Source organism: Pomacea canaliculata, linkage group LG8, assembly GCF_003073045.1.
Source record: "Pomacea canaliculata isolate SZHN2017 linkage group LG8, ASM307304v1, whole genome shotgun sequence".
Taxonomy (NCBI): domain Eukaryota; kingdom Metazoa; phylum Mollusca; class Gastropoda; order Architaenioglossa; family Ampullariidae; genus Pomacea; species Pomacea canaliculata.
In genome coordinates, this window is record NC_037597.1 from 20,671,929 (window position 1) to 20,781,072 (window position 109,144).

General features: G+C 39.8%; 12 protein-coding genes, 1 long non-coding RNA gene and 3 other non-coding genes across 19 annotated transcripts in view; 10 read left to right on the plus strand and 6 right to left on the minus strand.

Moving 5' to 3' along the window:
• Positions 1-1,867, plus strand: part of LOC112570529 (neutral protease-like) — a 16,485-nt gene extending 14,618 nt beyond the window's left edge. The window contains exon 5 of the mRNA XM_025249014.1: positions 1-1,867. This exon is cut by the window's left edge and continues 320 nt beyond it. Coding sequence (XP_025104799.1) covers positions 1-1,120 — 1,120 coding nt within the window. The 3' untranslated portion in view covers positions 1,121-1,867.
• A 1,566-nt stretch (positions 1,868-3,433) lies between these two features.
• Positions 3,434-8,073, plus strand: LOC112570532 (elastase-like). Of its 2 annotated transcripts, XM_025249017.1 has the most exons (5): positions 3,434-3,449; positions 3,725-4,368; positions 4,534-4,794; positions 5,554-5,753; positions 6,194-8,073. In XM_025249017.1, the coding sequence occupies exons 2-5, from the start codon at positions 4,314-4,316 to the stop codon at positions 7,610-7,612; spliced, it is 1,935 nt and encodes a 644-aa protein (XP_025104802.1). In that variant the 5' UTR covers positions 3,434-3,449; positions 3,725-4,313; the 3' UTR covers positions 7,613-8,073. The 2 variants fall into 2 exon arrangements, with proteins under 2 accessions (XP_025104802.1, XP_025104801.1); XM_025249016.1 differs by lacking the exon at positions 3,434-3,449 and having other exon boundaries at positions 3,666-4,368.
• A 2,615-nt stretch (positions 8,074-10,688) lies between these two features.
• LOC112570533 (neutral protease-like) lies at positions 10,689-15,464 on the plus strand. Its single transcript, XM_025249018.1, has 3 exons — positions 10,689-10,797; positions 11,189-11,388; positions 13,238-15,464. Exons 1-3 carry the CDS (start codon positions 10,704-10,706, stop codon positions 14,042-14,044), a joined length of 1,101 nt encoding a protein of 366 aa, XP_025104803.1. The 5' UTR covers positions 10,689-10,703; the 3' UTR covers positions 14,045-15,464.
• A 3,515-nt stretch (positions 15,465-18,979) lies between these two features.
• LOC112571088 (elastase-like) lies at positions 18,980-22,562 on the plus strand. The gene is made up of 4 exons (XM_025249898.1): positions 18,980-19,056; positions 19,285-19,545; positions 19,942-20,141; positions 20,955-22,562. Exons 1-4 carry the CDS (start codon positions 18,993-18,995, stop codon positions 22,392-22,394), a joined length of 1,965 nt encoding a protein of 654 aa, XP_025105683.1. The 5' UTR covers positions 18,980-18,992; the 3' UTR covers positions 22,395-22,562.
• A 2,479-nt stretch (positions 22,563-25,041) lies between these two features.
• Positions 25,042-25,114, plus strand: Trnar-ucg. Its single transcript has one exon. It is a non-coding gene; the product is annotated as a tRNA-Arg (tRNA).
• A 929-nt stretch (positions 25,115-26,043) lies between these two features.
• LOC112569979 lies at positions 26,044-30,950 on the plus strand. Its single transcript, XM_025248110.1, has 9 exons — positions 26,044-26,672; positions 26,861-27,021; positions 27,199-27,496; positions 28,035-28,202; positions 28,718-28,888; positions 29,145-29,294; positions 29,579-29,684; positions 30,138-30,259; positions 30,572-30,950. Exons 1-9 carry the CDS (start codon positions 26,235-26,237, stop codon positions 30,872-30,874), a joined length of 1,917 nt encoding a protein of 638 aa, XP_025103895.1. The 5' UTR covers positions 26,044-26,234; the 3' UTR covers positions 30,875-30,950.
• Positions 30,951-34,356: 3,406 nt separating this feature from the next.
• On the minus strand, positions 34,357-46,203 carry LOC112569982 (adhesion G-protein coupled receptor G6-like). The gene is made up of 5 exons (XM_025248112.1): positions 46,023-46,203; positions 40,986-41,091; positions 40,538-40,662; positions 40,132-40,308; positions 34,357-39,397 (listed from the first exon to the last, which is right to left on the minus strand). The coding sequence occupies exons 1-5, from the start codon at positions 46,075-46,077 to the stop codon at positions 38,922-38,924; spliced, it is 939 nt and encodes a 312-aa protein (XP_025103897.1). The 5' UTR covers positions 46,078-46,203; the 3' UTR covers positions 34,357-38,921.
• Positions 46,204-46,247: 44 nt separating this feature from the next.
• LOC112569980 (ankyrin-3-like) lies at positions 46,248-55,213 on the plus strand. The gene is made up of 6 exons (XM_025248111.1): positions 46,248-46,399; positions 48,027-48,188; positions 48,309-48,580; positions 52,462-52,712; positions 53,095-53,297; positions 53,513-55,213. The coding sequence occupies exons 1-6, from the start codon at positions 46,387-46,389 to the stop codon at positions 54,424-54,426; spliced, it is 1,815 nt and encodes a 604-aa protein (XP_025103896.1). The 5' UTR covers positions 46,248-46,386; the 3' UTR covers positions 54,427-55,213.
• Positions 55,214-55,297: 84 nt separating this feature from the next.
• LOC112569983 (dr1-associated corepressor-like) lies at positions 55,298-62,274 on the minus strand. The gene is made up of 7 exons (XM_025248113.1): positions 62,097-62,274; positions 61,826-61,898; positions 61,355-61,448; positions 60,578-60,739; positions 58,861-58,954; positions 58,271-58,440; positions 55,298-57,473 (listed from the first exon to the last, which is right to left on the minus strand). The coding sequence occupies exons 1-7, from the start codon at positions 62,136-62,138 to the stop codon at positions 57,356-57,358; spliced, it is 753 nt and encodes a 250-aa protein (XP_025103898.1). The 5' UTR covers positions 62,139-62,274; the 3' UTR covers positions 55,298-57,355.
• Positions 62,275-62,852: 578 nt separating this feature from the next.
• On the minus strand, positions 62,853-75,733 carry LOC112570262. Its single transcript, XM_025248643.1, has 13 exons — positions 75,465-75,733; positions 75,153-75,188; positions 74,513-74,630; positions 74,073-74,188; positions 73,437-73,729; positions 72,374-72,979; positions 71,288-71,738; positions 70,886-71,041; positions 68,112-69,823; positions 67,654-67,781; positions 67,316-67,398; positions 66,684-66,779; positions 62,853-66,303 (listed from the first exon to the last, which is right to left on the minus strand). The coding sequence occupies exons 1-13, from the start codon at positions 75,588-75,590 to the stop codon at positions 66,190-66,192; spliced, it is 4,035 nt and encodes a 1,344-aa protein (XP_025104428.1). The 5' UTR covers positions 75,591-75,733; the 3' UTR covers positions 62,853-66,189.
• Positions 75,734-75,737: 4 nt separating this feature from the next.
• LOC112570264 (ADP-ribosylation factor-like protein 2) lies at positions 75,738-79,978 on the plus strand. The gene is made up of 5 exons (XM_025248645.1): positions 75,738-75,895; positions 76,678-76,788; positions 77,054-77,216; positions 77,559-77,639; positions 77,871-79,978. Exons 1-5 carry the CDS (start codon positions 75,831-75,833, stop codon positions 78,003-78,005), a joined length of 555 nt encoding a protein of 184 aa, XP_025104430.1. The 5' UTR covers positions 75,738-75,830; the 3' UTR covers positions 78,006-79,978.
• LOC112570263 lies at positions 79,654-85,268 on the minus strand. The gene is made up of 8 exons (XM_025248644.1): positions 85,105-85,268; positions 84,660-84,750; positions 84,286-84,475; positions 83,707-83,807; positions 82,571-82,738; positions 81,814-81,945; positions 81,523-81,657; positions 79,654-80,347 (listed from the first exon to the last, which is right to left on the minus strand). The coding sequence occupies exons 1-8, from the start codon at positions 85,215-85,217 to the stop codon at positions 80,219-80,221; spliced, it is 1,059 nt and encodes a 352-aa protein (XP_025104429.1). The 5' UTR covers positions 85,218-85,268; the 3' UTR covers positions 79,654-80,218.
• Positions 85,269-85,431: 163 nt separating this feature from the next.
• Positions 85,432-85,504, plus strand: Trnar-acg. Its single transcript has one exon. It is a non-coding gene; the product is annotated as a tRNA-Arg (tRNA).
• Positions 85,505-86,212: 708 nt separating this feature from the next.
• Positions 86,213-86,285, minus strand: Trnar-acg. The gene has a single exon. It is a non-coding gene; the product is annotated as a tRNA-Arg (tRNA).
• A 7,590-nt stretch (positions 86,286-93,875) lies between these two features.
• On the plus strand, positions 93,876-107,217 carry LOC112569830 (homeotic protein ocelliless-like). Of its 2 annotated transcripts, none has more exons than XM_025247846.1 (7): positions 93,876-93,944; positions 100,078-100,302; positions 100,570-100,730; positions 100,980-103,553; positions 103,993-104,077; positions 105,984-106,129; positions 106,833-107,217. In XM_025247846.1, exons 2-4 carry the CDS (start codon positions 100,242-100,244, stop codon positions 102,327-102,329), a joined length of 1,572 nt encoding a protein of 523 aa, XP_025103631.1. In that variant the 5' UTR covers positions 93,876-93,944; positions 100,078-100,241; the 3' UTR covers positions 102,330-103,553; positions 103,993-104,077; positions 105,984-106,129; positions 106,833-107,217. The 2 variants fall into 2 exon arrangements, with proteins under 2 accessions (XP_025103631.1, XP_025103630.1); XM_025247845.1 differs by lacking the exon at positions 93,876-93,944 and adding an exon at positions 95,216-96,016.
• Positions 93,944-103,103, minus strand: LOC112569832. Of its 2 annotated transcripts, none has more exons than XR_003100537.1 (5): positions 103,016-103,103; positions 99,106-99,376; positions 97,951-98,052; positions 97,528-97,602; positions 93,944-94,741 (listed from the first exon to the last, which is right to left on the minus strand). It is a non-coding gene; the product is annotated as an uncharacterized LOC112569832 (long non-coding RNA). The 2 variants fall into 2 exon arrangements; XR_003100536.1 differs by lacking the exon at positions 93,944-94,741 and adding an exon at positions 96,798-97,231.
• Positions 107,218-109,144: the final 1,927 nt, after the last annotated feature.

Here is a 109,144-nt window from a genome sequence, read left to right on the forward strand (position 1 = left end):
CAGTAGTGCATTGTACAACTTCAGTGATGCCGCTTCTTACGACTGCGTGGAAGCCACAGACCAAATCAACGGCGCGTACTCACCCATCCTGGATGCTCTGTTTTACGGAACGACTGTCGCAAGAATGTTTGAGGACTGGTACAACACTACCCCGCTAGATGGACAGATATTAATCAGGGTACATGTAGGAGTGAATATATCTAACGCTTTCTGGAATGGCCGTGAATGTGAAATTGGTGACGGCGGTGAAACACTCCATCCTTTGGTTGCTTTAGATGTTACAGGACATGAAATAGCACACGGAGTTACAGAACAATCGTCCAATCTATTTTATTTTAACCAATGGGGGGCTATCAATGAGGCTTTTTCAGACATTACTGGAGAAACGTCTGAAGCTTACCTGTGGAAGGCAGACTGGGTCTCCGGTTTAGACATCACAAAAAAAGAAGACTTTAAACTGCGCTATCTCGGAAACCCTTCGGCTGACAACCACTCTATATCCCACGTTGATAACTTCACCGACGATCTCGATGTACACTATGGCAGCGGCGTGTACAACCGGGTTTTCTATCTTCTTGTTCACGAATACCAGCAGTCCATCAAAGAAATCTACCGAGTCTTTCTGCTCGCCAACCGAATGTACTGGCATCACATGTCTGACTACCACAGCGCTGCCTGTGACGTCATGAAGGCTGCCTACGATCTGGGTCAAGATGGCGCTCTCTTCCGCAGGGCTTTCAAAGAGGTCGGAATAGAGGTCTGTGACATACAAAACCATTTCGTGGGACTTAGGAATGATAAGGTTTACGATAACATCACGGTGTCCAGTGAAGTGTCCCCTGTATTCCTCTACATGTTTACTACTGAAGAACCGTATTGGAAGTTCAGCGGCGTAAGTGTCAGCGCCAACAGCTCCACTGATGACGTGCACATCGTCCTCACCGACCAAGGCTGGGATGTCGACGAGAAAGAGAGGGAAATATTTGCCGAGGGTGACAACCTCGTCAAAGCTGAAATCGAAAGGAACGCAACTGCCATCAGTATCTACATTAGGTTATCGAGTGAATCAACAAAACCTCTAACTGATGTCACACTACTGGTGTCCGCATTTAAACTCTAGTCTCGTCACAAAGGTCAGTCTATCCAATTCATACGGCAACAAACAAAATAAGAATATGTAGCCTACAGAAGGTAACATGTTTAAAGCGGTCATGCAATATCCGGCGGCGGGACAAAACTGGTCTTAGTTCGATACCCGTGAGACGCAAACGTACTTTTCCTGGTGACTCAGCTTTAAAATGTATGAATGAATATTACGGAAGTGTGAGAGAGAGAGAGAGGATGGTACCGACTTCACGAGAAAGCTGCCCCTGAGATCAGAAGGATGTTTGACACCTTCTCTCAATGGTCACAGAAATCAAAGAACCACCTTGATAACCAGAAATTACTTCATAAGACATACTTCCGAACTTTACACTCGTCAAGTTCATGACTTAATCACAAAACAATATTGAACCTAACGATCCTTATATTGTTAGCATATAATGGTATCTTTCTTTTTGCTGTACGAATTATTTCATTTCTGAATAGGTTTTAGAATCTTTCTGTCACCTGTTGTGTGCCAGTATTTTATAAAGTCTTATGTTTGTATTGTCATTTTATAGTTTGCATGTAGCTGTTAATTACACCTTTGAATAAAGCCGCTGCTTATTTATAACCACATCTTTTTCTTGACTAAATGTAAATTAAAGAGCATTAAGATGGACAGTTGTTTGCTGTTTTCTTTTCTTGGTTGTCGTTGCGTTGACTCTGTTCAAATATTTATTTGTGCTAGATAAAGTGCTGTAGTATTTGGGTTGTTTGGAAACTGTAGCAATTTGAGATGTGATTTTTTTTTCTTCTTGTCTTATAAACTCTTTCAATCTTGTGTTGTTGTCCTTTGTGTGTGTGTGTGTGTTTAATATCAGTTGCGAGAAAGCGATGCGAGTTCTAAAGCCCACCCACGCACGCACCTACGGTTACGCCGGTCTGTTAGTGCTGTTCGTCGGGGTAAGCAAGTGGACAAACACAGTGGGAGACAAGACTTGCTACTTTGTCCTGTCTTGTTGACCATCAAGGAGCAGGTCTCGCATAGAATGATACCTTCACAGATGTTCAGCGCAATATATTTCGCCAAGAATTCTAAACATTTTTATTCTGGTTTTCTGCAAATATTGACATGATGTTGTCGCCGCCACATAATGAAATGTATATATATATATAGAGTTATTCGATGAACCACTTCCAAACATACTTTTCAAGAACTGGCTATGATGCCCCGTGGCCTACTCGATAAGGCGTCTGACAACCCAGAAGAGTGTCGATTCGTATCTTTAACAGCCTCTTTTTCATGAATTTTTCGCACAGTCCAAAAAAGTGCGAACATGTTCCCAATCAAAAACACATTATCTTCATTTGGAATAAAGTAAGTTAAAACTGCATTTCAAACACTTTGATACGACAACCCTCTCTGGGTTATACGAGAACCAGTCTGAGATTGCATTTATAAAGCCAAAGCAAATTTTTCGCCTCAAGCAACATGGGAAACTCAAGGAAACATTTTCTGCTTTCGAAGTCATTGAGTGCCATTCAGACCCCGCAAATGTTGTTTTACACCTGAAGCCACACAGATACACCTACTTAAGACATGAGCTAAACTCTCCCATTGGCTGTGGCCTTTACATTGTAAACATATCCATGTACAATGCCGACGACTGCTGTTCATCTTGACCTGTACATGATGTTTGTAGACTGTCATCTCGACAACAGAAGTTGGATACCTACCCTGATTTGGGGAACTAGCATCTTGCACTGAGCTTTATCTACTTATTGAAAACAAATTATGCGCCCCACTGAGCCTTGAAATCGAATATAAGTTGTCCCCTCGTCCTTTCAGTGGGTAGTATGGTAAGGGTAATAACTGCCTTCGAAATAAAAGTGATGATCAAAGTAAAACACCAGCTTAAGATTAATGTGTTGCCTGGAGCAGAGAAATACTCAGTTGTTCAGAATGTCATCGAGTACAAAAATTCATGGGTGATTAAGGGTAGTCCCTGTTCAGGCGAGCATCGCATTTTATACTGGTCAAAATTACTATAATTGATGAAGTTATTTGCGTGAATCAGAGATCGCATACATTAGTCTGTCATCTTTGATATTGTAATAAGCCGATCAAAATAATAACCAAAAGCAATGAGGTTAATAGCATAATAGGAGACTGCATACCTCTGACTTGTAACCACTGGTATTCCAACAGGCAAGTTGTCAAGCGATATGTTTTAGTGACTGGCTTGGTATTTAGCTGAGCTGGTATTTACAGGAGGCACTCATCTCCCTGTGACTGCTGGTGACCGTGTGCATCATCAGAGGACAAGTGTTCTGCTTCACAACTGTCACATTAGTCTTTCTTGGTAAGATGAGTTGCTTTCTGTTTACTGTGTGCATACAGCAAACGCGTGTGTAAGTTCAGTTATCGTGGTAGACAACAAGCGTCTTGATGTTGGTGTAAGCTTGTAGATGTGTTTTGATTTTTGTTGCTATAGTATTGAAATATTGTGAACGAACCTTCAACATTTTTATAACAGTTATTTCCGAGTAATTTCTCCCCATTGTTTCGCTTTTCGTGCAACCGTTAACAATAATTAGCTCATACTCTATACATTATTCAATGAGTGTTTTTCCAAAGCTGTTCATTGCAGAATCTGTCGAAATAATTTTAAGGCACGGGTCAGTGACCCTGCCTAATATTCTCAAGTCCTGAAACGGCGGACTGTCTTCACCAACTGATATCCTGGAATGGAGAGGGAGGTTAGTGCATTTCAAAAAATCGGATAGCAGTTCAAAGAATTCAGTTCAGTAATTAATATGCTATTTTTGAGAAAACTGTTCACTAAATCGCATCAATTACAAAATTATCTGGCGCTGCTTTGGCGTGAGTGTAGATTATTGTTCGGTCTAAAGTAATTCATGGAACACAAAAGGTCCTTATTGTACAATTATATTGTCATTATATTGCTATTAGTTTGTCAAAACTGTTAGCATGATAGCATCACTTACATATCTTGAACTGGTATGAAAGCAATGAAGTTCATTTTTCACGGCTAAAATATGTGCAATTTTGTGTCCTAGTAAAGCTGACTCCGAATTGCAAAGCTCCAAAGTAAGACAATTGCTGGTATTTTTAGTAAACCAATTTCAGTGGAATGCTGACTTGTTGTATATTTAAACCGCCGGCCGAAGACTCTCGACAGGACTGAAACTGACTGTTACGTTCTATGGACATCCTGAGAGGACGAATGTGGGGGTTCACAGTTACAATAGTCTTTCTTGGTGAGATGCTCTTTCATTCTGCGAGTCAGATTAGTGCCTCTTCTGTGACTTGGTCTGTCGCTAGACATCTGAGTTCACACTTGTCTGTGCATGTGTGCATGTTTGTGTGTGTATGGATGTCTTGACCTAGTGTGTGGTCTTCACACCCAAAATATCTCTTTGTAGTTCTCGCCATCCACGGGGTGAGGTCTGCTCGGCGTATTGACGCCAATGTCCATCTTCAAAATGCTCTGTACAAGCGGCAGCTTCAGATGGCGGATATGACGTCAGACATGTCCTGGCGGCTGCGCAGACAAACAACCCCGATTGCCATGACGGAGCTTGACGAGGTGATGGCCTTAGGTCCGAACTCAGCCCTGGAGGTCACGAGGTCAGCGACAACAGTCCAGGGCACAACATTGTGGCGTCTACAAGAGACTTTTAAAGGTAATCATGGCCGCCGTGTTTTTTTTTTTTTTTTTTTTTTTGTTTTTTTTTTAGGTGACGGCATATACGAAAGATGTCAGAGTACATTCACCCTTACCTAAACTCCTAGAAGAAAAACTAAACTTTTTAAGCTTTACACACAAGGACAAAATAGCACTGACTGGAGCTGTAGACATGTATCCACACCACGTCTAGAGCACCTTATGCTCATTGACTGGGGTGTTCATTGAGATGAAGTCAGGTCACATGACTGAACAAGACTGTTGTAGACTGCCGGCTCCTCATGACGGCATCGGTCCCTATTCAGGGCAGAATTTGCCCTTTACCCTTCTTTAGAACCACCGCACCTCTCAGTCCAAGATGGTAACCTCAATCGGGGTAGAGACTTGTCCACCATTTTACAAATTTTCCTCCATCTGCAAGGACTCCCATGTTGGAGTGGTCATCAATAAAATGACATTTCAAGGAAATATACTTGAACAAAAGAAAAATGTAAATTTGGTCACATGTGTCGGTATATTCATTCTCGGAACGACTTTCTGGGACGAGGATCAATCCGATACCGAAGTTCAACTTTCTCTTCAATCTCAAGAAACAAAGTTAAATGGAAAACTTGGCCTAAACGATAAATCATTTATTGTTTCCAATATTTGAATCAGACATGATTCAGAATTCCATAGATATATAATTTAAGCTTAACTTACCATTTGATTTGCTTTTCTATTTAACATTTTCCTTTGGATTTTTTTTTCTCGACAGGGATACCTGTTGACGATGCGGTCCTTACGGTGGAAACAGACGGCACAGGCCAGCACGTGCAGGATGCCAGTGGTGTTGTGTATCAGGGTATAGAGGACGACACAGACGGTACTACATACATCGACAGCGATACCGCAGAAACCAACTGCCTCGATTATAACAATCACATCCACTTTATAGGCAACGTCCACAAACTCACGGTAATGCGTTTATATATACAGAGAGAGAAAAAAATAACAAGCAAACAAAACGAAATATTTATTGTTTTAGACACAGTTACGACTTAAAATTTGCATAAACATTAAACAGAGAGCTGGTGAGAGAGAGTTTGAAATTCATTAAACAATTTTATTATTCCAGTCGTTTTACTTATCATAAAAGTCTAAAAGTTATGATGCCAATGGATACTACATACACAATACCACAGTAATATATATATAGAGAGAGAGCGCGTGGGGAGTTATATAAGTCTTTTTTTTCACTGTAACTGTCGTCGATATTATCGACATCAAAAAAAAAAGACGGAAAGAAAATTCAATTATGAGCATGCAAAAAAGACAGACAGACACAAGCAAGAACAATACATAAAATGCTTTTAAACCTTTCTGTTAATGTAAGACAACGCGCTTTCAATTTTCAGAGTGAGTTCAAAATATTCCTGAACGAGGAGAACCGTGCATACCCCGGGTATCTCGTGCAGTACACCGTTCTCGTGGATTGCAAAGAGCACCGGCCCACGTGCATCGTCAACGCGAGAGATGGCAATGTCGTCGACAGCAAGGACGCCGAGGAGTCGTCCCGGAAGTGTAATGCCAAAGGCACGGGAGGTAATCGCAAGATCGGGAAAGTCCACTACGGGGAACTGCAGAAATGCTTGCAGGTGACGCGGATAAACGACACGTGTTACGCAGAAAATAAATACGTTAAGGTCATTGACAACAAAAGGTCTTGCATAACGGACCAAGATAGTGAAGCTGCTTCCTACAACTGTCAGGAAGCTAAGGACGGGATCAACGGGGCGTACTCGCCCCTTCTGGATGCTCTGTTTCACGGTACAGTCGTAGTCAGGATGTTTGAGGACTGGTACAATGCCTACCCGTTAAAGGATAAGGTTACAATACGGGTACATTATGGAAAATACATATCCAACGCCTTTTGGAATGGCAAATACATATTGTTAGGTGACGGCAGCAGCAGAGACTTTCCATTTGTGAATCTGGATACTTTAGGACATGAGATCGGACACGGGGTCACGGAGCAGTTGTCAGGGCTTATATACAGCGGCCAATGGGGAGCCCTCAATGAGGCGTTCTCGGACATGATGGGAGAAACTAGCGAAGCTTATCTGTCGGAGACAGACTGGGTTGTTGGTCGAGAGATCCGAAAAGGTCCACAACCTCCAGCACGTTTCTTCGCCAATCCCTCTGATGATGGCCACTCTATATCCCACGTTGACAACTACACCGACGGTCTCGATGTACACGAGGCCAGCGGCGTGTACAACCGGGTTTTCTATCTTCTTGTTCACGAATACCAACAGTCCATCAAAGAAATCTTCGGAGTCTTTCTGCTCGCCAACCGAATGTACTGGCATCACATGTCTGACTACCACAGCGCTGCCTGTGACGTCATGAAGGCTGCCTACGATCTGGGTCAAGATGGCGCTCTCTTCCGCCGAGCTTTCAAAGAGGTCGGAATAGACGTCTGTGACACAGAAACTCATGTCTTGGGTCTACGGAATGATAAGGTTTACGAGAACATCACGGTGTCCGTCGATGTGACCCCTGTTTTCCGTTACGTATTTCCAGCTAAAAGTGAGTACACGGACTACAGCGGCGTAAACATCAGCGCCAGCAGCTACTATGGAGACGTGCACATCGTCCTGACCACAGAGGGCTGGGATGCTGATGAGGAAGATCAGGAGATATTAGCTGAGGAGGACAATTTCTTCGAAGGGTCATTTGAAACGGGTAAAACTCCTTTTCCATTCTACATCTGGTTGACAACAGAGTCTGATGTTCCTCTCACTGACGTCACGCTTTGGGTCTCTCCATTCTGACTTCAGTCACTGGACGCACCTGCAAAGTAGTCGTGCAGTATACTAGACCCAAATGTAGCTGACAACAGACAAGGAGAAGAGAAACACGTGGAGGATATAATTATGTAACAGCTATTCTCTCTTATAATTTTCTCGCACATTTGACTCATTGACATCACATTTCTTCCACTACTTTCTCTCTTTTGTTTGTCATCTTGACAAAATACAGTAACTTCTCAATTAGTTTAGCTGTCTGAGCCAAAGATAGAATGGCAAAAATGTAGAGCTTGCATATAAACTAATGTTGCTGGAAACTATGCAGCGTAGAGAGATATTATTGGGTAGTGTTTTGTAGTGTTTTGTGCTAGTTTTTTGTTCCATTCTGGTTTATCTTTTTACCATAAATTGTGTTTAACCCTGTGGCTCAATTAACCGGGAAATAGAACTCATTATTAACAGCTCCAGTCCGACTTTGTGTTTGTCTGTGTGCAAGCGCGAGGCCGTTGTTATGAGGCGAGGGTAATTCTTTATCCTTGTGACAACATGGGGAACTCAAGGACCAGCATTTTGTTTCCGAAGTTATAAAGCGGTGTCTACACTCGGCAAGCGTTCTTTTAACTCGGGTACAGTAGTTTTAAAGTTTGAAAGCAGTGGCTAAGATGTCCTGGGGTAAGAAAACATGAAGTGGCTTTATAACTTCGGAAGCAAGACACTCGTATGTACTTTATTACGGACGTGTTCCGCCTCCTTCACCAGACTGAGATGTATGTGATAGCTTTAGTTGCTGGCACGGTGTAAAACTCAATCAACCAAGCATCCTTTAGCTGCATGGCGCCACCATTGGGTTGTGAGGGGAGGGAACTGCACGATTGTCATTACAGTCGCCTACACTTACCCCTCCATCTCACGGCCCTTCAAAACAACGTGGCCTTAGTCGGCTACTACTCAGTAACATTATTTATCATTATATCCATCTCACCACCGGTGAACATGCGACTGGCGGAGCTTATTAAACTGTCATCATCGAGTGTCATTATCCTCTCGTGACCGCCATGTGGGTCATGGTTACCAGGTCAGTCACCTCCACCTATACGACGCCTTTACACGGTAGTAGCCGAAAGCGGCCATCTTGGCGGAAGTCAACATGTTGCGGCCATCTTGGTGATGTCATATCCGGAGCGGCTAAAGCAAGGTGCAGCCAAAGCCATGTAGGGCAAATCGGTGTCCATTCCGCAGAGCTGAAAGTGGCACAATGTGGAGGTTGTTGTACCACATCAGAGCATCTGACAGCGACGACGTGTTGCGAGTCTCCCAGACCTGTTGACAGTAGGCGTATTGCTCGTCTGTGATGTTGCTGTTAGACCACGAACTTTTATTACTAGACTGGCAGACGATTCTTTTTCAGTGTTAACTACTAAAATGAGACATGAGACTACATTGCTTCCTGTTTAGTCACATTCATTGTTAAGGCTCACAGAGACTAACAATGGAGAACTAAGAATTGGTCTTGGTAGACAGACAGCAATCCGCCTATACACATCCATGGTTTGAGTGTTGAATAAAACGCGGCGTGGGAAAGGAATTGCGGTTCCGGTAGCGTGTCGAGAGAGGTGACGTGTTGGTAGGGGAAATAACCCTTTTGTTTGGACGTTGTCGGCAGCCAAGTACTAGGTGTAGCTAAATCCCGGCGAGAGAAAACTGACGACGTCTAGAAATTTAAGTTTTTGCAGACAGATGAACACAAATGTGTTGTTACACAACCACAAATTTCAATGGGTTTTTTTTTTTTTTCTTGTCAAGCATTCCATCGTCTGTTTCTTTTTCGCAAACTACAAACCGGTGAACAAGGTCTGGTTTGATGACGTTAATATCATATTTCCACGAATTAAAAACCAGGGTATCCAGATTTCTCAAGGATTTATAATCGCCTGTGATTGTCCTGTAGGTTCAGGATTCAGTTCCATATCACAATATGCATGTATTATCAAAATTCTCTTCAAGAACAAGAACGTAAAGAACGCATCAAGCATGAGACCGTCAACACGAAACCCCGAGACTAACAATGGCGGCAAGCATGGCTACCTTCGTCTTACCTAGCCTTGTCATACAGGCAATAAAAACCTTCACCAAACCAGTGCAGACTCTCTGGACGTTGGGTGTATTATAACGTACTGTTGTTCTACGTCATGATCGTCGTCATCATCATCATCATCATCATCATCATTATCACCACCGTCACCATCATTATCATCACCATACATAATCATCATCAAGATCATGTAGCCATTGTCCGCAGTGCAAAAGCTGGTAAGTATAAATGTCGGCGAGCAGTTTATGGAAGTAAAGTATCATCGCTTTGCTGTCATTTTCACAAAATTTAAAACTATGAAGATAATAGCATCATTTATACAAACATCTGATACCAATACGACAAATATAGATACAAAATTTGCAGGTTTAACTGCATATTACCCTTAATGAATCCAGTACCGTCTACGTATCATCTCTCGACTCAGCGAATCTCCGGTCATGTGTCGTTGTTGTGTCATTATCCCATGTTACTTGTGATTGAAAGTAAATGTAAGAAAAACGATGGCATTATTTCGCCTTGTAATTTTCGGTGATTTCATGTTGTTAAAACAAAAAGCCGCCTTCAGTGGAATGCTGAAATGCTGTATATTTAAGCCATCGAAATCTCTCGTCGCCAGGCCTGACTGATGCTCACCATGCACCTCCTGAGAGGACGAGAGTGGTGGTTGACAGTGGCAATAGCCTTTCTTGGTGAGATGCTCTTTTCATTCTTTGTCGAATCAACTTAGAGACTTCTCTATGACTTTAGATGTCTCTGGTCGTCTGTCTGATGTTGTTAGTAGTGGCCGTGTAAGTGTGATTGTATATCTAGACCAAGTGTGTGGTCTTTATGACAAAATTATGTTTTTTCTAGTTCTCGTCGCCCACGGGGTGAGGTCTGCTCGGCGTGTTGATGCCAATGTCCATCTTCAAAATGCCTTGTATAAGCGGCAGCTTCAAATGGCGGATATGACGTCAGGCATGGTCATGGAGCCACCGCAGAGAAAGTAGCCCCCCTTTCCATGTTGGACTTGACGAGGTGATGGCCTTAGGTCCGAACTCAGCCCTGGAGGTCACAAGGTCAGCAAGCACAGTCCAGGGCACACGACTGCTTCGTCTGCAAGAGACCTTCAAAGGTAGTGAATGTTAACTTTATCTTGACTTTAATACAGAATTTTTATTGTTTGATCGCTGAGGTTTTGTTGATTTGTGTGAATAACATACGATGTGGTCCACTAAAACAGAAACAACATGATGTCTTTGGTTTTAACTACAACTTTGACAATTTACTACTATTTCTCTTCATGCAGTTTTCCATCGTCTTTCCAGTCTGCTCCAGATTTAGGAGCATTGGCTTTAAGTCAATAAATGAAAAAAAAATCGATCTTCCTGTTAACTGACACTCATCTTCCTCAAAATTTCTTTCAAAACATTACGAGGCATTCACTTTTGGAATAAGGTGGGCTTAAAATTATTAGTGAAGAATTAGTTCAATATATTTTAATGAAAAGCTTCTTGGTTTTCAAGGCAAGCCTGTTAACGACGCCGTCCTAACGGTGGAAACGGACAGCACAGGGCAACATGTGTATGACGCCAGTGGTGCTGTGTATCAGGGTATAGAGGACGACACGGACGGCACTGGAAACATCGACAGTCAGACCGCATTAGACATCTGTGTTACCTTGAATGGAGACGATGCCATTACAGATGACATCACCAGTGTCAAGGTACACAATACTACATTTCTGTATCGTACTCGCACGTATTTATTTTTAGCAGTAGTTGTCAGACTTTTAACATCTGAATAGTTAAGCTCTTCAACCACTGGGTCCATCAGAGTGGACTTGACAGACTCTTTATTTCCGTCTTCGTCCAAGAACCTTAATTTGACTGTAATGTCTGCCATGTCTTTAGATAAGTTTGTTTCTAAAATCAGCAGTCCTACATATTTTTTGCTATGTATCAAAGCGATCCTCAGTATCTTTCCGATCCCATTGCCTATATCATCGTCTATGTCAGACTTGACTGCTATTCTCTCCTATCTGGCTGTCCTCCACCTCATACCAATAAACCTCCAGAGCCCTGCAGCATGTTCCAGACAAGCAAGGGGGATAGTATTTTTGATCAATCTTCGACTCTTTAACATTCAAAACGGTCAAAACACGGAAGATAAATTACAGATTATTTACAGAAAAGATATTGCAGACGACATATCAAGCGACTTTGTGTGAGGTAAACACTTTTTAGAGAACAGTGATCCCACTGACAAAGATGTTAACATGTAAATGTTTCACTCGCTTAAAGGGATACTCAACGCTTGTGAAAAGGCTCTGGCGACGGTCAAACGTTTCAAAAATATATTTAGTTACAATTACAGAGCACGAGAGCAGTACAGGAGAAATAAATGATTCGTTTCTCACTTAATTACCACTTATTAGCACTATTTCGGTTGCCGATGTTTATAAAAATTGAAAAACTCCAGTGAAATCGACCCTTGTGTCCTTCCGCCGAGTAACCACGATAGCTTCCCGAGATGGAAGACTAATTGTCTCCTTATCACATCAGTCTCCCTATGACGTCAGTCTCTGAAGGAAGTGTCTGTGGTCATTGGGTTAGTGATATCCAAACTAATACACTATCAAGATGGCTTGGAGCATAATACGTCCCACTCTTTGAGCTCCCAAAGCTTTTTCGTACTGGGATTGAGCCTTTCTATTGGTATGACCCACTCTTTTTGTATCGCCTTGTCTTTAGGAAAGTGATTAAAATAAACTTTTGACTCTTTTCCCATCTTTTCGTGGAAATCGGGTGCAGCACATTCTCGAGGCATGGTTCTCACTATGGAAACCACATGTCATAGGGTCACGTGACGGAGAACGAGATTTAGTCGAAGCAAAAAAAAGAGTCCCGTGTCATTTCTCTTATCTAAAGGCAAAATAAAACTGCTTAGAATCGCGTAAAGAGTAGGTTCAATTTGAATCTCCTCTATTTATATGTGTGTTCGTGTGGAAAACGTTGAAGGTAGAATGTTGTGTTTAATAAGAGAAATTATACGGGACTCTTTCTTGTTTCCACGAAGTCTCGTTCTCCGTCACGTGACCCTATGACATGTGGTTTCCATAGTGAGAACCATGCCTCGAGAATGTGCTGCACCCGATTGCCACAAAAAGATGGGAAAAGAGACAAAAGTTTCTTTTCGTCAGTTTCCGAAAGACAGAGTCTTACAGACAGAGTGCGTCATACGAATAAACAGACGACGTCAAAAATTCGCAATGACCTCAGACACTTCCTGTGCGTGTGACGTCATAAGGAGACTGATGTCACAAGGAGACTCGTCTGCTTGATCATCTCGGGAAGCTATCGTGGTTACTCGGCGGAAGGACACAAGGGTCGATTTCACTGGATTTTTTTCAATTTTTATAAACATCGGCAACCGAAATAGTGTTAATAAGTGTTAATTAAGTGAGAGACGAATCTTTTATTTCTCCTGTATTAAAAGATGTTGTCTAGTAAACATGGGTTGCTTTAGTTGCTGGCTCGGCGTAAAACACCAATTTGAACATCGCTTTGTTTCAGAGTGAGCCGGAAATATTCTTAGACAAAGAAGACCGAGCATACCCGGGGTATTTAGTTCAGTACCTCGTCATCCAAGAGTCCCAAGAGCGCAGGCCCACGTGTCTCGTTGACGCACGGGATGGGAGGGTCACCATGACCTGGGACGCCCTCGACACTTGCAGTCAGTGCGATGTCAAAGGCACGGGAGGGAATCGAAAGATCGGCAAGATCCACTACGGGGAACTTCACAAATGCCTGGATGTCACACGTGTCAATGACACGTGCTATACAGAAAACAAATACGTTAAAGTCATTGATAACAAAGGATTGCTTCTTTACAGCACAAGTGCATTGAACAACTTTAGTGATGCCGCTTCTTACAACTGCGAGGAAGCCACAGACCAAATCAACGGCGCGTACTCACCCATCCTGGATGCTCTGTTTTACGGAACGACTGTTGCGAGAATGTTTGAGGACTGGTACAACACTACCCCGCTAGATGGACAGATAATAATCAGGGTACATGTAGGTGTGAATTTATCTGATGCATATTGGAATGGCCGTGAATGTATGCTTGGTGACGGCGGTGAAATATATCATCCTTTGGTTACTTTAGATGTTACAGGACATGAAATAGCACACGGAGTTACAGAACAATCGTCCTATCTCTATTATTTTAACCAATGGGGGGCTATCAATGAGGCGTTTTCAGACATTACTGCAGAAACGTCTGAAGCTTATCTGTGGAAGGCAGACTGGGTCATAGGTTTCGACTTCGCTAAAAAAGGGCAACCTCCACGTCGCTATCTCGGAAACCCCTTCGGCTGACAACAAGTCTATATCCCACGTTGATAACTTCACCGACGATCTCGATGTACACTATGGCAGCGGTGTGTACAACCGGGTTTTCTATCTTCTTGTCCACGAATACGAGCAGTCCATCAAAGAAATCTACCGAGTCTTTCTGCACGCCAACCGAATGTACTGGCATCACATGTCTGACTACCACAGCGCTGCCTGTGACGTCATGAAGGCGGCCTACGATCTGGGTCAAGATGGCGCTCTCTTCCGCCGGGCTTTCAAAGACGTTGGAATAGACGTCTGTGACATACAAAACCATGTTGTGGGACTTCGGGATGATAAGGTTTACGATAACATCACAGTGTCCAGTGAAGTGTCCCCTGTATTCCTCTACACGCTCTCTACTAAAGAGCCGTTGAAATTAAGCGGCGTAAGTGTCAGCGCCAACAGCTCCACTGATGACGTGCACATCGTCCTCACTGACCAAGGCTGGGATGTCGACGAGAAAGAGAGGGAAATATTTGCCGAGGGTGACAACCTCGTCAAAGCTGAAATCGAAAGGAACGCAACTGCCAGCATTATCTACATTAGGTTATCGAGTGAATCAACAAAACCTCTAACTGATGTCACACTACTGGTGTCCGCATTCATACTCTAGTCTCGTCACAAAGGTGAGTCTGTCCAATTCATACTGCAACAAACAAAATAAGAATGTGTAGATATAGATAAATATGGCCTTAATGTGTACTATGACACAACATAAAAATAAATTTTTTGAAAGATGTATTAAATGCTTATAAGGAATTCTATTATTATGTCAAGCCAGAGACATCAGAGGAGGTGATGGCAGAACCAATACACTTAAATAGTAGATTTCAGCTTGGCAAGAAGGCCATTTTCTTCAAAAACTGTGTTAATAAGGGGTTATATAGAATTCAACATTTTTATAATGAATCTGGAGTATTTTTGTCCCTGTGTGAAATTAATGCCAAGTATGGAAAATTAATAGATATAGTTACATACATGGGCTGTGCAAAAATAATTTAAAAATTTGTTCATTCAATGGGCATTACAGTTAGGAACAACACTGCACAAGAAACATCAAAAACTATTGAACTAATTAATTCTATAAAGAAAGGTTCCAAATATTATTACGAAATATTGACCGAAAATACAATCAGGCCCAAATGTTGTCAAAAGTGGGAAAATAAAATAGGGGCCCAATTACCCTGGAAAATAATATTTTCCAAGGTTCAAGGAATAAAAGATATTAAACTGAGATGGTTTCAGTGCAGCATTATCCACAGAATTCTAGGTACAAACTCCCTGGCAGAATATATGGGGATAGAAGTTAATAAATGTACTTCTGTGGTAACGAAAGGGAGACAATTGAACATCTATTTTAAAGCTGTAAGGAAACCAAACTATTTTGGACAAGCCTAGGAAAGGCAATAAGGGAAAAATGCTCTAAAAATAATAAATTAGCACTTAATGAATCTGTAATACTATTTGGATATGAAGCAAACTGTCCAATAGATAAGACATTAGAAAATATACTACTAGAAGCAAAGTTTTTTTTATCTATAAATGTAGAATAGAGAAGAAACCGCCAGAGTTTTTATTCTGCAGTTAAATAGAAAATACAAGATTGAGGGATTTAGCGCACTTGTTAATATGAAATTGCAGGAATTTATAATAAGCTGGGCTGATTATATCAATTTTATGAGTTTATCTGAAAATATATAATTTCACGACTTTATATTTTTTAAAAAACAAAAATAAAAACAATGTGACTGCCTGGTGAGGGGAGAGGTAAAACAAGAAAAGTAAAATACATTTAATTTGTTCTGCATTTAGTTTTAAAAGTCCTATTTTCTTTCAACAAACAAACACCTGGGAGGTACAGAGAAAAACAAATGTTAAACAGACATTATTTCCTCCATATTCTACCAACGATCACGTCAACTACTGTGCAACTTCTAATTGTTTTTATTGATCTGTTATTTACGTGGGTACTGTTTATTGATTTGTTTGCAGTCCCATGCTCCAGTCGGGGCAAACAGAACTAAGAAATCTGTTTAGTAGTGATGCTACATATGCAAACTTTTGGAATGAAAATAATGATTTCATGTCAAAGTTTCAGTGACTAACATTTTGTTTAAGTTATTTTTTGATGTTAATTAAGATGGGTAATTTAATATGTCATTTCCAGAGTTTTTCTTGTGTGAATAATTTTTATGTGGATATTTTCTGAGTTTGGGAAATGGTCAAATTGTGAATGAAACGTATGGGTACTGTCAAAATTTTTGAATGTCTGCATTAGAAATATGCGTAATCTGTATTGAATCAATCTTTGTGAAAGAAAAATTTCCTTTAAACATAAACAAAGTGATTGAAAAAAAAGGTGCAGGTGTAGGGAGTCTTGCTATGCTGTTGCTGAATGCAGATCACCTCAATTTGAATTATTTTCCAGTTAATGGGTTGATTGTATGCATCTCAGTAACTGTAGAACTAGTACAGCCCAAAACTCAGGTATGATGAAAACAAGATATCAGAGTGTCAGGAGAACTAAAAAGTCTGTTTGAGAAGAATACAAAGGTTTCTGAGACATTTGTAATCATTTGGTTGCCACATGTTATTGGACAGTGATGGTGTTTTGCTTTCTTGGTGACATATTGAATCTCTCCTACTGGTCAGTTGATACTTCAAACGGGGGTGCTTATGTCTGTGGGCTGTTGGGAAGTTTAGTACAGTTTACTCCTTTTGCATGTTTCTCAGTCTCTGACTATGCTCTTTTAGGTGCGCACCTTTCTTTTTGAATGCTGTATAGATGCACATTGTTCAATCCTAAACCAATTTTTGCAGTACTCATTTTTAATTACAACGTTTATACGTTACTTTTTGCTTGTGAATTTTTGCTACAAAGAAATTTTTTGTAATGTTTTGTGTTTCCTATTATAAGATGCATTATTGGTGGCGAAAATAAATATTTAAAAAAATAATACGAATGTGTAGCCTACAGAAGGTAACATGTCTAAAGTGGTCATGCAATATCCGCGCAGACTAAGCTGATGTGCTGTTATTTGTTTGACACTGTCCAATAATTACTATTGTCTAGCTGAAAGTATTATGGGGATTGTGTTCTTTATTCTGTATGTGTGTGTGTGGATTTGTTTACCAGGTTCTTATGCATGTCAGACCAATATTCAGCGATCATAAATATAGGATCGTCATAAAACATTTTGCCTGAAAATTCTATCGCATATGTATACTCTGAACATATGTTCTTGACTAAATGTAAATTAAAGAGCATTAAGTGAACCGTTTGTTTTTCAGTTTTTATGTTTTTGTTGTGCATTGTTTTTGTTTTTGCCTTTTTTGCTTTTTGTTGTTTTTTTTAAGCTGTTTTCTTTTCTTGGTTGTCGTTGTTTTGACTGATTTCAATGATTTATTTGTGTTTGATAAAGTGCTTTAGTATTTGAGTTGTTTTGAAACTAGCAATCGAGATGTGATTTTCTCTTGCTTCTTGTCTTCTTATAAACTCTTTCAGTCTTGTCTTTTCTTTGGTTTAATATCAGTTGCGAGAAAGCGATGCGAGTTCTAAAGCCTACACACGCACGGTTATGCCGGTCCGCTAGTGCTGATCGTCGGGGTAAGCAAGTGGACAGACACAGTGGAAGCACGAACTTGTATTACTGGACTGCTGGCACACGATTTTTTCCCAGTTAAATGCTAAAATGAGGCATGAGACTACAAAGCTTCCGGTTTAGTCACATTCTCTGTTAAGGCTCACCGAGACTAACAGCGGAGAGCTTCTCAAGAGGCTAAGCGTTGGTCTTGTTAGACAGACAGCAATCCACCTATACACGTCCATGGTTTGAGTGTCGAATAAAAGGCGGAGTGGGAAGTGGCGGTTCTTGTAGTGTGTCGAGAGAGGTGACGTGTTTGTAGGGGAAATAACCCTTTTGTTTGGACGTTGACGCGAGAAAACTGACGACGTCTAGAAATTTAAGTTTTTGCAGAAAGATGAACACAAATGTGTTCTGACACTTAACCACAAATTTCAATGTTTTTTTTTTCTCGTCAAGCATTCCATCGTCTGTTTCTTTTTCGCGAACGACAAACCGGTGAACGAGGTCTGGTTTGATGATGTGAATGTCGTATTTCCCCGAATAACCACCGGGGTATCCAGATTTCTCAAGGATTTGTAATCGCCTGTGATTGTCCTGTAGGTTCAGGATTCAGTTCCATATCACCATATACATGTATTATCAAAATTCTCTTCAAGAACAAGACACGTAAAGAACGCATCAAGCACGACACCGTCAACACAACACCGTCAACACAACACCGTCAACACGAAACCCCGAGACTAACAATGGCGGCAAGCATGGCTACTTTCGTCTTAACTCGCTTTGTAATACATGCAATAAAAACATTCACAACCAGTGCAGACTCTCTGGAAGTTGAGTGTGTCATAACCTTTTATGGTTGTGCGTCATCATCGTCGTCATTATCATCATCATCATCATCAACCATAATCATCATCGTGTCCTAATTGTCTGCAGTTCCAAATCTGGTGAACATAAATGTCGGCGAGCAGTTTATGTAAGTAAAGGATCATCGCTTTGCTGTCATTTTCTCAAAATTTAGAAAATAATAGCATCATTCACAAATAATCTGATACCGATATGACAAATATAGATGCAATTTTTGACGATAAACTGTCTATTATCCCTAATGAATCCAGTACCGTCTACGTATCATCTCTCAACTCAGCGAATCTCCGGTCACGTGTCGTTGTAGTGTCATTATCCCATGTTCCTTGTCATTAAAGTTAAATGTAAGAAAAACGATGGCATTATTTCGCCTTGTAATTTTCGGTGATTTCATGTTGTTAAAACAAAAGCCGCCTTCAGTGGAATGCTGAAATGCTGTATATTTAAGCCATCGAAATCGTCGCCAGGCCTGACTGATGCTCACCATGCATCTCCTGAGAGGACGAGAGTGGTGGTTCACAGTGGCAATAGCCTTTCTTGGTGAGATGCTCTTTTCATTCTTTGTCGAATCAACTTAGAGACTTCTCTATGACTTTAGATGTCTCTGGGCGTCTGTCTGATGTTAATACTGGCCGTGTAAGTGTGACTGTACATCTAGACTAGATGTCTCTGGGCGTCTGTCTTATAGTGTTAGAAGTGGCCGTGTAAGTGTGATTGTATATGTAGACCAAGTGTGTGGACTTTATGACAAAATTATGTTTTTTCTAGTTCTCGTCGCCCACGGGGTGAGGGCTGCTAGGCGTGTTGATGCCAATCTCCATCTTCAAAATGCTTTGTATAAGCGGCAGCTTCAGATGGCGGATATGACGTCAGACATGTCCATGCAGCACCGCAGAGAAGTAGCCCCCCTTTCCATGTCGGAACTTGACGAGGTGATGGCCTTAGGTCCGAACTCAGCCCTGGAGGTCACAAGGTCAGCAAGCACAGTCCAGGGCACACGACTGCTTCGTCTGCAAGAAACCTTCAAAGGTAGTGAATGTTAACTTTATCTTGACTTTAATACAGAATTTTTATTATTGATCGCTGAGGTTTTGTTGATTTGTGTGAATACCATACGATGTGGTCCACGAAAATATAAACAACATCGTTTTTCGCTTTAACTTCAAATTTGACAATTTACTACAATTTCTATTCATGCAATATGCCATCATCTTTCCAGACTGTTCCAGATTTAGGAGCATTGGCTTTAAGTCAATAAATAAATAAAAATATCGATCTTCCTGTTAAATGACACTCATCTTCCTCAAAATTTACTTTCTACCCAGAATTAGTATACAGATGTCTTTTAAAACATTATTAGGCATTCACTTATTAATGGAGAATTAGTTCAATAAATTTTTTATGAAAAGTTTTTTGGTTTTCAAGGCAAGTCTGTAAACGACGCCGTCCTAACGGTGGAAACGGACAGCACAGGGCAACATGTGTATGACGCCAGTGGTGCTGTGTATCAGGGTATAGAGGACGACACGGACGGCACTGGAAACATCGACAGTCAGACCGCATTAGACATCTGTCTCACCTTGAATGGGGACGATGCCATTACAGATGACATCACCAGTGTCAAGGTAAACATTACTACATTTCTGTATCGCACTCGCACGTATTTATTTTTAGCAGTAGTTTTCAGCCTTTTGGAATCTCAGTAGTTAAGCACTTCAACCACTGGGTCTATCAGAGTGGACTTGACAGACGCTTCATCTCCGTCTTCATCCAAGAACCTTAATTTGACTGTAATGTCTGCCATGTCTTTAGATAAGTTTGTTTCTAACATCAGCAGCCCTGAATATGTTGTGCTATGTATCAAGGCGATACTCAGTATCTTTCCGATCCTATTGCCTACCTACATCATCGTCTATGTCAGACTTGACTGCTATTCTGGCTGTCCTCCACCTCATACCAATAAACCTCCAGAGCCCTGCAGCACGACTCATGTTCCAGACAAGCAAGGGGGATAGTATTTTTGATCAATCTTCGACTCTTCAACATTCAAAACAGTCAAAACACGGAAGATAAATTACAGATTATTTACAGAAAAGATGACATTGCAGACGACATATCAAGCGACTTTGTGTGAGGGAAACACTTTTCAGAGAACAGTGATCCCACTGACAAAGATGTTAATATGTAAATGTTTCACTCGCTTAATTAATCTTCTTGATGAAAAAGAGGAACATGAATTTTTTTAGCAGTGTGTTGTTTTTTCTGTGAGTGCATGATTAGACTGTGGGTTTGAATCAGTTATGGTTAAGCCAAGGTGTAGAAGATCATAAAAGATTTGTACTTTTATACTCAGAGTGATAGATGTTGTCTAGTAAACATGGGTTGCTTTAGTTGCTGGCTCGGCGTAAAACACCAATTCGAACATCGCTTTGTTTCAGAGCGAGCCCGAAATATTCGTAGACAAAGAAGACCGAGCATACCCGGGGTATTTAGTGCAGTACCTCGTCATCCAAGAGTCCCAAGAGCGCAGGCCCACGTGTCTAGTTGACGCACGGGATGGGAGGGTCACCATGACCTGGGACGCCCTCGACACTTGCAGTCAGTGCGATGTCAAAGGCACGGGAGGGAATCGCAAGATCGGCAAGATCCACTACGGGGAACTTCACAAATGCCTGGATGTCAAACGTGTCAATAATACATGCTATACAGAAAACAAATACGTTAAAGTCGTTGATAACAAAGGATTGTTTCTTAACAGCAGTAGTGCATTGTACAACTTCAGTGATGCCGCTTCTTACGACTGCGAGGAAGCCACAGACCAAATCAACGGCGCGTACTCACCCATCCTGGATGCTCTGTTTTACGGAACGACTGTTGCGAGAATGTTTGAGGACTGGTACAACACTACCCCACTAGATGGACAGATAATAATCAGGGTACATGTAGGTGTGAATTTATCTAACGCTTTCTGGACTGGCCGCGAATGTCTGCTTGGTGACGGCGGTGAAAAGTTCCATCCTTTGGTTACTTTAGATGTTACGGGACATGAAATAGCACACGGAGTTACAGAACAATCGTCCAGTCTCTATTATTTTAACCAGTGGGGTGCTATCAATGAGGCGTTTTCAGACATTACTGGAGAAACATGTGAAGCTTATTTGTGGAAGGCAGACTGGGTCATAGGTTTCGACTTCGCTAAGAAAAGGTACCCTCCACTGCGCTATTTGGAATACCCCTGGGCTGACAACCACTCTATATCCCACGTAGATAATTTCACCGACGATCTCGATGTACACTATGGCAGCGGTGTGTACAACCGGGTTTTCTATCTTCTTGTCCACGAATACGAGCAGTCCATCAAAGAAATCTACCGAGTCTTTCTGCACGCCAACCGAATGTACTGGCATCACATGTCTGACTACCACAGCGCTGCCTGTGACGTCATGAAGGCTGCCTACGATCTGGGTCAAGATGGCGCTCTCTTCCGCCGGGCTTTCAAAGAGGTCGGAATAGACGTCTGTGACATACAAAACCATTTCGTGGGACTTAGGAATGATAAGGTTTACGATAACATCACAGTGTCCAGTGAAGTGTCCCCTGTATTCCTCTACACGCTCTCTACTAAAGAACCGTATTGGAAGTTCAGCGGCGTAAGTGTCAGCGCCAACAGCTCCACTGATGACGTGCACATCGTCCTCACCGACCAAGGCTGGGATGTCGACGAGAAAGAGAGGGAAATATTTGCCGAGGGTGACAACCTCGTCAAAGCTGAAATCGAAAGTAACGCAACTGCCATCAGTATCTACATTAGGTTATCGAGTGAATCAACAAAACCTCTAACTGATGTCACACTACTGGTGTCCGCATTTAAACTCTAGTCTCGTCACAAAGGTCAGTCTATCCAATTCATACGGCAACAAACAAAATAAGAATGTGTAGCCTACAGAATGTAACATGTCTAAAGCGGTCATGCGATGTCCGAGCAGACTAACTTGAAGTGCTGTTATTTGTTTGACACTTTCCAATAATAAATATTGTCCAGCTGATGTTATTTTGGGGATTTATCCTCTCTCTTTCCCTCTTTCTTTCTCTCTCTCTTTCTCTTTCTCTCTTGGAGGATGTGTTTACCAGATTATTTAATATGCCTGTCAGACTAATATTTAGCGATCATAAGTATGGACTCTAATAAAAACGTTTTCATGAAAACTGTATCGCATATGTATACTATCAAAATATGTTCTCCAAATATGATTGAATGTGATTGCGGAAGATATTTACTTTGTTAACATGTTTGTAAGTTGTGTCGGATATCGGATAAAAAGAAATCACAAAACATGGAGGCACTTAGGAGAGTCTATTAAATGTTACAGCGGTGGGACCAAAAAAACTGGACTTAGTTCGATACCCGTGGGATGCATCGTACTTCCCCTGTTAATTCAACTATGAAATACATGGATCAATGTCACGGAAGTGTGGGAGATAGAGAGAGAAGATGGTACTTACTTCACGAGAAAGCTGCCCCCGAGATAAGAGGAATGTTCAACACCTTCTCCCCAACAGCCACAAGGTCAAAGAACCACATTTACCTCCACATTGTGAACAATGGTCATGTGGTCGGAAGAGAGCGGTGTTCTCATGATTTCTCTTTGATAGAATGTCCGTGTCTGTTGAACATTGCACACCCAATTACATTAACCGAAATGCAGGCTCGATTAAATGGAGCAGTTCATCAAAAGTGGAAGATTACATTCGCAAAAAAACGTCTACACTCTCGTCACTCTTGTTAATTAATCAGTTAATCTTATTTACCGGCCAACATTCTCGACAGAGACAGGGTTACCAAGTTTGGCCCAAGCTCGCTGACATGACTGATTTATGACTATCAAGACACGTTTTACAAAGCGCGTATTTGTAATTATTTTGTAGATTGTTAAATAACATATAAATATATTTTATACTTTATGGCTATCAGAGTCTCAAAAAATACATGTAGATATTTTACAATTTACAATCAAATCAATTTTACATTTACAATCAAAACTAAATTCAAATGATCATAAACGAGTGTCTATGTAAAAAAAAAAATTGTAAAAAATTTATGTACATTTTTGTTTTTCATTTTTGTCTGTTGAGTTGACACAATTTTAGTTACTTTTAGGCTCATCAGTACATCTAATTCAATGCACCATAAACAGTTATATATCTTTTATTATTCAATTTTTTTAAAAGCTAAATTTGAGTCTAAGAACAAACGTGTATGTGAGTGTATAAATGTGTATATTGTTTTCATTTTCAATCGCTAAACCCAAATGCATGCAAAGTTAAGTAAATGTCATTGCATTAGCAACATTTACTTTTGTCCTGAATTTTGTACTTATCTGTTCCTATCCAAGCATGTTACCATATTTCTACACTACCAACAGGAAATTGATTTTTTTATGCTTAATAATTATTTTAAAGGATTTCTCTTTTTTCAATAAAAACAAAAGAAATTGTAAACAAGTTATTTAGGTTCATATAGGCCAGTGTCCAATTGAAACGAAATGCAGTATTTTGATTAAAGAAATAAGATTTAGAAAAGACATTTAATTTATTAAAGTTTTGATGATCAAAGATAACGTTTTCAATTGAAAAGATGTACCACTGTATCGTGCTGTTCGAAGATGGAAAGAAGTCTGCAGCCATCGTGCCCGATGAATCACACCATGCCGCATCACACCATGTTGCTGTCATTTAAAGGACTAATTAGCAAAACTTAACAAGAAACAAAACTCGTGGAAATGTTACTCACCCGGTTATCGCAATCACAAGAAATTACGTACTATAGTCAGACTAAGATAAAACTTTATTATCATATCAATCACATTCACCGTTTGTAAGTCAGTGTACCAAAAAAAAATGCGTCTTTTTTCTTTTTTATTAATGACTTTGTTTCGTAGTAAAGTAATGGGTTTCTTCTTTTTTCTTTTTTTTTTTTTTTTTTTTTTTTGATTGAGGGCTTGATATATTTGGCTAATTTTGTTACCCTCGTAAATAAAACTTTCTCTCTTCTTTTTTTCTTTCTTTCTTTCTTTCTCTTGCATCAACCTTTTTTGTACTTTCGGAAGAATCAAATCTCAAGCATTGGGCCTGGGTGGGGGAGGATATATATACTTATCGCAGTTTAATAGATTGTTTTCGTTGGTTTGTCTGCACCCGTGGAATTGATTGTCATTTACTTTTGTTGCATACACAGGTTCGAGGTAAACAATATATTTCTTAAATTTGTCGCTTGGGTGTCCACACTCCAAAACTCTATAAAAGTAATCATTATACTTTTAATGCCGTTACAGTTTCCGAATATGTACAAATACAGAAAATTCTGCATTTCCTCCTGACAGTTTATCTACTGACACTTTTACTGCATGCATTCGTAAAATCCAGTGGCAAATTAGAATTGTTAGCAACTGCTTATTTGCTTAATTTGAAGGGAAAAAAATCCAGCTAAATGGTTTATTCAATCACGTACAGCGGGTGAAGTAGGAAGGCCCCGTGGCCTAATGGATAAGGCGTCTGACTTCGGATCAGAAGATTGCGAGTTCGAATCTCGTCGGGGTCGTCTACTTCGCTTTTTTTTTTTTTTTCGCCTATGAACTGAGTGTGGTTTTGCCATTGCTAAAATTCGTTCAGATTCAGATGATGAATAAAATTCTTCTTCAATGTTATTTGAAAAGATAAAATAAAATCATTAAGTTAAAATCAAATAATATAATACAACATGCAAGCCCTCACACTCAAGAACATACAGTTTACCTGTATAAACAGATACAGTGTGTTACAATTATGACTGGAATTGGATATCAATATAATGCACGATACAATGTACTTTCCATTCAGATCGTACGGGAAGTTCACGGCGTTCACGTTAAAATTGATTTGACCGGACTACGTCGTGACTGATTGCAGGATAACTCCTAACCGCCCCTGTGTTTTTGCAATAATCGAACTTGATATTAATGTGCATATGGTTGTTGTAAGCGATGACAGCAGTACAGCAGAGATACGGCGGCTGTTATCAGCAGTCTTACGATTATCTTCCGACTATCAGTATCCGCGCTCCAAAACAAGAATTGCATCCCACTACCTCTTTAAAGACCAGCCTGAGCAAGACGATTTTTCTACGACTGTGTCTAATTCGTTACAAAAAAGCGAAAGAAAAAAGATTTTTCATATTTGAGAAAGTCATGATGTTGGCGAGATACAAACCATAGGGCACCGTAATTGTTGTATTCTGCGAAGAGGTCTTGACCTTTGACATGACATCTCTAAATGAGGTTTTCTGCCATAGCAGCCCTCATTCAATACGCCTTTAGGTCAATCCCCATATCTTTGTTTCAAGCAAAGAAAACAGTTTTTTAATTAGTTTTGTAACTAATGATAATCGAGTCACTTGCCATCACCTTTAAGAGACGCAATCTTTCTCTCCATGAGTCACTAGCGTGGTTTACCCTGAGTGCACCTTACCTAGTATCACGTAGTTCGAGATTTCGACCTCTCAGCTCTAAAAAAAAGGTTGTTGTTTTTTTTTAATCCGGGATAAAAGTTTTTATACTAGATGAAAGTTTTATTCAAGACCTTCTCGAGAACTAAACAACAGGTGTGTCAGCAGTAAGGGAGGGTTGTGTGTCATCATCTGTCTCTCACTCCCCAGCCAGAAAATTACAATTTTGAGAAGAAAAATGGGCAGATTGTTGGTGTACGGCATTTTGGGAGCAGTGTTTCTGTGGACGAATTTACTGTGCAGGGCACAGCCAGTGCCTGACATCAAGTTCAAAGTGGAGGAGCTGCTCTTGACATTGGAGGAGCTGCAGGTAAAATGGAATCACCCTTACCTGGCCCCCGGCCTCTGGGAGGAGAGCGCGGGCCTGTATCCTAGCGACGTCCGCCTCAACTTCGTCGGCAGGCCGGAAGTGGCCGAACTCCGGCAGTTGATTTCGGTGTTCGACAACAACATGTTCGCGACTGCCTGGATCACCAGCACGTTGCTGGAGGCTTACCTCTACGGCAACACTCCTAGGACCTCGGATGAGCAGTTGCACCTGGCCATCGATGCCATCGGCCAGTTCCACGACCACAACCACAACTACAACAACTCTCTCATGTGTTTTTGGCCTCAGGTAAAAGAAACCGCTAGAACACCTTACAGTGACCGTCCTATCGATGATTATCGAGAACTCGTGGGAGCTGTTGAGCTTGTTGAGCTCTGTGTGTGTGGGGGGGTGGGTGGGTGGGTGAATACATACATCCGCTAAAGCCTTGAATGCTACTTAATACCAAACATTTGACTCACATCTCTACGTCACAGGTCTACAACGCCACCACTAGTACCTGGGTTAGCACCCCTGCCAATCTCCTGGAATCATACGATGTCGTCGTTCGAATGCCGTGGACTGAAATCGATGAAATTCTGGAGAAACTCGGATGGCAGGACGTGGAGAAATTCATCAACGAGATAATCAAAGACAGGTATGAGGGGTTCATTCATCAGTGCATTCGTAAGTGGGAGGGGGAGTAGATAAAAGGGAGGGAGGGATCGGCGTGGGATCCTCTTGCCCACCGCTGTTAAGTAAACGCACAAAATGGCTTCTCGCGATTTCCGCTTTCTATTTTCCAATTGAGCTTCTCTGGGCTCCGCACTTTCAGAGATGGGTACCTGAGTGTCTTCCACATTCCGCCAGACTTCGACGACACGTTCGTCAACCTGGGACTGGGATCTCTTCTCGTGGACCTCAGCCACGACTTCCCTGAGGCACTGGCCCGCTGGCAGCGCGACAACACCAACCTGACGTCACTACTGGACGCCTTGCGTCGTTACGCTTACAGACCGTTCGGCCAGAACCCAGATCTCAGCTCCATCGACCCGCGAACCTACTACTACATTCGGTATTTCTTAAACGAGGCTCACGCTGCTGGCCAAGACGTGGCCCTGGTTCCAACTTGGGTAGGCCTTCTGTAATATTAGTGGGACTTTTCTATCAGTTAAACTTTGTTTGAAGGAAGAGGTGAAGGGGATAACTGGCATAAACTATTGGACTTTAAATTGGAGGTTTAAAGAGTGCCTTGGTCTATTCCTTCTAAAGCCTCCTTCTTGTCTTAAAGTACTAATTATATGAGATCTTGAAAATACGAATCTTTTGGCGAGCATATGCTTCGAAAAATCATTCAATGCTGCTGACACAAGTCCTAGGTCATGTCTCATTAATAACTGTGAACACCATCATTTGAAGAAGATAACAGAAGCACACTAAATGCGTGAACCCTTTGTTTAACGGCTTGAAGACTAAATCCATGTGTTTTGTTTATGCAATCCGCCAAAGTCCTTTTCAATGATTTGTCTGAACACCACAAGTTCAGCACAGAGCGTTCTTGGCAGAACACACCACGTGTGCCTAGAACACATAAGCGTTGTTCTCCTACATGTCCCACTCTTTCTAACATTCAAACGGCCTCTTTGTCCTACATGCATGGGACAACTCTAGGTCCAGTCGATCGAGGAGGCGAGGCAAATGCGTGACCGTGGAGTGGTGATGCCCCTGCAGGTCAACAACGTCGACGCCACTGTGGCCGCCAACACTGTGTACGGGCTGACAGGCGCCATCTTGTCCGGGCTGCTTCCCTCTTCGGTACTGGATGACCCTGACATAAGGGTGAGGTGGAAGTGACAATCCTGGATTCAAGCTTCGCCCTCGATGCTTGAACCTGGTAGAATTATATTCTTCTAGCTGTGGTGATGATGAGTAACTTTTACAATCACCTGTTGCAATTTATTATTAAGAGCATTGTAAGATTTTTGTAGGCAATGGGAAATAATCTCTAACTCAAGAATAATCAAAGGTAACATTGAAAAAAGTGGCGTGTATATCGTCGTTAGTGTCGGTGAAATTTTAATTTTAGTGTCAAGAAAAAAATAACCACGGTCTCAAACATTTATCGAACGTGCATCTCCAGTGATCTCCTCTTGCTGACCATTCTTAGGGAAGCATATGGTCATGGGAGGTAACGCCTTTTGTGGTCACATGCACCCCGTTATATTTCCATGGAAAGTTAAAGGGCTGAGGGTGCAGTCAACATAAAATTTTACCTGTAGCGAAGAGAATTTTGTTTACAAAGATATTTGATACCAGGATCATTATGGTTGACAGACAATGTTTCTATTTGATAGCAAATATACCAAAATACCACCACATTCCTCATCTTCATGATGGAGAACGCACTGTTTGGCCGACCTGACCTGGCTCTGACGTATTATCCCTCAGTCTTCGAGTTTTACTGGTTTGTCGCGAGAACTTACAACCGGATGGAGACTGCTCGCCGATCCAGACCTCTGCCTGCTGTGAGTTAAACTTGACCATCTACCTTCATATCGTCTTCTTTGACAAAGGTTTCTTTTGCTGTTTGGATGGTTAACTAGTCGGTTGGGTGGCTTGTGTTACTCACTGGCAGAAGTCAGTCAGTGGTTTGGGTTTTTCTTCTTAAGTGAAAAGTGACTTCATGAACATGACCCGACCTTTAGAATTGATCAGCTAAGCCTGAATAAACCAATGATGACATTAACCTAATAAGGCCTAGCATCCTGATGTCTGCTGCAGGTGATGGAAGAGTTGCTTCCAAGACTAGAGAGTGCGCTGCAAGGGCCCGTCACTGATGAAATTCTCAAAAAATCACAAGAGTTCGAGGACATGATCTACTTCGACGACTTTCTAGGCGACGCTGATGTTGACTCAAACAACGTTACTCTGGTAACAAATTGCGGATTATTTATTATACAATTTTTTTAAGCGTTTTGCGATAAGGAAGACTTACTAGGGGGAGGGGAGGCTTTTAAAAAGGGGAGTATTTTTTACCGCTTTTCTGGTAAGCGTTTAATTGCGATAATACATTGTTGTTGGGTCAGTTGGAAGAGACAGTGATTTCAAACACTTAATAAAAAACCAAACAAAACTGGAAAAAATGGCACTTCCATTTCGTGTTATTGTGGTTTTAATGCGATGGTAGTCTTCACAGTCGTGAGAGTCTATCTCAGGTAAAAGCCGAGGACCGACTGTTCACTACAGCCATGGCGGGCAATGTTCTCTTGACTACGTGGACACTCTTCAACGACAGTGACAGGACTCTAAGGTGGAAAAGGGGTAAGACAGAGATTATATTCTACGACAGAGCTCTATCCTCTGAAAGTGATCTGAGCTGTACTTAATACGGGAAATAGAACTCGTCTTGTCTGCGTGAGAGAGAGAGTGTGTTGCATGCATTTTGTATCCAGTAACTAGAAAAAGAGACGTTATAAGGAAGCTAAGGAAGCTACGTGTGTATGTGTGTGTGCGCGCTCACATAATTTTTTTAAAGATTGTTCACTCTCAGTAACGGTTGTTTCATACTTTTATTGGTGACGTTCGTTGTATTTACAACAGCTCTTGATGGTGCGCTCTACATTCTTCTCAGTAGCTCTTGAAATTCTCTGCAATTTTCTACCTTCAGTTTATGTTTAATTTTCTACTTTTTTGGTCGGCAATTTCGGTAGTTCTGATAAATGTTTTGTTGTTTCCTGCGCGTCGTGAGTGCTGAAGACGTTCTAATGTGTTCAGAAACGCCTGGCGGTGTACAGACAGCCGTGGAAAAAATCGTTCGCTTCCTGTCCCGATACATTCTCGAAGTGACCTACAAACCATGGAATGCTTTCTTCTCAGCCTCAGTCAAAGGCAAAACTGTGAGTACAGATGACTAATGCACCCACTTTAACTCGGTCACTGGTCACAAGCTTCAATCATTGCTGTTTCCAGCTGTTTAAAAAAAAAATTCAAAGTGAAACATTCTTAAAAGATGTGGCAGATTTTTTCTTATTTTTTTTATTCCTTTATTTTTCTTATTCGTCCTTTCTTCTTTCCGTCCATTGTGCGTGATAGCATACGTTCATTACCTCATGACTCCCTTGCATGAAAAGTGTTTAAACGCTTTGTGGCACGATTAACTCTGTCTGCTCCTTGCTGGCATGTGGCATGCTACACCTCTTTCCTTGCAGTCGAAGGCCGGCGACTACCCGACCAACTGCGTCGTCCTGCTCAACGGCACTCGCGACTACGTCATCGACAAACGAGTGAAAGATGGTCTGGCGTACACGATGCTGGGTTACGTCAGCGAGTCGGAGTATGAGGTGATGGTCAACGACACCGGCAAGACGCCAACGAAGTTCGTCAGCTACAACGACCCCAACGTCTTCTTCCGGTTTTGGTCTTCGCCATCCTACACCTATGCTGTGGCCATGCTTGTACTCGGGCGTTACGACAAGTTACAGACGGAAGGCGACTTGGCTAGCCATGACTAACAGCCCGGTTACTATGGTTCCATGGCTCTATTCACGACAATGTCATATGATTATACATTAAAATAAGAGCATTGGACTGGCATCTTGTGTGTCTTTTAAAAACCTCTGGCGTGGTGTTAGCAAAGTTTCAGAGCAGGTGTTGCTTGTCACATTCCAAGTTTCGGTCCTGTGGTAAACGCAGTGGCGTAGGAAGATGTTCGGCGTTGGGGGGGCAAACTCCCTGCTGACAGTGAACGGCGTTCGCACTCGCACATTACGTAAAAAAGGATGGGGGGGGGTTACTGCACGCACTCACGTACACAGTGGTAGCATCACAACACGCTGCTTTATTGTTAAAAGGCAAAGCAGCATTAAATAAGAAAAAACAAATTAAAGAATGACTCCCCGGCTAACGCATTCACAAGAAATGTGATAAACGTTATAATCATATAAATCATATTAATCAAGGTTGGCAAGTCAGTGTGCCAAAAAAACTGCGTCTTCGGTGATTTCTATTAATGAACTCCATTGCAGTCTCGTCCAGATTAAGCAGATCAACCCTCTCTTTAAATACATGCATAATGAGACAGTTATTCAAGCGCGTTTGTGTCATGGAACTTCTCAGGTATGTTTTTGTTTGTTTTAAGGCAGAAAAACTGCGTGGAAAAACAAAGGTAAAGATTAATTAAGCCTACTCACCCAACGGCTCATGACACGCTTTGTTCTATCTCACAACAAACGCGGGGAAAATACGCTGGTTGCTGGAACCCTCTTCTAGACACCACGCCAGTTCCAGCGACAGTACACACAGCACGTGGCAAACCCCCGACTACTCCCAGAGACGGGCACAGGTCTCTCCACCACCGCAAAAACTCCTCTTCCGCCCCGCCGTCCTCCCAGTCCTGTGTGGCAGGTTTCTATAGGCTTCGAGAAACCTCCAGAACCTTTCCCTACCCACAGGGACCAGCGTCCGCGAGATAATACACGTTACAAAGAGGGACAGCCCTATACCTGAACTTGGTGTCCGCACACCCTGGGAAAATAGCCCCATCCACCCCAAAGAGAATCAAAGAGACCAGAGAGGAAGGGACGCAAGGCAAGGCAACCCTATAATTAAGGGCCATAAACTGGCCAGACCACCGTGGTCAGGGGACGAAACTAGGGTGGGAATGGCCGCAGGGCCACCCCTTCCTCGCTCCGCTACCCGACGGTGCTGAGCCAGCGATGCGACACGTTCTATGGCCATCTACCAAAACACGGACACATATATACAAACCAAACAGTATAACACAGATAACTTATGTTGAGTACCAGCCACAGTCGTTGATGATAAAAGAGTGCCCTTGTGTAGTTTTAGAAATGTTACTTATGCACTTCCCCCTGAGTCGTAGATAGCAATAATACCAGTCTCTCTGTCTCTAAAGAAAACTACCAATATAGGGACTCAGAGTCTTTGCCTTACTTAGGTGAAGTCAAAGCCGTCAATTCGCACTAAACCGTTGGTGTGTAGTAAGATGGAAGTCCTCGTGCTTCGATAGCTTTTCACAAAGTGTAAGGGTTCCTGTCTGATTGGCAAGACTCACTGGGGTATTGCTATGCAACTAATTCGTTACTGGCTTTCTGTGTTCCCGATGGCCAGTGCGGCCCCTTCGGTTGTAAGCGATAGCAGATAATTTTAGGGTGACAGCGAGTGGGTGGGGATGTTTTATGTTGGTCAAACGAAAACCGCCAAAGAAAAGGCGTCGCAATATGGGGCAGGGGGGAGGGAGACCACACTCGATGTACCGATGTACTGTCCGGCTGCTTTCTTCGCTGAGGCTTCAACACAGCCTGCAATTAGCATGGCAAACAAGACCAACGGACTGTCCCCGATCTGATCGTCAGAGGTGTTAGAGCCTCCACTTGCCTCAGGGCCCGCTTTTGTGACGGTGATGACCGTCTCCTCTCTATGTTCCCCTACCTTTCTTCAGTTCTTTGCTCTTTGTGAGAATTACGTCTCAAATATTGGGGGGGCAAACGGATATTCCTGCCCCCCCTGTATTTTCCTTGGGGGGGCGGCCGCCCCCGCTGCCCCCCTGGTTCCTACGCCACTGAAACGTAAGATTTCACACTCGTGCACCATTTGAGATTTGAGATCTACACGCGCCTTACAGACCTCTAACAAGTTTCGATAAGACATTTGTGTCATGTGTATTTAAGTAGACCAGTTTGTATGTTTGTATGCACTCCAAATCGGTGGTACTTCTTTTAATTTAAATCCGGGAAAAAAATGAACCGAAAAATTCGGTGATTATACTTTTGTTAACCATTTAAACCGGAAGTTACGTAGTGAAAATAAGACCCGATGAGAAAATAAAAGATAAGAACCAACCAAAACCTTCTCCACATTTCTCTACAGAGTCATGCAAAGTGAAAATGGTTAAAAGTCTGTTATGTTAGCAGTGAAACATTGGAGTCTTGCGATTTCTCCACCTCAAAACGAAATAGGTAGCCGAGGCTGAATCTCCTTAGTGTCCGCTTGTGATACGCGTCTGAGCTGACCTGCGTTCCAATGCCCAATCAGGGCGAAGATGTCCTATTTTTATTTATTTATTGGTATTGACATCGTGAGGTCTGGCAGCGATATTAATTGAGGTTAGCCTGCTGGAGATGGATTAGGGAGAACAGTTCTACTCCCCACAGTGAAACAGCACAAACTGGTCTGCTTAGGCCATGTCGCCTCTCAAAGACAGCACTTCAAGGATCCGTCGTGGCACAGACAGCGGAAGAGCGGGATGGCAAACGTGAAGAAATGGACCGGTCACTACACAGCCCAAGGTGCGCATCGTGGCTATCGCTGCGTCTCATCCCCCATGCGTGCCAGCCTAGGGGGATGGATTGCCTTGCTTCGGGAACAGGTTAGTATGATTATGGGATGGATGATGATAATGACATTAGCTGTGTGGTTTGAACATTTTACTGCATAGTGTAAGACAGTAATTGTTAAGCCTCTAATAGTCTTTAGACGCCATTCTTGGTGGGATTAAAATATGTGCCTTGTGTGTTTCTGATCGTCTACATCCTTTGCTAATCAAGTAAACCAATGTTGGGATTAGACCAGGTTGCTGTGTACAGTAAAATAACACTGAATGTGCTAGACATGATTACTTGTCAATGCATGAGTTAATGTCTTCCCCTCTACAACGCCTACAACCAAAATATGACTTGTGAGTTCAAGCATCATGCACAATTTACTCAGTCTTCTCTCTGCTTTAGGGACAACTGGCTTTAAAAGGAAGGAAAATTAACACAATCAGTCATTCAGAGCATCTGTTTTTAAAATCAGATTCCAGAATGTTAAATCTGATTACAGTTTCAAATGCTATCAACTTCAAATATATAAACAAATATGATCCACCATGATTTAGAAGTGTCTTACTGTCAGCAGCAACAATAATAGTACTATGCTTTTGATTTCAACACATTTTAATGAACTGGAGACTGTAATAAAAACAATATGTTTGTGGTGTCCTTTATCAATTTAATATGCATAAACTAAAGCAATAAAAATATTTCCATTATAGGTATTATTAGAATTCTTGTAATATAAAATCAGAATTGCACATTTTAATTCCTCATAACCTGAATGCAGTTAAAAACTAGATATAAACACCCATGTGCACATTCACAGGCACACACACACACATATTATCTTTTCTAAATATAACACTTTGAACATTAACAAAAAATACACCATCAAAACAAAATGGAATTCTTTCAATGGGTGAAAAATCATGCAGCAGCAACTCTCTTATTAAACAGTGGATTTGTTTAAAGACCCATTAGAGTGAACTCCGTTTTCTAGATGATTGGGTTTAGTTTATTACGAGGTACCTGTGATAATTTCCAAATATGGGGGAAAATAACTCACTTCCATTCAGTCTCAACCCTGTTAAGGAAGATGAAATCCCATGTGTCTAATCCAGGACAATGCATTCTCCTAGTTTCCCCATGTGCTTAGAAAATGTTTTCATACTTGGGGAATAAGAATCTAGTAATAAACTAAACCAATTCATTAAAAATAACTTCACTCATGTGGACTTAACATGGTTTGCTTTTCCCCATTTAAAACAGCTGTACAAATCCAGAATTTTTTGCAACAAAAATATTAAATATTTACTTCCACATTACATCACATTGTTGTCCTGCCTTCACAACAATGTGTATTCAGATGGCAGTGAAGCAGAGTATACAGAATTAGAAACAAGAGCTGCCAACATCAGTACAGTGATTGGAGGCAGTAAATGTGTTATTATCAACTTTCTGAATTATAAAACGATCTGATAAGTTATTTAAGAAGGTTCAAAATATCTATTCTATATGGGACTTTGAAGACTGACCAGAACTGAAAAAGTGAATAAACTTAGCCAGTATGGATAATTTTCACTATAATACTTCTTAATGTTCAGCTAAATATTTTCAAAGAAAAAATGCTATATATTTTTTAACATAAACTCATTTTCGGAAAACATAAAAAAAAGAATTACATATGACACTTTTTTTTAATCTTTAAAAATGAGAAACTATCAAAAAATAAAATGGTTCTTTGACTATATTGTCATATGACCTCAACAACAATTAAACATCAGACTGAACTTCTCCACTTTTCTCTGAGTAGTATAATAGTTGATGGACTAAAAGCCACCAAAATATATATTCTTTATTAACAATGAGCCACAGTGACCCTCACTCTAAAGTCCAGCTTAGATCCCCCTGTGCTGAATGATCAAATCACAAAAAGACAAAATCTTGAGTATTGTAAGTTAAAAGCAAATTATTAATTTGCCATTTTGTATGCAATCAACTGAGCAAATAGATGCTTAAAGTTCTACACAGATTGCACATAGTGATTACTAAATGGTCACTTGAATTATCTCCATTAATATCTACATATACTGTATATGACTGTGATAAATATAAGGCAGGTGTGTCATATGATTGTCAAAACATGTGATTACAGCAAAAAGCTTCTATGATTTGTATTATCACAGCCCAATTTCAACACTCTCAACATTATAATCTCCTTGTAAACTATGATCCTGCTTGTGACAGACCAACACAAGGCACAATAAAATGCATAATCATTGCTTGGTGAGAGTTTTGTTGCAAAAATAAGACTCTAGGACTGAAAGTGCTGGTGGTTTAAAATGTTCAACATTTTCTTCTCCTGGGATGATCCACATTTTACACTTTTCACTTTAATAAACAGATGCAAAACAGAAAACTACTTTGCCACATCAATCTATGTCCTATTTACAATCACAAAGGTTAGCAACTAAAGACAAAATAAATAAGGCTGCCAAATTCTTTAAACTCGGACAATACTGTGTAAGATACTACCACAGAATATGGCAAAATATCCAAGAGAAATATACATAATTTTTAAACCTCTCCACCTAGTCATATCAGCCACAATAAACTAGTTCTTCAAGACAGATCATGAATGTGGCAGAATCAAAAGGCAGACTGAATACCACTGGAACGTGTGCACCTTCATGACAGCACAGTCCTTGCAAACTGATGTAGACAGGTCACAGCCATTGATCTTGATTAACAGCATCAGTGAGAGGTAGGAGAAAGTAGGGGCAGAAGTTAGGAGCCAATGAACAGTAAACACATGATGGAGAAGGCAAGTCATAGGATTAGTGAGAGGTGGTAAAAGTTATGAACCAATGAACAGTTACATGCTGATGGAGAAGGCAAGTGTGACAAGTCACTCAGCAACAAAATGAGGTACACTTTTTTTTTTTTTAAGAAGTGTGGAAGGGAGGAATCTGACAATCTGGTTTCCTTTCATAACTTCAAATTCTTCAATAACTTCAAAATAACTTCATTCCTTTCAAAAGCAATCTGTGTGAGATATAAAAGACAATGTGGTAACAAATGGAATAAGTTCTAGTATGTTATAGGCAATATTTCCTTCTTCTCAACTACATGAACACAGTTCTCTTGGACATGCTGCCCCACAAAAAATGATCCTTATATTTCTGGAATAACATAAATTAAGATCTTTATAATACAAATTCCTGTCCTCTGTTAAAATTTACAGAGATGACACAACAACAGGAAAAAAATGCATGTCTTCAGCACATAAAACTGTGCTGCTCTAACAGATAACACTTCAGTCAAAAGTGTTAATGAACACACACAAAGTATTTTTCTGCACCCATTTCAATTCTTTGGTAGATCTATGGCATCCAAATGCACACATTCTGAACTCTTCCTCTCTCACTTACACACACACACACAGACGCAAGCATACTCAGAAGGAAAGCCATATTTGCTTAATCAATAATCCTTTAACTAATCTCTATTCTATTAAAAAAAGGAGTTCACAATAACTATACTAAGTGATAAATGCATATCTAAACCGATTATTCCTTTAGTAAATGATAATACTGATATCTATACAAATCTATATGTTCTTTAATATGTCCTATAATTGTTTTTCTTAAAATTACAATCTGGAAAAAAAGCAAATCTTAGAAAATTCTATTTAAATTAACTGATCATGAACATTTTAAATTATTCTCAAAGTTGGATTTTTCCCACTTGGTCAATTGTGTTTATATAAACCATTCCATATGTTTGATCAGATTCCCATCAATTTCAAACAAGTTATATCTGTATAACTTTAAGTAAAACATTATTCCCATTAGTTTAAAAATATGTTATCCATAGCATAACGTGTACTCATTGTTTTCTAGTAACAAATCTACATAAACAGTTCATGTATGTGAAAGTAGATTGTAAAACAACAATTTAAAAAACAATTTCTTAATCTACTAACAACTGATACATGTACAATGACAGAATATTTAATAGTGCAAATGTTTAATAACACATCATTATTCCTCATAATCAAAAGATATGTGAGCGTTTTATTTTCCTCAGTGAAATCAGCAGCCAACACAGCACTACTGTGAATTGATAAAAGCGTCAAGTTGTATTAGGCTTTCAAACTATAAAACCAAACCTTCACAGGAAGTTTATTTTTGTGAGTAGATGGGGCTTTTAAAAAAAAGAATCCAGTTCCAAAAAAAAAAACAAACCTAAAACACTCATAGATCCTTTGACAAGGATCTAAACTCAATGTGGATACTTTTCTGCACACATTAACAAGAGATTTACAATAACGTCCATCTTCCCTTGAACCTGAACTTGCCAAGCAAAAATTTACCCTGAATAATACAGGAAATACACTTCACCCAGTGTACACACAATTCGCAGCCCTATGCTCCACTGAGGGTGATTAGGAACAAGAAGAAGTACACACACAATATGCAATCTCATGACAACATCAACAGCAGCAAAAACTGAGTATCCCATATCACAAAGTTTTCACCGTTATTTTTTCTAGAATAGCTTCTTTTGTGCCTGACAAATTTGGACCTAAAATTAAACCATGGACATGTATAGGTGGATGATTACTGTCTGTCTGCTAAGACCAACGCTTAGCCTCTTGCGAAAATCTCCGATGTTTGTCCCGGTGAGCTTTAACAATGAATGTGACTAAACTGGAAACTTTTTCGTCTAATGCCTCATTTTAGTAGTTAATCTGAAATGCGAATAAACCAGAAGTTTTGTCATCTAATGCCTCGTTTTAGCAGTTAACAGGAAAAAAATTGTCTGCCAGCAGTCAAGTAATACAAGTTCGTGATTAAACAGAATAATTCATACAAACATGCATTCTGGCTTATGGAGTCATGGAATGCTTACCGTCAGACTATTAAAAAAACTTCCTAATAGACTATCTTTCTGACAAGACTATTGAAACTATAAGCACTCCTCTGAATTACACCTACCATAGAAAATGTGTTCACAGCAGTGTGAAAAACTACACCTGATTTGCTTAAAAAGCAGTCAACAATGCTTTTTTAAATAATTATTACAAATATTATAGCATCATAATGTGAGCATTTTTATAAATCCTTTTTAAGTTTTTAAAATAGACGGTATCTGTGCTATTTGCATGTTCCGCTGATTCAGCAACATGGACAATTTATGCAAAAATGACAAGTGGATGAATTTACTGTTGTTCTAAATGTGGTGCTGCAGGCACATGTGACAACATGATGGCTTCATAGTATGAAGGAGGTGGAGCACTTGGTGCTAGAGGACTAGGAACAGGATTGGACTGTATCACACTTGACAAGCTTTGTTGAGCAACAACGTATGGTGGTGGTTGGTCTCCGTAGTTAGCTGGCAGAGGATAAGCAGAACCCAAAGGGTTCTGACCAGAAGAGGTCAACATGAACACTGCATTGTTGTTCTGACAGATAGTGGAGCCGGGAACGCCCAACACCTGGCCACCAACCATGGATGTTGATGCATTGGAGGAATGATTTTGGCGAGTGGCCTGATGGTAGCCACGCCGAATGTAGCAGTGACAAATGGCACAAAGAACTATAAGAGCAATAGAGCCACAGATGCCACCAATCAAGGCTCCAGTGTTGAAAGAGCTCTTCCATGTTTCATAACTGCTGGTGGTGGTTGTCCAAATTGCTGAAAGACAAAAATTCAGGATGCTTTGTTTGGCACTATAACTTTTCTGAACAGATAACACAGCGCATCAATGAAGGGGAATTAAGGATGTAGCACATTCCCAGAATGCATGGTCACACTAGTTCTCTTCCCATTTCGTTCGTTTGTCCCTCTAACCCCTTTTCACCATACAAACACCTGCGTTTCTCATTTGACAGAATCAAAGCATTAGTCAACTGAGTGTCATTATAAATTCTTTATAAATGCTCTTCGAAATAAAAATGATAGTGGTCTCTAATGCAGGATGTAGGGTTACTGAGGAAAACAGTGCTACTGCTACCATGTCTCAATGCTGGATGTGTTTGAACGAAAAATGGACAAATATAAAAGACAACTACATGAACAAACTTTTCAATTTTAAAATGTAAATAACTTCCACTTTTATTTTTAAAGAAATAAGAAACTTACAATGCATGTATTATTCTGAAACATGTTCAAAAAGTCAAACATAGTTTCCACATTGTTAAAGTGCTCCTTAGTAATTTATGCAGAACTCATTACATTTTCAGTAGCTAATGTGTCACTGCTTAGAAAATAGCCATGTACATTCACCTGTCATCAACAAATAATGCAGAATCCTACTTATGTGTGGAGAAAGGTATTCTAGGTTACTTGCATGGTATAGGTTCTTGAATGGTCACCAGGAGCACTTTAACTAAGTAAGAATCTATCATCATTTACATCAATAGACTCACAGGCTGTGCGGGCAGTAAGCACTGCTGACTGGAGCAGAGAGTCAAAGGCAAGATGGAAGCCTTGCCTGCTGAAGGAACCATCTGTGGTGAATGTTATTGTCATGTACTGACCTGTGCTGTAGATGACTGACACACTATTATCACAAAACTCTTTAATGAGAGGCTCGGACTCTGAAGCTGCAAATAAAAAAAAAATTACACATTAGACATGAGTACAAACTCTATTTACCACTTCTAGTGAAGTCCATTCTTTTGAAAGGAGTTCATAATGAATGTTGTTTACAGTAGCACTGAACATGTTCAGTACCTTAGGATTAAGAAGAAGCAGCTGAAACAAGAAAGAGTTTAAGAACTCGTAGTAAAAAAGAATAAACATACATGTAATAAGTACCACAACAGTACATACCACCATCATAAACTTTAACGCTGTCAAAGTCACATTCTTTGGTTTGCTCCATATCTACATACATAATCCGCAAGCGTACAGCATAGCCCCAATCTGCCTGTATTCGCCATTGGCAGTTGACATTACTGAACAAAGCAACAGGAAATCATTAGTATACAACATATGCATTTTCTCCTATAATTTACTTTATGCAATCAATTTGAAACACAACTTTGAACCTTCAAAGTTAAATAACTCAGCTCTAGCAAAGACAGAAAAATAATTTTTCTCTTTTTTTTTTGTAATTTTTCTCATGCATCTCATAGTATTAGTTGCTTCAAAGTGATACATTGGGAAAAAAAAACTGTTTAGTGTCACCACCTTACTTTTATCTACAATTTTTCAGGCAAACACTGACCAAAAAAACAAGGATATACCAGGATAACAAAACAAAATCTGTTTCTCTTACTCTAGGTAATTCTGAGGATAATTGGGCGAGTATATATGCTGCATCATGTAGGGATTTGCATGAAGCTCTTCAGGTCGGTCAAATAGGCTGCACTGTCCTGACACACCTGTTTTATAATTAACACCAAAGTGTCAAAACTTGAAATTTATCAGAAAACATGAGCAGCATTTGGTAATGTAAAGTATCTTTCTTCTTCCTTTTATTTTTACTGCCATATTTGTGCCATTTTGCCATTATTGGATTTTACATCTGTGCATCAGCAGTGTTGATTTCAGACTGTTTTCTTTTTTTCTAAAGGCCTCAGAATGTTTTGATGTTCAGCTGACACAGCAAGCTTTATGTGCAGTAAAGGCAGATGTGATATGGCTGTCATGGTGAAGCAGCCACGATGCACCTGCTTACAATGCTCTGAGTATCCAGCAATTCCTGGCCAAGAACATTGCCAGACTGCACCATGTGATATTTTTTTTCTTTCCCCCAAGCTCAAGGGGATCATCAAGAGGACCCTTTTTTAAGGTGTGGACGCATTTAAGTGGGCCATAACAATGGAGCTGAGGGGGCATCACAGAAGAATCCTTCCAGCAGTGCAGAGAGAAGGATGGAAAAGTGCATTAGACTCGAAGGTGATTACTTTGAAGGGGAAACCATGTAGTTTGCTTTTTGGAATTGAAATTAATTATTTGTGACACCAGTCTCATTTCTTTTCAGACACACCTTTTGTATAATTAAATTAATGTTGGCATCAAATACCCCTTACACAGTTACAGTACAATCTTTAGTTACAGTTTAAGTCTAAATCTGTGACTTTAGGAACTGAGAAGCAGTCAGAGGTCAAAGATTAATTATCTCTTGACAAAGGTCATCCTAAGCCTGGTGAAGTTCCACTAGCATCAAAGTTCTGAAATACCTTAACGTCACATTATAGTGGCAGATGTGTTGACAAACAAAAGTTTTGACTTAGTTGTATTTGGGGTTGGTTCTTTTTTGGGTGGGGAGGGGGTAGGGGGTGAGTACAGCTCAGAAAGGCAAGTAGGTCACATGTTGTTGTCACTCCACATGATTCAACTCTTTTCCCTTGAAATACTTATTTAATAAAATATTTTCAGTAATGGAGTAAACTATGCGATCCTCACTTTCCTTCCAAATGTCAAAATGTTTTCTTTGAAAGAATTATAAGTAAAACATAGTAGAAAATGACACTCAAACACTGAGATAGTCAAGACCAAGTAAGCAGATAGTCACTAAATCTGCTGACACCAGCCAGGAATTCTCGTCATCAGGAGAAGTAATGCGCACTACAAAGGCAGTAATGTTTAAAACAGCCAGTTAGAAAGTTCGCAAGAACAATGTTATGTCAGCTGAGTGATCTAAATTGCCTTGTTCTGCTTCCGTGGATAATTCAGAGACCTTGGCCAAGGGCACCGAGTTCGACACAGTTATGTTCGGAGCCCCTTCTGCAATCATAGAATAAGCTCAAGAATGTACTTTTCAAGATGATATTTCGAAAAAAAACTGTGAGGTAATAGAACAACTTATAATTGGGTGCTATCCACAATCAAAAAAAACTCCATGGAGACATACTTGAGCTCAGACAAGAGAATATAAGACTTTGAAAACAAAATTAGCAAGGAAGGAAAAGTGTCTAAAAACTTGCAGAACAGATTGCTGAGACCAACTTCCTTGTGTCTAATGCTCAGAAGCGGATAAATGATTTGGAGTACCGTACTGGCCACAACAACGTTTGGGAATCATGTGCTTCAGAATCTGAGAAAGAGACGGCAGAGGAATGTGAGGAAACAGTACTCAATTTGTTTAGAGAAAAACTGTAATTATCACAATTTGACATTTGGGACATAAAAACAGCCCACCGTCAGCTGATCAACCTTATCAATGCCCCAGCCTCCAAGAGATTTGGGATTTTTAAGAGCCCCACTTGGAAGACAGGTGAAACTACAGGCAGGTGAAACTACCCTATACAACTAATGTGACTGAGGACCCAACAGTCGTAGCAGTTACCGGGGAAAAAGAAGTATTGAAATAGTATACAGAAATACATAAGTATTGAGACCAGAGCCTATAACAGAGTAATCAAAATGACCAAGGAAAACAACCTGATTATCAACTCTTCCAACAAAATGCCCACCCTGAGAGAAGAAAGGATATGCAAACCAGACAGCTAGCATTAAATATGCACCAAAATTGAACAGATTTAAGAACCTTCAGTTAAACTAAAATTATGGATCTTGCTAGGACATAATTCATTCGATGATAAGACATACATGTTAGCTTCATGTTAGTAAATGTGTCATGAGGCTTAAGCAACTGCAGGTTTTTTTACTTCAATTTCTACAGATCAGCTGACCCTGAGATTACTGATGGTGAAACACAATCAGACCAACTATAATAAGACCAACAAACACAATTGCCAAGTGACTGAAGTTTGTACCCCTTGCAGTGGAAAGGTATCTTCCAAAGCAGGAACAACCCAGCACTATAAAGCACATAAATGTGATACCTTTACCTTAAGCGTTCTGCTTCAGCAAAAAGAAAAAAAATGGGATATGACTTTACACTTTCCTGTAAAAGCAAATAAGTAAAAAATGTTATTCACACTGTGGACAAACAGTAATAAGGGTCATTCCGGTGACACTAATGCAAAATTGAAACATTTATCTTATTGAAAGCAATTTGGTGTGGTAAACTTGAATGGTGATAAAAGGAAGCAGCTGAAGATAACTTCACTGCAGAATTTGAACATTTGTATTCCTAAACATATTAACAACACAGTCATTTCCAATGGGGATATCTGAATGACGAAATTGTCCAAAATATTCATAAGAGAATTAACAGTAATTAACATAGATGGTTTTCAACACATTAATACCACTGAGGCTGGATTAACACTGTACTGGTAAAAGTGACCTACTTCCCAATCCAATTCAGTCATGCACACTCAACCTTTCCCTAGTAACTCAACCAGAGGAAATGTTATTAGATGCAAGCTTAGAAAAAGTAACAACTGAGGTGCCACCATGCCACACGATACACAGGGCAATGAAGAAAGGGCAGGACACTTGAAACCCAATGTCAAGCAGCAAACTGTAACATCTAGGACAATGTGGAGGGTGTTTCTAGCTAGTGTCTAGATTGAAAGACCAAGATATCTAAGGGATTTTTATTTTAGTTATCTAGTTGAAATATTTCAAGCCTGAGTTTTATCAGACCTGCTTTCTGACCATAAAGTGCTTGTCTCTCCTGGTCTAAAAGTGGGCAATGGTACATGTACCAATTGTTTGTCTAGTAGTTTTGTACTGCTTACAAGGATAGGCATTATATGCTACGTCCACCAGATTCAAGTAGAATATAACAATATGGTTAAGTGCATGTTTCAAAAGAGGTTATGCAAACTGATAAATTTTATATATCCTTCATATATATTCCCCACTTGATTCTTCTTACTGCACTGATAGTTAATGGTATTTGTTTTAAATTCATGATAATTACCCATTAATATTATTTGGATGACTCGAATATATGTAAGAACTAATGTTTGTGTAGATGATGATGCTAATGATATTTCTTACACTTGATATTGATGTCACTCAGTCTGATGCCATTCCTCCTGTGCTTGCTGATTCAACTGTTAATCCTTTTGGTAATTATTTGCTGCAGGTATGTAAGGAGTTTGTCTTGTTTACAGGTAAGGGTGTGTGCGATCAAAATTTTTTATGTGACTACACCTACGTATCTGCTACAGTTGTAGTGCTGTTTACTTCATTTTATCCACACAAAACAAAAATAGTAAGACCCAGGATTAAACATATGCCTTTGGAAATTTTTGTTTTAGAACAGGAAGGTGTTGACAAGTTAATCATTTTTTTTAAAGAAAGGATTCCATCTGACCAATTAAAGCTAAGAAAAAAAAATGTTTTAGTGACAGTTTTCAATTTAGACCTGAAGATATCAATTTAACCCTTTTTAAGATTATGGAAGGTTTACAAGCTGGTACCTGCATGGACAAATGTTGATGATAAAAACATTTTTGATTTGACCTATGAAATACTTGAGTAGAAAAAATGAGTAAAATACTTACAAAACATCTGAAACAATTCACCTCAAACCATTTAGTAATCTTTTCAGGAAAATTTCTATTGAGTAACAGAATTCAAAATTATGTAAAATAATTACTCTGTATTGGTTTAGATTTGGCATTGTATGTAGGTCAATGATGCACATTTGTTTATAAAAGAAGTAAAAGACTTATAGGCTGCAACAACTACAGCAGGACTGGAATAATTTCTCTATAGTACATTCAAATCAGAAATAACACTAACTATAATATAGTAATGCTTCATATATTAAGCACACTAGTGTTATGTGAGCAAAGCCTTGGTTAAGTGTAGATAAATTTTAAATGTCAAAATTTTTACTATTACATGTTGAGCATTATTCCCTACAATGTCCATTTTATCTCAGCAAAAAAAAAAACTGAATCCCAAATATGCCAACTTACATAAGCAGTATAAGCCTAAAATGTTGTATAACAACCCTTTGCACTTATCATCAAACTCATGGCAGACAGCAATTGCAATCGGACGCTTTCATTTGCCATACCTTAGATAAAGCTTTTTTAAAAAAAAGACTGACATATGTTGTATATATATATAGTGTATAATCTGCGTGTGTGTGTGCTCTTACATGTACTAGGCACACCTAGATGTAACCTTTATAATACTGTACTTCCCCTTGCAACGGTCTACTCAATAATGTTGGAAGCAGCAGAACTAATCTTACATGCGCCCTTCTGTGTCCAATATCTGCCGTCACACACTGAGCATCTACAGCCATACCACATAATGGACATGTCTAAACAATGGCATCCTGATTTGTACATCAGGACACAGCACCTACATACACGCTCGCACGCGCGCACACAGACACACGCGCACACATAACGCGAATTCGATCGCACGCACGCACACAAGCGCGCCACGGACACAAACATCAACACCTAACATCATAAATAAAATTACTCACCAACAACAAATGCCAGCACAGGTGCGCAGTACGCGTAAATCTCAGACACGATCATATCGATCGTCTGTCGAATACCCGGTTGTTAAGGAAAGACGACATTGCCTCACCGAAAGGTTGTTGGTGAGACGAGAAGAACCATGACGAGATCTGATTGGACGACGATCTTCGCGGGTAACTCTCGCTTTCGTAACCACTCGTTGTCTTGGAGTAGTGTCCCTGTCCGGCTGAAACAGTCGATAAGTTTTGGACGAGTCCAAAATAAAACCAACTTGGGTCCCCTTCATCCGAAAAAAAACGATTCCTATAACTTCGACCTCTATCGGCATCAGTCTGCATGTGTAAATAGTTCTCAACATTCAGTAGAATGGATGATATGGGTAGGTAGTTAATTTTCATTTTCGGAAGAAAATATCTATCTCAATCTCGTCAGTCTTGTAGTCGATGCAAACTGTTTACTTACTAATCAAACGTGGGTTGTGTTCGTTATGTATGGATGCCTGAATTTTTGCGTCTTTATGTTTATGTCGATTGTTTGTATAGTAAAGTGTGTGGTCGAAGCACTGTGAAGTTGTAAGATGTTTAAATAGATCATTCTGTGAGGTATCATAAACTGTAAACATTCTGACGGGGAGTGGGGGGGGAGAGAGAAGGAAGGCACTTCGATTTTTCCGAAATGTTTACTTTGAACAGTTTTCTTTAACCAAACTGCAACTCTAGCTTTTCATGTGGACTGAGGCGACGTTACAGTTAAAGAAGTGGTCAGCAAAATTCTGTGTCTGTGCAGAGAAACACTACAGGGCAATAAATATCTCTTTGCTTAGTGTATGTTCCTTTCTCTTTTTTTAAACCATGTGCATGTACATATGTTCAGAGTGAAATTATGGAGAGTTTGTGTGTTTAAACTGTAGTGCATCTTATTGGTAATAGTTTACTGATCATTATAACTTTGCTATTAAAAAAAAAACTGTTTATCTTTGTATATTTATAGTTTCATAAATTATTAACTTCAAATGGAACAGAATATCAATAAACTTTATAAACATTTGTTATGACTTTTAAAATGTATGATCATTTGCACATTTCTGATTAGAAACATGGTCCAAAGATAGTATTTAGCTGAGAAGCACTGAGTTTATACGTCTTCACATAAAGGACTTTCGTCAACAAAAAGAAAAAAAAGTACTGCATCTATCACTTAGTAGATGCTTATATCTTATTTCATAGTTTGTTTTAAAGATGTCCAGATAGCATTGTTTATACTTACAGGTCTCTTAGTGACTAGAGAAATCTTAGTTATCTGTTAAATTCACATAAACACATTCATATGTTTGTTTGGGTAATTGGGATTAATAAATATCCTTGTTTTGATTTGTGTTACTTGCATCTTTCACCTGTTTTTCCTGTGACATACTTAACATCAGCTTGGGTATGTGCTTGTGGATATTTAAAGAAAAAATGTTTTTGAAGATTTGTTCCAAAGTTTGGCATGTGGACTAAATTTCAATATACTTTTCACATACTGTTAGCACTGTCCAAGTTGTGATCCAGAATTTGGCCAGTGTATTGTCTCTTTTGTAAAGATTACTATCCTGTCTAACCTTTTCATTACATGCTAGTGTTTTTTAGTCATTTGTTGCATGACTATTCATGCCATTTTCTAATATTAGTATAAAATTCTGGCCTACCTTTTAACATTTTAATCAGTTTAATAGTCCTTTATGTTTTCTATCATTTTCAGTTTGATGTACACATCATTGTTTGCTTGACTGTAATAGCACCCAGGTGCCAGTAACCATGTATCATTGTTATGCATAATAGCTCAGCATGGACCTATGACAGAGATGGGTTTTTTAAATTAATATGACCTGAAGTTTTTAATATAAAATATTTCATGCGATGTACAGCTTTAAATTTGGACAGCACTCAAGTGTATGTGCCTTCAGATTTGTAAGTACATAAATGAGAAAGCAACTTTGTTTTACTAACATTTGTATGCATGTGCAGATGTTGGATTAGCAGAATTGACTGGGGCATCCGTTAGTGGCTTAACAGAACAAGACAGATATGTGCTGGCAGATCTATATGCTATGATCATTTCTGGGTCAGATAGCAGCATTCAGTTTTTGGAGCAGCATTCTTCATACCTGGAATATGACATTACCATGGGTAAGATTCATTGAATTATTGGCTTTGCTATTTCTTTCTTTAACACAAAAGAAGTGTTACGGAAATTAACATCATCGCTTGAACAGGCCACTATAGCTTTGCTTGTTCCTTTTATTGTAGAGCACACCCTTAGCTGTAGCTGTGGGCGATTTTTCGAGCAGCACCCAACGTCCATAGATGACACAGTGAACGAGAATCTAGAACGCATGCTCAGGCAGATTCGCACAGGCCTGTGCCGGTGCCTTCAGAACAATCCAGACCCAGACACCAATGATGCACGTACACAACGCAACCCACGGATTGCCAAGAAGACTCTGTTACATGGAGCAGTTGCAGCAGGCCACCTGAATATTGCACAGTTTTTGCTAGCTCATGGGTGTTCTGTCAACAAGGTGAGCAAAAGTTTCCCATCACATTGTTTTGGCTAAAATATTTTCCTGCTTTCATATATATATATCTCTTAAACATTCAAGAATAAAAGGGAGGCAAACGTGTTTCAATCAAAAAACAAAAAAGGCTGTGCTGAAAGTTGCAGTTCTGCAGCTTCTTTCTACTGTAATTTGTTGTGTTTGAACTCTTGTTATGTTTGGCTTTGTCCACCCACTACATTATTCATTTGTGATGACTTGATTGAATAGCAGCAGTTTCTCTTGAAAGTTATATATACTGTGCCATTTTTCTTAACATTGTAAATATGCAGAGTCCTCACAATCAAGAATGGTACTATGTTTTTGTATCCCAGAGAAAAGTTCTTTTTCAGCGTTAAAAATTGGAAATAAGCATCTAAACATTTAGCAGAATTTGTCGTTTTCACCTACCGGAATCAGTTTTTGCGGACTGCTTCAGCGGCCATGTCGATTCCCCAGCAAAAGCTGTGCCTAGCAACTGATCAATTATCATGGTCGTCTGTGGTATAAGAGGATGCAGAAACAAATCTGATGGTAAACAAAATGTTTCTCTAAATGTATCTTTTCATAGGATGCCCAGAATTATTTTTAACCAAGGTGACAAAGCAAGAAAACTTATAGAAGAACAACGTCATCTGCTGTGGAAGGTAGCCATTTACAGAAAAGATATTACAACAGAAGAGAAGGGGAACAAATCAATAGTGTGTTCAAAACACTTTGTTGACGGTAAGAAACCAGACTTTTTCCAAATTAATAAAGTATGTAACATTGTTCTGTATGTTTTACACATTACAAAAAATATTTTCGTCAATGTTGATTAGTGATGGTGTCAACAAAACAAGACTTACATCATGCATGACTATGATGATAAATAAACTATAGACATAGATAGAGCATTGAAAACATTATTTCTGCTTCTTCCTCCTCCTTTAGACATGTATTTGGTTTATTTTTTATCAGTGCTGATTTTTTAAAAGTAATCAGTGTCACAAAGATGTATTTCATGGGTTGTTTTATTCTTGTGTCTAGGAAAGCAAACCTATGTCAATTTCCTGAACAGCCCTTCCTGGCTTCCCTCTTATCATTTGGGACATGAGCGATTAAGTGCTTGCTGCAAAGCTGAGATTTTGAAAAGGTATTTGAGGCTTACATCTATCCCTACTCCGCATACTGTCAGCAAGAAACAAACACCAAGCAGCAGTGAGACAAGCCAGGAAGAAAAATTGTGTGAACATGATTTTTTGGCCACTGAGGTACATATGAAGAAAGTATATATCAGGATGGTGAACATGACAGCAAAGAAAGCATACATCAAGCATGGCTGTATAGAAGATTCATGCTCAAATGTTCAGGAAACTTGGACAGATTTGACTGGTCAAAATATAGATGAAATAATGCAAGATTGGAGACCAGAGTTCAGGATTCTGTTAGAAACAGACAGCATTATTCTATTTATGAAAGAGGGTTATATGTTGAAGATGAAGCTAAAGTTTCATTCTAGGACTTACCTCTTTAGCGGTAATGGACTTTATGTTATGAATTGAAGAGCGGTTTTATTCCAGCTACAAAATATATCATTCTGTCTGGTATCTTATTTGGATCATACCACAAAGGTCAATCAGCTACATTTCAGATGCATTTGGTGGTAGGGCATACACATCATTGAAAATATTTCTTTTTGTTGTTCAGCTTGTTACCAGAGGTTTTAACATTGAAGATGAAGTTCTTTTTTACCAAGCTAAATTAATCATTCCAGATTTTACCTATGGGGGTAAAAAAACAGCTACATCCCTTTCAAGTTGAAAACATGAGAAAAATAGCCTCTGTATGAATTCATGTTGAGAGAGTTCTAGGCTTTGTGGAAAAATTGCATTTTGCTCAAGTTCCCATTGACCTGATGATGATAATCGAGCCATATACAAAATAGTTCAGCTTTTTTGCTGAAGTGTAAAAAGTGAGTAGTCATAGTACAGTTTTTCTTGAGTTTGGAGTCTGCATTTATTTTCAGAGTGAATGCATGCAATCTGTGTATACAGTGTTCCCTCGCTACTTCGCGGTTTATATATCGGACTACTTCGCGGTTTTTTTTTTTGAGTGAAGTATCGATCGATAGACGAGTATTTCTATTAAAATACCTGTAACAGAAATCCATTGCTATGCGTAATGACGAGCCATGATTGTTATCTCCCATCTCGCAGCCAGTTCGCATCAGTTTTTTGGGTTTCTCACTGTATTAATACCATGATTAATATATTACTTTACACACACATGATATGTTTTACATGTATATATTATTATTGCATGTATGTCCCTACTTCGCGGAAATTCGTTTATGCTGATCATAGCACCGATCCCCCGCGATAAACGAGGGAACACTGTATATACTGTAGAGATAGGATACTGATTTTTGTTGTTTTCTTTTCAATAAAAATCTTGACATGCTCTCTAAATTTTTAAAAGAGGTAAACGGCAGGATCTTTTATAAATATTGTTATGCTACACTGCTGAGACACAAATGACATGAACACTCATATGTTGATTTGTTTATTACTACTTCTCCCCCAAAATCTCTGTCATGACACCTGTGTGATGCCAACTCCATCACCAGAGTTGTTATTCTCAGAAATAAGTAAAATTAGCCTATTGTACTTTTTTTTTCTTTCATGCTTTATTGATAATAGCATGATCATGTCCAACTGATCAGATAAATTGATTGGTAAGTTGATGCTAAACAGTCTGAATAGTATTGAATTTGTTCATTACTGAAGATTCATGTTTTATATGTTGCTGATCAAGATATCTGTTGTTGGCTTATTGGCATGACACACAGTGCAATATTGATGCTAGAACTTCTTTGTGGATTTTAGATTTCCTGACCAATAGACCTCTTTAGTAATCCATATCAGTAATGTTATTTAAATTGAGATTTCAACATGTTCTTTCTTAGTCTGTAATGATGTTTTATGTAAAGATATGTTCTGTCAGCAGACACAAACATTTCCTAAAAAGGTTTAATAAATATGTATTTCAACATGCATAAGTTTATAAAACAATAAAAACAATTATTTACAACACATTGGTATCGTCTCTGTATCTAGTGTTCATATTTTACATGTCACTATATACTATTAATATACAAATATTGACTCTTCAGTCATCATGTATACAAACACATCACAACAAGAATACATTAAGATAATTATGAAGTCTGTAGAAAGTATAAACTTCATTTTCTACAGTGGTGACAAAACATCAAAGCAAGTGTTATTCTAGTGAAATGTAAACGTGCTTCTACCAGCTATGTTTTCTGATTAAAGGTATCTTAGCCATAATCAACTGCAAACAAATGGTACATTATTTCACTTGTTTTGCTAGCAGAGAATATTGCGCACCAAGAAAAATATTGATCACATTTTACTGCTCCACAAACTCATCTGCTGACAAGATAGCTTGTAGTCACTAAATCAGACGTGGCGAGGCAACAAACCGCGAGGGTTACTGGATGGCAGACAGTACCTCGTTGCTAACATGTGTATCACATGACTTAAAACGACCCATTCTTGACCTAATCAGTCCAGTATATATGAAGACCCCTTAAAACACCCTTGATTACTGAAAATTTACTCTTCATTATATTACATAAGGAGATTAACAGATCAAACTTTGCTAAGTATATTCATATATGTACATGGGATAGGGTCATGTGCGCATGTTAGAGATAACTCAGAAATATAAACTCAAAAATGACTATTAGCAATCACGATAACCTAGTATCCTGAATGACATATAAACAATTATTCTTAAGGGATTAGTTTCTTAATAAATATAAAAAATAATACTAAGGGAAATGTTCTACAATTTTGCAGGGTACAAACATCTACAACTATACTCCACTGTTTCTGGCTATTTGCACCAACCGGGTTGATATTGTCACAGCACTTTTGGCAGACCCCAACATCAATGTCAACACCCAGTCAAAGGCAGAGTTGGTAACCCCTCTTATGGAGGCCATGTTTACTCGAAAGATGCACTTTGTTGATCAACTTCTTGCTGTGCCATCACTGGATTTAAATATTCGAAACTTTAGGCAGGAAGCTGCAGTTATCATTGCTGCAAGGTAAGCAGTTTCATCAAAACCTATTGAAACATTTGAACAGCACAATGGTCGTTTTTTTAGGCATACAATTCTTGAAAAATACTAAAATTATGAATTGCAATTTAGTTATATAGTGTTTCTGGTGAAGTTAATAGTATCATTCAGTTCTTAAAGTGAGTCTGTTAAAGTCAGGCAGATCAGTTTATGAAGTTGAGCCAAACATTTATGGTTCTCACCCAGCATGACAATTCTATAAGATAATTGTCGATACACAAGTTTGCCAGCTCACTAAAAAGCACCTGACAGGAATAAAGAGAAATAGGGAGCAAGTTCTTTTAATAGAGCAATGTGTGCAAGAACACCAGAATCACATGTTGGTACTAACATTTCCTGGTGATTTCAGAATGGGTCATGAAAAACTCCTGGAGCGAATTCTTCAAGCAGGCGCTTACCCAGATGCACAAGACAGTCGGGGTCACACTGGTCTCATGTTTGCAGTCAGTTATGGTGACAAAAACATTACCAGGATGCTCCTTAAGTATGGAGCCAGCTTAAACCTGCGCAGCAACATGGGAGAAACTCCACTCCTCATGGCTGTGAGCAATGGTAAGGACAAGTCATACAAAGCAAAATGTAGATCTTTGTCCTTTTTCACAGTCTTACATATGTGTTACATAATTCTTCAAGTAGTCAGTGTATTGAAGCAGGGTATTAAAGCTGATTTATCATTTATCATTGTATTGCATTACATACAGGGCTAGCCTTCCTATTGTAAGAGCACAAGACATTTTTTTCTAACTTGTGATATTTTTTTTTTCTAGGCAGCTATGCAGTCACAGAGATACTTCTGGATGCAGGTGCCAACCCTGATGATGTTTCTGACGATGGCTTTCCAGCAATAATGCTTGCAGCATATTCAGACTACAGCAGCATACTTCGTTTGCTCCTGGAAAGAGGGGCCAATGTGCACCAGGCCAACACACAGGACTACTCAGCTGTTCATGTGGCTGCTTGGAATGGCCTTATGAAATGCCTGCACATCCTGTTGCAGTCAGGGGCCCACCCAGATGCCCAGACTCGAGACCGCAATACTCCACTTTCCCTGGCTGCCCATGGCAACCACCATCTTATTGTAAACATTCTGCTGCAGAGAGGCTGCAATGTAAACAATGCAGACAAAGACTTAGACACTGCTCTTCACTATGCAGCCTTCAATGGCAATCAGGAAATTGTGGAGGAACTGCTAGAGCATGGAGCAGATCCGGATGTCCACAACCGCCTTAATGTATCCCCACTATGGAATGCAGTCTATCGCCAGCATCATGGGGTCATCCGAGAGCTACTGAAGCAGAATGTTACTCTTAACGATGCCAGTGTGGGTATAGAGCAGCATGCACAAGCCATAGATGTTGTGACAGTTTTTGATACCCCTCGTACACCCATGTGGGTAGCTGCCAATGGGGGAGATCAGGAAACGGTGTTTCTGCTGCTGACAGCAGGCTATGATGTCACCAGGGAGACCTGGATTGGCTCTGGTCACTTTCCTGGGAAGTCAAATGAAGATGAGAATTTGAAAAATATTCTCTCCTTCCACCACAAAACACCTATGCGTCTTCTTTCCCTCTGCCGAAACTTCTTCCGCAAGCAGGGAGGTCGACAGATTCATGACTTGGTTCGGAGACTTGAAATTCCACGGTTTCTCAGGAACTATATCACACTGACAGACATGATGTAAGACATTTATTTGAAATCTTTATTTGAAAAACAAACTGCATTTGAGACTACAACCATAATCTAAAACAGTAAGTTACGTAATTTTTTAAAGGGTAAAATTTATTTATATATTAAGGCATGCCTACATGTGCTTAATCCCTGAATCTGTGATGTTGGACTGCTGTAAATTTTATGCTGATATCAGCAACATGATATTTTACTGAGGAGTGAGGGTAGGAGCACATGTATACCGACCGCATTTGCACATTGTTTCCATCTTTGCCATACTTTATTGCTGAGTGTGCCATTTCCCAGTCTTAAAAGTTTAACTTAATATGTATTTAAAGGTTTTGCATGACCTCATGTGAATCAAATGAATCAAATGATGGTCATACACAATCTTTCACAAACATTTGCACAAATTTTGCCAACTCTTACAAATCTGTTTCCTGAAATCTTTTCCCACTTCTTATGATTGCCTTGCCAGTCATAACTGGCTCTTAAATTTTCCCTCCCCCCATCCCCCCAATGCGTTGCTCATATTACATTAGCAATGTCCTTGCATGCAACTGGGCTCAAACAAATAAAATGAAAAAGGTTTAAGTAAAAGGCACATTTAAAGCAGATGTTGAGTGGGTCAAATATACCCTGCCTTCTTTTTGGCTGGTCATTGGTTGCTTCTCTCCAGGCAATCAGCAGTGTATGTTCTGTTAACTATCCAGTTTTTTTCTTTAAAAAGGAAAAAGTCTTTTTATAAATGCCTTTATCTAAAAAAAAAAAAAAGAAATAAATGATCCCTTTTCACAACACTTCCTAAATTTCGAGTGTTTGTTTGAAAACTACTCTTGCTTACTCTTCAACACAACAAAAAATGTCATAATAGTTAAAACCAATAAAATGAGATTTTTTTTTATTCAACTGATGGCAGATTCATTAACATAAAATCATATTACCATAAACATTCTCATGTATCGTCATATACAAATATCCCTTCTCAACCTACTTGGTCGCCGTATCAGCAGATCCTAAAATGCTGCGTGTATTCTCAAATACAAATCATACATTAAACTGTGGTTGATGTGGTTCAAATGTCTGCATTTTTTACCATGACCCTTGTGTTTCACTGCATCTGTTGGGAGTAGGGGAAGCAGGGTAGTTGGACACTTCTATGCACACTCACTTGTTTGGCTTTTACAGAAATATGCCCTAGCAATTTGGGATGCAAAAGAAAAGAAAATGACATGCCTTCAAGGCACTTTTTTCGAATCTTTACTTTTACAAATAAAATTTCTGAGTATAACATTGCACTGGGAGGATGCTTAGGAAATCAGAAACAGATCAAAAAACTATTGCTGTGGCAATTGTTAGGATCCCTGGGTAGCTAAAAACTTTTAGGAAAATGCTGCTGTAATAAACACTGGGCACATGAAATAATTCTGCATTGCACTTGCAACATGCTTGAGAAGATGACAAAGTGCTATGATGCATATCAGGATCACAGGGTAGGAGAAAATGTCAACAAGTCAAAACAACGAACTAGCAAAAATTGGTGAGAGTAAAATTACAAATTTGGGTTTGTTTTATTTTTTTTCTAAGGCTGAAAGACTGCACCCTAAACCAATACAAAGACAAATCCAGACCTAGAGATGACAATATAAAGAATTCCACTTCTTTTATGCCAATACAAACTTTTGTTTTAAATGATCTAAGATGGAGCAAAGCACTGCATTAAAATTTCATCATAGCAATCTTCTGAGCATTCTGTGACTTTTTTTAATGCTACAAAGAAATGTTAAACTTTAAACAATCACATCACCACTGAAATGAAAGTGGACAGGTTTTTGTTTTTAAAAACATCACAAAGAAAAAACTTGTTTCTCCAAGAGGCAGCAGCTCAAATAAGCTAAATGTGATATATCATACACACACTTCAGTACACCACATTCTACCTGCATATCCTTAGACAAGAGCAATAAACAATCCCATTAGTCTTTACTAGAACTTCAGCAGTACTGACACTTGTTTGATAACACAAATACGCAGCTATAAAGAGTTCTGCAAATGCTGAAGGAGGCACACAGTAGTGTATTTTGACAAAAATTACAGCTAGGAGACTATTATACATTCTGAATCTAGAATACCTTTTCTGTGCTTTATTTAGTTTAAAATATCTTCAAAAATATTTTTAGCATTTTTTTTTTCATTTCCCGAGACTTGAACTTTGACTACATCAAGAGTAAATAAGTCATGGATCCCACATTTAGAAAGGGCTGAATTTTATTTATCTAAAGAATGCAAACTTGACTAACTTGCAATCACATTTTTCGTTTTCCTGGTTTTTCTTACACTACCTTTCTACAAAGAAAGACTTACTCATTTCTTTTCCACTTTTCTCAGTTTTACCTTTTGTCACATTCCAACTTAAATAACTCCCTAACCAGTAAAGACAGAGCTAAGAAAATTTCTCTTTCATTATTCTTAACATGGCCTATCTATACGCAACAGAACAGGCCCAAAGCATTGCACCAAAAAGTCAGTCACCCAGTAATGTCATGTCCCTCCTTAAGAATTGATGCTGAACTCTTGTCATCTACACCAAAAAGGTAAACAGGAACAAATTCAATACATCTCACACATCAACCAAATGCAAGAAACTTGAGGAGACCTGAGAAAAAGACCATTAAAAACTCCTCCCCACCCAATGTACATTGTGCACCAAGAGGTATCAATACAACTGGTACAGCCAATGGGAGTCAGCAATATGTTGAATTATTGACAGGAATCATCCTCAGAATTTGCCTTCCAAGGATGTCTCTTCTTCTCCACCCCCCATTACTCCACCCAACCGTAAAATAAATGTGTCATCACCAACTAACCTCTTTTACATTTCTTTGCATTCATCAGCCACCCACACACTCATACTGCAACATTACAAAGCCACGTTCAAGTCATCATGTGTCATAATCATCATCTTCTGCCGTCCGAAGACCCGCTCTCATCACTGGAACAGGCATCTGTGAAAATCCTACAGGCCCAGGTGCTTGAAGGGACCAAGAAACAGGTGGAGATCTGCCATCAGAAAGACCTAAATAAGCAACACCTCCAGCTGGATACCTGACAGGAAAAGTTGTAACAGTCCCCAGTAGCAATCCATCAATGCAACATTACTGCTTGCTAAACCTGTCTAAAGTTATAATGCAGCTAGCAAGTAACCCAATGTAATCACTTTTGCACTTGACAGAGATATTCATAAGCATGTTTGTGATCATAGTTTTACCTCTAAACCAGAAATGTAACTCTACTGAGATTTAGACAAAGGATGCATCCCCTTGTCCAAATTACTACTAAATTCAACAGCATTTCAATAAACTGTGGCAAGTACAAGAAGACAACAGCTGTCTAAATAACCAACAGTCACACACCAAGAGAAATAATGGCAGAAACCAATAATAGACTGTCTTGTTGTTTTCATGACAAGTTACATGGACTTTACAATAAAAATTAAATCATTTTGAGAATATTAATAAATTTATAAAGTGCTGCACTTTAAAGCAAGTTCTACATGCTTTCCAAAAATAGGAAAAATCACCTCTCTTCTCACATGCATGCATGTACCCCACAACATACATGTGCACACACACACTAACACAGACAGAATTCAGGAGGTACATTACAAAAAGACAAATGGTGGACATCTACATGGCGCAACAAAGTAATGGCTATTGATTTTTAGTCATTCAGCTTCATGGTAGGTTTGTTGCAGTTTAAGATTTCAGATTTACAGTTCTGCAATTCTCAGAATCCATTATTCTATCTTGTGATAATGTCTGCTCAAAGACATACTGCATTCACGCTGCTAAACTTACACAGTCATCCCAGAGTACAAGGGAACAGGAGGTACAGAAGGTGTAGGAGGTGGCATTAGCAACAGCCCTGAAGACGTGGACGGGATGCTGGAAAAATTGTTGCCACTACAGCTGGCTTCACCCTCGCCTTCTGAATCTTCCACTGCATCATCTGTTTCTTCTGAGGCATCCTGTTAAGTAACTCACATTACTAGCAGTCAGCTATAATCCACCGATAATGTGAAAATGGCATGTCAATGTGAAGTGTTTACATTATGGTAAGAAATCACTGGCAAAGGCTCCTTTCCTAGATATCAATGCAAGGCTCTTAACACAGGAAAATGGGGAGAAGAGAATAAACACCAACATGCAAACGACAGTGCAAAATAATAAGTAATAAATACAAGACTGAATAATAAAGAAAAAGATGATCAGAAATTTAAAAACAGTTGAATAAATGTCATGAAAAACATTAGCAGCTGTTTACTAAAAAGCAGTTCATCAACATTTTTGTGGTTTAATTGCATTACCTGGCTTGAAAAAGTTAATTCTAAAAAACAGGCATGATTCTTCTTTTAACAGTCTTGTACACCTGAACCTGTCCTCCTTACCGAATCTGAATCTTCCGAAGACTCCATTTTGGCTTGTTTTCTTTTTCTTTCTTTCTTCTGCACAGCTCCAGAGGGGTCTCTGGGTTTCCTGGGTCTGCAACCAAAGCAAACACACTAGCACTATACAACAAGGAGAGAGAGCCAGTTCAGAACCAACAAATGAAAGATACTAATGTTTCCTGAAGTTTCAAAAATGTGCCTTAAACTTTTCCCAAGCTATATAAAGTTTGGAAAACCTACTGCATTAGTTCCTTATGCTCTAAATAATGAAGCTACAGTAATCCCTCACCTATTGCATTCCAGAGACCCCCACTATAGGCGAAAATCCGTGAAGTAGTGGTGTTACATTTACTTTATTATTTTTATGTATGCATATTTTAAGGCTTTATAAATTACATCCTACTCTCCTGTAAAGCTTTCCCACTCTCTTATTAACCTTTCCCACACTTTTATAAACACTTTATAAGTGTTTCTATTGCGTTCAGTATGATATTCATTTGCTGATGAAATACCTGTATATACTGTATTTTATTTCGATTTAATATCCTTGTAATATTTTTGAATTAACTTTTTTTTACCTTTTTTTATATTGTTTAAATTTGTAGGCAAAAATCATTAAAATCACAAAATCTCGCAATATAGCAAAAACTCTGCGACACAAAATTATATATTTTTCTTAAAATAACATGATACAGTGAAGCCATGGTATAGCAAGAGATTACTGTGCTTGTTATTGCTGCCAAGAATTTCAAAAGCATCGACACTGGTTATAGTAAGGCTAAAATTGATTCTCCACTCTGCACAAAATTATACAAGATGAAATATCTTTAATTCTATATGACTATCACAAATGAGCAGCTGTCACTTCTTGACAAAAATACTTATCAAATTACTATTTCAAACTTAAAAGGAGTAACTGACATCCCTAATGCTAACAAATTCCTATGTGAATCCCACTTTCAGAAATATATGCACATCCTAAATAAGATAATCTACCAAGACTGCCACCAGTTCAATAGTTTATTAACTCATTGAAGACGGCTAAGCTAGAGGCAGTTTGACCCACTGGGATGCAAGATTTTTCCCTTTTCCAAAAAATTATTTAAAAAAATAACTGAAGGAGGTAGAAGAATAATTCAAACTTATAATGATAGCTCGAAACGTGTAGAAAATGGAACAATCTAACTGAAACTTGCTTGAGAACTCACTTTCATTGTAATCCACACAGAATCGGGTAGATGAAGTAAAGTTTTTCAAGCACGTGTTTACACAGGTTATGTCATCTAACAAGAAGTTAGACTTATAGGAACCAGAGTTTGATGTTTGAGAACCAAGAAGAAATACACACACATTGTTCTTGTCCTTAGAAATTCACAAATGATGCCAGAATTCTGAAAATCCGAGCAACAAGTCACACACTTCTCATGTATCGTCTTGTCATTTTTCTAGTGGAAAAGAATGGGTACTCTGGGAAATTAACGATATTTTTGTTCAACAGACTTCCCCTCCCATTGAAAGGGAAGTAACTGTGTTCAGAAATGCCCAAGCTATCGTAATTAATTTTTGTATTAAATAAGCCGCTGTAAATGTGTAAAAAAAAAAACTTTTTTAATGCAATAGTTAAATCTAACCATTACACGCCAGGTGTGTGCGCGGGAACAGTTAAAACTGACTGCGATGTGAATGAAGAGTTAAACTGACTGAAACTTGCATATACCTTCCACGTGGTCGTTTGACTGCACTCTGATTTGATTTATCTTGATTTTCTATCACTGATGTACACTCACTACCACCATCTTCCTCTGTCTGGTGATCAGGAATATTGGCAACCAGCTCATGTAGAAAGTCATACTTCTTCTCAGACTGTATTGTTTGCTTACTGTGAAATATACATTCAATGAGAAAATTAACATCTGGTAACGGCACTTACTTTCAAATCAAACTTCAAAAGTTCTCAGTTAAGATCAGTTATGCAGTTTTTAAAAAAAGGACTTTAATCATAATCAAGAATGATTCATCCAACACACATAATCAATTGTCATCGCAACTCATTTATTCCACGTGCTGTTCACTTGATAAACTCTACTGGCCATGATCTTGTACTAGTCTGGGGTGGTTTGTGGTCACCCACCGTATCTGCTGTTAGGAATGTGTGTACATGTGGGAGAGAGAATGTATGTGTGTGAGAGAGAGAGACACAATATTTTGATATGTACATTTATATTATCTCTTTAAAATCATGTATAAGTTATATTATTGCTAGTACGAGCATTATTTTAAATTGTCCCTGGGGATCAATAAAGTTGTATTGTATTGTACTAACTATATAAGAACTTTTTTTAAGTCTTGATACATAATGACATGTTCTGTGTCTGATTTCAGAAAATTATGATTTAATAAAACAGATACATCTTAGGAATCATTAAGCTCCTAAACACAAACATTACTCACATGTTTCACAAGGCAAATTTTAATATACACATACATTACTCACAGATGTGATGCAGACAAAGTCCTTGCTTTTTTTGACAATGTTGTCTGACTCGCCTGTACTATTAGAGATTCTATAAACAACTCCAGTGCCCTAGCTATTATGAGTTAAGGTGCAAAAGCTAGCGTCAAGAAAATGTATGATTTATGGATGGCACTAACAGGCAGCTACAGTTTAATTAACACATGCTTATTCTCTATAGAAATTTGTCAAAGTACGCAGTCAGTTTTTAATTATATTAACGGGCTTCTGGCAGCATATTCATCACATAAACATGTTCGGTATAAACAAGTAAACAATAAAAGTCACTGTAAGCACAGATTTACAAATGATGAACACATGCACGCATATGCAACGACTTCTACAACAAAAATACATCGTAATGAGTTCTGGTAAAAGGAAGACTAAAACTTTTACAAATGTAAAAAAAAAAGTGCCTCGATATTCTTTTTTCAAACACTAAATTAAGGATACATATTATTACAGGTACTGTTGCTGCAACTTTTCCAACTTCCTCATCTGTTTGCATGATCTTCTTTATGCGTGCCTGTAATAAATAAAATGCCCCCAATGGACAACAATGATTACGTACTTTGTAAGAAATTATTTATAATGGAAGTGGAATGGAAAGTGAAGCTTTCGATAGATTGTAACGAAGGATTTCCAATGTAGATCCTAAATTACGAAAGTTATGCATTAGCTCATAATTACAGTTACAGTTGCTACTATAAATAAATATCCGTACCGGTGGAAATCTGGCGTTATACTTCTTCTTTTTACTCGGCATGTCTCAAAGTTCGCGAGCGACCGTTTCTCTTCTCATGCAGGAAGAGGAAGCGTCAACAAGGCAGAACTGCTCTATCTGGGCAGTGATTGTTTTGTTTCATATTTCTCAAAAGAAATGGGTTTAAAATATTCTTGGCTAATATTTATGGCCAAATGCCGAAATGTCAGTTAATTTTATTATCCATTAAAAAATGTCTTCAAACGCATCCTGTTAGTCAGCCTTTCGTCCCTCTGCCATCATCAACTCTTCCATTTCTCCCCAGGTAACCGCATTGAGGTTGTGTCCCTTGATTGTTGACTGGTGATTGGAGATGTGTGTGGATACTACATGTAACAGTATTTTTATGTGTTCTACAGAAAAAGTGGAGAACTGAAATCTGAATAAGAAATAACACACACACACGTGCGTGTATCAATCTTCTGAAAGGGCTGTTCCCAGACCTTTCAAGTTTGTTCTGATTCAACGGTGACATAAGTAAAATGTAAAATATAGTAAACTGATTTTGTAAACATGTGAGTTTTCTACTTAGGTATATTTACCCATGTTTCTATGATATATCGCTCGATGTATATTTGTGTAAACAAGTCACTTGTGAAACTGAAATTTTCATAACGATGCCAATTAACTCACAAAATATCCATTGTCTTTGCAATTTAGCATTCTCTTCCCCCCTTCCTAAAAATATTTACTGAAGACAAGTACAAGTACAAATGGTTCATCGATACATTTTATTCATTACAGGTCAAAAATAAAATAACCACTTGGCACACTTATACCAAGATTACATTTAGTATATGTGCATCCAGAATTTGCTTGAACATCCCGGTTGTCTGATAAAACCATAAGTTAAAAAGACGAAGTTTATGTTCCAAGAAAACAGAAATACTAATCTTTGGGGAAAAATCCATCAAGGCTTTGACGCTTTACAATTCAAGAATGAGATCCAAAATGCACAAATTTTTTCCAAAGTAAATCAAAATGTCAACATACAGCATTACATCTTTTATTATTCAAAGTAAACATCCTTCTTACTAGATACTGAAAGCTAAAGCCAATATTTGCCATAATTAAAAAGTTAGTTACATGAATTTAAATTCATTATTAATGTGACATGCTTGATTAAAACATCTATGCAAAGATTCTTCTTGAATTTAATATAGCTCCTGCATACTTCTTTCTCATACATTTTCATCAGTAGTGGCAAATAGAAACATCTCTTTCGTTTGCAACATAATACAACAGAGAAGAAAATACCAAACTCTGACCTTCAGTCCTATTTCTTCTGCTGACTGCACATACTTTTCTGCACAATATACCGAGTACAGATTTAAAGAAAGCAGTCATGGTCCTGTTGTGGAAAAAACATGCAAGATGCAGTAAAGACTAAGTCATAATATTGTTTTCTACTGAATGAATTGAGCATTTTTGTTTGAAGATATGGCATGAATAGCTGCATCAACTTTATAACATTAATGTACAGCACTCTGCTCAGGACAAAAAAAGCTAAGGCTCTTGATTGCTAACATTTAAGTTAATTCTTAAATGAACAAAACAATCACAGTCAAAGCGTCAATATTTCTTAATGAGTTGTGTGCAATCCAACATGTGCACACAGAAATTTCGGCATCATAGCAGATCATAGTATAACTCTGCTTCACTTCATGTGGTAGCAAACAGGAATGTGACCAAAACAAAAAAAATTTGTGTTATCAAGAAACACACATATATATACACGCACAAGCTTTCCACAATATATCAGCTGAATTCATAGGTTTTCCAAACTGTTAAAAATATCAAGGTAAAACAACATTTAAGAAGATAGTACAGTTGAAAATACTGTTGACCTGATCATCTTATTATCACAAATTCATATTCAGTCTCCATCAAATATACTTTTATTCCCACACCATGTTAACCACTGCCAAAACATTGCATCATTCACATCTTAATGCACATTGCAAAGCCCTTGATAAACATTCATGCTGAGTTTACAAAGTCTACACTGCTTGAGTACAACAGTCAATCACATGGTTTCCACAAAACAATGTAAGGTACTGGGATCAGATCTTGTCTTTTGGCTAACATAATTCTGTCTGGGCTTACAGAGCTGCTGTCAGGGATTCTGGATACTGTGGTTTTCCCTCCCTCCCTTCATCAAACTTCCCTAAAGAACAAAAAGATGACAATGTGATGGAACCTACTGACCAGCTGTTACCAGCCAACAGCTGGTCAAACAAAAGCTGTTCTGTCAGTAACAACGATTCTTAAAATTTGAAAGATGTATGCTCAATAATTCAGTGGGCCTAAATGTGCAAGCAATAACCTTTACTGACTAAACCAGGGCATATTCAGGTTATAGGCTTGACATATGTATCAACCCAACAGTTCAAACAACAATGGTAAGTGTTATACAAATAAGCATGAGCACTTCTTTTACATTTGCAGTGCATCCACCACATTCACCAAACAAAACATTTTCTATGATAAATGTTATGAATGAGTTATTTATGGCAAAGGTTATTGAAACAACAATAAACTAAGTAAATAAACAACCAAGGCAAAATAATCTTGGGATCATATCAAGCATCAGAAGCCGGTTTGGTCTGGCCATGTGACCAGGCACAACACCCTGTTGAAGACTGTCATTCAAGGTTGATGCCATGGTGGCCAGAGGAAGAACTAGGTTACAAAAATAAAGGAGTGGAATGGTTGTCCTGTGCAGGACCTGCTCACTATCATCTAGGAAAGGCAGATTTGTCAACTGCAGCATTTATCCATATGCTTCCCCCAACAACTTAGTCCTAGAAATAATATCAGTCAGGACTGGGAATGAAGCCAGCTGTATATGCAAAATGTTTTCTAACAAGATCACAACAGAGCAGAAATACTTGTTGAAAGGAAGTGGAAGTAAATAACCTACCATTAAGAAAACAAATGCAAAGAGCCAAAACTTGTTATGTAGCTGAAAGCTGAAGGAATGCTAAAAATATAGCATTCTCCTGACTTTGTATCTAATTTTAGTAATTCTGTAATAATTCCTCCAGCCCCTTTGAAAAATTTACTGAAAGTCTTTCAGAGACATTACTGCCATGGGTTTTGTGTATGACTAAGTTTAACATAACTGCATCAAATTATTTAATGAAGAAATGGCTTAATGTTTATTAAAAAAAATTTTATCTGTCATTTGCCAGAGACTTAAGTAGTTATTCAAAGCACAGAACGGCCTTAAAGTTAATAAAGTTGATTAGTATGTATAATATACCAAGATATTCCTGTTGAACCTTTAAAGATTATTTTAAACACTTAACTCAAAATTCTCAGTTTTTTTACAACACTACAAAACAACTCAGGTATTTACAATGACAATAACCTATACCAACATTGCTGCCACTTCACGAAGTGCGAACTTTAAAACCTAAGGGACCATCATGGACAAACACTTCAAAACTTAACTTAAACCAGATAAACCAAACACTTCAAAACTTACACCAGATATATACAAGTTTTCACAAGCAGCTTTTTCCACTCAGCTCAGCATTTAGTTTTAGAACAGTCAAGAATTTTAAAATGAAATGGACTAACATCACACTTATGACTAGTCAATAATAATTATGAAATGCAAAGACAAAGAAACAACAGCAAATCTGTCTAAGATTAAGGATGTCTAGCCAGTTTATCACAGCCAAATCAAGACAGACAGCTAGTGAAGAAATATTACAGGGACTCTTTTGTTCATATAAATATTGCCAAATTGTTCAAGTCATTTTAAAATACTTACCTATTTGCAACAAGACATATTTCTATTCTTAGCTTAAACACAATGCATTACTTCTAGTAAATATTATTACCACCTATCAGCTTTGAAACATCATGTTGTCTGATTCTACTTTTTTGAAAATGCTTCACTTTTTGCAACTCAATTCCAAACTGTGAAGTCAGGCTCACATCACTTCAGATGCTCTTAAAGTAATTCTCAAACTTCAAAAATAAACTGTAATCTCATAAAATATGCACTAGATAACTCTTGAACACATACAGGGTATACAACACATTAAATATATTCCAGATGATTCCAATCAATGCCAAAAAAAAAGTTATGAGCCTTGATCTCTTCAGCTCCAGCCACCCCAGAGCCAAGACGTTCACGTGGATTGTAACGGAGAAGCTAGAACAGACAAAAGGTGAAGTGAAAAACAGAACAAATAATAATCCATATAAAACGAAAACACCTTCCTGAACATATATATATGCATGCACTCATGCAGAGAGATGCACACACACAGATACAACAAAAAAATCACAAACATTTAACAGCATAAAATTCACTTTTTTAAAATATTCATAATTTGCATTCAGATTAATCTAGACAGAAATCTACTCAAGACAATTCAAACATTTCAGCTATGTTTTCTCTTTCTTGCATTTAACATTTCTTACATCAAACTCATAGAATGAAGCATCAATGAGTGAAATTATCACTTATTTCTGGCATTAAAGATAGTGATAAAGAAAAAGAAAAAGATGAGGATGCTTAAGTTCTACTACCTCTTGCAGCAGACTGTGACCCTCTGATGATACATGTGGTGGGATGTAAATGTTAGTATAAGACAAAATTCCTCCAGGATGACAGAAATGCAAACTCTGAAAAAAAAATAGACAATTGTTAAAGTAAGGTATGATAGCAGGGCTTCTGCTTACGCAAAAAATTGCGTACAGTACGCATTAAATGTTCGGAGGACCCCTTCAATTTTTGTCAATCGGGTCCCATTCAAATTTGGGCGAAGAACAGGGACCCCTTAAAAATCTGAAGAAGGGGTCTCTGGGACCCCAAAGAATTTAGCCTTAGCAGAAGCCCTGTATGATAGTGTTAATTCTTGGATCATAGACTGCAAAAACAATAATGACTCATTACAGTAAAGTTAATTTTGCTTATTACAATATTTTATGAACCAAAGACTGCTCTTTGCATGTTTTGTGTTTTTGCACACTCTTCCAAAATGATGCTACAAAATCTATTCCTCTTCGTGCATCAGGTTGCACATAAGGCCGCAACCAGAGTCCGTCACCGATGTTTCCTTTCATCTCCGATGTTACAAATATGATGCTTAAAATTAGTGACAATTCTCCCATGTCATAAAAAGTTAGGCAATGTCAACAACTCTTGAACAATGACATACCTTTCCTACCAGAAGCTCATACAAGAGTGCACCAAAACTCCACCAGTCACAGGAGCTGTCATACCCAGATATCAGACGAACCTCTAGAAATAAAAATACTTATTTCAGATAGTTTGCCTTGGTGATCAAAATTGTGTGCACATGCACATATGCATATACTGATCTGATGGACATGATGATGCAAAGGAAAAGTAATAATGCTTTATAGTTGTACATTACCAGAAAGGAAACAAAAATTGTGTAGTTTATTTACCACAGAAAAAAAATGGACTAAGGTAGACAATATTTCTTCAGTCCCAAAACTCAGAAGGCAACTCAGTAAGAAGTCATGAGCTCACCTGGTGCTACATACATCTGCTCTACTGCTGTCCAGTCTAACTCTTTTTCTGCTTGTCCAATTTGGCAAAAGTAGGTCAGAAAAATGTGGCCACCTTCCCCAAGCAGTATATTATCTGGTTTTAAATCCCTGTAACAGAAAACTGTGTAACTACAGTTTACAATTGCATACAAATTTCAGAATGTAAGCAGTTCTTTATAGAAGGTGGTAAGAAGAAAAAAATTCAGGTGAAATTAATAAGGCAACACGTTACATCTCAACCCCTAAAGCAGGGGTCTGTGAAATGTGTAAGCATAAAGTTTTGTTAAGCTCTGGAGCACTTGGTAAATGTAACCATTCTCCTTTTCTTTAGTATGTTTGTCTTCAATTTTCTTAAACACAAGTAACATTTTTTATCCCATTCATCATCCCTGCCATCTGTTTTATCAGGATTCTTTCTTGCTGTGTAACATAAATTACCTGCAGATGATGCCCAAAGAGTGAAGACGAGATAAGGCAATGACCAGCTCAGCTGCCCACCGCTGCACCACAGTTTCAGGCAGCACCATCTGCTCTACGCTCTCACGGTCAAGGTTTTCAAAAAGGTCTGAGATGGCCCGTGCACGATTGCGGGTAGGCGACTTAACATCGCACTCAAATGAGGCCGACCGTGTCATGTCACCTGAAATGCTCCTACAGAAGGACACTTTTCTCCCTGTGTGCTTTGGCAAACTTGCAGTACTGGAAACTGTTGCTTTGGGAAGTGGGGTGCTGAAGGAAATTGATCTCTTTCCAGGAGAGCAGGATAAGGTTGGTGATGATGTAAAAGATGCTGATTTCTGTCTAGTGCTAACTTCTCCATCCAGGGTGAGATCGATACCATTTTGTTTCATGACAGAACTATTATCTAACTGAGAACCTCTTTCAATGTCATCAGCCACTGAGGACAGATGCCTCAGAGTTTCTGCTTTGTCCTCAGTCTGAGATGTCCTCCGCTTACTGCTAGGTTCATGACAACACACCGTAACTGACACATCACCCATTCCAACAATGACATTGCCATTTTCTGTTCCTTTCAGACTTGCATGCTCTGCCGAGTCATCTTCATCCGATGTTCGATGAAGGTCATAGATACTAATTTCATCAGACTCACTTGAATCTCTCTCAGGGACAACATCCTCTCTCTGCCCGGAATGTTCACCAATGGACTCTTTTGGCTGCAAATGATTTTCTGAAGTAAATGCTTTGTCATCTGCTTCTGACAATGTGCGCTCCACTGATCTCAGCAACTGTCTTGAAGTCTCCACAATGCTGTTTAATCCTGCACTGCTTTCTGAGGGTGCTGTCTCAGATAAAACAGGACCAACAAATGATTCAGAAAACACTTCATCTGCAAATGAACCATGAGTAACAGAACCTGTCTGTGCTGAAATGGGCATATTCTGGTCATCAACCTCTTCCAAGGGCTGACTGGTGGAGAGAGTACTGCTGAGATGAGCATTGTAGTCACTGTCAAAGCTGTTGATGGAAAAATTTTCCAAGTTCACTTTGTTTTTCTTTAGCAAGTCCTGAAACTGGTCCATTCCCTCCAAAGACGTTGGGAAGTGATCAACACCTGCCTGTACTTCCTCTTGACTTAATGAACGATGGAACTCGTCTGAAGATAAACTAGAGAGACGTCTTGAATCTATTGGTTCTGAAGATCTGTCTCCCTCACCATCAAAATGTTCACTCTTCTGCTCTTCTTTGGTGGACTGGTCTTCAGGTGACTCAATCTCTTCTCTCAACTTGGAAAAGCGGACACCTGTAGGAGAAAAGACAGGATCTCCAGGTCGTAGGATTTCAGCAGCTGTGACACTTTGATTTTCACCTGGCTTCTTCTGAAGATTATCCAATACAGTGTTAGTGCTCTCAAACATTTTGTGCCCAGTATAAATGTTGCCCACTGGAGCACCTATATTGAAATAATTATCCATATTAGTAGCATTGGCTGAAAGACCAGATGACTGCTGCAAATAAGCTGCAATGTATGACCAAAGCCGACCACCACTAGCATACTGCAGCAGAAGATAGAGAGCACTGTCAGTCTCAAAAAATTTATGAAGGTTGACCATATATGGGCATGTAGTTGGAAGAATGCTCCGCTGTCCTCCCTCAGTAGCCAGCAGACCAGATGCTGACTTCTGAATTGTCTACAAAGGCAAAAATTGATCTGCTGTTAAACTAATTGACATTATTTTAACATTATGTATGGTTAGGCCAAAATATTTTTCTGTATTTTTTGTTAAATGCCATCATTTCAAATGCCATTTCAACAAACAATTTGAAATAAAAAATAATTTGTTTTCTTTTTTAGGCATTAAAGGATGAGTTAGGAGTGAGATTTTTCCAAATGATACAATGCAAGATACTATTTCCTCACTTGGGTGAACACCCTGCTTCAAGATATGTTTAATTAGGAGTATTTGTGTACAAATGTGCTGTGATGAATTTGACATCTTTCTGTGCAGACATGCATCTTGAGAATAGAAGGGGGAATTCAAAGATTTCATCATGGGGAATTAGCATCTTGTCTAGTCATTAGAAAAAAGTTTGCACCTCACTAGACTTTGAAAATTGAAAATCTAACGCTTTAAGATCATGCTAAAATAATGATAATTTTAAAAAAAAATTATTTCATGCAACATTATGCAGAAAAGTGAAATATTTTCATTTGCTCATAATACTAAATAATTGAACATTTTGAGGTTTAAACTTTAAGACAGTAAACTTGACTTGCATTCATCTCCACTGCATATTATAAATAACAACAACAATAATAACAATAGCAGCCAAAACACAACCAGATCAGTTGCTCATAAGAGGAAAAGTGCCTCATGACCCATGGGCAGTGAGATATCATAGACGACCCAGGGGCAGTGAGATATCATAGTTAACTATGTCCAGGGCATGGTATGTTCAAGTCAGGGTTTAACTCTCTCCTTCTGCCACCTCTTTCCTGAAAGCTGGATAAGCAGGAAGATTTTTCCTGCCACTGCCCCAGGTAAGTCTCAAATCAGTGAGCTTCTCTGAATGCTGGGTAGAGGGGAAGGGGACATTTCATACCTCTTAATACAAAACTATGCCAAGTTAAGAACTGGCCAAGCTTCTTAAGTTTCAAAATATCCATGAAAGATCTAGGATATATATACCAAAAATAGAGAAAAATCATTCCAACTATAGACACACATATGAAATGACAAAAACATTATTACCTTTATGACAAAAGTCTCATCTGTGTTCTTGTCAAGGACTAGAATGACTTTGTCAATAGCACCCAACACCTGATAGTGTCTTAGATCACGAATGGACCCTCTGATAAATGCAAATGATGGATCCAGCTCTAAAGATGGTGAAACATAGCTATCAGCCTGAAGAATCAAAAAAATTTTAATCAATTAATTGTTCCTACAGAAAATTTTTTCCCCAACTTTTTTTTAAAGACCCTTTTCTCCCTTTCAACATGAGATAAAGTAGTTAAGATATAAAATGAGATCTGTAACAATTTAAAGAACACTGCTGACTTCCTGTCAGAAGATGTATCAATGTCTTGAACAATTAAAACTAATTTTTTAAATCAGTGATTTTTTTTGTTTTGTTTAAATGTAATTGCTTACAGCCCAACGACGTTCATCCAAATTTTCTGTTGCTAGATGTCTGTTATACAGGTCTTCAGCTTTCATAAGATACTGAGCTGTTTTACGCCTAACAGCATCTCGACGAGCCTTGTTGACATCTCCTTGAACCCCTTGCAGTAGAATGCCCACGCCAATCTTGTAATGGTTGAATGCCTGCTGGTAATGTCCAGAAGCTTCACTGTTCTGCGCCAAGCAGATCTGACTGGCAGCTAAATAAATGTAGTCCTCTTTACCACCCAAGTCCATAGTGGACACACTGGTCATTGTAGGAGAACGTAACTTAGCCCTTGCAGGGCTGACTGCAGGGCTCAGTGAAGGAGTGGCTGAGGCAGAGCCAGCTCTCCCAGGCACTGGAGTGGCTGAAACAGAGCCAGCTCTGCTGGTTCCAGGCACCGGAGATGAAGATTTTGAATCATGAAGCAAAGCAGACCTGTGAAAAATAATAGCATTCCCACAATGCTGATGATGTTTATCAAAGAGCACTTCTAGTGGCACCCCCTTGAATGTATGTAACCCCAATGAAAAATTGTCATCTATTTCATCAAACCACTCAATAGGGAGTATAGTAACCCTACTATGCCTTTGCCACCTAGAAAACGATCTCTCTCACCATCAGAAGCACTCACTGAGACATTTTGTTATGCTCAATACAGACTTGTTACGTCTCCAAAACAAAAGGCTTTATATCTATTCACACATTCCATACTTTTTTAAAGGTAGAAATTGCACCCAAGTTGCAATGACAGAACACTAACATTCTACTGAATGAAAATTCTTCCAGAATTGCATTATTAAATAATCTCTTAGGAGATAATCCTTTTTTCAAGTCTATAGCATATCCACATTTTTATCATGTTGAGGCTATTAGCTCCATCAAGGGTCAAAAATAAACTTTTCATTGTTTAAGAAAGTCAAAACTAATATTAGAAAGAAAAAAGTCTGTGCTACTGAATTTTTTTTAACTGCAGTACAAATCATTAAAAATACCTAGGGATACTAAAACTAAATGTAGATTCTTTACTGTGTCATCATAACAATAAATCAATTTATTCATCACCACCTGACCTAGTATGTAAAGGAGATGTAACTACGCTGGAGGCTGAGCTGATGCTGTGTGTGGTAGATCCATGGCTGGACAAGTCAATATCCCCTTTTCCACAAATGACTTTTTCTTCCATACTACTTGTTGGTCCAAGTGAGCTGACTGGTACAAAGTGTTCATCACCTTTTCCAACTTCTACAGTAGAACCTGATGAATCTTTCCTTATTAGCATGCCACCATCCAAACTATGGACCTCCAAACCTGGGTCCTGCAGGTTTGACAAATGACCAACAGCAGCAGGTGAAGATCCAGTGTTAGTCTCATTATTCCCGGCAGTGCTCAGCCCAGCAAAGCCATTGGTATCCTCCATGCCAGCACAAGCTGAAATGGCTTCCATCAGCCACGTGTTGCTCTTTACTAGCTCACCCTCAGAATCAGCTTCTGTTTCACTGGCAGTGTCCCTCTCGGCACGGAGAGGGTCAAAAAAGTTTAGATCAGCATCTGGCAAGGAAGAACTGAGAATGGAGTCCAAGTCACCTGTGTCTGTGTCCTCCTCACCTGTAGATGAGTCAAGGCTAATGCTGTCAGGAATCTGGGGAAACTGCCAAGTCCCTTCCAACAGTTTGGGTCTGAAATAAAAAAGAACAGAAAGAATCTAATAATGCACAAGAAATGTCCTTTTCTTTGTATTGCATATTGCATCATGAGTGATTGACAAATAGAGCTATCATGACAAATGCACAGTTCCCACTCTCCCAGTCTAGCATCACAAGCATGACAAAGCCTAGTATGTGCCTTTATTTATATTACGGAAAATCCAAACAAATCACTTTAAAATGTTTTACATGAGCCTGGAGAAACTACTCACAATACTCTTCAGGAATGTGTGACCTCATAATAAATAATTTTCATTTCAGACTAATAATGATAACTCCCAATAAATCCTTTCTAAATTCACATTAAATTGTATACTATTATGGTTTTTTTTTTGACAAAACAAACCAACATTTTCCAGAGAAAGACTCACCAGACCATACTAGTAACCAGGTTTATTTATAATTAGTCAAGGAAAGATAAGTGACTTACCTTGCTGAGTCCAGAGTTTGATGCAAACTGATCTCCCCTTCGTTCTTGTAGGTGTTTGTGCCGTTAGTTTCTTCGCCTCCTGTCTCTGCTGGATCCGACAAAAAACTTTGGTTCCAAACAAATGGTGGGCAGGATGCAGAGACAGGTGTGGGGGAGATATTGGGAGCAGGAAGCCCATCCCCCAAGGGTGGCCAGCTTGACAGTATGTCCATCCCTGATCCCCTAGCATTTTCACTTTCTGGAGCAGGTTGAGGAGACAGCAGATCTGATTTGGATGATTCTATCTGTCCATCCTGAAACCAAAATAGAAAAGATGTCAGAAAACAGACAATAATATATGAGAATTTCTTGTTTCATCTGTAAAAAAGGTATAAGACAAAATGTGTTTACCCATGGGCTGTTGACTATATCCTTAAGAGTTTAATTAATGATCATACTTATTTGGATATTATTATTTTCTCTATTTACTAAGTTTGTGAAAATTTTGAACAAAAATCTATTGTCTCTTCCTCTATGAGAAAAGAGCTTTCTGACTTCCAGTTTCCTGGATGAATCCATTCAAAAGTGTATTCATACTTAACATAAACAACATACTACAGTATAACAAAAAAGCAGAAGGTATAAAATGATGATTACAGCAAGAAACTGTGCCAGCAGTGGTGATTTATACAAATGTGGCTGAGTTCCAATGAAGTTTAGCAAAGCCAATGCACTCTGACGTCGTTCTTCTATGACTGCTTCTTCAAAACGACCTGCAAATAACAGCAAATGAAAAAGTAATACAAATAAATATTGTTTATCTGGTGACAATTCTTCTCAGGGTCTTTTGTGTGTGAAAGGGTGATAGAGAGGACAGCGCTGTGGGATACAGAGTTTTCAAATGAAAATGGAATAGATTTTGACTACTTTTTATAAAGAAATTTACAGATATATACACACACAATGTTAAGATAATATTTAGAAACCACATGTGAACTATTAAAAATCTTTAAATTTAACATTTAAATGAATTTAATAATATTTGCAATAATGCCCATGCTGTTCAATGCCACAAAATATTTATTCATAATTCTTACCAAAGACTTTTGGCTTTGCAAAGACTGGGAACTGGTCACGCCTATGCAAAGCTTTGTGAAGATTTAACATAGACTTGTAGAGGTTTTTAAAGTCATTGTAGCGCTTCCAAGTCACTATCTGAAAAATCATCTCAATTGTTAGGTTTTTACGATATACCTCACTAAAAGCTAGAAGTAAACAGCCATACTTTAAATTTAGCTATTTATTATTATGCTTATAAATTTTTCATTTTTAAACAGCAATTAACCATAAAAACTTGTCCTCTAAAAAAAAAAAAATAATATTCATCTCACAGGATTGCATTCTTGTCATAAACTAGACAGGGCTTCTGCTTGCGCAAAAAATTGCGTACAGTACGCATTAAAAGTTCGGAGGACCCCTTCAATTTTCGTCAATGGGTCCCATTCAAATTTGGGCGAAGAACAGGGACCTCTTAAAAATCTGAAGAAGTATTTAGCCTTAGCAGAAGCCCTGCTAGATATTTAATTTTAAAAAGAAAAACAATAAAATTTAACATAGAAACTGCATTTAATCACTGGGAAGTGGAATTTTCTAAAATTTGTGTTACCTAGCGCACTTTCCACTCTTCACCTAATCATGGGTAATGATAGTTAAGCAATGATTAAAAGGATCACTTACCACATTCAGACTCTCTGGACAGCTGATGGGAAAAAACTGCAAAATAACATAAATGGTACCATTTCATAGAGCTTAATCGGCAGTACTTTTACATTTCTTTCTTCCACCCACCTATTCTCCCAAAGAAGTTTAGTTTTCCAAATCTTAACTGTTGCTCACAAAAGCATAATAAACAAATCTTTACCTTTGTCTCTTCTTCCTCCTCTCTCTCTCTCTCACACACAGGGTCGAAAACACAAAACCAAAAGCCTTAATATGTGTAAAATAAACTATTATTTAATATGTACCTACAGATGTACTGCAGTAACTTACTCTGCATGTAATTTTGTAGACTGTGAAGCCTTTTAAGTGCATCCTAGGTTCAGATACATCGAAGTTCCATATCTTGTCATGAACAGAAAGCTTTAAATCACTAGCACTTCCTTGCTTCGACATCATTTCAATCTTTTGGAAATAACAACTTGAAGTATCAATATCCTGCTTGGTCTTCTTAAGCTCATTCAAATGATAAGCTGTGATTACGAGACGGTCAATTATTTCACAAGTAGCCGAACTCTGAAATCGTCTGTTCAGGAACTAACATTCATTATCACCAGACTGAAGAGCTCCACATCCGCAACAAGCAAGGCCGCTGTTGCAGACGGTCAGTTGCTACGTCAACACGTTAACGCTGAAAAAATGGGTTTATTGACAATTCTTAAAAAAATGAAGCAAAAAGAGAAGGAAGTGAGACTTTTGATGTTGTATCCTTTCGGAAATCCTGTTTAATTAATTTGCTGATACTGAAAACGTAGTAAGTACTGAACGACCAGTTTCAAGATTACCTTGGGCCTGCTGTGACTCTGTATTTGTACACACAGGGAAAATCTACGGGTTTGTGTTTGCAGGAAATACAAATTTAAACTTTTTCAGTTATGCTGAAAGATTATGCAGAGCTACAGTCACAAAAAGAAGAAGATTTTTCAGCTTTCCCGTCGTCTTTTCTATTGTAACGGTTTCTTTAGTCATCACAACTATGGACCACTGATTGATCTCAGCTGCGTTCGCCATGGAAGAAATAACATCTTTAGACCTGTAGATTTTAACTGTACCAGATCAACAAAGTCCCATTAACTGCAATGAGAGAGATAGCCACAGAATTTATTATTATTATTAACATTATTATCTTTGGTTGAGGCTAAAGTTCATTCTTTTTAAGACTACTAATCCAAAAGTTTCCTTTTTTCCAGCTGCTAAAAAGGTTTAAAAATCTATAGAATGTGGAAACTATTGTAAAAGAATTGTCCCTTGTGATAATGGTGATAGTAGTGCAATTGTTAACACTTGAATTTTGTTGGGGTGTAATAAGGTGTCATTTATTAAAGTGTTATTTATTCTCTTTTCTTGTCCTTTGGTAACCCATGACTTAAGTACTTTTTCACATTGTCAAATTCCTCAACAAATGTGTTATTAACATTATAGGATGCTTAAATTTTCATTTTGGCCTAAGAGCTTCAGAAATATTGACTCCTTAACAGCAGAGCAGGGGTCTGGACAATGCTGGTAAGACAACAATACTGAAAAAGTTTAATGGCGAAGATATTGATACCATTTCACCAACTCTTGGTTTTAACATCAAGACACTTGAACACAGAGGGTAAGTTATACAGATTTAAGTGGCGAAACAGTGATTATCCCAAGCTGTAGCAGAAATGCTGTCAATTGCATCAAAGTCCATAAATCATTTTATAAGCCAAAATAAGTGTTAAGTTGATGTAAGGAATATTTGACAGCAATAGAAGTTAGAGCCCTACTTATAGAATCTTTCGACATTCCAGAAAAACAAAAGCCAGTAAACTGGTATTATCTACTGTTCTAGCAGTTTGTGAAAAGATTTTGTATATTGGCTTGCAACTTCGCAGGTTTAAACTGAACGTCTGGGATGTTGGTGGCCAGAAATCCCTCCGGTCCTACTGGCGTAACTACTTTGAAAGTACTGATGGTTTGGTTTGGGTAGTAGACAGCGCAGACCGCATGAGGCTGGCAGACTGTCGGCGTGAACTTAACAGTCTTTTACTTGAAGAGGTACAACAAAGATAGATTGAAAAAGTTGCATTCAGTACAACTTATGTCACCTTTAATGGTTCCTAATCATGCTAGAGAAAAGATCTGAACCCATGATCTGTATTGTTGTAGTAAGAGGCACTTAATTTTTCTTTAATTAAGAAATTGTACAATATCTTAATTAAACTAATAATAGTAATACTAAGTGTACGATTGGTGAGCATATGATGCAAAATTGAGAAAACAGTCTGCATTCAGGCTAATAGCTACTGATTTCGAAAACCAAAGAATAATTGAAATGTGACTGCATAGTTTTACAGTTTTGTTTTTTTATATAAATATGAAGATTACATGTTTTCACAGAGACTGGCTGGGGCAACTCTACTTGTGTTTGCCAACAAACAAGATTTACCTGGTGCTCTATCTTCAGAAGAAATCAGACAGGTATCACCTATACTTCAAAAAAAGAAACTTATCTGATGGAGCTTTCTCAGTGAAATCCATTCATTAAAAAAATATATTTCTCCATCTTTTTTTTTGCATAATTATTGAGTTACCAGCACATTTATGAGGGTTTTTTTTTTTCAAATCAAAATGAGAAAATTTAAGCTTTACATTTGAAGAAATGTACTACATGCCAGAATTCAATCTACACATTAACTTCTATTTAAACAGGCTTTGGATCTTGATAGCATCAAGACACATCATTGGCTGATTCAGGATTGCAGCGCTGTTACAGGGGCCAACCTTCTTAATGGTATCGACTGGCTTATTGATGACATTGCTTCACGCATTTTTACAATGGATTGAGTATGCTGCTCAGTTTTCCATTTTGAGCTGCAGGTCTTCTCCCTGAAAGTGGTTCTAAAGAATAAAATGCACCATCCATGATGAAAAATGCAACACTATTACTGCTGTGGGTGTGAAGTGGTGAAGTTTCAAGTAGAAGCAACTACATCTACTGCATGCCAAACTGTTATGTGTCAGACCTTTGAAGTAAAATATGGATCTCGTCCTCCCCACCAGATCAATACGAATTTTGAGGTCTAGCAACATTTGGGAAATAATTTTATGAACTTGTGCAACCCAAGTGAACACATTTAGCAAAATGCTTAATATTGACAAATAGGTTACCAGATAATCACCATGAAAAATTTTGAAATTTGTGGTACTTTTTGTGATTTCAGATCGAGGTATTAGACATTAGATTATTGTAAATGTCCATTGCATTTAATAGCTGAATACGTTAGTTACTGTGTGAAAGTGTAGCATTTACTTTTGTTAATATTTTATGGATGCAGGATTCGAAATAATTTTCCTCTATAGCAAGTAAATGCTCTGCTTTGCATATTTCCTCCTCCCTCTTGCCCACCATATCAGTTTAGATGCAACTAATGTAATAAAGCTGGGGGCACAGGTAATGTAAAAGGCCTTTTTTCCTGGGCACACTGCTAAAACATCAAACTTCAAAAGTTTCAGTCCCACATTTGTGCCAGCATCTGGTGGGCAGTGTCACACATTTGTAGAATGAAGCTGGCAGAAGTGTTTAAAAGTGTAGTTCCCATTGGTCTGTATCATATTCTTAATGATAATGACAATAACAATATTTACACTGCTGTAAATCCAGCAGATTTCCAGGTTTGGGCAATTAAGTCTGGACTTAGCTTGACCTGTTGAAATAATAACTCCTGCATGTTTGCCACCAATTCAGTTTTCTTGTGACCCTCACGCTCAACTTTGTTAAACATGTTTGACAATATTTACTTGGTTAAGAAGGGCCTTTAAACGATTTTTGTTATTCCATAGAGGCAATGAAATGAGTGGGATAGCATTCTAAATTGTTTAATGGTGTGATTGATATATAAAGAAAAAAGTCTTTTGTTTAAATTGTGGGTCCTATATCTAACAGCTGTTGGGACAGTGAATGGGAAGTGTTTGTTGTGCCACTGAATGTAAAAATAGGAGTCCATCAATTTTTTTTTCAGTAATCTTTTACATTCCCAGATGAAGTACCTATCTGTTGGATGGGCAGGCAAAGTCCAGTCATAGGCCTGCCTGCTTGCTCTGCTCTTAAGAGGAACACACTAACCACATGGCTTTAGCACCTCCCTCTTTCTGGTGTTTATAATTTGAACTTGTCTTTAAACAGAATATCATTCAGTTGGATATTGCAATGTATGCATACATGGACTCATGTACACACATACAATGCAGGCGTATACATATCCAGCCGTATTTTTCTTAAAGGATTAGACTGTCTGCAGTCTAGCATGGTTGTACCAGCTGGAAAGAGTACACTGTAAAAGGATTGTTCTGGGATATTTCTGCCAACATTGTTTTACTGTAAAACTGTGCCGTATGGTTATTAGTCACTTAATCCTACCCTGCCATTTGTGTTGTGAATAGACATTGACTATTTAGGTAAAGTCAACAATGTTTTGTCATCCTCAATGCAATCTCATCACAAATAATTTATTTATATGCATAATTCATATATTTTCATAGGCAGATGTCACATTTGAGTCATGCACCTTTGCTGTGTTAATGATGTTGCTATCCAGATAAACGTAAATAAAAATGTAAGAAATTTTGATGGAAAATAAATAGATAAAACCGATTTTAATCCTTTAGCATTCATTCTTGTATTCTAGGGCCATAAATTAAAAGATATTTAAAGGGGAAGAAGCCACAAACATATTGGATGAACATGGAAATGTAATGTTTAACCCTTGTAAATTTTTTATCAGCATTAGCTTGAGTACTTCAGATTGCTCAAAAAAAAACATTTATTGTGCATGCATGACTATGCATTTATTTTACTTTTGCTGCCCTACATTAAATGCCTAAAACAAAGCAGCATCATTATGGTCGACCTCATGTCCCTTGTATGCAATCACACACAAAACCACACATACCACAGAAAATTGCACAGATGTGCATGTGCTACCTCTCTTAATGCTCATACATTACTCAACTTGCACCATATAAACATCTAAAGATCAATTCTAAAACTGTAATCTTCTTTACAAGAACTTAAGTGCAGATATTGTGTTGTCTTGACATCCAATCACAACTTCATTTACTCCATCACTGTCCACATCTGCTGTGACAATAGAGTTCACCCAGTCATTTGTTTCATGTTTGTATGCCAGCTGTAAAATAGCCAAAGGTAAACACTTAACCTTAAAGTTCTATTTTTTCCAAGATTCTATACCATAATGTCATAAGTCACCAAACTGAACCATAATAAAGGCTACTGCACAAATGATAGGTACCTCCAGAAAAATATACATGATTCTTTATACAGTATGTTTATACTTCATATATAACATCAAAAGATCGAATTTCAAATTTTTTCTGATAGCATCTGATATATCTTGAACCAGAATTTCACATACAACAAGATCACAACTTTAACACCAATAAATCAACAATATTCAGAGAAGTCTCACGTTGCCTGTCTTCCCTCTGCTCTGTTCCATTCTTATACAAACTTTTTGTAAGGCCTGCTTACATTAGCATGAGCCTCATACAAACATGTTGTACATACTGCCTATATTTAGCATATCTAGGAAAGCCTTCAGAGAAATATCAGCCATACATGCATTTCCGGTGGGCAGAACTCTACCAGGCCTCACAATATCACCACTGGAAAAGTTTACACTCAGATTTCCCCACAAAGATAATGAGTATGACTTGGAAATGTTCTATGATCAGCTGGAAATGGCCATAAAGGCAGAACTGAGGAAGGACATTCTAATGATACTTAGTGACTGAAACACCAAAATCTGCCCAACAGAACATAGACATCAGATGCGGATTCTGCTTGCCAAAAGGAATGAAGAATCTAGGCATTCAAGAACATGTGCCTAAGTAAGGAAGCCATTGCAAATATTTCTTATGAAACACGAAATAAATGACTTCTTATGGAGAACAGCTGCCACACTCAAGAGACATCAAGAACACTATGTCACAACAGTCAACTGGTGCAAGCTGATCTGGTTTAGCCATGTCACAAGACTGATTTTTTAGGATACCTTGGAGGTGGCAGTCAACACAAGATTGTCAAAGAAAGAATTGTTTGCAAATGTGAAGAAGTGGATTAGTCTCATACAGGACCTGTTCACTGCTCAAGACAGGCCTAAGTGGAAGGCATCGTCAGCCACTGCATCTATCCAACCAGTCTTGGTGGATCACCATTACATTTTGTCAACTGGTAACAGCCAAGGGATGAATGAATGACAAACGACGTAATTGCTGAGACTATATAACTTTCTGAAATAAATTATCTAAAAATACTACTGGCTGCAGTTTATTTCTTAATAACCTCTCCATGACGGTAGACATTGAGAGCAGCAAAGTGACCACTACACAGCAAAAGGTCCAGTGGACTGTCAGGCAAGGTAAGCGCTGCCAACTGAGTGATAGGGCTTTCAGCACGAGCCACTTCTTCAGCAGTCACCTGTCGCAAAAATAGCTAATTAATTTTTGACAGGTATGAACCAGATGATTATCAGCACATGGAACAAAACAAATGTATGATGCAGTTTGAAGAACTAATCATTTCTTCATATTAATTAAAAGATTCATTAACTCTGAAATAAACCTACACACTTACTGACATATTGTAGAAGATGTAGATGGACCCTGAGGAACATCCTAATGCAACTTGCCTGGAATCAACTCCCCCACCAACGCCACCTCCTGCAGACCCTAACTGAGAGGAAGGGAAGAAATTCCCTTGCACCATCTGACATAAAATAAGAAAATAATATAAATTCACTTTTATTATTTGCATCCATCTATCATATATCCTCTCTAAAGCACAACACAAAGAACTGCATGACAAGGAAAAGATAAGCTCTGCTATATGCACACTAATTTATTATTACTGCACTCTGGTAAAAGCAACATTCTCAGATTTGAAAAGTGACTTATCTACTCAACGTGAGTAACTGACATAAAAATATAGTATTTCCTTTATAAAAATTCTAATGTGAGCTCTAACCAATGATCAAACTACTATGAAATAAATGGGCCATACATAATTATTTGCTTGTATGCTAGAAGTTTAAAGAATGTCCAGTCTATGGTGGTCAGACATTTGTTTGTGAAGGTTCAGTCTCTAAAAAATTTGTGTTTTATTTCTTGTTGTGAGCTCTCAACACTTTCATATAAATAAACTTGCATATTTACTAGGATAACAAGTACAGTTAATTCTCCTTCAAACTTTTTGAGAACTTCTGTCTAACCCTGATTTCTCTTCTGATCCTTTCCAACCACTCATAGAAATTTTTTTCAGATCCATAAAAATGTTTAATTCTCTTTTTTGTAATTGGCCATGATTTTAACAGAAATCACAACTTCCTACTAACTGCATTAACCACAGCAGGCAGTGGAAGAGAAGTAACAATGTGTCCATGAAGAATCAAGTGGAGACACTGAGTGTTGTCAGCTGCCAACAAGTAGTGTACACTGTGTCCTTGAGAATCTGGCAGCTCCACAGCCAGCAAGCATTTCACTGACACTGGGGAGGATGGTGCCTTAAACAAATCAACAAATTAACAATTTAATAATTTTTAAGCCTATCATTCCACATGTGCCCTGTGCACAAACACGAATGCACACACACACATACATAGATGCATGCACAAACAAAAATGCAGTGTCAATGCTTCTGGGAAAAAATGTCATTCCTGATCATTTCAACACTTTCTATTTATGTAAATGCCAAATGTACATCTTTCACTTCACCAACAAATTTTTCGACACCCCAATCTGAGTGCGGGGACATTTGTTTAACAGCTATGGTGTATTGCAGTGGTTCTCAAAGTGTGGTCCGCGGACCACTAGTGGTCCGCGAGCATAAGTCAGGTGGTCCGCGGCTGACTGTCGTCATATGTCAGCAAAGTGATGTTTAAAGTGATGCATTCCTCGCATTAACATTTTAATTACAAAGAACGAGGTATAAGTAGTTTTATGTCAACTTATTACTATACTACTATTACAAAAGGACATTTAGTTTTGAATTAAAATGAAACAAATGCGGCAATTTCCATCTGAAATTCATAATACAGACTGATTTTTAGGCCTTGGTGGTCCGCCATACTTTTTACTTAGGCCTTGGTGGTCCGCCATAGCTTTTACTTAAGTAAAGTGGTCCGCGGTTCGAAAAACTTTGAGAACCACTGGTATATTGCATCAACCACTGACAATGGCTAGTTAAAGTTAACAATGATATAAGGAATGAAGGACATGCAACATTCAGAAAAATCATTTTGTAAATTTTTTAAACCATAATTCATTTTGCCTGTGTTTCCTCAGAACATATTAGAAAACTGTATAGCTAAATGGCTCTATACTATTGCAGATGCCATGCTGGGGACACCGGATGTCTTAATTTAAGACCGTATATCTCAGACAATAGTTCTGTCATTGCCTGCCCACCAAACCATTTCAGACTTTAATATTCTCAGCACATCATGCTAAATGTAAAATATCAAGCTCTCACTTTAATAATGTCATTCAAATTGAAACTCCACAACTGTGATGATGCTTGGCAAGCTGTGATAAGGCCTCCTTCTGTGCTTGTCACAATTTCAATGTAACCTCCTGAAACAAAAGTAAAATAAAATATCTGGAAAAATTCTATCAGTGATCCACTCAATCCATTCCAAATGTGAGAAAATGAATTGAAAGCTGCTCATAAGTTTTAAAGGTCATGGACTGCTCAGTAACGAACATTTATCTTTCAGAACTAGTGTTTTAATGAAAAAAGTGCACCTGCCTAAGTACATATCATTTTATCAACTATCTAAAATACTTTACTGTATAAAGTTCTATCATTGATCAAAAATTTGATTCAAACTAGTTTGGAAATGCTTAGCACCAAAATAGGTGTTGGAAAAAAATTTCTTTTAATGCTTCTTCCCTCAATTGTTGCTATTAGACTGCCACAGTTCTTACCCTGGCTAATGTCGAGAAATAAGAAAGTGTAACATATGCTTAAAGTGTAAATAGATAATATAAATTATTCAAAGAAACCATATCTTAGACATTGGAAGATGAATAAAATGGTCCAAGTACATACGCCCATCTTCTTGCACTTGGAGACAAGTCAAAGCATGTGCTGCCAGACTTTGGCGAGACAAGATCTGCTGACCACACAAGACAGTGAGAGTCCCCTGGCTGTCGACAGCTGTAACATCTTTCTGTCCGAACCTTGTCACATTATGTACAGCAAGGCACTGGATAGGTCCACCTTTTGTTTCTATAAGCACCTGTGATTACATTTAAAAGACAACGGTCAAATGATCAATTCTTAGATATTTTAAGGAAATATGAAAATGCCATTTTACTTCTTTAATTTTATGTATATTTTATTTCAAATCATACCTATAAAATGAAAGAAGTTATTCTGGTAAAGAAAAATGGAAGCATTCAATATATTATACCAAGACAAACCTGCGGCTCTGAAGACGGTGAGCACCCATCAATCTCATAAATTCGCACATTTCCATCTTCTCCACCAGTCACTATGTTTAATCCTTTTTGTCTGTTCATCATTCAAAATTAATAACTGTTAAATTTAAACCTTAAACTTCTAATAGCATCCACATGCTACGTATATATGTTCAATCCTTATCTCCTCACAATTGTTTTGCATGAAGCATTAAATTAAAGGGCTTTTTTTTAAATAACTGTTGATCCTATCATGAAGAAAAATTTTGTAATAATCCAACACAAATTGTAAAACACGCACTCTTGTCCTAAAATACCATATTATTATTATCTAAAGATTCATTGTTTGTTGATACACAGACTTGACAGTAAAGGTACTTCGTAAATTGAGTAGTTGGTACGGTCTGATTGAGGTCAGAAATGGATGGAAAAGACTGCAAAATCTAACCTAAAGACTCTGTCAACACACAAGGCATTGAAACTACTTGACGCTCTGAAATGCCACAATACTTTGCATCGCATTCGATCAGAAGGACTATCTGATGCTTTTCTAAGCTTCATGATTACGACAAATTTGCCGCCATCTTGAGAACGATATCGATTGTCTCCCTTTCTCACCACAATGTCTGCGGTCAGTGTGTCGGAAAGAACACGAAACTAAAAAGAGGGTATTTTTTGTATTTTGATAACAAATGACTTATCCTATCGTCCGAAATGGAATTAAATGTAAAATATTCAAGGAACACTTAACAAACTTCATTTCCCTCTAGAGCTTGGGCCTGTGGCGCAATGGATAACGCGTCTGACTACGGATCAGAAGATTCCAGGTTCGAATCCTGGTAGGCTCGCACTTATTTTTTTAGAACTGTGCACTATAAATACAGACTTCACTTAAACATTAAATATAGTGTAGTATTTCATACCTGAAGTAATTTCATTATATATATTTGATGCAACAGTAGGCTTGTTGTTGTGTTGTTGTTGTTGTTGTTGTTGTTGTTGTTGTTGTTGCCTGCATGTTTCTGTTTTATCAATTTTTCCCTTACATTAGTCAATATTGAAACGCCTCGATCGATTTTTCAGTTTCATTTATGACAAGTGACACACGTCACATTCGTCAAAGCATTTTCGTTTGTTCTTATGTTTGAGAAAAAAATTACTAAATAATCTCGAGAAACAAAGTTAGCATTTAATTGCCTCTTAACCGACTGATCACATTTAGCAATTAAAGCTTGTATATGAAAACCTTGAAAGACGATCAAGATTTCGTCTATATTCGCCCGGTTTTAATATTAATTCATTAAAAGCACCGAAAAAGTTTAGACACTGCCCACACTGCAATCAGCCGACACCGAAGCCGGAAAAGAATAGTGAAAACGGTTAAACCAACAGACAGCATAAAAATAACATTTTCCTTTAAAAAGGCAGATATACTGCATCGATACAATAAGGAGTATCAACGAAAAGCAAACTTGAGCGGTTGACCTTACAATAATTGTAAAAGAAATAGCAACACCAGCAGAATGCATTATATTTTTTTACTAACAAAACTAGAACGAGCCTGCCAGGATTCGAACCTGGAATCTTCTGATCCGTAGTCAGACGCGTTATCCATTGCGCCACAGGCCCTTCATACACCGAAGCAAGTAAATAGCACTGAGAACAACTATAAGTAGTCTTCCAAAATGTTGAAGGATACTTCTCAGGGGAACAAGTCACCAAGTTGTTTATTCTTACTTATAAATACAATCCAAACATTTTGATGGTTTATTACTACGTTTAAATGTACAACTTCTGCCATATACAACATTATTCACTTACTTAAGATTTCATGCAATGGCAAGGATACAGACCGCAGATGTACTGATGGCGTTGTTTAACATGATTGGACACGCCATAATTTTTTGTAGATCAACGTTCATTATTATTGTCTGTGTTATTATTATTTTTTAACACTTTTAGCCTGCCTTTGATGATGTAAATGCTTATATTGATTATTATATTATTGATGATGATATTATTATTATATTATAGAAGATTAGTTTTCCTGATGGTGCCTTAATTCTTACTTGCCGAGAGATTTTATAGATATTACTCGCTAACAAACAAAATGTTCCAGGAATATAACACATACCGCTTGAAGAAGCTGCTCCAAAGTTAATTCTTACCTAACACCATAACATGCACAGCAGGGGCGGCTCTAGGTTCTTGGCGGGTCTAGACAGAGAAAGAATCGGTGGCCCTCAAGGCCCGCCAATTTTAATTAAACCGTGTGGCGGCGGCTCATGATATTCTTATTATGGCAGAATTTTATAATACTACATATAGCTTACTGCTCCGACTCTAGCAACATTAGTAAATACAGCGGACTAACTAACAAGAAACACAATGTTTTTCGGCCACATTAATTGCCGTCAGCTGGGTCGTTTTGTTTGTTTTTTTTTTTCTCTCTCTGTTTTATATTCGATTGGCGCGACGGTCCCTGAGATTTGGCGGCCCTGTGCAGATGCAGTTTCCACGTGCCTAATGCCAGCCCTGTATAGATCACTTCCCTGGTGGGACCCCAGGAATCCAGTGTGGGATAAAACTTCGCAAGCTTGCCTGGTTTAGCTAGGTCCATTAACAAACTACACATAGTTCAATGTCATTTATATCTTGAAAAGTAAAAAAAAAAAAAAATCTGTTAAGAGCATTATAATATGCAAGGGAAGACAATGGAAATATAAATCAAAAGTTAAGCACGAAATAAGACTATAGAGAGAAAATAAAAATTGTACATTTACACTGAAAACTTGTGAGCGAGAAAGAACTCTTTGTGTGACAGTCAAGTGTCGTGTGTGCGTGCCTGCGTGAGGATGATAACCAGTATCTACTGTATAACTAGTTTGGAAGGCAAGCTCAGTTCGCCCCACAGCGGCTGAGCGGACAAACCGCTGGCCTTGTGGACACCTGCGGAAATTCCTCTCGCCCCGAGAAACCTATCAGGTACGAAACTTATCAGCGTAAATCTCTCATCCCGGCCGGGGTCGTTCCTCCATCATCCACCTCCCACCGCGGGCCGGCTCTGCCCACTCCCCCACTCGCACTACCTTCCCCTCCTTAAAGTCAGTTCCACTTGACCGATCTGACGACGTCCTCCTCGGTCCAACGAGTCGCATGGAGTTGTCTTACCCTTCGCCAGGCGTCGCTGACCGCCAGCTTGGATCTGGCTGCCTATTAATTTCGCTGCCGCCTGACGCCCACCGCCGCTGGACAACGCTCGTAAATCCATCGACAGCTGGACAACGACCGCTGCGGGACTGCGCAGTAAAACACAGTCTTGTCGACCAGAAACGTTACAGGACTAAAGGAGTGATAGTGATAGGAACGATATCAGATAGGGGAGAAGAGTAATGTTACGTCTTCTTGTATCCACCCGGTTTGACGGGGTGCGAGGGCGGGGGTTGTCTGGCGGTTTGTCGGAGGCTGCAGTCACAGTCGGTGGTCCGAAGGGTCACCAAGTGCTCTTCCAAAAAAGTTGTTCAAGTAAACAATTTTCTTCAGATGTAGTGTCCTTCGGCATCTAACACCTAGGCCAAAGTTTCCTACCACTGGCATTACTTTATTCGCAAAGAGATCCATGCGTGACTGTAGTCCATCAAAATGTTGTGCATACTACAGTCAGTGGTGTTCTAAAACGAGAGACTGGAGTAAAGAAGACAAGGCGGAGGCGGACACCATAGGTAATGCAGTATGTTTCCATGGTGTGGAGGCAGGCGCTGTTACCATTCAGCTCGCACCTAACAGTACATGTACGCATGCGCAGCCTTGCTTGAAGCTCACTCTTCCGGCCCCTGGCTTGCCGGAAGCTCGATAGAGTACTTTAGCACAGTTGGTCAGTAGCTGCTTCGTTGTGATCAGCATCAAACCCCAACTCTAAGTCAAGATGTATACATTTTATGCGATAATGAGCTAATTACAGAAATGACATTTATCCAGAACAAAAGAAAAAAAATATTATTCAGACATGCATTTTTTTTAAGTGAAACCTCTTACACCACAGACGGCGTGCTGGACATTACCACAACTTCGACAAGACACCTGCCTACATATAAGCAATTAGTCGCCAAACTACAGAACGAATAAAGTCTGTCGTTCTAGCTATTGCGTGTTACATTATTTATATGCATCATAAATAAAAGTATATACTGTAAATACAGCGTAGCATCACACATTTCAAATGAACTTGTGTTTTACTCGTCAGAAGAAATAAAGAACAAATAGAACCAAATCAAAATGAAACAACCTATAGTCAACATCAGACAAAAACAAAAGTTAAGCAATAAGAACAAGTAATAAAAATATAAATAGATATAATAATTAGAAAGCACGAGTCACGAGTGCGAGATGTAGATCTCTTCTGTAAGTTTTCCAAGTCGAGAGTACACGTGCGCTCGTTCATTTAGTAGCTGAACAATCATTGGTGTCTTTGAATCTTTGGTTTTCTTATATTTATGCCAATTCTGCGCACATATAGCCTGACGAGTATGCATCCATGCATGCTTGCGTTCGCGCGTGCTTGCTTTCTTGCTGAACACAAAATACCTAGTTTTGTTGGGGGAAGTGGGAGAAGGGAGTAGTATCAAATTTGAATTTGACCCTGTCCTGTTAGGACCGGCGTGTATTCAAGGTAAACGGCTTCAGGATGAGCGACTTGGCGTCAAGATAACTAGGACCAACAAATCACCACTCGTACCCGCCCCTTGCCATTTTAAATGCCCCCCACCCTAACTTCCACGCACGCACACACACACACACATTCTTTGCCTGACTTGTCCGGCGGGCTCAGCCTTGACACCCAAGTCCCAACCTGGCCCTCCTCCGAAAGGTGAGTTATCGGGGACGGTCATCATAAAAATGCCCAGCAACCCCCAGCAAGCGGAAATGAATACAGGTGACCGCGAGAGGTAGGAGCACAACCCCCAGAGGTATGGGACGAACGCGAGAGGGACGGCGGATACATTAAACACCATCGGCGACAGGTAACGAACCTCCTTCCCTCCTGCATCCCACCAGAGACACTAAAGAACTTCTCTGATCCCACCCGTCTTTCTGCTGCAGATCGTCAAACGGCAAGACCACTGACACAGTTACGTGTTTGCTTGTTTGTTTGTTTGTTTGTTTTCTCCGTCTCAACACAGAGTTGTTTTTTTTTCATCGTCGCCTGTTAAAAAAAAGTAAAGTCTTCGGTCAAATCACCATTGAACTGATGACAGAAGCAGACCGAGTAATATAAGATATGGGGAAAAACATTCGCTATGTACATTCGAACAGTTTTGTCACAATCTGAACGGCATACAGCACCAATCGCATCCACATAACAGCAACAATAATAACAGAATTTGTAGATCACTTTGCCCCCTGTAGAGACAAAGTCGGTGCGTTGTACAGTGAAGACTAGAAACTAAGCAACAACTTACAAACACAAGTAACAGCAGACGAATGACACGTGACAAACATGAACGAAGTGTATGGACAAAGATGAGTAACTGCGGAGTGAGCTCAAGTGTGGGTGGGTTAGGAAAGGTAATTCCAGACATTCTGGTAATTTTCCTTGATCCTCTTTCTACATTTCTCCACGAGTGTACGAGGCGAAAATCTGTAGCGTTGTTTACCAAAACAAAACACGCACACAATCTCAAACAGGGATATCCTCATATCCCTCCACTATTATTTGTTACAAGAACACAGAATGTCGTGCTTAAAGGGGTTCAGTACTGTAGAACCCGCCCGCTACTGGCCGTGATCTTCCGAATGCCCCACACCTTTGACCTGCAGGTCAGTGAATGACCTCTCCAAATCTTCATTGAGTGGAGTCGACGGCCACAGGTTTGTGCGACGTAAGCTCTTCATCCCTTAACGAGTCTCGGTGGATTATCGTCTTGTTCGTCCCCCACCGCGCTACCAACGCAGGACACGCCGCGACTGATACGACATCGTCACTGGAAAAACTTGGGAGACCGCCGACTGACAGCACTCGTGACAACAGCCCTGCGGCCATGCAAGGTTGCCCTCCTGGCAGCTGGACCGACGTACACCTGTAGCGGAGCAGGTGTGCATGCACATTGACGTAACTGATGGTCACGCAGTATGTCCAACCGAACACTTGCTACCTGACTTTTCGTCTGGAGACGCAGGGGCCTGGGAGACCGTGAAATCTGCTGTAGCGTTGACAGGAGGGTGAACTGCCATATTTGTTTTCAAGATATGATTATCTACCAGTCTACGCGATAAGGGGCAGAGGGCGCTTGTTGATGTGCCGTCTGAACTTTCTCCCACTATCATCGTTCAAGCAGACTGCGAAGTCAGTTGTAGCGTCAAATCAAAGGACATGTCGGTGGACTTCAAGAGGCGGCCGAGAGCTGGCCTTGCTGGAGATCACAGAAACCTCTTAATTTCTTGTCGAATAAATATGCTCATGACAATGAAATGTCATACAATTGCAGACTCGATGAAAGTATTTCTGCTGTGGCAATATTATTCACTCCAGTGTGATGAGGGGAATAATCCTCGACATGTTCCTTGTTCTTTTCATTTGCTATAGGCTGATGTCAAGCCATGGGGTCTCATCCAGGAAATAATCTACCTCCTCTTTGGCACGTCCTTTCATTCCCTCCTTTTTCTTCCATACCCATCATAGGCGGGCTATGTGTATGTGGGTAGACTGTATTGTCAAGGTGTGCCAGAGGACAAAGCTCACGTGTTTCTTCTAATTTTTTATTTGACAACGACGAAGATAGTAAGCAGATTTAATGGATTTTTGTCAAGATAAAATCATAATCTGATAATCAAAAAGTGACGCGGAAGAACATAAGCATTTTTCAGATGTAAGTGTAAGAAGAATCTCCAATGTTCTCGCAGTCAACAGACTGGGTTACACTAAGAAGTCACAAGACAGCAGCTGAGGTTTCTAAAGATAAAGGTCTTTGCTCCTAGCACGCAGCAGTGGCGCTACTGCAAAACTTTGGACCATTTGTTTTTAGAGAAAGAAACTTAATAGTACTAGGGTTGAAAAATTCTCGTCCTTCCATGACACCACATGATGGACGCGACCATGTGTTTGCAGGAGAGCAGCAGTACAGCAAGGAAGTGAGTGATGGCAGCAGTGGGGTGAGAGGTCACGCTCAGACTCGCAGGTGGCTGTTGCAGGTGGAAACGACAGGACAGGGGACGGATGAGACATAATTCTTCTTTTGCTGCTCCTTCTCGGATGTTCTGAGTGTTGTACGAGAGAGGAGACTATTCATTTCCCAACGTCTGCCACGACAGAGGGCACGCGTCAACGTCACCGCCACTAGTGTGAGCCTCGCTCTCGTAGCCAAGGAGTGGGTGGTGGGTGGTAGATGGAGTGGGGTGGGGTGTAGGACAAAGCTTGATCAGCTGATCAGCAGAACCCGAACCTATCGCCAACCGAAGACAGCGCCTGACTGGAGGCTATATGCGTGTATCGGCGATGGGATAATCGACAGACACGTTACACCGCCGCTAGGTGGCGTGGGATGCTGGAGGCTGTGTGGCCCGACGTGACTTCAGAGTTTCAGACTTCCGTGATATTACCTTCGGAATAAGGGCGCTAAAGCGCTTGTCCTACCTAATAACATGGGGAAGTGGGAGGATGGCTTTGATAGGACAGGTTGTTCTGGCTTGCGGAGATTTGGCACCTTCGGAAAATGTGGCAAGGTACGGATGGGTAGGCTGCACTCTGCTTTTTCCAGCTGCTAAATCCATTCATAAATATTTATAAATTAAAAAAACAAATCTTGAGGCTTTTGTGAGAGGAAGTTAACAAGTGCGCGTGCATGCATGAGCGCGAGAAAGAGAGATGGGGTGGGATGTGACATGCCAAAGTGAAGCAGCCACCCCGAGCAAGTCGAGCATACACTGAAGTGAGGTTTGCCACTCACTTGCTCGAGTGGTGGCAAGAAAATGCTCTTTGTCATTACGGCCTTAACTAGTCTTAGGCTGTTGTGTTCCCCTTAGCGGCGGGGATTACTTCCCGCGCAGGACTCCGCAGGCTGTGATGACAGGGCAAGCCAGATAAAAAGCCGTTAACGCATTTGGCAAATCCTCGCACAATCGCTCGTTGCGAGGGTCCTTAAAAGGTGGACTCGAGCAAACAGACTGCGGGGTTTACAAGAAGCACAGCCACAGGCTTCCTACAACATCCCCACCCCACCCCTTCCCCTTCCAGATAGGGCCTATCGGTCATCCACGTCGGCCGCCTTGTCGCCATAGCAAACGATAACTTAACTAGCGATGTTTGACCAACAGACGATTTCTTGATTCTTCCCAACCTACGGCGCCTACCCACCCTACCCACACACCCGTCCGACCTCTCCCATCCATCGACTGCCCTCCGCCGGAATTTTGTTCAACGACCATGTGAAGCTTGAAGATTAGAAAGCAGGCGTTTGACCTGCAAAGACTAGTCACCTACCTCATCATACCGAGATTCATGGGATCGACATGCTCTAAAGTTATAACCATTGGAGACGATGGCAACAACTTTGAAGACACTTGTTGCTGGCGATTCAAAGTCGTTGGAGACTCATTTGTAATCATCAATTCATCATGGGACTAGTTCTGTTCAGAGGTATCTTGCTTAATGAACGGATATGCGCCTGGATGGTAAATATTTCACATGGTCATGTGAAAATTGACCAAAGTATTCGATAACCCATGTATAGTTAAAAGGTTTCTCTAGAAAACGCAATTGGATGAACCACCCTAATGTTTGTTCTAATCAGAAGCTAAAGCTCTCCTTGAATTAAGTGATAAACATTGAAATATAAGTGATACTTGAAAAAGACAAATTTCTGAGCATGAAATCTGAGAATATACCAGCTTTTGAAAAAAAAACCCTGTTTTTCAGACATTACAACTGTAAAAGTAGTACTGCTAATCAGAAAGGAAAGATTAGACTCATTCGTAAATTGACGACGAGGTGATAATTTACAGATAGGCGACTTAATTTAATTAGGGTATGATTTTGTGCGTGTGGGTGGGGGGATATGGAATTTTGTGAGAGAGAGAAAGAAATAGGGACGGGACGAGAAAAAGAGACAGAGACAGAGTCTTAGACCCAACACGTGTTCTCTCCCCGTGGCTTTCGTGAATCTTGAGTGAAGTGCCCTTATCGCAGCGATTGACTCAAACTTCATCGCGTTATGCACTACAGTGGACGTGACCATCCCTCTGATATCGTCAAACGATGATAACATATCACACCCTCAGCCCTTCTAACACCAGGTGATCAGTATAAGTGTTTAGATTTAAAATATGCTATTTGATATATCTATAGCTGTCTTATATATAAAAAACACCAAAATATACATATAGATACGCAATTGCTGAAATATGATTAAAATCACTTTAAGAATCACATTTTCAACATAAAATTCCTCGGGTGGCACAAGACGATCTTTGAAAAGAGTAGTCACTAAGATATTATTGGTAAAGAAATGCACCAGGGTACGTACTCTCACCTCGTTTGCGCTGTTTTTTTTTTTTTTTGTTGTTGTTTTTTTTTTAATCTGAGGAAATAATTCACATACCTGCATATCCATATGAAAAAAGCACTTTATTTTAAAATTTAATTGATGCACTAAAATGCGGTGTGGTCGTGCTCTTATATTAGTTTATTATTTTTTCCTTATTCGTTACTGTAACAACGATAGTTCTAAATAACAAACACGAATTGAGTGTCGAATTGAGTATTAGCCATACATTAGTAGTTTGATTTGGACCGCACCCTGGCACTTATAACACAGCATACAATGTGATACCACGCTGCCAGCGACCTCTGGCACACACCGGGAGACTGGCTGCTGACGACACAGTGGTGTCGCACTGACATGGCACACTGGAGACATCACAGTCTCAACACAGCAATACACGTCTGTCACATCCCCAGTTCGAACGCTGCTGGAAAAATTCTTGCCACACCTAAATGACACTGAAGCTGTCTGAACTCAAGAATTCCATGAGGTTTCTGCAGGAAGGTGAAGATCATGCTTTGTCCCATCGGCGTTGTCGCTGTCGGTGAGCTGAAACCAAGAGCAAGGAGAGGATAATAGTAGACTGGCCACAACATCGTCACGTCGACGACACAGCAGCATCACCTCACGGCGCCTGCCAGACCGGAAGGTTTACGACTTAAAAGGTCACGCTGAGTCATGACAGACAGGTTTGGACGACAGCAACTGTAGTGGCAGAGACCCCCAGTAGGTAGTGACAGCTGAAGAGCAAATCATCTCTGAGTGGTGCCCAGGTAGCCAATCCACTGATTACAAGTCTTCTGACACGAACGAACCCAACTAAGTGCGATCATTTCAGATGGCCAGTTCAATGGACCAATGTTCCACAAAATCTGGTCTCTTAAACTCTGAATCATAGACCATACAATAAACATATTATACGCACGATGAGTTACGTAAAGAAAAGGTGGCAAATAAGTAAATATTTTTGAAATAGCTTTGAGTCAAGTAGATGGAGAGAAGGTCTGATAGGAAGAGGGGAGAGCGACGCTGGAATGAAAAAATAAAAATGAAACTTCGTGTGGTTGTTAGTAAAGTTAGGGGTTTTTCCTACATGTTCCTTCTTCAGCAACGGTCAAACCTCAAGCCGAGCAGAAAGGTCAAGAGGCGCGGCACCAGCGTTCAGCTTGATCTCTCACCCATACAGCCTACACACCACCACTATCCATGTTCCCCAGTCCTTTGTCAACTTATCGCAGTTACACCTACCTCCTAGTTCCCTCAGCCCTGTACCATCTCCTCCCCCTCCCTCCTTTAAACACGGACACCTTTCGCGTTCTCCACGGCCTGTTGAGCTCGACACCACTCCCCCTTCTCCCCCTAGCGTGGACGATTGCCGCCCCTGGCCAGCGAGTGGACAAGGACGGACCGCGCAGGTAGCACGGGGAGTGACGTGTCGCCGCTCCTACACGGCACCTGAGCGACGTCACCGAGATGGCTGTCGGACAGACCCCGCTGGACGCTTTACCTTCAAGCTCAAGTGCTAGTCTCCCCCTAAGGGCAAGGTGAACATGTAACTGCCGTGGCGGAGCAGCGAAGTAACTGAAAAGAGCAGGAAGACGGATTTACTCCGGGAGGCAAAACAGAAGCAGCTACAGCATCACCAAGTGCAATTTGCCAGTCCTTCCTGCGCCACAGCGACGTTGCAGCAACAATCGACGTGACGGGGGTGGCAGCCACACTGTCGCCGCCGTGGAGTCTGGGACATGCTGCAAGTGGATAACCTCTCGCCCTCAGCCACGCTCACCTCAGCCGCCAACACGGCTTCCGTCGCATCTACCGCAGGTAACTTCACCGATTGCATATTAAAAAAAAAAAAAGTCCCGATTTCTGGATTGGAAACTTGGTTGGTATCTCGGAATCAGAAAGAAGCTTCTAGCTGTATGTACACTGTATTTGCGGAGGCGATAAGGGGAGAGAAATTTGTGGCCAGCCAAACGGTTTCTTAGCGGGTAGCTTTTCATCCTTCTGGACTTCTTTGATGTTCTGACCTTCTAAACCATTGCCGGCGTGCCCGCTCGCAAATCATTATTCAAAGGGCAACGACCCCACTTTTCTATGAGCATGAAGTATTCAAATGATTCCTACAGAGCCGTAATTTTTAGCGAATTTAAAGAAACCTCGTCTAGTCTCCATAAACTCTGAAGAAAGGGATGCAGTGCTTGACCTCCACTTTTATCAGGAGCTCGAACTGGTAGCCAACCCTGTCTTAGCTGTGTAGTCTTTTTCATTCCATCAATCATTGTGTAGGCTACTTGTGTAGGTTCTGTCATGGCCTTGTGTGCTGTCCCGCTTCTAGCATCCCTTAGTGAGAGCTTGCAAAGACCTTCAAGAGTCGGCGACCATCGGTAATCATTTGCAGGTAGATTAAATTTTGAGCACAACACTTTTGCTTAGCGTCGATTCTTTCTTTAACCACGACAAGCCTAAGCCAGGGCGACTCACGCGGTGCCAAGACTTATCAGTCTAGTCGAGACCAACACTTCTACGCTCTTTTCATTTCCAAAGAGTCTTTTTTTAAGAATTATTTTATGAAGTATGCATTTTATTAATAAGGTGAAAGTTTGGGCAAATATTTTTTTAAATATTAAAATAAAATAATTCACTTGCAGTAGAAAAAAATCATTAACATTTTATTGTAAGACGTTTGACTTTTTTTCAATAACTTTTGCAGTACAGTCAAATTTAGAAAGCAAAACGAAGTCACTTTTTACGTATACTGCACAACCAGATTTTTCAAGATGTAAAATTTGTTTCCGATATGTAGTAAAAGACAGCACATATTTGTTTGCTGTGTTAGTCACCCTTACATATCCCATTTTCACCCCGTGACACTCTTTTTGACCATCAACACTCTTGTGATAAATGTAGAAATCCTGCTAGACTCGACCATAAAATAAAAAGTGGCCGCTTGGAACTAAGACCCATGGTTGTAAACTACGCGTGCGTGGTACATCAACGAAGAGAACATCAATGGAAAGCGTTGACGATTCGAACAGACTGAAATGACAAAAGAGAAATCATGTTTATGCGATCTAAAACACATAATATTATACAGGAGTAACTTGCAGTTACCATGGTTCAGTACTAATGAAATGCAAGCACAAATTCAAACCATAAATGCTCGATTAAAAAATTTAACCAGGAAAATGATTTGGAACAGATGAAAGAGAAAAGAATGACGTGGCCAGAAAAGGGGTAGGACTCACAAGGAACATCGGAAAAAGTAGAAGGAAGTTTATCAACAATGATAACCGTTACACAAGTGTCGTGTGCAAATAAAATGTAATTTTTACCATGCAGCGCCGAACGTTGTGGAGAACATCTGAGAACTCGACCTTTGTTGAGACCCTCAGGTACTATAGTGACTTCTGTATTAAAACAAAACAAAACAAAAGAAACTTCAGTCCGACAAAGGGAAATCATAAAAACCTACTACGAGAAAGACAAGGTATGAATGTGAGTTTAGTCCCTCTCTCCATTTTCCGTACTCATTTGCTAGCCATTTGTATTAAAAATCTTTTTCCTTCGTTTATTGTAAAAGTAATTATAAACTGCTTTTGTATTCTACTTCTGAACATTTATTTGTTGATTTATGATTTTATTTCCTGTCACCCGAAATAGGGTTGCAAAAGTGTGAACAGTGAAATTCCTTTAACTAAAAAGACTACCTTAAACATTTCTGTAAACTGCAGACATAATATTAAAAAAAAAATTACCTTTACTTCAGTCTTCTAGAGATGCAATACATAAACAGCGCCAGCTCGACTCGCTACAAATTACAGATAAACACGTGTCTCAAGAAGAACCGTCTCACGAACCTGTAACGAGATGAATGAAACACATTTTTAAGAGGAAGCCATCAGCGTTCAGCAGGGCAGTTCACACGCAGCGTTCACACCAAACACTTCTGAACGCTCGCTCATGACGCAACGTTTTGCTTTCACTTGCTCGTCAGCAGGAGTCGAGAAGCTTCTGTTTGGAGCTGACACGGATGGAGGAGAGTGTCCGTGGGGGATGTAGCGAAACATTTTCGATGAAGCTTACCCATTCGTCCCTCCCCTAACCCCCACCACTCACCCGTCTAACCCCTTAACAGACAGTGCCGGCGGTATTAGGAGTTATAGGTTCCCTGAGATTAACGCGGGTTACACGTTGATGGAGGATGGTGGCTTGTGTTGTATCTCAAGGGAGTTCATTATCTTTTATTTTATAGACACTTTATCAGTTTTAAACAAAGAAAACTCGATTAAGCCTTTTTACCCCAGTAACAAGTTGTTTAAGCAAACTGTTATCGACTTTAACTTCTGCCCACTGTCCTTAAAAAAAAGTAGTAAAATAAGAAATAACACAAATGAAAATTCCAACTACTGAACAACTACGATTATTATTTTTTCAAAACGGAAATTGCTTCTTCAATCGGTATTAAGAGAGGTAGATTGCAAGGTTTCTGCCGTGTGTGACAATTATGTACCTACATTTTTTTTTTTTTCAAACGAATGTACTTTAGCAAGAGGTGTGTGAGTGGGAGAGAGAGAGAGGCTGGACGTGTCATCGTGGTTTTACGACTGTTTAGTCTCCGATTTCAATGGTCGCTGAGGTCTCGCGCGTAAATGTGACCTACAGGTGACCTGCGAAAGATATTTATATATTATTCTACCCCCCGCGAGCTTTTTCTTTTCTTTCTACGAAGTAGAAAATTAAAATTCAAAGCCTCTGCAATTTCAAGATACTATGTAAGCGACATTTACCGAAAGGCTTATTGATGGTGGTTTTGGTTTGATCAGCCAGTTGATTTCGTTACAATAATGCAGGTTCACCAAAAATGTCTTAGCGCAATCAATGGATGAGAGCAGGAAGTTCGTAGGTCGTACCCTGTAACCTTTCATCCCAATATGTCGCTGTCACTTCATCGCACTCGTAGTCGGCTCTTTGGATCGGGAACTCGCGGAACAAGCGTTGACTTGCGTAATTGCATGGTCATTCCGCGGGTCCACTGAAGCCCGGCCATTGTTCACGAGTCGGTTCGCGGTCGACTTGACGTGTCATCCTGTCCTGTCCTGCCTTTGTTGTGCTCGCCCCGACTTTTCCATCAGCTCAAAACCAGTTGTCTGCATACGAGGCGTGCTCTCCTTCACTCGATCACTGCCACAATAGGAGGTAGGAGAGATAAAGATTTGCGACAGAAAGGCGTCAATCTGAACTGATAGAAAAAGCGCATAATGAAACACTAAACGGCATGTTAAATTTTCTACATACTGAATACATGTTTATTTTAGTTATTTTCTGTTACTTCAATTTGTATTGGTTGGATTTTCTTGGCTCCTCGCTAACTGCAGTTGTTTATTCCATGGCAAACTTCACTTTCCAACCCTCACCCCAACCTACAAAAAATCAAAATTGTTACTTAGAGATTTACCACCCATCTAGCTCGTACTTTTACGACTGTCGTGCCTATTAAATAGGCGGCTGCCAGTCTTGTACCTTGTGGCGTTTTGTATTTTTCTTTGTCCGCAGCAGACAGCCAAGACAGACAGATTTTGTTACAACAAATCAAAGTGGGCCAGAGTTCATGCCCTCTTCCTTCACACCCCTGTGCAGCAAGGTCTACCTCCCAAGTGGACGTCTGTCTTGTTACAAATAAAAAGACGATGTATTGCTCTTCATTTTACATTCCTTTTTACGAAGGAAATAAATGGTTGAAAGTTTCTTATGACATCTTGATTGTTATAATGTAGTACAGATATTGCCAATAGTGCAAGCTGCTGAAAAAGTCAAATCTGTCAGAAGTATGATAACCCCAAACACACTTTTTAAAAACTGTTATTTTCTTTTGTTGTTTGCAGCTCTTTCTGCATACGAGAACCAGAACAGGGGGGTGACAAATCTCGCCCTCCCCCAGTCTTCGCGCCCCCACCCATCCGCCTTCCAAGACCACTGTCCGCAGGTTCAAGAAGGAGTCAGGAGAGCAGGAAGTGTTCTAGTTCACTGGACACATAATGGGCCCAGCATGCAGTCGGCTGCTGGGAACGCGACCGACGATGATGACGATGAAGATGACGACGATGATGGTAAGTTGAAAGCCAGTAATACATTCACGGGACGATTTCATCGACACACGTGATGAAGGGGGAGATAGTTGTAGTACGACTATTGACAGCCCTACATTTACACCCGTAAAGTGGCGGCCAACAATAGAGGCGATTGACTCCTCTATGTGGACCAACAGTAGAGGCTAACTATTGATGTGTCGTCAAATTCTACTAGCACGTACAGAGATAGTGATAACTATTGACTCCTCTATGTGGAAAGGCCATAACCCCAATTTCTGTCACCAGATTCTCGCCCTTTCACCCCTCCACCACCCCGCGGACGCCTCAGCTACACGCGGTACCAGTTGGAGTTGCTGAACGGCATTTACCAAGAAGTGCGCTACCCCAATACAGTGCAAAAGCAACTGATCGCAAAGCGCGTGGGGATCACCCGCGAACAAGTCAAGGTCAGTTATTAAAAATAATAATAACGAAGAAAAAAAAAAACGCTTTTAAACAAACGTTATTTAAATACTCTTAAAATATAGATACGTCGTATTTCTTTGGCGACTGAGTGCGCGTATGTGTGTCTTTCTCTCTGTTGGATGGGGAGAATGCTGTTTACAAGTCAAAGTGTCATGGTGTTATTATTCAGTAACTATCCTCGATTCAGAAGAACAGTGAATAACTGAGGTCGGTTCGATCACGTGTTTCAGATCTGGTTCCAAAACCGTAGGCGAAAGGACGTAGTGGGAAGCAGAGCGGGAAACAGAGATGCAGCCACCGCCGAGAAATCCACCAATGACTCTACTTCAGCCACTCGCGATGCCATCATCAGCACCACGGCAAGCAGCAGGAGCACGTCCCCCAGCGTGTGTTCCAAGGAGGAAGACTCTCCAGACGCGGAAGGTGCTTCAGACATGCTTTACGTGGGCAACGGGGCCACGGGAGATAACAGAGCTGGCCACGAGGCTGACCTAAGGGGTGCCAACGTCGGCAAGACGGCCAGTCGAATGGTGCCGGAAGTGGTGATGCGCAGCGTCATCTCAGAACTGGGACGCTTCAGCAGCGACAAGCTCAAGTCCAAGAAGAACAAGCGCAAGAACCGGCTCAAGCAGCGCGGGCGCACTCCCTCATCGTCGTCGTCCTCAGCAGGAGGTGGGTCTGGAGGAGGAGGAGGAGTGCCGGTCCGATTTACTCCAGGAGGTATGGTGGCCGGAGAGGCCAGCGACGGGAGCGTACATGCGAGGTCCTCCCTGAGCCGGCTGTTCTGCCCTTACGACATGGTGGCGCCGCCTAACAAGGTCACTCCAACGGCTTTCCTCAACACCGCCGCCAACCGCTTCTACCACTCGTACGGCTCCTCGGCATTCAGCAGTCCGCGCGATATCCGCCCCGACTCCCTACCCCCGGGTGGAGGCATGGCCTGCATGCCCAACCTGGAGGGGGTGGGCCTGTCCCCCGGCATGGGAGGGGCTGTTCCTTCCGATGCCAGCCACCACCACCACCATCACCCGGTACTGTCGGGACTAGGAATGGCGGGTGTGGGGCTCATGCCTGTGGGCCAACCGCCAGGGACGGGGGCGCATGAAGGACTTCCTGTGCTGTCCGACATGCTGGGGCCTCATCATCACCGCCACCCTCTGGACTCCAGCACCCTCGGGAGGGAGGTCCGAGAGTCCTCCTCGCAGCCACATCCCGCAGAGGACGCGAGTGAAAACAGGTCGACCACCCATCATCACAACCACCTTTCTCCCTTCAACATGTCGTCATCTTCTGCGCCTTCGTTGTCGATGAATCGTGTCTTCCCGTTCCCCATTTTTGCTGATCCTCCCATCGTCCTATCCAACCTAAACCAGCACGAGTCTTTGAGGGGACACTCAAGCTGGCCCGCCCTTCCGCCCACCCATCTGAACCCCATGTCCACGCTGGACGAGTCCTACAAACCTGTCCTGATTTCCTCCATCACCAACCCCTTCTACACGCACTCGTCGCCAACGCCACATTGGCCCATCCAGCACACAGCGCCAGATTCTTCTTCTGCGGGAGGTTTTACTCAACTGTGACAACGCTCAGGCTCTTGTTAACATGAAAAAGTGGGAGACACTTATGTGGGCTTTGCCGGGAGGAAGTGTACGACATTTATGTGGGTTGTGAGACCCAACCGCACGAACAGACAGAACAGGCCTGTGATACGCGAGTGCGACGTAAAGTGGTTGCCCGTTACCAACCAGACGAATAAACATTTCATCTCACACCACGCAAAACTTTAAATAACAGTTTCGTCTACTGACTGACATTTTAGAATGCTGGTGTCTCACATATTTTCTATTGCCAGTTCGCACAGAGGAACATGTTAGTTTAGCGCTGCACGTATCGGAGAGATTTTCTTCTTTTTACGTGTTTCATTCCGAAGCCTTGCAGCGAGTGTGCTGATCTATGAACATGTGAATATAAATTTATTTCTTTTCAAGTTATCTTTTTTATTTTCTATTTTTCTATTTTGTTGGTTTTTATTTTTAGGGAGGTATTAAGTGAGTTTTACTTCCTTTCCTTCCAAGTGTTTAGTATAAAACTGTTCCACACTCTTTTAACATTTCATTTGTAGACAGAGTTGCGTAAGTCCGTCCGTGACTTGATGCAGCGCTAGATGCAAATATCACTTTACAAAAGCAAAGTCTACATTTAATTAACATGCTCTTCCAGTTCTCACACTCCAGATAATTTTTAAAAATGTCATCGTAAAACTTACGAGAAAATTTTCGTTGCAATAGGAAACCTCGGAGACTCTGACGTATAACTGTTGCGATTGGTCGGTTTCTAAGAAATATATTTCACAGGTTAGTAAACAAATATATTTCACAGGTTTGTAAACATGAATGTTTCGTTGCAAAATTTTAACAAGTATGGACTTATAATACATGAATGCAGAAAATCCATTATGAAACCCTGGTGAAGAAAATTGTCTGGTTCTCGCAATCGCTAGAAAAACACAGCAGGATTGGCTGTTCCACCCAGGATGCCATCCAATCAGAGGCCTGCAAATGTCTCATGCCCCTCCTATCCCCACAACGTCGAGATAAGAGAAACTTCCATTCGAAGCAAATCTTTCCTAGTAACAGCGGTTTCGCCATTTTGCTACGTCTGCTTTTCTTTCAGAATTTAATCCCAGAGAAGTTTTTAAGTCCAAGGTTCCACAGTCGACGGTACTATTGCTGAAGCGAAGCAAGAATGGCACAGGAACCTGCCTCAAAATCGAAGATGACTCCGATGGAAGCTGACGTTACATGGTTAGAATCGTTCTTGACGCAGATCAAAACATCAAGTCTTTAGAAGTTCAAAGTAATTTAAAATTCATCAAACATTACAGATGTTCCGTTGATGCACAAAATACTGAGTGTAACTTCCTCGTGTGTCCCTTTCTCTCCCCCACCCCCTTCAGTCTGTTGGATCTCCTAGTTCGTCGTTTTCAGTCTGAGATTTAACTTCAGAGAAATTTTATGGTTCAAATATAAACACATAGAAACTGTGTTATATATTCTCACTAGTAATAAGATGTTTTTAAAGCGATCCTTAGCCACAACGGTCACATACACTAAACATTTCTCTCACCAGTTCAATCTACAATTGTCTGTTTAATTAGAAAGTGCTTCTAGCTAGAAGTAATTTGACACTTGCAAGTTGAGCCACACGAGGTGTAGTATATAAATCGCCTTCTGCCTTACCCAGGAGAGAATTCGTACGCGCCATCATGAGGAACCAGCTGATTGTCTGGCCTCGCCGCTGGACCTTCAGGGTCAACATGACGAAGGAGGTAAAAATCACCATCCTCATCATGCAGCACGTCGGCAGTAATGAGGGTATTTTATACGAGCTTTTCCTTTTTATTGGTGTCCTATGGCCAATATTCAATCAGCATCCAGCTGTTTTCGTAATGCCGTACACAAACCGCAATCCTGGGCCTTCGTTTGTGGATGGCTTTAAAAAAGTAGGAGTGAGGAACCATTTTTTCGCCAATGGCCATTTGCATATTTATAATATTATTTGTATACCATACAAAATTGTCAAAATAACAATTAGCCTCCTATAACTGGTCAAACTGTAGTTTCGCCTGGCACTGAGTGTGATTTGAGTCACCGCTATGCAGTCAGACGGGCCGTGGGTAGCCGACGAGGAGCATTCGTGTCTGTCCCGTCATGTGTCCTATCCCGTAATGGACATTCCTTGCTTGTCCCTCAAAATATATCTTATTATTACTCATCTGATATAAATTTATATTGGCATGATAAAGCTCCTAGAGGTATTGAGCATAAGTTCCGCCTGTAATTGCCTGGGCCCTCCCCATCCCTGGTTTAGATAAAAGTGTTCTTTGATTGTGAGCATCTTTGACGAGCTACGTAATTGGTGTTGGTAAGGGAAGCTGGTGTGACGGTAACGACAACATTTGTAAAATATAGTGACCGGTGACCGGATTCTGAATGGTAGCAAACAAACACTCTATTACGACAAAACGTAAGCCATATGCTCGAGAAGAAGAAATTAATCTTCACTCGTTTGTCCGCCTAATCACATCAAGGTGGGCAAAATCAGCATCATCTCTGTCTGTGTCATCCGTCAGGGATTTGGGATTCATTATCAGCGCAGACATGACTCTTGATAAACGTTACAGCAGTCAGTTATTGTCTATTATGAGCTACGTAAGATCAGCACCATCCGACACATTCTCTCTACGTGTGCTACCAACACTCTTGTCTGTGCGTGTGTACGTTCTCGGCTTGATTACTGCAACTGTTTGCTTACCGGCTGTTCTGCATACCTTATCCACCAACTGCAGAAAGTACAGAACTCTGGTACTTAGAGTAAGGAAACGGGACCATGTCACTCCTCTCCTTCGTTTTCTACACTAAATACCCATCCATTGTCGCATTTAGTACACACTGTGTTGTGTTTTAATTTCCTTGCTAGCTCTTGCCTTTACTATTTCTCTTCCGGTAAGTCCCAGCTGTGACAACCATCTCCTAACTATTTCTGTCAGCAGAACAACAACATATTGTCACAGGATTTTTAGTTACTGTGCAGCAAAACAATGGAACTCTCCCTTTCAATATCCGCCACCTACCCACTACTGAAACCTTTAAGTATGCACTGGAAAAGCACATCTTCCTACTCCTAACAACAGTCCACACAATGCTAGACCTTTTTCACACCCTTACCCCCTTTTCCGCTTATTGCTGCTTCCTTTTTGCAATATCATTATACTCCCAGTCCTCGTTACTTGTATCCTCTACGTTTTTATGTCTTTTATTCGTCATCAGTGCCGTTGTTTATCCTTCCGTCTTTCATATGTTGTTTGCTTGTTCTTCTATCCCTCGTATGTTGCCTATGTCTCGTTCTTGTTCTTAAGAGCTGAGCATGCTCGTTAGGAGTGTGAGTATGCGCTATATAAAAAATTACATTAATATTTTTCGCACCTTACTCGGGTTTTTCTTGAGGGAAGAAGAAAAACGGACACACGGATGTCTTATTAACTAAGCAAGAGAAAGCGACTAGACCGAATTGACGCACTTATGCAAACTCACACACATACGTTGCTCCTCGTCCGGCTTATAGAGTGTCTCTACGATCAAACATTATGCAGTATGTTGCTCCTAATTTTCTGTTTATTAATTAGGATCTAACGATGTCTCAACCCTGTTACAATCTAATATTGTGTCTCATAGATGTACGAAGCAATGGAAGGCAAGCGGCCATGGTCTCCTTTCGACGACAAGAAGAAGTACCCGCTGCCTCATACACCAGAAGACATGAAGGCGGGGGCTATCATCCTACCTCCCATCGAGATGCCACCGCCATCTTCATACCCTAGGTACTGTCAACTTCCGTATCAAGGGAAATGTTGGGTTGGGAGGAAGGTCTTGCGCCGAGCAGTAATACGTCACCAACTCTGATCCTCTCGCCGGAGCATGTTTAGTCAGGTGGAACACCGAGAGCAAAAGGAGGACCAAGGGTACGAGACAGCGAAGAGGGGGCGCAAGCAGCATGAAAGGACAAGCGTAAGAAGTGAGGGGGGTAGTCGAGGTAGCGTAGGGCGCATCACAAATACAGTCCGCCAGGTTGGTGGGAATCACTCAAATCCACCGGATGGAACTCGGTCAGGGATATGTCATAACCCCAACGAGACATTCACTCCTATCAAGTAGAACGAGGAAGGAAGGAGAATCTCATGTTCGTAAGTAATTCGTGCACACACACCAGAGAGCGTAGATATAGAGATGCTGCACTCCTTCTTTATCCTTACCTGTTAAGAAAAGTTGCGTCCCTTCATGATGTGGTCAGAGAGGGTAGATATAGAGAGGCTGCACTCCTTCTTTGTCCTTACTTGTTAAGAAAAGTAGTGATGCAGTTGTTCTCTGATGATACCAGAGTGCAGCTTCTCTATATCTATGCTCTCTAATGATACCACAGTGCAGCCTCTCTATATCTACGCTCTCTGCACACACCACACACACACACCTACTCGTCTCCTTGATTGCACCTGGCCCACCGATCTTGGGTGTTTCCACGTGCAGAACTTCTACCGGCCTGTATGGCTGGCGTCCGATGGGTCCGGCGTCAACACTTCTGCAGACACGCCTCAATTTGATCAAGAACGACTTCGGCAAGCAGGACATCGTCAAAAGTTTTGGCTGGCCGGGGCCGATGCCCTAACAATCCCGTACATACGGGTGCTGCTACTAACGTTCATGCTGCACGTGCTGTCATTTTGCCGTCTCTTTGATTAGTCAAATCGTGCCACGCGAGCGGTCAAACAGCAAGAGGCGTTTAGACTGAACACAACAAAGAAAAATACATTGCTCATCGTATTTGCAAACCGATGAATACGTCGAATGCTTTGAAATTATGCAAGCGCGTGCAGCAAAGAATAAAGACTGCCACAAGCTGTTGTCAGCTGCCTACTCGCGTTGCTTAGATTTACAGAGTGACTGCATGGCTGGCTGGGCGATCTGGTTCTAGTGCCTTGGATCTGGCTATATATTATGTGTAGCCCGGTCCATATACGCATCGTGGAAAATCACATTACTCTGCCCCCAACTCCCAACAGTTGTTGCAACCGATTAAAAACTGTATACATGTCTACAAGGAAGCTCCAAGAACCCGAAGACGGGGGAAGGGGTCTTCGTTTTTCGTTAAAATTCATTTTGGTTTGTTTTGACTTATATTCAGCTGACAATCATACCACCTACATAGGTTCCGCAGCACTGGTAACAGACAATATACAGTAGTAGTCGGGGCAGCTCCAGTTTGACAGGTTGACAGCTCATGTTCAGCAACGAAGGCACAAAGTTGCCATGAAGGGGGAGATAGCACTTGCATGAGCCGCCAAGCGACTCTCTCCCTACTTCCTGTCAGTCGTTAGCTCTCGCGAAGGAATATATCTCTCAAATTACGACTTTGTCAAAAGTCGATCTGCATCTTCACAACAGACCTAGGTCGCAATGCAGTCTCTTCTGCGTATTTCTCTCTCTCTCTCGTTTGAAGCCATCAGTAACGTCTTAGAGCGGACAAGACATTACTGCTAAATTGGTTAAATACCTGGCAAACTGTGGGGATCAGCACAGCCAGTTTCCAACTCACACACCGTCACACTGCTTTATTTATAAGATACCACACTTATAAAATATGAGGATCATATCATTAGACCCAGTAAACCCCAGAACCAATCTGGCTCTAATCTAGAAAGAAAATATTATTGCAACAAAGTGTATTACCAAACAAAGAAAAAAAAAAACTTCAAAAATTGTACATTCCTTTTCATTGTACAAAATGGCAAAGAATCATCATTCACAAAAATTAGATTGGTATATATTTCCGAAATCATTGGCAACTTTACAATTCTTACAGACAATAAAATGGTGTTATTTGCGAGGTTATTTGTTTTGTCTCGAGCTGTTGTGTTTGTTTTAGTAAGAGGCGAGCGTGGGGTCGGGGTCTTCGTTACGGAGTTCTGTGGTCTCTGGATCAGTCCCAGAAACTAATATCACCTACATTTTCTGACAATATCGTCACGGGAGTGATCGAGCAGTAGATGCCACTAACCATTTGAAAGAAAAGCTGGAGGTTTAATGCCGATCACTTTTCGTTTTCGAATTTATTCCGACAGTCTGGTGCCTGCCACCCTCTTGTCCACTTCTTCACAACATGGAAAGAAATTAGAGATTACTACGCAGGGAAAAGAACGCTCGACTGCTCGCTCCTCCAAAGGCGTGGAAACAGCAAACTGAGATCTCATTATCATACAACACTCACGGTCAGCGATGAAAATGATTGATGTCAAGTGTCGAGCAGTTGTTAAGTTTGGAGCACGTTTCGCTCGTGCGGCATGTGTATCGCGAGCTTCCATCTGACGGCCACAGCTAATGGCGGCTGACAGTGAGAGTCTGGACATCGAAGCGCTTCTCGACTCAGTAGCAGACGACACTATGACTCAGCTAATGTCAGAGCTGTCTTCTGCGGCTTCCTCGTACATTGGTGACAGAGAAGCGCTGAAGATGACGAATTTTTTCGATTCTACGAGTACTTCGGATGAGGGTACGATTGAAACCCGCACGTGCCACTGGGAAGCAGACGATGAACCCAGCACTTCACAAGAACGACAGTGTATGAGTAGGGTGATGTTTTCGGAGAAATCTGTTTCAAATTCAAAATTACTTCAGGCTAAAGTAACGAAGCAGGTACCTAATGTTCGGCATCTTCAAATGCAACCAGGTGTACAAGGTAGTTTCCTCGGAAACAGAAAAAAAAAAATTCGTACTATTTTGATAATATTTAAGGTTAAGTTTTTTAAAGAGCCTTTTTCCAAATTGTGAAATGCTTGACTGGC

Coding starts and splice junctions, on each gene's coding strand:
- LOC112570532 (XM_025249017.1), top strand. CDS start 4,314: ATGGACATCCTGAGAGGACGAATGTGGGGGTTCACAGTTACAATAGTC. Junction 4,795..5,553: donor TCTACAAGAGACTTTTAAAG/GTAATCATGGCC, acceptor TTTTCTCGACAG/GGATACCTGTTGACGATGCG. Junction 5,754..6,193: donor GCAACGTCCACAAACTCACG/GTAATGCGTTTA, acceptor TTCAATTTTCAG/AGTGAGTTCAAAATATTCCT.
- LOC112570533 (XM_025249018.1), top strand. CDS start 10,704: ATGGCCTTAGGTCCGAACTCAGCCCTGGAGGTCACAAGGTCAGCAAGC. Junction 10,798..11,188: donor TCTGCAAGAGACCTTCAAAG/GTAGTGAATGTT, acceptor TTGGTTTTCAAG/GCAAGCCTGTTAACGACGCC. Junction 11,389..13,237: donor ATGACATCACCAGTGTCAAG/GTACACAATACT, acceptor GCTTTGTTTCAG/AGTGAGCCGGAAATATTCTT.
- LOC112571088 (XM_025249898.1), top strand. CDS start 18,993: ATGCTCACCATGCATCTCCTGAGAGGACGAGAGTGGTGGTTCACAGTG. Junction 19,546..19,941: donor TCTGCAAGAAACCTTCAAAG/GTAGTGAATGTT, acceptor TTGGTTTTCAAG/GCAAGTCTGTAAACGACGCC. Junction 20,142..20,954: donor ATGACATCACCAGTGTCAAG/GTAAACATTACT, acceptor GCTTTGTTTCAG/AGCGAGCCCGAAATATTCGT.
- LOC112569979 (XM_025248110.1), top strand. CDS start 26,235: ATGGGCAGATTGTTGGTGTACGGCATTTTGGGAGCAGTGTTTCTGTGG. Junction 28,889..29,144: donor GATCCAGACCTCTGCCTGCT/GTGAGTTAAACT, acceptor TGTCTGCTGCAG/GTGATGGAAGAGTTGCTTCC. Junction 30,260..30,571: donor CCTCAGTCAAAGGCAAAACT/GTGAGTACAGAT, acceptor CTTTCCTTGCAG/TCGAAGGCCGGCGACTACCC.
- LOC112569982 (XM_025248112.1), bottom strand. CDS start 46,077: ATGATCGTGTCTGAGATTTACGCGTACTGCGCACCTGTGCTGGCATTT. Junction 40,663..40,985: donor TATCCTCAGAATTACCTAGA/GTAAGAGAAACA, acceptor TGCTTTGTTCAG/TAATGTCAACTGCCAATGGC. Junction 39,398..40,131: donor GCTTACTGCCCGCACAGCCT/GTGAGTCTATTG, acceptor TTTGTCTTTCAG/CAATTTGGACAACCACCACC.
- LOC112569980 (XM_025248111.1), top strand. Junction 52,713..53,094: donor GCAGTTATCATTGCTGCAAG/GTAAGCAGTTTC, acceptor TGGTGATTTCAG/AATGGGTCATGAAAAACTCC. Junction 53,298..53,512: donor CCTCATGGCTGTGAGCAATG/GTAAGGACAAGT, acceptor TTTTTTTTCTAG/GCAGCTATGCAGTCACAGAG.
- LOC112569983 (XM_025248113.1), bottom strand. CDS start 62,138: ATGCCGAGTAAAAAGAAGAAGTATAACGCCAGATTTCCACCG. Junction 61,449..61,825: donor AACAGTACCTGTAATAATAT/GTATCCTTAATT, acceptor AACTCATAATAG/CTAGGGCACTGGAGTTGTTT. Junction 60,740..61,354: donor ACTTTGTCTGCATCACATCT/GTGAGTAATGTA, acceptor TATATTTCACAG/TAAGCAAACAATACAGTCTG.
- LOC112570262 (XM_025248643.1), bottom strand. CDS start 75,590: ATGATGTCGAAGCAAGGAAGTGCTAGTGATTTAAAGCTTTCTGTTCAT. Junction 74,189..74,512: donor TGCAAAGCCAAAAGTCTTTG/GTAAGAATTATG, acceptor TGTTATTTGCAG/GTCGTTTTGAAGAAGCAGTC. Junction 69,824..70,885: donor ATGAGACTTTTGTCATAAAG/GTAATAATGTTT, acceptor TTGCCTTTGTAG/ACAATTCAGAAGTCAGCATC.
- LOC112570264 (XM_025248645.1), top strand. CDS start 75,831: ATGGGTTTATTGACAATTCTTAAAAAAATGAAGCAAAAAGAGAAGGAA. Junction 75,896..76,677: donor GAAGTGAGACTTTTGATGTT/GTATCCTTTCGG, acceptor ACAGCAGAGCAG/GGGTCTGGACAATGCTGGTA. Junction 76,789..77,053: donor AAGACACTTGAACACAGAGG/GTAAGTTATACA, acceptor GCAACTTCGCAG/GTTTAAACTGAACGTCTGGG.
- LOC112570263 (XM_025248644.1), bottom strand. CDS start 85,217: ATGAAGCTTAGAAAAGCATCAGATAGTCCTTCTGATCGAATGCGATGC. Junction 84,751..85,104: donor TGTGTTGACAGAGTCTTTAG/GTTAGATTTTGC, acceptor AATGATGAACAG/ACAAAAAGGATTAAACATAG. Junction 81,658..81,813: donor ACATCTTCTACAATATGTCA/GTAAGTGTGTAG, acceptor TTTTTGCGACAG/GTGACTGCTGAAGAAGTGGC.
- LOC112569830 (XM_025247845.1), top strand. CDS start 95,938: ATGCTGCAAGTGGATAACCTCTCGCCCTCAGCCACGCTCACCTCAGCC. Junction 100,303..100,569: donor TGAAGATGACGACGATGATG/GTAAGTTGAAAG, acceptor TTCTGTCACCAG/ATTCTCGCCCTTTCACCCCT. Junction 100,731..100,979: donor TCACCCGCGAACAAGTCAAG/GTCAGTTATTAA, acceptor CACGTGTTTCAG/ATCTGGTTCCAAAACCGTAG.